Source organism: Parus major, chromosome 6, assembly GCF_001522545.3.
Source record: "Parus major isolate Abel chromosome 6, Parus_major1.1, whole genome shotgun sequence".
Classification (NCBI taxonomy): Eukaryota; Metazoa; Chordata; class Aves; order Passeriformes; family Paridae; genus Parus; species Parus major.
In genome coordinates, this window is record NC_031775.1 from 16,696,952 (window position 1) to 16,841,130 (window position 144,179).

The window sequence follows — 144,179 nt, forward strand, 5'->3', positions numbered from 1 at the left end:
CTTTAAGACTCTGACAGGTTATTTTGCCAATACCTGCATTGCTCTGCATCCCTTGTGAATTGTGGGCTGGCCAGGGGACAGGGATCCTGCAATGGGAAAAAGTTAAGTGACACCAAATTGATTGGCCCAGTGCTTACACATCCTTCTTACTCTCATCGGTCTTATCAGCGTTGCATTGGCATTGCGAAATTGTGGTCACCCAAAGGTTGCTTGAATTGAATCATGAGATTACAAAAACTAACCCAAGATCAGAAAGGACAAACATGTTCAACGTTTTGAGCTGAGCCATCTGGTCTCAGAGCTGTAACTGATTTAATAGAAAAGGCTTTTTTGCTTAGGTGGGACCAGAGGCTCGTTGCAGGGCATGTAAACATCATATTGTTTAATTTATGACATCACAACTTATCAGTTTTTGGCAGATTTAGTAAGATCTCTAAGTAAATAAATAAATACTTCTGATTAGTCAAGGAATTCAAAAAGGAAAGAAAAACATCACAGGCTGCACTGAGTTTTCCTTTATTCATTTCCAGGCACCATTTAGTTCAACACAGGAGAGAAATTAATTTTCTGAGAAGAATTAAAATAGTCTAGATGACAAAATCTGGATGTAAGCCTCAAACAATAAAGAGAGGTCACCTGGGAAAATGATCAAGGTAGCCATTTTTTCCCAGCTCAATGAGAGATTCCTTGATGCACATCTTTTTGGAGTTTACAGTTGAAAAAAAATGAGTGTAATGTTTATTTACAGTGATGTTTAGTTGTAGAAATACTTATGAGTGGAGCAACCTTATTGTTACCTTAATATGCTTTACAAGAACAATATGTCCTAAATAAATGTATATCCTCTTCTTAGAAAAAATCCAAATGATACAAGTTAAAGATATGAACACAACATTTTACAGAAAAGATAACTCATGCTGTATAATTTATTTTTATGAATTACAAATGACCATATAACTCACAAGTGATTGAGCAAAACAGAACTGGAAGTGACTTAGGAAAAATTATCAGTAGAAATAAATATCATATACAGAATCAGTCTGCTCTACAAGTTCTCTTTATGGAACACCAATTTTCATTGATGGACTGTAATATTTTATATTAAGTGCTGAAGCATCATTAGCATCACATCATTGACAGCTGGCATTGACAGTGGTTTCGAAGTAATAAGCAGGCATGTGAAGGTAAGGAAAGGGTTGTGTTGTGCTTTTTTACCCTTTCTCTTGAAACTATTACTACTAACACAAGCAAGGACAGACAAGAAGGAGGAGAAAACAAATTGTTCATAATTTTTGTAAATGCGTTATCAAACAGCACAGAGATTCTGTTTCCCATCATTTTCAGACAACCTTCTATCAAATACAGAGGAAATGGTGGAGCCAGAGGAGAAGTTGGCAATGAATTTAGAAGAGTTTTTTATCCTATTTGCTGTAGAATTTGCAAGCAAAGATAATAAAATTATAGGTTCATTGTAGAGAGCTGAATTGACTTTGTGTAATCTCCTACTCCTACAGTGTTTTATTAATACCAAAGTGTGAGTGAATGTGGGTAGAGAGGCCAGCTTTACTTTGACCAGTGCAATAACTGGGGGTGTGGATTGCTAAAAACAGAAGGGTTAAAAAAAGGGGAAAATTTATTAATGCTGGAGAAAGTTGACTTTTGGAGATGCATGACTAAAATGAACTTATTCTGTATAGCTTCCCAAAGATGAAGTGACTTAATTATGATGTAGAAATAAAAAAAAAAAAATTAAAAAGAAATTGCTAGGTGTTAAAAGACTATTTAAGCTAGCAATAAAAAAACAAAAACTCCTGGCTGGAAGCTGAAACTGAATGAACTAATGAGAAATAAGGCACAATTTTGCTGCAGCAATAGTTATTTAAGCTTCAGAGCAAAAAGCCAAGGGCAATGTGACTCTCCATCTCTCTGCCTTCAGATCAAGGGTGGATGTTTTTCTGTAAGGTGTTTAACATAAACTACTAAGCTGAGTAGAACTGAAAATGAAATCTAATGACCTATGACATACAGGGTCAGAATAGATGATCTAATGGATCCTTGCTGTCTTGAGCTATATGAAAAAGTTAATGGAGCTGAACCATTTTACAGAGATGAAGAATCTGTCTTTCGTGTCCATTACTCAGCACATTTTTTTCCTATTTTTTCAACTGGTCTGTGTAAGTAGATTGTAGAAATGGTGTTCCTTTGAAGATTTTTATTCCATGTATTACTGTACTGAAACACAGACAGCTATCAGCTTCTCACATTGAATTTATTTTTCAAGAATATTTCAGTTTTCTGAAAGTATTAATGCCATGCTCATCACTATCTAATGCCAAACAAATATGCTCGGCGATAGGGTCTTTGCTCTCAACATGTTTTTGTGTCTCTAATTAATTCAGACCTAATCATTTACTACATCTTCATTCTCATATTTCTCCTCCTCTGTGTCTCTGAGGTTTTTGGTAATTAGAGGGTTGAAATTACAAATTCACAGTCTTAGGGGGTTTTTACCTTCTTTTTCTTGCCTCATCTTTAAGCAGAATTTTATTCTTACCTCTCTTCTTGCCCTGGAGGTCTCTATGACATCCCTTGTGCTTCTGTCCTTATTCTTTTTCCTGTCTAGTAGCTTAGTCCCAGATTGATTCATTATACTTCTCCGAGGCTCACTATAGCAATTTTTCAGATCTGATTTTTCTCCTGATACACACAGCTCTACTTTCCCCCAGTCTCTTTCATGTTTTTGTCTTCCAGAAAGTCTGGAAGCCCTGTGTTTAGAATTAATATTCTTTCTTGGGAATAAATCATGTTTCTCATGTAAGTACTACACTGCCATGCATTTGATTACCAGATGTTCACATTTTGAATATCATATTTCTGTAATGGCATCTCCAGAAACAGTATCCTGGTTACACATGGGATGTAGAGGCACCCCATGAATATTTTATAACTCTACTCATGGAAGATTATACCAAAGTGTCTTTTGTAGATAAGTTACATGGTGAATCAGTTGTCCCATTGTTAAGGAAGTCCTTTTTAAGTATTACTGTTGGTTCTATTAGAGCTAAGCCTCCAGACTCAGTGCTACAGCAGAAGTAATTATGCACCCTTTTCCTTTTTATGATAGTTGCATAAAAAAGGAGACTTCTTGCCACTGTTCTGGTCAGGATCTGAACTTTATGAAGTACAGTGGGACTTCTAGTTATGATTAGTTGAATTTTGCAAGAGTGACTGGACTAGTGAGTCCTTTTAATTTAGTACTATAACTTTAATAGCGGGCAGTGTCAGAAGTTTCATTAGAGAGTGAAACAGCTGTTCAAAAAGGATTTTTTTTTTAAATGTTCAGCATGACTTACTTCTTGGCATGAAGCATATCTACTATCTATAAATTAATATTTCTTTTTGGTTTTTGTGTAATTCTCTTACTTTTCCTGATGGCTTTTAAAAAAGGCTCTTCTGTTAATTGGATTCATCTTTGAAGTTTGTGTAGAAGGTATGAACAGACATGCATATCCCAAACCCAAGTATGTTTAAATTATTTCCTGTCTCCAACAGTTAAACAGGTACATCTCTCTCTCAGTATCTAATTATTGTATATGACATGAGAAATTTTTGATGATTTTTTTACTAATTTTTTTCTTACTGAAAAACTCAATTATTTAAAATTGTAGCAGATTTAATTCTACCTATTGTCTTCAGCTGAATAATTTCAAAGCCTTGGTTCTCTTAGGTTTTAGGTTATATGTACTTCTAACACTTCTATCAATTGACAAACATTTCTAAATGTGTATTTGGAATGAGAAATTTAGTAGCTAAGGCTTTCAAACAGTAAAACTTTAACATCATGGTACCTTGGCTCTGGGGTAGTCTGCACCAGCAGACTGAGAGAAACAACATTTCTAAGAAACCATTTATTCTGGTCCTTCTTTTAGAATATTTGGATTTGAGGGAAAATTTAGCTTGTAACCTGACTGTCAAGTAGAAAGTAAACTTTAGATAAACTTTAGATGTGAGCTGGAGCCATTGTGGTTTCCTCTTAATGGCTAACAGTTCATTAGTCACTTGTTATCAGTTACAATGGCTAACACTTGAACTCCAGTGGGGAGGAAAACATAATTTTCCTGCCTCTAATGCTGAAACTACTTTCACTTGGCAGGATTTTGGATAGTGGGGTGCTTTTCATTTTTGCTAACATGTCTACCAGTTTTGACATTTTAACCAAAATAAGTTCATACACTAAAATGTTGAGGGAAGAGGTCTTGGTGGAAATGTTTCTATGGAAACCAAAATAAATGCTGAATTAAAAATTACAATATTAACAAAAACTGTATATCTAACAGAAAATACTGGAAACATGGGCAGTTTTAATTAACTAGGGAGATGATGGGGGGTGGCGAATGGGTAATATTAGAATGTAGACCCTGAAAACCCTTACATATATAGTGGCCATAGAGACAGAAAAAAAATTTACAAGTTTGAAATATTCAAAGTTCACCTATATTAACAGACTTGTAGGGTTATGCAAGCTAAGCTTATCTTCTTTCTCAGTCATTTTGATACAACTGTAATTCTGAGAGGCTGAGGCACACATGATAATCCAGTTCTTAGTGAAACACCATTTGCTTGGAAAACAATGAGAGGAATTCCATTGCTAAGATATAACACCAAAACCTGAAATCCTGTCTAAAATGCTTATTCTTCAGTCATTTGCATATGTAATTGTAAATGTACAGCAAGGGTGAAATTATGCAGTGAAATAGATGCTCAAAAGGAAATCCCATTAAACACTTACTAAAAGTTCTTAGCATTTGCTTTATTTCCTTAGTTATTGGCTGTCAAGTTGATATTTTTATAGAATTGTGTGTCATGACCATGGGTTCTTACTCCTTTTTGGTAATATTATTCTTCTAGCTATCTCTTGGGGTTTTTTTCCAGGTGCATTACTTTACATTTATCTATAGAAAATTTCTTCCACTATGAGAATTTGTAGTCAAATCATTCTTCCATAAATCAGGGCAATTCATGACAGTGAAGGCTATTTGAAGCATGTGCTATTTTGTTTCCTTAGGAGTACAACTTCTGGGAGAGTAGTAGAGTTCAGAGGCAGCTACTTTCTGCAGCAGGTTTTCCATCTCTGACAATGAGCAGTCATACAGATTTTATATTTACTTTGGAGCAGTAAAGTAACTCTTGAAATGGAGCAAGTACCACGGAGATGCCGATGCAGACCCTGAGATTCTGCCCATTTTTTTTGCCTTTTTTTTTAATTTTAAAAAATGTACATGAAAAGTACTATTTTCAGCATTTCCTTTAAATTTATAGCAATTCTTCACCAGGATAATAAATACCAAATTATTTACTTCAGAGGATTAAGAGGATTATTTAGTTAATGTTTAAAAAGCACTTTGAAGATAAAAAGCACTATTGAGCTGCTTAGGACTTACTGAATAGTTAATTATCTAAAGGTCCCATTCTCCCCCCTACAGGTTACTTCTACATAAGGGAGAGTAAACTCTGAGCTTCATATCATGACTTTCAAAGCCAGGCTTTTTAAATCTTATTGGTTTCAAAATTTATTTCTTTTTTCCAGAAGCCTGAATCTGATTCCTTTGAAGTCAATGGCAAAAGTCCAGCACTGAAAAACAGCCCACTAGGGCATAATGTAGCTGTTCAGAATAAACAAGTTGAAACAATGGTTAGAGCCCCTGCCAATAGTATTTATATTTTGTCTCAGTGTGTGTATGCATAGGTTCATATATACATTCACATGTGCATACATAGGTATATGAACACAGAGTGGTTTGAAGACAAGTGAGACAGATTTTTTAATTTGGGACTTTTAAGCAAGTGGGACTCATTTCTTCATGAAGAGAAGCTTTTAGAGAGACATGCTGACCTTGCTGTGACTTTCTACGTGCAAAATGGATCTCATTGCAAGACCTCAAAGCACAAAAGATGTATTCTTTTGTAATAAGGGTAGGAAAATATTAAGAAGTCTTCACCAGGTGCCTGCTCTTGGGACTCCTCACAGCTGACCCAGACACCTCATACAAAGAAATGGAGAAGGAAAGAGTTTTTGAACTCAACATTCAGAGTCAGCCCTTATCCATGATAGAGTGATTGAAATTACTAATCCTATTCAGTCTTAGCTGTTAAAACTGCTTAATTCCTTCAGTGTTAGCTGTTAAAACTACCAAAAGTAACCAATGTAAGGTAAATGGTACTCTCTGCTAAGGACAGGAACCTCCCTTTGAAGTAGGTAGCCTGGAACAAACTGTTGCACACCTATCAGATCTTTACTGTAGAAGACATCTGTCCCCAAACACCAACACATATATTTAATTTTGCAAATATTAAATACCTCTTGATTCTGATGTCACTGATTAGGACTTGGATGTTAAGTATTTCTTAATACTTGCATAATTATGGCCTAAATTTATAAATATATGCCATTTAAGAAAAAGTCGTGAGAGTTATATATTTAACTGAAGTTCATAATTGATTCCTCCCTAAGACAAAGAACACTATGTCAACCTGAACTCATTTAAATTTGACCTTTTAATGTGCTACAGCAGCATACTATCTTATGATTTTAGCTGTGTTGAGTCTTAAATCAGGGTCTAGATGTAAAAGGTCATACTGAATTCTTGAGTTGAATTTTTAACAAGGACAACTCCTAAGTTTTTTGTGATTAATACCAAGAACATGTAGGGATTACTAGAGGAAAGAATAAAAGAGTGAGAAGGCATTTGATTAACAAATTGCTTTCTGTATACCCTATTCTGTTTGCAAACACAGACTAATCGGATGACATGAAGCCCGGCTAAAGAAATTATGGTTAAACACAATGCTGTGAAATAAAAAAATGAGCTGATCTTTATAGTTAGAATGTAAATCTTCAGTTAAAAAAAGGATGTTTGGCCCACATGTGTCAGACATTTCCAAAGTGCAGAGGTAATTATAAGTTTATGGCTTTATGCTTCTAAGATAATCCTCTCCCACAGGATCTCATGAAAAATGTGTATGTTTACAGGAAATTGTGAAAGTAGTGAGTCATCTTTTCAATAATTAACACAGGATAATTTCTTGAAAAACAAGATCAGCAGGGTTTTTTATTCTCATTATAAAGAATTTTGATTAGCTACTTTTGGATATGCTCAGAACAAGGAGAATTTTCAAAGTAGTTTCTAAGTGACATTTGCTTTTTGGTAATACAATTTTACCACTAGTTTCTCCAGTTCTCTAAACCCTAACCTTGTATCTGTCACCAGGATCTGTTAAAACTTAATTTCTGACTGATACTGGGAGCACAGGATGCTCCAATATGTGGAAATGGTTCAGATTTCTCCAGTTCAGTAGGTTATAGAGTTTTTCATAAACACAATTGGAGAGATTGAAGGCAAGGGTTTGTCAATGGTTTCTGAAAAGCGATAAAAACCTGAATTGTCTGCTCTATCCTCAAACATTGCAGAAAGGAATGGAATGATGTCACACTAAACATTATGACTTTGCTAAGTTGAATGTAAGTAGAGCAACAAATGAGCTGTGTCAGAAAAATTTCACACACATATACATTACTAACCAACCCTAATTACCAGCCCAGTGAGTTGGAACAGTGAAATCCAGGGGACTGTGGCACTGCCTCTGACCAAGTCTCTGTGCCAAGCCCATGGCAGATGCTCAGCACCAATTCATAAGCAGTTCCACCTCAGGCACTCTGCTTCTACAGTTGTAGGATATCCAAACAGCATTCTGCCCGGCCTCTCGTACCAAGTGTCTTTATCGCCAAATATTGATGCAATCAGATCAGAGCACTCCCTTCCAGTGGTTTCAGGTACCATTCCCTGTCAGTTTTGCTCCATTGTCCACACCAAGGCTCAGATCCAATTCGTGTCTCAGGTGTGGCTCACTGTGCTTAGGCCTTGTTTGTAGGGTCACAGCTCATTATAATGAACCAGTCAGTCCTTGGTTAAGACAAGGCCATGATGTTGCCATGTGAAATGAAGGACATTGTCTATGACCCTCCACTCAAACTAAGCATTTATTCCTGTCAGATGACAGTTTGTGAAACTCTGGGATGGTTTTCTGCTTCATATTTCTGCATACTAAATGCTGGAGCTGCCTGCGGATGGTCTAGTTCGTGATGTAAATTGCAAGACCTGGGTTCCTCCAGTTCACATCTGAAACCACAGCTCCAGGGGGAACAGGAATAATGTATAAGCAATATAGAGAGGATGTAATTTTTCTTTGGCTGCATCTCCTGTTGCAGGAACTGCAAGAAGAAAGGGCATAGAGTCATCACAGCACATAAAATGTAACTCCAGGATATTGTTATAATGATGTAGAAATATAATGAACTCTTTCAAGTATTTCTTATAGACAGCCCTGTAGAACCTAACATTATTTTCATAATGAAGAAAATTCAGGAGCTTTATTGCTAAAAAATAGAGCAAGTTCTTGCAAATGCTCAAACAGAACATGATGTCCAGCATAATGAGTATGCTAAATGAATAGCCACGGGATACAGAAATTGTTCTACAAGTCTTCTCCATTAATCTTTTAAGAGAATGAGAATCTGCTGCAACATTGGAATTTTGTTTTGGGGCTTGCTAATTTAAAGCTTTATTGTAGTCTTCATTTCATTCAGAGCTTGCAAATAGTAGCTGATGAAATTTGACCTCATAGACAGAGAGTAAAATAAATTATATCCGTACTCATCAATTAAAAAATCAAAATCTATCAGCACACATTTTAAATGTATATAAAGAATACATTTCTGACCTGTAGAAGTATTTTGAATTCATGCATTGACCTGTATGACCTTTTTATCAATATACCCCACATGAATAATGCAGCCACCCCAAACTCATGCCATTAAAAATTGTAGCAGTTGCCTGACATGCACAAGCAATGTTACACCAGAGATCTATTTGGCCCAGAGCATTCCATTAAAACACAAAGTGAGTTTCAAATGTACATGTTAAAATGAAACATCAGCTATAATGAGAAAGGAAGCAGAACAGAGTGGGCTTTAGTTATTAGTGTGCATTTTCCTTTGGAGAAAATTTTGCCACACTTGTACAATACCTAATGCCATTCCATATTTGAAGTATAATCAATCCACATTTTATTTTGCTTTTAAAATTCCTCTGTGAAAGGTATAAGGCAATCAATGTGCTGTGCTCTAGAGAGATGTTGGTATTATTTGAGTTTCTATTGCTATTTAATATTTAGTTTTCGATAAAGCCTTGATTATAGTCCATTGTATTAGGTACTATATAAGTTCTGAGGAAAATGTGTCCCCCAATCAAAATGTTCAGCATTTCTGTTTGAGTTTTGAAGCTTTGGTAAGCTTAGAAAAAGACAGATAAAACCCAACAGAATGGACTGGTTATTACTTGTTACTCATATGTTGTCTCAAACATTCAGACTGACATCAGTCCTCCATCTTTACATTCTTGTATCAGTTCATATAGCAGGATACTAAACCTTAGGATACCTAAGAAATCATGTGGTACACTGGTATTTCTGAATCTCAGCAATTATTGATAAATTTATTCCAGAAAACCAATACCTACATTTATGCACTGCTCCCCATGGTAAGCTGTTTAATAGAAGGAGGCAGCCAATGTTTCACACCTTGCCAGCTTTAAGGACATTTGTGTTAGAGATGATGTCATTGTACACATCCTGTGGTTACTTTTATGCAGCATCACAATCTTATGTTAAGACTAAATTTTTAGTCTACTCAATTGGCATTGACTGAAACAAAATTATTTTTTCATTTCCTTGCTTCATTCTTCAAACTGGAGCATAATAACAAATTTTTTCATATTCTGAGAGAAACAGGGCAGATTTTACATAACAAAACAATACGAATGTTTAATAGTTCAGATTAATATAGAATTTTGTAACAAAGTGGTAAACAGGGATTTGGAAGAGGAATGGTGAGGGGTCTCTTACTAACATTTTAATACTCTTGAATTTATGAAAGTTTCCATCATGTATAATTACTCTATTTACAAGAGCATTTCCTGACATAGAAAAGGGCTATACTTAGTAACAGCCAGCCTGCCTCGTTTTTCAGCATTCCTGCTTTTCTTGGAGGTCATTTTTAATGACTGTGTACAAGCACCTGAAAAATCAGGTGCATAAATTAACTACCAATTAAGGTAACACAAAAAAATAGAAAGAGGAAAATGTAATTGCTAGTTTCTATATAGAAGTCCACTCATTATCATGTGGAATGTGTGCGTGTTTATCTTGCGGATGTTTATCACCTAGCAATTACTTAGGCACACAAGAAAAGTCATTGTGTTGCAGTCCTGAAACTGCATATAACATGAAGCAAAAGAACCTGCTCTCAAATTTATATGTCAGTGCTTAATGTTGAAAGGGTGTTATCATGATTTAATATAGCAAGTGCTTAATTATTTCTGTGTAACATTTCCCCACATTTGATATCGCTGTCTGTCTGGAGTGGCTGTTGACCTAGTTTTTAATTAATTGCAATGAGAACAAAAAAAATGCCTTTAAAGCAGTGACTTTTTCTTTACTGGATTACACATGACAACTGAAATTGTAAATTCATAATTGATAAACTTTGTTCCCACTATCAATAGTGAACTGGCATTATTACAAAAAATCTTACAAAGTACTAATGGCATCAAAAAACATACAGAATATAGAGATTCTATGATTCTGTAAACAACAAGTATGCCTCTCCAGTAGACAACATTTTAATTTTTCTTTTAATATTTCAGGTAAGTTTACTCCTTGCTTAAAATTTAACTACTAGAATAGGAAAAAAGAAGGCAATCTGGTAATGACAATGTCCCTTTTACATAATAAGCTTTGGTTCAGTTCTTCGGTTATCTTTTATCTTAACTCATCTACCTTAACCTTACATATCTTAACTCCCACTGAAAACGAGGAGATTTTATATGCCTAAATCCCTCTGTAAATAGGATGCCTAGAAGTTAGAACCCTACTCAAAAATGTTGAAGACCTAAAACTGAGGTTTTCCACTGCCTGAGGGGATTCAAGCCAAGTATTCTCAGAGGCTGAGTTGGTCCTGCCTACATGCAGAGGCAAAATATCACTCACCCATATGTAGAATTTAGCTACTATCAAATGACATAATGGTTTTAGAGCTTTATATGTTTAATCAATTTTATTACAGTGGTTCAAGGATTTTAATGCTAACAAGACTCACAGATGGAAACTAAAATCCACAGATGGTAAATACTCCCAAGTACCTGTGACTTCTCCATTGTGCATCCAAGTATGATTCCTTCTACTTTTAAAACATTTTTATTCTTTTTTTCTTTTCCAGAAACACCTCTCAAAGTAAACATTAAAAGAACAAATGACTAGCAATTGTTGCTAGGTTGTTGCTGACACTTCAGAATACAGGATGACTGCATACAATTTAAGTAACATGCAGACTGTAACTTATAGCATTAGAGACATTTACTGTATGCTTTTTTATTTTCAGCACTGTAATAGCTGTGGACTGCATTCAGCACCTGCTGATAAAATTAGCCTTAGCTAACTGTATGTTAGCTGTCTCTCTCTATTTCATTATTCACCACCATTTGTTGTTGATTTCTACACTATTAGCACCACGTGAATCACCTTAAGGAAATTTAATCAGCCAAGTTCTTCTGTCACTTAATCCTGGTCAACTTAGGCTGCCCTGGTATTAAGTGAATGTGTAATGTAGCTCAATGGATGAAAATTGAAGGAGATCATGTTGTAATATAAATTGCATTCTTATTATTTGTATTTCAAGCAGATTGCCCTTTAGTAGGTTTTCTGTCCTGAATAGCTCCCTTTGGTGACAAGGGGTAACAATGGCTTTTAGCAGCTGTTAATGTGACACAGCTCATAGGGACCACCCTCTGCTAACTCTCGGACCAGTTATTATTTTCCATAAAGCTACTTTTAAGTATGCCAGTCAAGACTGACAGTGTTGTCATGGTCAGCCTTGGACAGTCCTCTATCTGCAAATACATAAGAAATATTCAGGATTTTTTTAAAAAAATATATTTTTCCTTTTATTTACAGTGTTTTCCCTATTTCTGGATAAAAGAAAGGCTGAAGACAGAAATATGTGAGAAGATCAAGGAAGATGCAAAGTGGGCTGGAATTCTGCACAGGCCAGTAAAATTATAAGATCTCGTATGATTAATCTTGTGTGTAAGACTTGATTTGTTAATGTGAGAGATTTTCTATGAATTTGTTTTTCTGTTCCAAAGCTCTCAGTCAGCTTTTGGCATTGGGCAGATGACCAGCCCCTTCATTGCATTTTTTTGATCCCATATCAGGACCCAGGATATTAAAGTAGTTTTGTGGGTTTTCCCAGTATCTTTAAGAACACACTTCTGATAGTTTTTTGTAAACAGAAGAGAAAAATATCTATTTTATTTTCACATCAGTTTTTGCACAGGTAATCCTGTCTGCTTAAGGTTTTTGTGATTTTTTTTTTTTAATAGTTAATCCTAGGCCTTCTGGCCTCTTTGCTTCATATAAATACAAGGGCAAGACCTGTTTATTTTCATGACAGGAGGTACAGAATTCTCTTTACTCAAGAGTGATGATTTTTACCTCTATGCCTTCACATGCATTAGTAAAGAAAACAATGTTTAGAAGGAGAAAAAAGAATGAGGATGACCTGTGTTATGCTACTCATTCTTCATCTCCAGATGGTAGAATACAACAAATTGTGCGAACTCAGATGATAAATCTCAAAAAGAAGTGTTTCCTTACTATTTATGTATTTTTATAATGCCACAAAAGCAGATGTGATGCATACCAAGAACAAGGCACAAGGGTACAGGCCACAGAAGCCGCAGTTGCAAGTAGATATTGTCTGTAGTTTCCTCAGGTATCCTCACAGTTTATTAGGAAGTCATTAGCTAACTGGAAGCAGAAAGGCACTTGCTTCTCCCTGTGCCTTTTCTATCTGAGAGTTCCTAGAAGGGGAAATCTGGCATCTCTGGATACCACATCTAGGATAAGGTTTATTAAAGTTATCCATGAGAACTATCAAAACACAAAACGTCTGTAGGTTTTGAAAGATGTATTGCATGCAGAAGCTGATTTGTATGTTATGCACATAAATTTAAAGATAAATGATGCTTCTCCCCCCAAGTGGAAAATCCTCTGGAAACTTTGGAGCAGCAGTTAGATGAGCTTGCATCCTTCACTCTGAAGGAAACAAAATGAAGTCACACATCCAGCTATACAGATATACTGCTGAGCAGCAGCCAGCGTGAGAACAGAGTTTGCTGACAAGAAATGAATAACAACAGAAGGTAAAAATCCCAGGCAGCACTAATGGTGCTCAAATAATCTTTTGTGAAACAGAAACACTGTAAGTTAGGATCCTGAACTTCGAGGTTTGGAGTTTTTCAGCTGTACAATATAAGAAAACTTTACAGCATTTTGTGGAAATTAAAATAGGTATTCAGTAAGTTGTCTTCTTAAAAAATTATAACATTGGATTCTTCTTATGCAAAATGCTTCACGTTTTATACCCACTTTTGCATTTTATACTTTGAATTTTCAATTCAACAAAACCAAGTAATACCAAAACAGCCAAGTATTTTAAACATTACGTATATCAAAATCAAGTGGCATCTTTGTCTCTGACAAGAGCATACTTGGGGAAGGATAAAAATACAAATATTTTCATCAGTTTTTCTCAGAATTGATAGGAAATGGATTTTTTATGGCTGCATAGTCACAATCTTATTCCAGTCTTATGTGTTTATGTGACTGGATCAGCTTTGGAGGTTATAATTTTTCCTTCTTTATTTGAACACATTATTGACATGCATTTTAAAAGAAACTCATCTGACTTTCTGATCTGATAGTCTGTAACCGATTTCTATTTTGGCATTGTTAACATTTTGCTCTAGATGCATTTCAAGCCTATACTCCTAATTTACTAGGAGCTCTAAGAGAGAGGGAGAGAGAGATGTAGAATGCTGAATACGTACAACATCTTTCACATGGTCTATCTTTTTCATATACAGTAACCAGCTATACTAGCATTCAAGTCATGAATCATCATATCAAGACTGAGGAATGCCAGTTATGTTCAATTTATTTCCCACAATAATAATTTCTTATTCCTTTTATTGTGGAGTTTTTATGGAGTCTCATAGGATTTGTACAATAGCAACTGAAAAATGTCATCTTTCGCTTTGTGCGTTTTGTTTTTTTTTCGTATCAGTTCAGTTTATTCATGAGGGTAAAGATTTAAATCTAGTACAGTGATAACCAAGCTAGCTGTAAAGGAGCTATCTTGGGTGTCAACATCTGTCAAGCTGCTACAGCATAAAATTCAGCTTAGGCTAATATACTCAGATATTATCTGAGCTCACCTGAAAATGGGATTGCATTCTGTTTGCTTCCTTACTTCATAACATTCCTCATTTAGCTCCCTCTTAACTGATTGAATCATCTCACAAGAACGTGACCACAGACTTAAGCTTTCTGCTTCACACTGGTTTTGCAAGTAACTGCAAAATTTCCATACTTTCACTGCTAGAAAATCTTTCCCAAAGTTGAACACATATCCTCTCTCCTTCATGATGTAATTTTCAGAGGCATTTCAATTACTTATAGTTCAGATCAGTTCAGAAACCTCTGAAGATGGAGATACCCAGCACTGATAGGTCACTAAAACAGTGAAAGAGACCAGGGCTTATGAAACAATGCACTGATGCATGGATGTGCAGTGATATTTGGAAATCATTCACTAACCTTTTAAAAAATGTACACAGGGTTTAAAACAAAACAAGCAAAAAACTCTAAAATTTCTCACTCTTAGACCTTTTATTGAAAGGTATCACACTTTTTCCTGTCACTACGTTCACTTCTAAAGCTCTCTAACTGCTTCACTCTCATTTTAAACAAGAGTGCCAGATGGTATTTGCCCTGAGGCCAAACATACCTTCTATGTCTTGTCACTTCCTTAGTTTTAACGTGCCTTTTAAGAGGATGATATCTATTCCAAAGCAGCAGTGAAGATGTTAATGCATTTTCTGAAGCTCCCCAGTTCCTCTGATTTTCCCTTTGCTTTTCACTATCTTTATGTGTAGAGTGTAGATGTGTATAGAGATGATCAATGTGCCCATCTCATGGCAATCCTTTTCACTGTTCATTCACATCTCATTGGTAGGGTAGGAAAGGCAGTGCATTTGTTTTCTCAGTGTTCTTGTAATAATTATCAACCTACTCTGCAGCCAAAAATAAGTGAAGCAATTCAGAATCAATTATGTTGCAGAAGATCTCTGAGACCATCAAGTCACACCTATGGCTGAATGCTCCCTTGTAAATTAGACCATGGCACTATGTGACATGCCCAGCCTTAAACACCTCCAGGGTTGTCCATTTCAGTGTTCAATCACCTTTTCTGTGGTGAAATTCCTCCTACTGTCCCACCTGAACCTCCCCTGGTGCAGCTTGAGGCCATTTTCCCTGGTCCTGTCATTAGTTGCCTGACAGAAGTGGCCAACCCTGCAAAAGGAACTCTCATACTCTGTCAGTAACCATAAAAAACATCATGTTTGATGTGCTCTGTTTATTGTGCAACTAAGACCATGTAGGATAGCAGATGGAAACTGATTTCCTCACCTGTAACTATTTCATTGGTACTTCATTGTTCTGAAAATTTCCGTATCTTCCTACTGATCCTCCAGCCCAACACAACAAATCTTACAGCGTATCCCAGGTACAGAGTCCCTGCTGAAGCTGCTCTGGCTTTGTCTGCAGTGCCCAGTTTTAAGGTTATCCATGTTTGCTATGAGATTTTCAGCCAGTGCCATCATGTTTTTCTCTCCCTAGGTGTCTGGTCCTAAGCCCATTAAAGTCAGTGGAAGGGCTGTAATCATCTTTGGTGGGCTTTCATTGTCCACAGCCAGTCTCTCCAGTCACTTATGTGCCTTTCACCAAGTTATTCTAATACAAAGAAATATATTGGAAACAAAACAGAGAAATGTCTGTGGTCAAATCCTACAAAAGCTTATTTGACCTGTACTGTGTATTCTCAATCAAAAAAATATTTTCACTCTGAAGATCTACCAGTTCACCAGACAAGCAAATGAAGGCAGCAAATTAACTTAATATTTGTACAACACCTTGTGCTAATTTAAACCCACTCTTTCTGGTGCCTTTTGCTCAAGTTCAGGGAAGAAATAAAGAATTTTGCAGGACATGATTAATTTCTTATATTATCTCTTTCTTTTTAGGATTCTAGTTAGCCAAAGTAAAAAACATTATTGAAAGCTCAGTCAGAAGGAAGTACAGTCCAGTTTAAAGGGTAGATAAAGGGCCCTGGAGACCTTGCAAGACCAGATTCACCGCAGACCCACCAAGGTGAGTTTAGGTCTGTGGGGTTTTAGTTCTGGGGGATTTTTCTCTGGTCTAAACTTGATTGGCTATAGGGGCAGTGTATTTATGTGTTTTGAAGCATTTAGAACTTTTTTTAAATACTTGGGAATGCGTGATTTTTAACTCTACTATTGTTTTTTATGACCCGAAAAGGTCACATCTGTTCTGCAGTCAGAGGAACTCTGCAGGGAACCTTATCTCTGACATATGCCAAATTTTACAGAATCTCAGCCATCTAATTGCACATCATGTACGGTGACTTTTAAAGAGTGTTTTCAGAGCCTCGAGACTGCTACTAACCTTTAAAAAGTGCTTAATCCATTTGTTGTGTCACTGCCAATCACCTGTTTAATTTTGGTCTTGTATGATTTTTAAGTTAGAAAACACATATATAAAGAAGAAACAACAAACAGCAAAATCACAAACAACAAACAAACAAACTACCAACAAACCTCCCCTCCCCCTTTCCCCCATCTTGACTAATTCCTCTGTGTACACAGAAAAAATTGCACCACCCATATTCAGGTGAAAAAATCTCCTCTCTAAACAATAATATTTTTATGACTCATACAAGCCAAATCTCTGGCTTGTAATGACATCTTTTACATGAATTTCAAAGATATTAGCCCCTTCATGTAGTATTTCCTTAGAAACTTCTTGGATGGCCTCTTCTAGCGCTGAACATTAACTTGTAGGACCAAATTTTGCATGAAGATTCAAGCTATCATATTGGTTTTGTCTCTGTGTATAAAATACTGAAATATACATTTAGTTCTGAAGGAATCTTCGCTGGGAATAAAAGGAGTACATAGTAGATACTGAAATTCAATGGTAGCTGAGTTCTTCATTCACAGAATCTTTCTTGTGCTTTTGATAAATTTAGGAATTAAATATCAATGTGTTGAGGTCTTTATTATTGAAATTTATACTTTTAAGGAAAATTAAATGTGCATGTGTATTTTATTGTATAAAATACTAACAAGGAGTTGATGAGCTACTACATTTTCCAACTAGTTTAAACTGGCTTCCTTTTTGCCTAGTTTCTGTAAAACTGAAATTATCATAGATTTCAAACATTTAATCATTCCTTTTTATACCAGAGATTACTGCTTGAGACAGATTCTTTAACCTAAAACTTGCTTATCAAAAATTACAGACTCCTCCAAATTCATGAAATCAAGTAAAATTTAAATGGAATATGATTGCAAAAACTTTTATCTCAGACACAATATAAAGACTTTGTATTTAAAACAAAGGAAAAATGGATGGAACATTTGGGTTACTTGCATCCCAAACAGCCCAACATAAATATCTGTGAGAATTAGTGTTTAAGAAACTCACATGGCTAAAGTAAGAATGTTTTATCTATATTAATGCTTCCTTAGCTTTGTGCATGACAATCAATCAAACCAGATTTGTGGGGGTTTTATTCCATCATGGATAGACAGATTTTTATTGCAATTTTAATAGGAATAGAGTTGTTTCAATTTATTGAGTATTTACAATTTGCTTTTGTTATTATTAATCCCTAAATACTTGTCCTCCATAAAATGAAACAGAGTAACCTTAAGGTTTCCTGTGCTAATATTTTTTGTTTTATAAAAGTGAAATTTGGAGAAGAAACCTGCATATAAATAATTGAGGATCTCAATATGTTCCTTTAAATACACAGACTATAAATTAACAGACTACAATGCTCTTGACAGCTTCAGTGGCTAAGACACCATGGAGAAAACATACCCCATCTTTTTCTTAAAAAATATTATGTAATTCACTAGGATCAATTAGCACAAACTTTAAATGCATGAAAACTCTCTAGTACGTAGAACAGTTCATACAGACAGCTCTTCCTAATAACATTTAGGATTTCCCTGTGGTATTTGATGTGTAAAAAGTCCATCTATGCACAGCATTTTTAGTTTTGCAGAAGCAAAACATTTTCCATGTTGCTTCCTGCAGACATGAACTGTACAGAGTTCATAGGCAGGAAAGTATACGGTGCAGAAATGTGAGGATGATGAATGTTTTTTGTGTGCTGTTCATGCTTGGTTTCAGATTAATTTATTCTGAAATGCATTTCACTTCATGATTTCATTTTAGTGTGACGAAAAAGAAAGACCTTTCCTTTTAAAAGGCCCCCCACTAATTGAATAATTGCAAGGTCAAAGGGTGGCATGATATGTTTAATAAATATCCCTGTATGTGTGACTGCTGAACATCTCCAAAGGCATACAGAAAAATCCACATAAAAGATCAGGACTACCTAGAATACCCAGTAGCTCTATTTGGTGGTGAGAACTCTGAAGTTCTAATCCATACTGAGAACAATTGAAGTATTTTCCTTCCATTTCCATTGAATGGAAAATTCTATCTTTAAGCTCACCCTGCTGCCTAGCAGCTGGCACATTTTCCACCATCTGTCGGTAGCGCTGCAGTGATGTGTCTGTATCACAAATACCGCCTTGCTCTTTCTCTAAGAGCGGTAAGGAGCGCTTCTGCCGCCTTAGCAGGTCCATAAATCTGTGTGATCACTGCCATGCAGCAAGGGAAGATGTGCAGGAGCAGTACCTGACCACAGGAACAGAAGCTGTACAAAGATTCTGTCACTACAGGAATATCTTTGCACTGTAAAAGTAACTATGAGAACCGTATTTTGTGCTGTACAGTCTGATTCTGTGATGCTCTTGCAGCTACTCCTGAGTTAAATGTAAAACCTACCCCAAATGTGTTTTGTTGAAGTAACATTTGGGATTTAAATAGCCAAGATAAGTGTCAAGAGGTGTTTCTGTTCCAGATATTTTTTAGTTTAGGACTGATTGTTTTTTTCCTGTTTTTTTCCTGAGGCAATTTAATTGTTAAAAATATCTTTAATTCCCGTATTAAAATTGTATCATTCTTCGGGAAAGTGGAAATGACTCTACAGCTTCTATGCTTCAGGGGCACCTTTCTTTATGTTTTATTGTTTTCATTTTTTATTCACACAAATATAAGTCTATAATATTTCAGATGTATATACTTCTGGAAAAAAACAGATTGAAAAGATTAATAGCTTTTTATTGGCTTGCTGTTTCTTAAGGAACATAATACCACATGTTTACATTGCAGGAGTTAATAAATTGTGGCAAATTCCTCAAGGCATTATCAAACTGTGTGGATTTGTGTATCTGATCAAATATTTATTAGTTGCAGTCTCTTCCTATGCTGCTTTTCTTTTCATTTATTGCTCTAGGCCTTATTGCAGAACTCTTAGGTGATACTCAAGGGCATATGCCCCCAAAAGGAAGGCAATCGTTGAAATACTCAACTTCAAAACACCAGACTGTGTGAATTTTAATTTTTGTGGGGATTTTTTTTTTTAAGTAAACAGACGCACTATTTAATTATCTTTTATATCTCATTTGCTTGATCTATATAAAAATTAAACAGAAACAAACTTTCATCATCTAAGCTGCTAATAGATTTTAATTTTGATTGAGATGTGTTTTAAGCTTTTATACTTTTTTTTACACTTTTATTTAAGCTCTTCTTATTGTGCAGTAATCCTACAGAGAATGATCTGAATCTTCATTCATTGTTTGCATTCTCTGTAGAAGTCTGCTTTCTATTGTTCTCCATAAACATATTAGGTGTGCAATGAGCCCATTGCACTCAATTAGTCTGAAATGTTGCAACCAGTAAATGTAATAACTCATAGCTGAATAAAAATGAAATGTCAATGAAAAAAAATAAATGTATGCAAACTTCCCCACCACTCTGTTTCAACACTCAACTGCTCCTTCCAAAATGTTCATTACAAGAAGGTTTTTTGCTTTGTCGTATTGGATAGCTTCATAGGGTAGAGAACTCTCTGCTGGGCTGTGATCAATTATGCTTTGCAACAGGACTTTGCTTCTCTGAGCAGCACACAGAAAGTTATCAGGATCTCTTTCATAACTTGAATATCTACACAACTATTTTAAAATTGATTGAAAGAAAAAAAAAATGCTGTTTTTGGTCAGGAAAATAACATGTCCTTAGTTTTCCTTCATTTCTGTAGAGACATAAGAAGCTCTGGAGTAACCTGATTTCAATAGTTCCACCATAGGAAATGACATGTATGTAGGTAAAATCAGAGGCACTATCTTATTCCATTCTCTTTAATGTTCCTCACAGATTCTCATCTTACCTCAGAGAATATAGCCCCAAATAAGCCATGGAGACATTGTGTAAATAATACTCTTTATAAAATCTCATGTTCTCTTAAGTAGAGACATCTTCAGAACTAAGTTAAATTGACAGACTGCTGCAGAGTGCAAACAAAGGCACACAGGCAAAATGATCCTGAGTTATGCTTACAAGAATTCACATTTTATAAAGGACAACAGGCAGAAATTCTTGGGATAGTGCAGAGACACAGACTTGTGAGAGCTATGCATTATTTAGATTCATACAAATAGATGAAGAGGTGCTTATGCCCAGCCTATGATGAGCCCTAGGCAGCCTTGACAATTATGAATAAGCATAAGCATCACAAGGAACGAAGCACCCTGCAGCATTCACTGCTATCCACTGCACTGTGTGTTAGACCTTACAGCAAGAGGAAACAAAGAAACCAAAACTCCTTTGTCTCCTTCTAAAGAGGAATTTTGCTGCTGGACCACACAATGCATATAATATTGGTTATTTCATTACTGAAATTCTCTTTGGGTTGGATGGAAGGATGGATGGATGGATGGATGGATGGAATGATGGATCTCCTGTGTGTGTATATATAGTCTTGTATGAAATGTGAGAAAAAATGGTCAGCATTTCCGTTGTTCAGTAGTAGTAAACAAGAAATGTCTTATAAATAATCACTGACTGACACTTTTTATAGCTATATAAACAACATCTGACCCAATATGCCAACTCTGATTTTTTTTTTATTTGTATTGTCAGTCAAACACATATAGACAATTGATATAGTTTGAAGAAATTTAACATTAGTCCCAAGATTCCTTAATGATACATCAAGGATAAAGAGCTCTAGTCTATAATAGTGTCAGCTTGGAGAAATAAAAACTATAAAATTTAAATTCTTAATAATACAATAGTCACACTTATGTTATTCCATTTGTCTGGGCCTGGACACTGGTATAAAGTGGGAAGTATTTAGGTAATTAAGTGGTACAATGTTTAAGATTCTGAATTATTTATGCCTGATAAACCATTGATATCAGTGAAGATTTTTCCCCAGCACTAGGCAAATACCTGAAGTGTTGAGGGTTTTTGTGTCTGGAAGCTGGAAGGAAGTAACTTCATTAGGAGAATGTTTTTCTTCTATTGCTTAGCATCACTTCAAAGTCATACAGAGCAAAATATTCTGTCACTCTGTCCTGAGGAGTGCTTCTGTGCTGATCCTTTTCCCTACTTTGCTCTCTCCTAAGTTTTGAGAAAAGACGTGAGGGAGCCATGTGACGTTTGACATGACTGCATGAGGTAAGAGAGATGTGACCTTCTGTCTACTTGATTCAGGCAGGTTTGGATTTTGATTTGCATTTGGAGAAGGGTAACTGCTGCACACAACCTCAAAAAGTTAAGATGATTACTTTCATCTAAGTACATACCTGTATTTGAAAACTACATGGAATGAGATTCAGATTTTTGTAAATTATTATTGCCTGTTAAAGCAGCCAAGTATAAATATTTGTAATAAAATATTAGGATTTATATATTTGGTAGATCTGTTTATATTTCATGAAGTGTGCTGTAATTTTGTAAACTAAGCTGAATTTAATTCCAACATCTTTAGTTTCCTTCTTTCTTTCTCCAGGGATGTTAGTGTGCTTTGTTTTTCATACAGAGATGGAGAGATGATAACTAAATTACTTTCTCCACCTGTTTACATATGATACCTGGTCTCTAGGCAGATTACTTAAGGATTTACAGGTAGAGTTTCAAAGGTAGGAATTGCTATTAGGTATCTAACACAACTGAGAAAACCCAAGAACTCTGTTGTAGAAATTGATAGACTACTTTCTTTTCCATAAGGAAAATGCAAATGAATTTGTTTGTATTTTTAATATGAACCCAGGTTTCTAACAAATTCCATCCTATAACTGCTGTAAAAGTGCTTTCACAGTGAAAGGTTCCCTTTATCTATACAGCTATAATTACAGAAGTCTAAATAAGATGAGGGGAAAAGTAGAATTTGTGAATGTAAATGCTTTGGTAAAAGTGGAGAAATGCAGAAATGAGCACTCATCTCAACATTGGCTATTGTATTCATTTGCAATCATGATGATTCATCATTATTTTGAGAATTAAATCTCATCTTGCAAATGCTGTTAAACTTTTTGAATTTAAACAATGATGATTGTTATATGAGTGGTAAAAGAATGTGACAGTATTTCAAATAGAGCTGGGTTTAGGGTTTCTATGAATGTTATCTTTAAGCTGAACTACTTTTTATTAATCACACTTGCACTTTCATTTGGAACCATTTTTGAGAACAAAACAATAATAAAATCCACTTTATTTGCTGGAACTGTGTGTTTATCCTGTGAAAGGAGAAAAACTATGTTGGAGGGAGACAGTAGAGTTCACTGGGGCTTTCTTCCCTCTCCACTTTCAACTGAATCAAAGAAGATGAAATAGGAAGCTGAGATGATGAAGACACTCCCTGTTCCAGAAGAGAGGGCTACAGGCAGTATGGACATTACAGGACTAAGCATGTGCATTTCCATCTCCCACTGGGGGAATCTCCTGAATTATCAGTTTTCTGATCATTCCTGGAAGCACTTCTAGAAGAAATATGAAGAGAACAGGATTGATTCTGTACATTTTTCACTGTTCTGGCAACAGAAAAGAAACTGAGAGCTGAACTAAGTGCCCACATCCTTAGCTGACCAAAGTTTTGCCAAGAGTTATTGTAGATACAACTCTTCTGGCATTCCCCAGCTTCTGGTGAGACTAGGAATAAATGATGAAGTAACTTTATATTAGAAGCTGGTATAGGAGAAGGCTGGCAGAACGACTGATGTCTTTTCCTATTTGGAGTCTAGGGCAGACGTAGCATCCTTGCCCTGAATCCTTCCTGGGTTTTTGCAGCAGGTCTGTGGACTTTGGGTAATTAGACTGGGACAAAAATTTACGGTCAAAGTAGCTGGGATAAATCAGTAGCTTTTGTTTTCTGTAAGATTTCTGTCAGTTCTGTAAGAAAAAAAAAATTCAATAGTTCTTACAGCAAGAAGGCATAGAGAATTTTAAATAAAGATTGAGTTGCCAGGATGTTACAGATCCTATACTATATATAACAATATAGCAGAAGTCACAGTTAGGAGGATGTGCTGAAAGCCCAGGTGAAAGGTAATATGCCAACCAGCTTTTATTTTCCATCCCATCACTCTCTCCTCTAAAATAAGATGCCCTGTCATGTTTTGGGTTTTGTTGTGGTGGTGGTGGTTTCTCTCTGAGTTCTCAACATTTCCATTCAATTCTATTTTCATTCTGTAAGGAAGCATCCCACACTGGTATTTCTGCTGGTCAATTGAAAGCTTCCTTCTTGGCAATGTATAGGTGAGTAATTTTACATGAGTCACACAGCACAATGCAAGGCTCATTATATATCTCTGCTTCTTCTGAACCAGTCATCATGGGTGACAGAAGTCTCTTAAATATCATTTCTATTCCAGGAAGAAAGCAGCAGTATAATATACTGTCCTCAGCCTCAGCACTCAGTTGTGATTATGCTGTTCTTAAAACACAAACTACTGTCTGTATACTTAAGTATATTCTAAATGCAGTAACACAGTTCACTGGGCCTAAATCTCTATTGTCAGGCATTCAGAGATGCCCTGTGAAATATTTAATCTTGTCTTTGATGATGTATTACACTGCATGCAGAGGTAAATTTTTCTTAAATCTTGCAGGAGAATATAGATTTGGTCCCACTTTACTCTTTCATAGTGAATTCTGCTTTGATAAAATCACTCTGGTATATCTTTATTTGTAATATCAGGGATGCTGCGGCTTCAGCTAGCATCAGAGTTCAGGCAATATAACCAAATTTGTGTCTTTGCTTGAAATGACAGCTAGAAGGCTAAAAGCCCAGTGTGAATGGAAATGTGAATTTATGTAATTAGGGACACGAACATAGTAACCTTAAATGAAGGTCATATCCTTACAAGGAGATTTATAATGAGGGTGACAAGTACACATGCTGCTGAAACATAACCCTCTGAACTGTACTGCATAGTTGTTGTAATGATTCATTGGGTTTGTGGGGTTTTTTAATTAATTCAGTGATGGGTGAAATCTCTTGTGCCTTGCTTTTATTGTCTCTTTGTGACATTTGCCATATAATTATCATCTTTTAATGTTGCACAGCATCTCCCAACTATTTTTGGTTCTTGGTAAAATCATTTTCACTGCTGGTCTATAGCATTATGATCAATTCTTTAAAAAAATTTGATCACATTAGTATTGTACCACAGACTCCTGATGTCCAAAACTCAGAGCTGTAATAGGTAAACATTTCCCAGATTTCCTAGAAAAAGTCTTGTAAACTAAGTGATAAGGATTTATCACTGGAGTTGTATTGCAATCTCAAATTGCTCCCTTTTTCAGATGGTTTGAAAGGGTAGTGGTCTGAATATCTATGATTTCTTATTATTCTCAGTCAAGAACCTTGATTTATATTGACCAAATACATTGACCAATATTGACCAAATTACATTTCTGGTTAATTCTTAGTTGCAAAAATTATTAAAAGGGGAAAATGCATGGAATACTCTCAGTGCTCTCTAAAATGTTCAATGTGCTAGTCATTAATATGTTGTGCTTACAGTGTTATTTCTCACTGTATCTTTTGAAATTAAACAATTCTCTCTACAAAAAGTAAATTCTTTTCCTTATTGAACTTAAATTAACATACTAGATATACTTTCCTTTAAAACTGTTTCCACAAGTTAGGTCAGATGGAGTCTGAAAAATATTAAAAACTTTTCTCAATTATTGTTCTAGTTGTATAGGTTTCTGTGCTACTACATGAAGTAGTACATATTAAAATAGTTGCTTTTGTTTTAATTGTATTTTGCAATTAAGTATTTTTCACTTGAGGATGTACTACCACAAATGGAAAAAACAATGTCCATGGTGAAATGTGTGAGCTGAGCTAATTAACGTAGAGTTTTTAAAGTGCCTCACACATGGGCAAATACTGAAATCAGTGTTACCAGATAAAAAAGGTTTAGTACAAGAGGTTAAAATACCTTTGTTTTGAAGCTATGGAAGAGCTTTAAGACAACAACTCTGAAAATAATTTTTTAAAATTCATCCAACACAGAAACATAAAAGTATGATCCTCTTGGTGCAACTAAAAGCATGACAAGAAAAGACAATTATACCAGGGCAGAATTTGCAAGTGCACAGACTTTGAAAAGACAGCGCTTTCAAAGACAGCTTTGAAAGGAACTTCTCAAAAATTAACTTATTTCAACTGGTTCAGTTTACTGTGAAATAGAAAACACTGTATAAAATCATCATTTCCCTTAAAGAGAAGCTCTGTATTGGAGAGTACCAGTCATTTTATGAATTCAATTTATTACTTGTTTACATTTATATGTATCAGATTTGAGCTCTCAAACCTACTTAAGCGACATATTTTCAAATGAGCTAATTTGTAATATTGCTGTAGTTATTTTTAGAGGGACAGAGACAGCCATGACATTGTACATTTTCTCACAGCAGAATCTGAAAATTGGACATCTTTGATATCAGTTTGGAATCAGATAGTTCTAAGACTGAAGGAATGCCACCTGTCTTGTGCAAACCCCATGGAACACTTAGAAAAGGTGTAACTGCTATCAGCATATTTTTGGGTTTTGGGTTGTATCTTAAAGGGGAGGATTTCTCTATTGAAGTCCAGGAATGCAGAAGAAGCAGCAAATGGAGAGTGATATCCAGAAGTATTCTAGGAGAACGTTCTCTGACCTTTTTAGCCTCAGTCAATTCTGGCCAGTCCTTAGCTCAAATTGGTTAACTCCAGACTCCCCTGCAAAAGGAAGATCACAGCTACTGCAGACCCAGGTTAGCTGTGAGATTTTGGAGCCTAGTGCTGGGGAAGATCAGTGCAAACAGTCTGTAGCCATCAGGCCACTGCAGGAACACACTTCTTCCAGAAAAACGGGCTGCTAAGGGCTATTTCAGACATTTTTACATAATTTTTTACTGTGTGATACAGACATCTTCAGGTTTCTATTTTAAACATGAGTTTAGGGTATTGCTTGATGAATGGGAACAGTAAAAGCCTTGCAATTTTACTACCTCTCAGTCCCTTGGCTGGGAATTATTGGTGGCTCAGCTGAGATTCACCAATGAAGTCTGTGTTTTCCATGTTCTGTCTTTGCTTAAGTTCCAGTGAACCTATATCCCTGATGAGGATCAGCCACACTCTTCCTCTCACAAGCCCTGCATTACCTGTGAAAGGGTAACAGCTTGCTCAGTTTCCTTCACCAAATGACTTCTGATTTTCTCATCAAACCATTAATTGGCCATGTCATATCAATTTTTGAAAATGTGGATGTAGGCTAATCACAGATATCCCTTTACTAAACACATTTTTCTCCTGTCCCAACAAGGCCAAGCTCCTCTTATGAATTTCACTTGACTCTTATCTAAATCACTGCTTTATAACAATTTAATCTTTTTTTTTTTTAATGCTTTCTTTCATAATTCACTGAATGATCTGGTAGCTGTGGTAGAGGTAATGACCTAAATTTGCATCAGGTGAGTCCTTTCAGATCCTTCTCTGTGTTTACAGATTCACTGATAATAAATATTTGGGGAAGAAGATTCCAATTTAGATTGTTGAAAATGGTCCAAAGAAATTAGAAATAATGAAGAGCATGGTGTAAGAAGTAGATATCTAACATAAAGGCATATTAAGTAGCAAAAAAGATTAATAACATTGGCAAAGTTTGTTCAGCAGAAATGTGTTCTATACGTTGTTGGGAAGGATTATGGATGTCTTTTACACTTGGCAGAACTAATGGCTATGAGTCAGGTCTGGCTGTAAGGTTTTATGCATGTGCAAGTTTCTTTAAGGAAACCAATTGAGAATGGAAACTTCATTAAAATGACAGCTTTTTTTAATCAGTCCCCTTCACAGCTGTCTTATTCTAAAGGGTATGAGAATGATAGCTGACCTTCTGAATATAGAAATGACATTTAAAAATATTTAAAAGTAAAGATTAATCCAGTTATAAAAGGAAAACACATTATATCATTTCTTTGTCTTTGGCATTACTGCTTTGCAATGATAACCTGTCTCAGTTGAAATCTGTGGGAATTTACAATTGATTTTAACTCAGCAAAATGTGCCATCTCCTGACATGGGAGAAAGACTGACTGAAGAGCTTAAGGTGTCTGTACAGTTTTATTTTTGGAAAGTATGCAAATAGACTTCCTGATGTATTCTAACAAAACTAACATATACTGAGCTGATTTTTGTTCCTGCTGTAAGCAGCTTTCCCACACTCCACTTCCAAGGATGTGTGCTTGGGGAGTGGGAGGCTTAGATTTGAATTTGCAGTGGCTAAGGAGAAAAAACCCCACAGTTTTTATGCTTTTGAACAGATTAGCCTAATTTATGAGTTGTTTCGAAAAAGGCAGGTATCATCAGCCAGCTAATCTTCAGAAGAAGGGAGTCCCAACTAATTAAGTGCCTGTCTTCAGATAATTATTCCAGTGTGCAGAGGATGAATGTGTGAAGGTCCTTAATGTGCTACACTGTCACTGGTACATTTGGTGGCATTTTTGGCTCATTGCTGCTCTCACAGTGGTTCATTGGCTAGAAATGGGTCTCTTCACCCCCCACCTCCCCCCACAGAGAGGTTTTTTGTCTGCTAGTCTCTGAGGATTTTTCTGTCTTTAATTGCTTCTGAGGGGAACCAGAGTACCTAACTTCTCTGGACCATCTTACAGCTCCTTGGATCAACATAGTAGAATCAGCCAACTAAGTTTTTGCTGCTGCTTAAATTGGATATACTTTGGTCTATTATTTTTATCCTTAGTTAATACACTTGATTTTCAGGAAATTATTTTCTGACTATCTCTTGCTACATTTGTTAATATGTCAGTCCCCAGCAGTTTTAAATGGGAGTACTTTTTGCAACCTAAAATCTTTTAAAATGGGTATATTTCAGATTCTGGTATAGGAAATCTCTTTACCTACAGGAGAACTGTGGGTTTTTTTATTCAAGTGGATTTTTTTGTTTGTTTGTTTATTTTTTTCCCCCCAAAATTCTTGAGGGTGGAGGAAAGGTTGTTGGGTTTTTTACCCCAGTAATACAGTTTTAATTTTTGACAGAGCACTGAGCTAGCCAAGTTATCTTATCAGAATTTTGTAACTACCTCCTTCATGCTGTCCTTTATAATTACAATCATCACCATCAGTTTTGTAAGCTTAAAAATGTGCAGGGGTTTTTTGCTGTATCTCCTCCCACTGATTGTGTCTAACAGTATCTTTAGGAAGGCATTGAACAAAGAGCATTGTAGCAGCCTCACTATACAGAAGTCTGCATTTTGTTAAAATATGCTTTAACAAAAATTGAAAAGAGCATTATCTTTTCCTCTCTTGCTTCTGTAATGTAGTTTTTACTAAGCTGGTGCTCAGGAAAAAAGTCTGACAGGGACAAGAAATGCTCTTGCTTTATAGCTGTGATATTAGCAAGAAGAAAAAGAAACTCCTGTGTTTTTTAGGCAGCTTCTGTTAATGACAAATGCATCGATGAGTGTATTGAAGGTTTCATTTCAGCAGTTGAATCAGCTGATAAACTATGAAAACTTTTTTTAAAGTACAAATATAATTACAAGCAATTCTGACCAGTAGGAAACAGAAGTGGGATTTGTCAGAATCTCATCCCACTCTTAAGTCATAGTTCCACCAACTTCAATTTAAAAGAAATTTTAAGGCAGTGGAAGTCAGTGTATACAATGTAAATTACCCCAGTGTAAAAACTGAGCTGGATTTTTTAATTTCCTCACTTTTCCATCAAAACCATTGTACTGGTGCAGAACATAACACATTATTGATTTGAGTTTCTCTGCTACCCATTCATCACCAAGCCAGCAGTGTGCTGCAATGATGGCAGGTCACAGCATCATGTGGCCATTGTTTCTTTTACTGTCTCTCCTAAAAGAAAACCTATTTATGCCCTTAGTAACAGATTCACTCATTTTTGCTCAGCAGATACAGAGAGTTTAAACTATTCTAAGACTGGCATAATAGTTTTGGATTTCTAACACTTTCCCACATCAAAATCTACCCATTTACTACAATGAGCAATTACACAGAGGTTTCAGTACCTTGGCTTGACACATTTTTCAACCTAGCAAAGCCTTGCTGCATACACATATTTTTCTATACATGTGTGTGTATGGGTAATTTATTTATTTTTTGCATTTTGCATAATTAATTAATGCACAGTAATTTATGCCTTATAAACAAACTATGGCAGTTGTAGTCACTGCAACAGAAATGACAGGATTCGGTTGCTGCATTTGGCTTTTTGGCCTAAAGCCATTTAAAAATAGTTAATGGAATTTCATTTTTCACCCTGGTATTTAAACGTGATAAATTTTTCTATTAAAGATCCCTGACATTCTCATGTGACAGTAGATGAAGCTGAGTGACAGAAGCCTCTGCCCTCTTGTGGCAGATCAGGTTGATGAAGTAAGCAAGGATTGGAGATTTTTCTTCAATGGTCTCTTCTCTTTTCCATGGTGTCTCTATAAAACAATAAATAGTTTTAAAGGTTCAGGCCTGGAGATGCAGAAATGTTTGCCAAGTTCCTAATGGAATCAGGCCCATAGGGAGAAAATGACTGGTGTTTCTGATTCATCTCTTCTAGTCAAACTGTGCTTTGAAGACTGGTATTTTCAAATTTAAGAAAAAAGAGTCCCTATGCCATGGTGATGGGTAAAATTCTGCCTGCAAAGGTGACTCATATTTTCTGCAGTTTACAGCAGACAAATCGTCAGATATAGGATTAAGTTGTAACAGTTCAATCCCATCTTCTAAAGACACCAGGAGGAGTTAAATGAAGGCGTGTTTAATCAAGATGTACTTTAATATAAGTATTAAACAGAGAAAACTAGTGTGTGAATGTCCTCATATTAAAAGGAAGCAAAGGAGTATAATTTGGGCATTCAGGCAAAGAAGAAACTCTTGTCCTTTGTTGCCCTAGCAGCAAAGTATTTTTCAATAATATTTTTCGAGGCATTTGCTGATTCAGCAAATTCCCTTTCCTGTTTCGAGCTTCTGACACAGTTTGTAGATGGTTCACTATGAGAAGAGGAATAATAATAGAAAAATTATAGTGGTACACTGGTGAATAGAAGTAGAGAGTCAGGAAGAATTTGTGAAGACAAGCTAAAAGTTCTATGCATCAAAAGCTATAGGAGGTTATAGCAAATGAGTGATTCCGGTTAAAATGTAAAAATACAGAAAAACATAGCTGAGGGAGACTGGAGGTCAAGTTTTGCTTGTCAGGGCAGAGCTGCCCTCCCAGTTCACTCTTGGAACAAGATCAGAATATTACCTTAGCTCCAATTCAATATAGTAAAAGGCTGAGAAACATTCTGAGGAGAGAGAAAGAAGAAATAAGAAATTATCTGTAAAAAAAAATGAAATCAAAGCAACCCCCCTCCAGACAGACAACAACAACAAAATCCACAAACACAAACAAATCCAAACAAGCCTCAACCAACCAACCAAACTACTCCAGGTTCAGCAAGTAGAAAAGTAAGTTCAGGATAAGTTTAATGCTGTAGTAATGTATTTATTTAGTAATGTATTTTATTTGAATTTTGTAGCATGACGTAGTCGTAGATCTGAATACAACAATTGGTTCTGTTTCAGTCTGGAGTTCAGTTCTTTAAGAAGACCCCTCTGATGAGTAAAATGTCACACTCACTGTAGCAGTTGATTGTTTTGAGCTCAGTAGTGCAGAGATCTCCCACTGAGACACTTTAGTGACCACCAAGTACTATGGTGTGCCACATGACTCAGTATCAGCAAATGTACCCACCACAAAAAAACCCATAACATATCATAAAACCATATGTATTCAGATATCAGATTGTTGAATGAAACTGTCTGTATGCAAATTGAAAACCGTAAGAATAAAAAGTAAAAACAGGAAAGTAAGAAAAACCAGTTCTTAAAGTTTGTAAGGCCAGTTTAACAATGTAATAACATCCTTTTTTTTGTTTGTTTTTTGGAATGTAGTGTGTGCTGAATGTTCCAGCCAGGCAATACCAGGGAATATTTTAAGAATCAGTCACCATGTGCTATTGATTTGGGGCATATGACTTAAAACAAGAAGAAAAAGCATTAACGAGAGGACAACAGAGCTTTTGCCATGTGTTTTGCAGAATGTGCCATGTGTGTTTTGGCAGGTTTAGTATTTCTGTAGTTTGTAATGAATGGCACACTAAATGCCTTCCTATCCAACCTTGCCACTCTGTGTTGTAGAATTTAAGACATCTTGACACCAAAATTATTATCAAAGAAAGAAAGGAGGACAGAAATATAGAGATAAAGAGAGGGAGGGAGACATAGAAAAAGGAAGGAAAAAGGAAGGAAGGAAGAGAAAGGAAGAAGGAAAGACAAAGGGTGTGTGAACAGACTGAAAATAGGCAGAGCCCCAGCTGACAGAAGAAAATCAGAGCTGTGAGTGGGTGCTGGGACTGGGAGGGCCATGCACAGACAGGGTAGAGAGGAAAGCAGTGGAGAGAAGTGAATGGGAGCACAGAGAAAAGCCAAGAATTACTGGTGTTTGCAGTAAACTTGCTTACAAAAAGTATTTGGGTTACTGCTGGCTTATACATTTAATTGAAAATTTTAAAAAACCCCACTGTGGATTAGCATCCATGTAGCTGTGAGCATATTTATTATTAACTCCCACTTCTTCATGTCCTTTGTGTACTGCTACCATGAGCAGACAGCCTACTATTTTTCAAACATCTGTTTTGAAAGACTTGTGAATATTTGCTTACAGTAGCATGTATTTAACATTTAAGCACTTTCAGCAACTCTTTGAAACAATTAGTTCATAATGAGCAGCTTCCATGCTAGCAACCTATGCTAAAATGCTTATTAAAAACTTTAAAATGTTGAGACTGACTTCAACAAAAAAAGGCCACACAATCATCAGCTCACTCTTGGGAGTCTTTCTGAGGTGGTGTTTCTACAAAGCAGAAAATAATTGCTGCAAAAGTTCTATTTTGCTCTAAGTTTTTGTGCCAGGACAGTACCTGAAGGTACCTCAAAACTTTCAGTGTTTGAGTGCTCTGTGGCAGATTCCTGAAACACCATGTGAACAGAGCTTTGATATGGTATATCATAAAAGGTATTGGGAATTTTTTTGGCCTTCCTCATGAACTTTTATCTCACTTCCTTCATCATCAGCAGGCCCAAGATGCTACCCTGACAACCTAGTTGAAATAACTAGTTTTGACAAGGTACTCAAGCCAGGTGAAGAAAGGAAAGGCAGAGAATGTGCTTCCTGACACCATCTGCTACAGAGAAGGTGCTGACAAGGAGGTCTTGCCACAGGGTTAGACCATCAAAAAGAGGAACTTGTCCCCCAAACAAGGCTTTTTTCTGTGTTTCTTGAACACAGAATAAAGCTGCCAGTATTTGAGAACTTTGACTTCTTAAAGCTGTCCTTGAGAAATGAGCAAGGTTTTATTGTGCAGATCCCTTCCAGAGATCCCAGGAGTCTTAAAAAACCCAAACAAAAAAACAACCAGAAAACCCAAACAGAAAAAGACTTCAGCCTTGGGACCTGAATTCTTTAGTTCACTGAACCACAGAAATAGAAATAAATACTTAAAATAATCTTTCCTCCTTCCCCCTAAATTTTAGGAATGTTTATTATTGCTTTAAGATGTCCACCCTTCTCTTCTAAATGCACCTAATTTATACTTTGCAACTTCTAGACACTGCAAAATCAAAAAATACCTAAAGGGACTTACTAATTTATGTCAACTATTCTATTAGAGGTTTTCTTTCACATCAAATATGCGTAAGAAGGAGTTATTTCAAGGTTACAAAAACTCTAAAAAGCAAAAGCGCTATGAAAAATATATGGAATACATATGCATGTGGAAACTCAAGAGCTTTAATTTGTTATTGATAGGCCCCTTGGCTCAGAAGCAGCCTTGGTGCTTCCTTGTAAAAGAAGCAATTTTTGTCATGACTTCAGTGGCCTTGTGTATTTAGTTTAGATGCTTTACTCCAGCATCCTCTGTCTTGGTTCCTTTTGTCTTATTATGTGAATTGCAGCCCCATAAATCATATTCTATCCTACTGAAACATATTGCACTTATGAAGAAACTATGAAAATTTAAAGACATTTGTTTATATAATGTGGAGTGCAAATATTTGGAAGCTCTTCCCTTTTTCCTTCATGTTCAAACACATTTGAAACATTGTTCTAAAATATGCATTGAGAATCTTTTCCCTTTTTTCTAAATAGACAAGAGTTCTTCTAAATTGTTGAGATTCTAAGTACATAAATGAAATGACCAATGCATCTTCAGTACACCTTGTTTTCTGTGATTAGCCACATAATTACCATAATTGCCCATTGTATTCAACCCATCTTGGTAATAGTCTAACTGCTGCTATACTCCTGAAAATGTCATATTGCTAGTCATTGTCAACCCAGGGGCGTATGTGCTTGGCATCATAAATTATATATCATCTCAAAGAGAAATAATCAGTTTATCCTTTGCTAACTTGGCTAATTTTGGGGTAGAGGAGGAATCTACTTTTAAAATTTTTCTATATTAAGTATCTATTTCTATATAAGTATTAGATATTGCTTTAGATCATGATTTTGCATGTGTCATGAAATAAACTTCTGTGAATAACTTGAGTTAAATTACCCACATCACAACTTGAACAAAACATCAGCTTCCCTAGCAGACAGAAAAATAAGGTACACAATTATTTAAAAAAAAAACATAATAAGAAAAATTAGCTTTGGTCATTCATATTCAGCAAAAATTCTGAGGTCAGCTCGTCCACTGTTAGGTAAATTAATGTGAGCTTTTAAAGGGAAACATGATTTTTGCCTGCCCTTTCTCTGAAGCAACATGAGCCAAACATGAGCCATCAGGCAGCTGCAGAGCTTCAGCAGTGCAGCACTCAGTGTGGATCCAGCACCCTGAATCACAGCACTTCACGGCTCCTCTTTGGAAGAAACTTCTCTCTATTCAGCTCAAAACATATGAGACTGAGTCTGTTGGTAAAACACAGTGTTGATATATCCTCTGTCAACATAATCTGATTTAGTGTGTCATTCATTAGGCCTGGACTCAGTCTTTTAGTTAGTTCAAATGAGATTTCTATTTCTTTTGTTGGAGATTTTTCATACAGGGCCCTCTTGATACACAAGACAACCTTGCGTGTCCAAAACTCTCAAGCACCCAGAGAAAAAAATAAACACAAACAAAAAAAGGAAAATAAAATTAAAACTTTACTCCTCATATTTATGCTTTTTAAGTGTGCTTAATACAATTAAAATATCTTAGTATAATAATATTATTCTTATAATTAGTTAATGTATTTGTTATATCCTTATATTTAATATAACAATATTATTTTCAGGGAATGAGTACCTACAGTTATCCCTTTAACATCAGCTTTGAAGCACAAACCATTCTGAAAAATCAGGCCTCAGTTTTGCATAGGTTGGACATGTCAAAATTGAAGGCATATGCTTAAATCTTTGTAATTATCTCTACTTGTAGAGTTAATAAGCAATTAAGTCTGTCTGCAAAAAAAATCTGAGGCAAAGAGATCCATTATTTTCTGTGTTAACCTGCATGGTAGCCTTTGCCCATGAAATATTATTAGTGGAGGGTTTATTTGCTCCTATGCCTTTAGTTTTTGTTCAGAACACTATGTGGTACCTAAAAACCTGTGAATGCAATTATTCTTTGTGGTTTTTGTAGGGGGGTCTAATTAAGCAGGTCTCCACTGTTACAGGCACAGCTGTGAAAGAATTGACTGTGACATGAGTTATGTACCCCAAACTGAAGGCCAGGTTGCTCTATAGAGGATTATCTTTATTATTTGAGAGTAGAATCAACAACAAAGCATATAATTAACATCAGAAGAATACAGATACCATTATTTTCTTGTTTCAAGTGATTTCTTTTTCTTTGAAAAGTATGGTGAGTTGTTTTTTTAAGGCTTACTGGTTCTTTTAAAGACTAAAATCATAATGAGTAAACTTCTTTGGTGTTTAGAGTTCAAGAGAGGTGGATTCTCTTTAGTTAAATTATTCCATAGTGCTCTGAAGTGTTAAAATGACCCAATTACTGTATGTACTTACCAAGAAAAAAATCTAACTGAAATATCAAAAACTACATAAAAACTATTGCAAAAAGATAAAATATCAAAACCTAAATGAAGTCAAGGGCCATGTTTTAAAAATTAATGTCATTTCCTTAATATAAAATGTGTGTACTTCCTCGTTCACCTCCAGTGACCAATGAAAATGTCTCAGCTGATTTCTACAAAAGTAGACAGAGATGTGATATGCTTGTAAACAAATGAAAATGTTTTCAATGGGAAAGAATGACTTCTAGAGTTGAGAACTCTTAACTTTGAAATCTGCAGTGTGTTTAAAGAGATGGGGTAGATTCAGTCTCTAGGCTACCATTAAATGGACTAAGCCTATAAAGGAGTTTGAGAGCTGAACAAAGGGCAAGTACCTCATTTAAAAGTATTGCAAGTATTCTTTTCATAATTTTATGCTTAGAACTTTCTACATTCATTCAGATTTATTTAATCCAGAATGATTACAGCTACATATATGAAAAAGAAGGCCAAATTATTTTATACATAAAATTGACTATTTAGAGAAATTTCTTTATTTTAATCATGAGCATTTTATTTAATTTTTTTCCATTAAACTTACCTGCTACGAAGCTTTTTTTTTCAGCCAAGGAATTCAATATTTGAGGCCATGAAGCAAAACCACTGATTTTTTTAAAATTAAATTAAAGAACTGTTAACCCAGCCATAGAGATAAAGGCACTTTAAATGGTCTGAACTTTAACAAACATAGAGAAGTAAGTAAGAGAAAACAAGAAGGATTGAGTGAATAAGGTAAAGGTATGATTCTATGATTACTTTTAATGTAATTGTATCTCAGTTTGTTTCATATGGCTGATTGGTAAGACTACACGCTTGAAAACTGTAGATTTCCTCAGTTCTTTGTATTAGTCCCTTCTGTATCTTTTACTGTCTAAAGCCATAGTCAGTTTTTATCCTGTTAAGAAGATACTAACCACTCCATATTGTTTGGATAATAAAATCCCCATGTAATATTTTTGTGCACCTACAGGAAGAAAGCTGAGTTTAAAGCAACTTTCAGAAAAACAAACACGCTAAGTTGGTTAGGAAGTTCTTATTTCTTAATATACTATTATGTTCTCATTTTTCTGTTTATCAAAGAGACACAAAATAACCTGCAAAAATCCCCTAACCTGGAATTGTGCCCTCATCTTTTGACAGTCCTTGTAAAGTGCACAGTCCTTCAGCTATGATCCCGTAAGTTTATGCTCCAACCTTTGCTATTCCCTGTATCCAGAGCTTCTCCACAAGATCATACATTTGGAGTTATGAGCTTGTTTCTGATGCTATATGCCCATATGCCAAGAGAATTTTACATGGATTCATGGAGTCTGATTCCCTATTGTAAAATGTTTGCGTCTGCCTCAGTTGTTTCAGGAGCCCTGAGAAAGGATCCATCTCCTTTCCTTCGAAGCTTCCCGTGAAGTGGTGTCACACAGTGCTTACACAATGGACTGCTGATATCAAGGCAAAGGTGGTCCTGTAAATTATTTTGATCTGGGTATATTTCTTTATATTTGCTGTCATGCCCTTTATCAGAAAAATCTCCTGGAATAACACTGGCAGGGGTAGTAACTTTTTAACTGTGCTGCTTGAACTCTGTTCAGAACAGACCTAAGAGCAAATTAAAGAATTGTAATAGACTAATGATTTATCTATATGATTATTACTACTGTTGTTAAAGAACTGAACAGAAAAAATTCTATCATAGATGGATTTAATGAGCCAGCTCATGTTATTCAGTGTTACCACAGCAATCAGACTGACTGTATATAAAACATTTTTCAATGAATATTTTTTGAACCTCAAGAATAATCAGTTATGCATCAATGTAGACTGGCTAACCATCCCATATATCCTGCATTACAGACTAAACAAATCCCTCCCTTTGAAATCATTGTGGTCTCTGGAGTTCAGCAGTGTAGAAGATGATAACAAAACCCAGGAATGATAGGGATGAAATTTTGTAGCTATACAAGAGTCTAATACATGATGAATGACTATTTATGGTTTGTATAATACCACCTGTGTGAATAGCAATTTGTGCCATAGAAACTAACAGGTTTCTAACTATCTTGATTTTCCAATGTAATATTGAAAACTCAGTTGTCAGGGTTAGTTTCCTTCTTGCCTTTACAACGTTTGTAGAATCATTGTAGAATAAATTATTGGCAAGAATGAACTAATAGGAAATAAATACATTGAGGAATTGTGTTGACACATTGCAGTACATGAGAGTAAAACTACTGATACAGGGTGAAAAACATATTTCCCTGAAGTCAATTGGAATTTTGCTACAGGATTCCACATTGCCAAAATTTCACTGCCAGTATAGAGTTTGGCTATTTTTACCTTTAATTAATGCACCATTCATCTGTACCCTTCCCCACTTCTTTTCTACTCTTCCTACCCTCCCTTCCTCCTTACCTCTCTTTGGTCCCTGTCCTATATCTGCTGCATCTGCCAGGCAGTTAAATTTTAAAATAGCTTTTCCCTTTGAAGTGCTAATACCAGCACTGCTATTTATATAGTAAGTAACTTCACTGACTGTTGTGGTTTGCTTTGACTTTTTGTTTTGTGTTTGTATGTACATATGTGGATGTTATGTGATTTTAAGGTGAAGAAGTGGAAAAAATGGAAAGAAAAAAATCTCCCAATTAAATTTTATAAATGAAAGTTAAATCCCAGATGCTCCACATCAGGCTGTGACTTTGTCAGATCTCATGAGCTAAGCAGGTTGAACTCGGTGGGTAATTAGATAGGAGACCTCTCAGGAAAGCCCAGGGTGCTGTACGTGGTGCACAGAAGATGCAGGAGCTGTGACAGTTCCCCTTCAGAAAGGGTAAATCATCGCTTGTGTTGTTTTTCCTTCATTGAATCCATGAGTGGCTATGAAACATGACAGGTCTGTGCAGAAAATCTGTTTCAGAAAATAATACTTTTAATACTTTAATACTGCCAGAAGGTAGCAGGATGTTCTGAAAGGACCACTTTGTCCACGCATTCATTTACAGCCTTTAACCATCTGGCCAAGGACAGGAAAGTAGATGAACTGTACACCAGAGACAGAGTACTGGACCTTTGATCAGTTCCAGCATGTGAAATATTCAGTTTTTGTGTATTGAGCACTTGAGCAATCACTGTTGTCTTCTGCAAGATGTCTCCTTTTGCTTTTGCATATGATATGCAGAGTGTGTTTATTTTAAACTGTCCTTATGTGACCATTTTACACTGTGCTGTGCATTTATTTAGCAAAGTGAAAAAATTGCTTTCCATTCTTGGATGTTAACCTTAAGGATTTTGTGAGTCCTGACTAATAGTGTGAGATTTAGAAAGCTCAGAGGTAGACATTTTAAATATTTTTGCTTCATTCATGCGTGTGTTGCATCTTCCACATAAGTTCTACAGGTATGGAAAAAAGCCACTGTTTAATAATGAAGTCAGCAGTTATGTGTGCACAGAGAAAATGAATCGCTTGCACTATCTGGATTACTCTCAGAATTTCCTTTGGGAAAGATAATTTGAGATAACTGTTTCCTGGTCCGTATAAGTCAGGAATGTACTTATACTTTGATGAGTTTAACAGTAGGTTAAAGCTTGATGGCTTTTGTAGAGCTCAGTCCTCATGCATGGCTGTTTCTTTGAGATGTTCCCGTATGTTTACAAGAAACTACAAAATCCTATTTCCTTGAACAAGGCACTGGAGTATTTCTTCACTCCTTGCTCCAAGCCACTTTCAGCCCACTACCCCAAAAGACTCTCTCCTTTAATAAGCTTCTTTCAAGGCACCTGGGGGCAGTCAAAAGATACACGCCTACATTCTCTTTATTTTTTTCCTGGACTTGCTGGAGAGGGGATGTAGATGTATTGGGAGGTTACAGACATCTAAACCTTTATATAAAAGTTGAGAATTAAAATATTTTTCTCCTGTATAGGAATGTCTTTCTGATTTAGCAGGTCCTTGGGGAATTTGAAAGGTAGCTAGATACAGCAGTTCAAGGTCCCAAAGCATAAATGATTCTTAGGGAACCTGAGGGAAGGAACACCTCTGAAAATATGGGGTGGGAATTCTGTCAATCAATTAATAATGGTAAGTATATTTCTAGCTGATGTTTATATCTTTAATAATAACATGTATATTTACATCTGAGGTCTATCCCTCTGTCACACAGCTTTGTTACTGTGCCCAACGGCTGCTCAAAATTTGGAGGTTTGTCGATTATTCCCATTAGATGGAGGAGCTGTTAATAGAGATCAATCTTTTTTCAGTGCATTCCTATTTCTAAGAAGCAACATTAAAAATCTTCTTTCTTTGAGCATAAAATTATACAGAAAGAGCAGAAATTATACACATTGAAAAAGCTTTTTATTTTTCCGAGATTCAGCCCATGTCAGTTTGTGCCAGCAGCCCAAAATCTGTCTAGGTTTATTCCTTGGTACCTGTTCTTTGGCATTAATTTGACATGAGGTTCTACATATTTCCTCTTTCTCCTTATTTATGCATAACCTACATGCATTGTGTCATTTTTATTTGTATCCTTCTTAAAAAAACAGCAAAACCATCCACCCACTTCATTCACATTCTGACCTGGCTTTTTCAAGCTTTTGTTTTGCACAGAGATGTGTAATTGTGTTTGGGGTTTAGAGACTAAAGTCATTTCAGTTACTTGTTTCAGCAAAGGAGCATAATGACTTCTTACATCTATCTTAAATGAAGAGGGACAGCTATACCCAAGAGCTGCAATGAGGTTTACCTGACCCATAATTTTACAGCATTATAAACCACATGTCAGCTGAAACATCAGGGCTAGCAAAGCAATAATGGTCTTGGTTCAGTATTGTGGTGTAGTGAGATTTTCTTCCAGTGATCTCATATGTGTGTTTCTCCAGAAGCAGGAAATGCACTGAGGTTCTGAAGGGCAAGCCTGCAATGTGCTTTACTCTTTAGCAAATTGCACGGCTTCAGGAGGATGCTCAGAGATTTCAGATGCACCAGCCTTGTCTGCAACTGGCCCTAGCTTTGTATAGATCATTTTGGACTGTTTTCAGGGTGAGAGAACTACAAAAGCAATTGCACTTTAGTTACAGTCTGCTCTGAGTCTGCAGAAGGTACAACTCAGCTGGACTAGCAATTTGGAGTAATATGGTTTTTTGGATCATCTTATTTCTTACTGTGATTTTTCAGTCACCCTTCTTATTTTCTCTCTTTCTTCAGTTCACTGCCTCTGGTGACACAATTTAAGGTAACACAATTGACTTGTGAGTGGAGGTATTTAAAACTGAGGGTAATTTCAAAAAGCAGAAATAATGTATATAGCGAAGCGTTTCAGTTTCAAGAATTATCTACACTTGTTTGGAAAGGCTCAGTAACCCTTCAGGAATGACAGAATTTCCCCCCTTTCAGAAAACAAGTCTATCATCTTTCAACATCATTGGTGTCCTATGAGTAATTTGTTTCTATTGCTTTACTGTTAATAAGGATTTCTGGCTTCGGTAAGAAAAAGTAATTTCATGAAAATTACAGAAATTACAATGCCCAATGACCAGATAAACATGAGAGAAGACGCATTTTGGAATATTTCAGAGGTTGTTACTGTACTGAATAATGGAAGCTGTCCATATCAAGCCCTGAGATTTTATATGATACAGTTCCCATAGATATTTGTCTAGATAATCTGACTTTTATAAAGCTGAGAAGAAAAGTTCTTTGGAGAATGCGGAAAGTTGAGTCAAACTCACTCTTAATTAACACTAATGCTTTGAGTACCAAGAGGCAGACCTGCCCTCTTACTTGCCAGATATCTAATTCATTGAAAATTAGTTAAAAATCGAGGCAAAATACACTCTTTATGCCTTGAGTTTAAGTCTGTGCCTCAGACTGAAAAAAAATAATCATAATTCATCTGAAACCACAGTTTCCATGTAGTAGCCAGAATTAGTCATAAATCAGACCAACTTCATGAACCTTAACCGATGAATAACTGTGACCAAGCTTTGAATATTAAGCCTTGAATCAAGAAAATGTCATATGGCCTTCAGGCCAGGGATATTTCATATAGATGTACTATTATCATTTGCTTTTAGTTTTACTAAACCAGGATTGATTCTATCATGCAGTATTCTTCCTTCAATATAATTTATTTTCTAGAAATAAACCTAGACACATATATGTTTATATTTAATATAAACTACTGTAATTAGAGATTTCATGTCAAGTGAAGCCTCAGTGAAAATTCAGTGAACGCAATCCTAGCTCTAGGATTAATTAACTAGCAGAATTTCTTTGATTTTTGTGTGATTGAGATTTCATCTCAAGTCTTAGGCAGAGATACACCAAGACCAAACATGTAGATGTGGCAGCACTGAAACTTGATTCACAATATTAAAAAAAAAAAAAAAAAATTACTTGAAATATTTTTAATGAATCTGTGTCCATATAACTTCAGATGTTGCAGTAGTGGAACTATGAAAAAAAAAAAAAAAAAAATTACTTGAAATATTTTTAATGAATCTGTGTCCATATAACTTCAGATGTTGCAGTAGTGGAACTATGCATCCATCTTTTCATACCAATAAGGTATCAGCAAAGATATTAACCATTTTGTAGAAACATAAAGTTGTACTTCAATAAATAACAATCATATAAGAAAACCAGGCTTTGAAGTTTTGCATACTTTGATAGTTATGTAGTTCTACCACTCTTGCTGAGAAAATACATGAATAAAATTGCCCAGGCAATAGAGTTCTGTAATAAGGAACCTGGAGAATTTCCAAAAAAGAGAAAAAATGAGTGAAAAGCACAGAAAAGAGGTCCACTCTTTCCCTCTCTAGCCATGGTGATTTTTCTTTGGATTGTAAGTAGCTGGCCATTTTTAATTTGGAAATGTAGCATAGCAGATAGACTGGACTTTTACCAGGCTACTCATGACTGTTTTTCTCCTTCATTTTTAATTATACTACATCTTTATCCCAAACTCTGTAACAACAGACACCTCATACACCATCTCATTAACACCTTTGCTTCCTTCAGAGTTTAATGTTAGTAACCTGGAAGCAATCATCTGTGTGTGGGCAACTACTGAAATGGAAGACAAGAAAACCTGTATAAAAATTGTGAAGGACCTGCAAAGGAAGAGAGTCTATGCTGAAAAGAGACCAATAAATGGAATTTGCTATGTTTGTTAAGATTCAGTTCTTATTTCTGTATCCATTAATAAAGTCATTAATAATCTTAGAAAATAAGAAAATGAGTAATTTGCTGTTGACTCGCAGCTTGTCAATAATAATAACACACAGAACACTGGAGCCAAGAAACAGCACTGTATTATAGGATAACAACATTCGAGACTATGCACCAGGGCCTGATAAAAACTTTTGGTATAATCCAGTAATTTGTGAGTCAAAAGTTGTATGGCATGAGAAGGCTTTGTTGGTATTGAGCACAGGAAAAACTGAAACCTATCTATATAGGAAAGTCAAGAAAGAAAGTGAGGCGAAGTCCACACTTATCAGTGTCTAAATGGGTGTGAGGAGACCATTGTGGGCATTACTTGTAAGAGTTTACTGGAATGCCATGTATAAAACTTTGTCTATCTGCCAGTTTAAAAATTGATAGTTCAAACTGTGATAGGTCATAGACATCATCAGGGAAGTCCAGAACTTGATTTATGGAAAGAGGTTGAAAGAGGATCTGCTTCAGTTGAAGGAAATGTGAGTGTTGTACATCAATATATCACTAGGTGAACAGAAGAGAATAATACTTAGGATTCTGGGGAGAGAAACAAATGGGACAATTTCTAATCAGAGGAACCAGTGCATGTTCAGGCACTGCCTTCACTAGGAAGAGTGAAATGAACTGATTTTAAAGTGAAGCACTGGATTACAGAAGATGTTAGGTAATGTCAACTAAAAAGCAGAGTTTTGGATTGGTGATTCAAAGCTTTCAATAAAGTTCCAGTATTTTACTTTTTAGAGGTTACATCTACATCAGGTTTTGCAGGAAGCGTTTGATTTTGATAAAATACTTAAAAAAAAAAAATAGGTAGAACAATTCAATCTACTGTTCTGTAATTATCTTGGAACACCAGTACCAAGTGCAATGAAGTAATATGGTGGATACAGTCTGTGTTCCCTATTTCTGCTTAATTTTAAATATTCAAAACCAGCTTTATTTGTGTTCTTTTCCTACAGTAAGAATGGTTTCTAATATACACAGAAACCTTCAGAATTCACAGATGAAAATGGGAAAATCTGGAAAAAGAGGACAATTAAGATTTTTCTCTACAGGCAAGAAGGCAAGTAAGTGTTATTTTTTGAAAGAAAATTCAGCTGCAATTCTTATGTGCTATTGTGCTGTGTAGTCTAAATGCAGCATTCAAGTATTTGAACCTAGACATTTTTAGTCCCTCTGTAAGTGCAAACCACAACACAGCCTTAACTGTGGAGTTAATTACTCTTGTGTATGAGTAACACAAATCTACAGCATATCACAAAAGGAAAGTTAATGTGTCATGTGAATGAATTTTTTGGGCAAAACTGCTCTACTTTTTTTCATTTATTTTCTTCTTTGTCCTTACACAGCTTTAAATCCCTTTGCCTGTGATCACCTGTCTTAGGGCTTGTGACAATATGGGGATGTCTCTATGTAGAGCTTATGAACTCAGTCTGGTACTTGGAAATCTCTATATATAGCTATGTCAGCTTGAAGATTCTTTGATAATCTAAAGTCTACAAGAGGTGATTTTTTGCTCCTGGAATATGATCAATAAGGAATACGACAATAATATCCTATTCAAATACATTCCCTCAGAGTATGACAATAGGTAGGCAAACCTGATTTTATAGATGAATAAGTAGGTGGTAAATTGTTTGTTCTACACAAATTTCATCACCCAACTAGGGATGATGAACCCACTTACCTAAGAAGGTAAGGTGGTGTCTTGTCTGGTGTTGTAAAGTACACCTTGTATTAAATATTGGAGGGGGATGGTGAACTCAGAGGACTTCTGCCTATATTTGGAGTGGAAAATGATGGCAGAGAAATGGAAAGGGTTTCCTGCACATAACAGCTTTTCTGAAACACTTAAAGTCTTTTGCCCCTTCTGTGAAGAAACTCAAAGTCCAGCGTACTGCTAGCTTCAAAAATGGTATTTGAAGAAATCAGCGCTGCCCTCAGAAGAGAGGGCAGCAAAGCTCTGTGCAGGAGGGCTGGGGAAGGAGCCGGTGTCGCTGTCTCAGCGGACCAAGGCAAGCTCCCATGGACACCAATGATGTTCCATGGAAAAACCTGGCTCCAGCAACTGGCGCGCGGCCGAGCAGGCGTTTTCACCGAGGCTGAGGAGGGGTTTTGGACACATTTGTGCAAGTGAGCTTAGTCCTGCTACCGCGATCACGACCCCACGGATGCCCGGGGTGCCTGTACTGCCCGGCTGGCTCCTCCGTGCCGGCAGCTCGGGGCTCCGGGCCGCTGGCAGCCAGGAGCCACGGCGGGGCTGCAGCTGCCGCCCGCAGCCCGTTTCCCGTGGAGCCGAGGATGCTCCAGCGTCCAGCTGAGCGGTGCCTGCTGCCCGCTTCGTGAAGCGGAGCCTTCCCAACTTCGCTCGGTTACCTCGCTCTTCCCCGGCCGGCTCCCAAAGGCGCTCCCGCCGGCCGGGACCTGTCCAGGGAGACACCGCCCTCCCTCACACCGGGCAGCGCACGGGCACCCGCGGGAAGCCGAGCGCTGCCGCGGCATCCACCCCTCACTCCCTCCCTCCCTCCATCCCTCCCTGCATCCCTCCCTCCGCGCTGGCGGAGCCCTGTGCCAGAGGCGAACTCCGGGAGAAGGGACCGTCCCGTGCGCCCTTCCTCTCCACAGCCCCCGCGCCTGCCTCCTCCCCTGGTCACTGGGACTGATGAATTAATCATGATGTGGCTGCTGTTAATGCATTTATGTGGAGCGGGCTGTGCCAGTGGCTGGCGGCGCGGCGGGTGAGGGAGCGCGGGGAGCGCCGGCCCCTCCGCTCCGCTCCGCTCCGCTGGGCGCCGGGCGAGCCGCGGCCGCGGCGCTCTCCATGGCTCCGGAGGAGGTAATGGGAGTCGGGACGCGCTCCCCGTTCCCCCGGCAGCCAGGGAAGGGGCAGGGCAGGCGGGGCGCGGAGGGGGCGCGGACAGGGCAGCTCCAACTTGTCGGCAGGGGGGACGGAAGACTCGGCTTGCCGCGGGAGGTGCGCGGGATGTGTTCGCTCCGCGTCCCCGTGGTTCCCCCGAATCCTGACAGCGGTTTAAAAATCGCTCTCTTGGCATAAGTGCGAGGGAGCCAGGCTCACTTTATCGCCGCTGACGCTGTCAAAATCGCTGTGGCTCCAGCAGTAACAACAGCGAGCCCCCTCCCTGCCTCCCTCCTTCCCCTCCCTCCCTCCGCCGGGTCGCCCGCTCCTCGTGAGAAACCAAACGCTGATGTTCCATTAGCTTCATCTTCCCCGCTTACGCCAAAGTGAGGAAGACTTGCTAATTAATTTACATACGAGGGAATGATGTCTGAAGAAAGGAAAATATACCCCGTTGCACCTGCTCCGCCGAGACTTGTCATCTGAATCTGGAGGAGAGCTATAAATCATGTAAAGTGTTCGCGGTGGAGTCGGCTGCTTCTGAGAGCTGTAGGATTATGTATCCAAATGCTGAATTTATATTTCCCTCTAGGAAAAGACTGAAACTCAGGTCAGATATAAACTACATCATTTAATTTAAAACAAAAACTGTAGTTATTTGTTGTGGTTCTAGAGGGGATTTTTCTTCTCTCCTGATTAAATAGAAAGTACTGTTAGAGCATGTAGTAATGATTTACACATTACAGCCTGAAATCTCTTGCAGAGTTGGAGGTGGTGGAGTGTAAGGACAGTGCTTTATAATCATATATGTCCTCTTATTTTTGCCACACAAGAAAGGCTGAGAATAACCAGGCTGTTTAACCTTCTGTTTTTAGTGTGTACAAACTCATATTTTCTGTGATACAGGACGGGGAAAACTTGGACCAGGGATAGCATAACTTCCATTAAAAATGTTGACTTTCTCAACTGCAGCAACTAAAATCCGTGTGATGTCTGCTTTGATTATTTCCAACCTTTGAAAAAAAAGCTTTAAAAAATATCATAAGCTACTTCCAAGAATTTCACTTACTTATTTCCTCTAAGGCAATATTGTAATAGTTCTTGTCACTTGCCTGCTAAATGAACTGAACTGGAGAGACCTACAGTTCAGTAAGATGTTTGTGTTGAGTGCCAGGTATTTCACCATAAAATACAAAATGACAGCTTTTGTCTGATGAGATAATGGTTTCATATTTTAGACATTATTCATACTTTAGTTTTGTGAATTTTCAGGTATTTCACTAGGTTTGTTGCTGATAAAAGTAGACTGAGGTTTTGTAATTTCAAATGAAACTAATTTTGATAAGGTTAATTGCTTTGGCAGCCTAGCGTATTTTTGACACAACTGTAAATGGCAAATATTATTCCTTTGTTCCACTTTCGTAAAAATATTGCTTTTGGATTAAAAAAGATGTTATGTTTTATAGATGGATCCTGTATATTGCATCAGAATGAGGGAATTAAGGAGTTTGTGTGTTTTGATAGCACGTGTGATTTGTAAGTTTCCTAAGTTTTGAGCTTATTGTAAAAGTGTGTGTATGTGTGTGGCAAAAGACTGCTATGCTAGTAGAAGAAACTAATAATAACACAGAAATCTGTGAGGTAAGCAAGAACATATGAGCCAGGCTAACCACTCAATATGCTTACTTTGAAAGCAAGCCTGGATGCAGTAGTTTTCATATCACTGTTCTATAGCAACAAAATAAGGGAGACAAAAATAAGCATGAGCCAGAAATAAAAAGACAAAAACTTAAAAGGAGACTAGTCAGGTGGGGAAAAACATTTGGAAATCAAGTCTTTCTGTCAAATCCAAGACTGCAGGTATTGTTAAACGAAATCAAAGTCACATGTACAGCATTTTTACGGCATTTAAGGTGGAAGCCTTGGTCTAGACTATAACCAACCAATTAAAAGAGGTTCAGTTGTTAGGAATTTGGTTTGACACCAGATGGTAGAGGTCAAATTACAGTCAATAAAAGTGGAGTTCATCTTTGAACTTGGAACAGGAGAATAATTTGTGTTCTTTTCCAAATCTTCTGTCTCTAACTGGAAACTCTGTCATGGACACCAGTCTACAAAGTGACCAAAATTTATTAATTAGTGAACATTTATTGTTCTGAGATACCATTACAATAGAAATACTTTTTTTTTTTCTGTATAACTGGCACTCTTCTGTCCAGTGCTTTGGCCTTGTAAGTCATAAATGAAATATGGGAGTTCTGATTTGGGGTTTGAACAATATAAGTCACTGTGTAAATTTCAGTCTAGAATACATTTTTGTTTGGCTGTCAAGTGTTGAATTGACTTATATTGGAAAAACATATACTTCTTTTCTGAAACAAAATGAAAAAAGTCATTTGTCATCCAGAGGGAGGTGGGGAAATGTGTTCACACTCACCAGACTTTATTGGCCTCACAATAGTGGCCACCATAGTGTTTGATACAAGGGATTGTGGGGTTGGTGAATGACAGACCTGCCTACATTTTCCACATTTGCAGCAAGCTGAGCATGGTTTTTGGGTCAAGAAACCACAGAGTTGCTTGTTTATTGATGGACACAGCTTTGAAAGGAGCTGAATGGAGAAGAGCTGTTGTCTGCAATGTTGCTCAATGTTCACTTACTGCTATACAAATAACTACGTGACAACTGGCCAGTAGCTGTAGTCATGTGAATATGCCCTCTCTATTTTCTGTAGCTGTTTTTGCTACACCCACTGCCATGGAAAACTTCTGAATGGGTTGTTCAATGATTAACACAAAAGTAGCGGGTTATGAAGGGTGGAGGATAGTTGTATGTGTTAAAGGTTTAATTACATGATTCTGAACAGTGACAGTGTTTGAGGTGTCCTTGCTTTGAGTGCAATCAAATTCCCTCCTGACTGTTTATATAGTAAGCAGGAATCCATTAAACTGCCAAGGAGGACAAATATTTAATGAAGACCCAAAGAGGCAATATAATTTCTGTATGTTTGTAGTGCACTGCTCTGTTTAGCTGCTGATTAAATCTGCTGATCTCAAGATCTTCTAGTCATCTGCTCTGATGCAATATTCTATAAAACCATTTAAATTAGAGAGGTAGGAGTTGAAGTCTTAAGATTGTTTTCTCTTTTGGACAAAAAATTGTGTGAAGTCCTCTCATAGCCCTTGTTGAACTTTAGTGGGAAGAGTGTGAGCAAGAAGTCTGGGAAGAAGGGGAGCAGAAAAGGGAGTAATTGATCACTGTAGTAATTCAGGGCTGAAGAAAAGATCTTTCTGAGTTAGATAACAATCTTATCTAAATTCAGTCATAAACTCATCACAGTCTAAGTACATTGCCCTGTTGCTCTTTGTGCAAAGATGTTTCAAAACCTTTCTCCTAATGCTTAGAGCTTTCTTTGAACTTTCAGCCTAAATATATTCTTCGATTCCTAATTTTTAATTTTTAATCTCTCAATATTGTTATTTAAAACCAATTCCTTCCTCAGTGTGTAGCCCTCAATAAATTATAAACATCGATCATGTGTCTTCCTTAGCTTTTATGTGCTAGGATCAAACAAGCAGAGCAAGCACCTTTTAGTCTGTCTGGCAAAACAGAATAAATAGAAAGATACAGAGACAAGTAACTTGATTCTCCTGAATTCTGAACCTTGTACCTGAAGTGTTTGCTCAAAGTCTTGAATAAGAGTGCTAATACTCCACCCAGCCTTTTGAAAACACTTTGTCAGACAGTGGTGAGTATCAAGTTTGTTTTACAGACAGGCCAGATTGTTTTAATCTGTTAATAGTAAACATAGGTGTGTGATTTATCTTTTTGTGTTGCTCTCAAATGATAAGAGCCCATCACAGAAATAATCACAGAGATTCTGATATTCATAATCAGGTGGCTTTGAAGTATTGCTAAAGGTTTTGCCATTTTTAATATGCCTGTGAAAATGCTCCAATTTCTTCTGTAAGTTAGCAAGAACCTCCCCTATATCAAGAGGGCTCCCTATAATCACTTTTTATCAAAAAACCTCTGCTTTTCACCACGTTTACAGACATGTAATAAGATGAGTGTGAAGAATGATTTTAAAGAAGTCCATTCAATATGTTACCACTAGTCACCTTTATAGTAATTTTGGTTTTGTGTTATGCTTTTATTTCCTACTCAGTAAATAATTGCTGGGTGATATCATATCAAATTCTTTACTTAAATCTGGAGAGAGTGGATTCTGAATTTCCTTTCCCATAATATTCGCTTTTAAAAGGATTGGCTTCTCCCTCCCACCAAGCATTTATAAATACTGATTAAGATCCCTCCTGAGCATTCTCCAAGGTAAAGTAATTCAGCTCTTCCTGCCTTTCTTCATATGACAGGTGCTCCAAGACCCACATCTTCTCTGTGTCCTGGATGTACATTGTGGATGTACTCCAGTATGTCCCTGTCCCTTCTGTACTGGGGAGCCCAGAACAGGAGGCAATATTCCAGATGTGACCTCACTGGTGCTGAGGGGAAGGACCATCTCTCTCAGCCTGCTGGCACTGTTTTTCCTAACACAGAAACTGTTGATTTTCATTGCTGCATGGGCACTTCGTTGACTCATGTTCATCTTCTTGCCCACCAGGACCTTCCCCATCCTTTAATGCACAGTTCTTCCCCCGTGGTTGGTCCCAAGACTTTTACCAGTGTACAGAGTTATTTCTCCCCAGGTGAAGAACGTGTATTTCCTTTTGCTGAACTTTATTTCTCCGGCCTGTTGAGGACCCACTTAATAGGAGCAACTCTGCTCCTTATTTCATATGCTCTGCCAACTCACTGAGAGTGCCCTCAGTCCCGTTATTCTGTTCTTTAAGGAAAATGCCCCAAATATTAACAGGGTGCACAATTAGTAACATTCCCAGCTGAATTTTGTGGCACTGATCACAATCCTCTGAGCCCAGCAATTCCACTACTTTCCATTTCGCCTCACTTTCATGCTTCATTAATAATATTGTAATTGTTAGTAATAACAGTAACATCAGTAATAATTTTACTACTGCTGTTTGACCAGAAAAATTAACAGGTAAAAATATCTCTTCACCATCTTTCCTTGCTCTGGTTTTACAGCCCTGGCACGTGTGTGTACACACATGCACCAGCTGACAGTTGCCTTTTTGTGTTTGAGTGTATGACTGTGAATTACTCATGCCATATGTTTGACTCACGGAAGATAGTCTTTTACATGTCGTACAGGCACTGCATTTTTATTATTTTTTTTTTTTGCATTAAATTTATTGCTCTGCCTCATTTTTGCAGAGCAAATGAACCTCTGGGCTTGTTATAGTTATGGGCAATCTGAAATACGTAATCTTGAAATAGATTGCAAAATACAGGTGAATTAATTGCTCTGTAGCTGAAGTTTCTGAAGCCAAATGGTCTTTCATTCACATGAAGCAATTGTGTACCTCATGTTAAAAAACGCAAGGGCTTTTTTTATGCTTCCTTCAAATAGCAAAAAAAAATTTTTTGAGAAAAATTGCTTCTGTATTCCATATTTTCTCTTGCTAGTCATACTCACCTGCTTTGCCAGCAGCAGTGAGAAAAGGTACTGAACTACCCTCATTGCAAGAAGTGCTTAAGATTTCTAGGGTGAGACTCAGTGCTCTGTGCTTAAGCTCAAATTATTTAAGTTTGGTCTAAGATCAAGCTGTTTAGCTGCAGGAAAATTTATTAAATATTGCTTGAAGAGAAGGAGTTTTCTGTTTCTTTAGCAAGTGACTGATACTTTTGCTTTTAGCTAAAAAAAGATGGGTTTTGTTTGTGTGTCTGTACAGAGAAGAGTGATGAAAAGGAACTTTTTAAGCAAACTGTTTTCCATTTACAGAATACTGCAAAGACAGCACTTAAAATACTGATAATGATGATTCTCTTTTTTCTCTGCCTTGAAATGAGGATATAGTGTCCTAAGGACAGTGATGAGCTAATTGTACATTCAACCTAATACCTTGACACTGATTTTGAGAAGCAATCTAGTCTTTGCAGTTTCATTCTGAATTCACATTCTGTATGTGGATGAATTCACATTCTGTATGTGTATGAATTCACATTCTGTATGTGGATGAATTCATATTCTGTATGTGTATGAATTCATGTTCTGTAGTAACTCCAACAGAAAAAGGGAGTATTTTGCTTCTCTGTGTGATGCTAAGGCCTCTCAGGATGTCTCCAGAATTTGGAGAGAAATGACTCTTGGCATCTAAGCTGCTGTGAACAGGTGGGAATTGGAAAATTGTGAATGGGCACCTGCGCAAGTATGCAGCTCTAGCTTTACTTTTATTTCCAAAATCAATATAAATGCACATATGCTCATCATCTGAATTTCAGAAAAATAATTGCTCCTGTTTTTTCTTCTTTTTATTGTTGTCTAAAATTTCCTGTTAACACTGTACATCTGTTTAACTTGGAAAGTCAGAGCAAATCCTTTTCAACCAAGGTTATAAAAGGTGTTATTAAGTAGTTATTAAGGAAAATGTTACACATTACCTGCAGAACAATGGAGAAAATTATTTAATATTATTTTTCTACTACAATTCTCCAGATTGCTAACCAACCATTTAAGTTTCAGAGAGGTAAAAAAGATGTTGAATTTAACCTTTTGTAAACTGCAAACAACAGACTTTTTTTTCCTAGAAATTGACAATAGAAAAACATGTTCTGAGATTATTGTAATTATTTACAATGGGATCTTAATGGATATTTAAAAAAAAATAAAGTGAGCTATTAGGGATATAGATAATTTTGATAAATGGCAAAGTATCAGCTGCAGAGATACTGGGTTTTAGACATTAATTAATAAGGTCATTCAAATACAAGCATAACATTTTAACATTTGGATGGAGATAAACTAGGCTACTTCTATCCTTGTCATAATTTAGCATTTATGTAGTGTTTACAAGGTAAAAAACCTTATAGATACTAACGATCTTCATTATACCCTCTGAAGGCAGGTAGGTGTTCTGCAAATTAATGGTATAGGACCAATATTTTTAGACCTATAAGTCTGCTAAGAGCTTGAATTTTGGTATAAATGTGTTTGAAGTTTGTAAAGGGCAGACTGTATCCCTCAGAATCCAGAACCAGCTCTTACAAGATATGCTTTCATTTTTAAGGAACAAAGATACAGGGTTTCATTCAGAACACTTGAATAACATCAGGTCTCTTTGATAACAAAGTCAAGTCAGACAGAGTTTTTCCTGAAAAAAAGTGTTGGATACTGTGAAGAATGTTTTTTAAAGGTTCACATAGAATATATCTTTAATTTACGAAGATTCTATAATATTTAGCTTCAATTTTTTGTGAAAAAGGTATTTACACATGGAAAGAGGGAGTTTGTCTCTCCTGTCTCCACCCTCCTTGGTTGACAGGCTTTCCCTCCAGCAAGCAGTTGACAGCAATCAGTTTGTGGATTATTTCTGGAAGGAAAAAGTTTACAGCTTTTATCCAACAGTAAGATTAAAAATAAAGTAGCTGTCATCTATTTCCATGGCTTAACTAGTTAAGATCCTAGCCACAAAAATGCCATATTACTCAGCTAAGCTGTTCACTGCATTTTATACAGTAAGCGGACCTTATTAAATAAAGGCCGTCGAGCCTTGAAAATGATAGTGTGTAACACAAAATTTTAAAAAATTTAATTTTTACTGGAACTTCAGAATTTGTTATTTATATTTTCTAGATATTCTAGCTCTTTAAAATAAGATATATGGTGAAATATTTAATTTTGTGACCTTGTCATATATGAAGGACATACAGGTAATTCTCAGGATGAAAGAAGTTTGTGTCTTATAACATCCAGATTCTTGAGTATCTCCCAGACTTGGCTCACATTAATTCTCACAGCACCATGTTTTCCATTGTACCATTTTTAAAGGTAAATACTATCAAACTTAAGATGTAAAATAATTTGCAATTGTCAGCTTTGACACTTTCTAGTGCTAGATTCTTGAGATGTAATGTGAAAATAAACATTTAAGGGGTTTCTTTTTCTAGATTGCCACGGTCAGAAATCTTTTAGACCTAATCCCCAAACATTAGGCTATTTCAGTCTCACAAATTAGGACTCTGCTTCCTTTGTACCACATGCTACCTTTAGTTTATTCTGTAAATAAATAGCTCAGTTTACTTAGATGGTGTTTTGTTGGGCTTTTTAAATCTACTTAATTTACAGAATTTCATTTTATGGCTTTGATTTTATTCTGTACTATATTCTGTGATGTCTTCCTGTAGTTTTGGCAACCTTTGTATCACTGATTTCCTGGCTATGGTATTTTCCCTCCTGCCCCATAGTAGAGTAATGAAATATCCTTACTATGCGTAGACTCTTTTGTGCTTTTAGTGTTTCTAAATTCAAAATCTGATATGTGCACTGGAGAATGAAGAACAAAAGGCTCGTTATTTTCATACTCTGCTGCATTCTTATCTTAGCTCCAAATTTCTGGATCCTAAACCAGGATTCATGGCTATACACTGCAAACACTCCTGAGAGCTTAGGACCCTTTAGAAAGTCAGAGAGCTGAACACTTGTGTTGCCTTCACTTTGTTCTTAATCCCCCCTCTGCAAAATCATGGAAGTTTAAGACATTAAACTCATTAAATGGTTAAACTTATTTAAGTGGTTCATGGCTGGCTTTTTATGCTTGCACTTTATCTCCTGTATCCTGAGAGTATAAGTATTGCCAGTGCTGGAAAACTGAAGTTTCACAACTAAATTTATCTCAAAAAGAGAACTGTTATGATAATTATGCATAGAGCTTTAGAAAATGGAAATAATACAAATCTTCACTAAATAGTCATTACTCGAAGTTAAATCATCTGCTATTCTGAAAAGAACACTGTATCATTCTTCTTTTGAATCCTTGTGTGGTCACACTCACAGAACATGGTGCTGTAATACTCCCAGGAATTGTTCTACTTTGCTTCTGTAGTGAAGCACTTTCCTTTAATCAGATGGAAGCCAATAGAAACACACGAGCATCGAGCAGGGCTCTCTCTTGCCTGCTGGGAGATATTTAAATTTGTGCTAGCTTGCACTAGAAGGAAATGCTGCTAAAGCATTTTGTTTTGTTTCTGTAAAACTCTAATATTCAGTGTGTAAAACTGCCATAAAGTATATACCATATATACTGATTAAGGCAATTAACTGTTCAGACAATTGTGGAATACCATATATATTTTAACATGTTTATTCCTGTACAAGCTGATCATATTACTTTCTAATATAAATAAAAAATATGGGCTTCTCTGTTGCTTCTACTTTACTTTTTGTGATCCTGGGATATTTTCGTTTATTAATTGAAAATAATAATTTTTATATATATATGGAGAGGGAAAAAATTAGATAGTTCTTAAACCGAAATTATTGTTTCAATCAAGATGATTTTACATTTATCTATAAATGGCTCCTTGCTAAAAAGGTTCAAAAAAAGAAGAAAGTTAAAATTACAGAGTAATTTTTTAAAAGTATGAATCAAAAAGTATCAGTTGTCACTGCATATGGTGTATTCTATGTGCATTAGTATTTTGACACATTCTCTGTCTGTTCAGCCATGTGCTGTTGATCCTGGTCCCACAAAATGTGTTAATTATGTATAGCTATTTATAGCATTAGTTACTTTATAATTTTTCTTTTGTTGATTTTTTTGTTGTGAATAGTAAGATTAAATTTATTTTTTCAGTCTTAATATAATCTTATTTTTTAAACAGGTGGAACAACAAAGCATGTACTGTGAGTTGTTATACAGGAAGCTTTGGGTAAGATTCAGAATTAGGTTTTGGGTTTGTAGCTATTGAATGAAACATTTTTACTATGAGAATTTGCCTCATGTACAGTGGTTTAAATGTATTGTGGTGTGTAATTGAGGTGAATTTCTTCTTAGCACTTTAAAATATATTTCTGTAAGGCATGAAGAAATTTTAGGTATCAGCATAGGGTTAATGAGAAACTTTTGGAGGGAATATATCTGTCCATACAGTATTTCAGCATAATATTACCAGAGAAAATGTTGATTATGTTTAACAGAATTACTGTTTTCCTACTCCTAACTTTAAGAGAACTACAAGTTCCAGGAATCTGAGTTGTAAAAGTAGCAGAGCATGTTTCACCTAGCTTAATGAAAAATATCTCTTTTTTTATTTTTTTTATTTTTTTTTTTGTAATAAAGACCTAGGGAAAAGCTTCTTTCCCCTTCTACAAATTATCTGAGGAATTTTGCTTCCTAAGTGAACTAATTTACTGTACTACTGGAGCTTTAGGATTCCTCAGAATATAAATTCTACCTTCCAGTTAGTTAGATAAGTATCCAAGTACAAAATAATTTAATCTTGACCTTTTAATATCTAACTTATTTGAATTTTGCTTCTGAGTAAATACCTACTTAGCTTTAATGCATTCCTGCTTAATGTGGAATGGCTCTGAAAAGTGAATATTACCATCTAATTGTTAAGGTCATAAGGAAAACATTTTCCACATTTGAAGTTTTATACATTAGCTTCTTCTTATTTAATGTCAAGAGAATGAGTTTAGGAGGGCTGAGTGAAATGGGAGGAGCTATAAATGGTTTTCCTCCAAGGTATCTAGACAATCCTTTTGAAATTAAACTGAACTAATAACTTTTATTTAAATCTTATTAATTCAATACATCTCTAACCCTTTTCTCTCCATTCACTGCATTTCACTGAATGGCCATTAGATTTCCTAAGAAGTACCTGTACACATAGATCAATATTTTATATTTAATTTGGACTAATATTCCAGAGTTTTCTTACATTGCTGTGACCTCAGATCCTAGCTGACAAAGTAAGGTGTGCTTTGTGTGATTGTCTGAGAGTAGCTACTTCATGTGCTCAAGTCATAGATCCACGTTATCTCCTAGTGAAAATGCAGACAAGTTAAAAATATCCATGTACCTTCTTGCCAAATAGATTTAATCTGCTGCATGTGAAACTGTTATTTTGGAGAGGCTGGTAGAGAGTAAATCGAATATAATAAAAAAATTCATGTACTGTTCTTTCTGGGGGGAGCAAAGAATATGAAACACGTTAAACAATAGGCTGGAAAGATAGATGCTCCTGTTTTAATGCAGTCTAGGTAAGAGGAATGCCAGGGATTAATCTAGTGGTAAATTACTTTCTAGTCTACACTCATAATCTGTGTTTATTGGACTTGTTATTGTGTGGTAATCCAATTTCTCCATATGACACCAGTGTAAAAGGGAACTGTCTTTGCCTGCAGAGACCAGTGCCATCTATTTCCCTGCTCATCTCTTTCACAGACCAGAAAGTGATTGTACACTGCACTGCATTTCTAAGTGCAACCTTCTTTGCCCTTCATCGGATTCTTCATTCGGCACAGAAAACTCAAGAACTGAGTCTGTTTTGATCTACTGGGCTTGGCTTTATAGATGGGGCTCAGATTGGTTGTCAGTGCAAAAGCTGAGCTTTCTGCTGTGAATAATCAACAGTTGGCCAGCAGCTGTGTGTGGAAAGGGCTCAACTGTAGAGCCTTGTTGTGAAAAGCCAGTGTTTCATCATCCATATAATTGGTGTCTGAAACCCATCTGCAGCCATGTGTTAACAGATCGCTCAGGTTAGAAATTAACAATCTCTAGCAGTGATAGCCAATTCCTGGAGAAAACCATGGATGCTACAAGAATGTGATGATGCTGTGGTGTTGCTGTTGAACCAGCACTAGAAGTCAGGGGGAAGGACAGAGCCTTAAGCCAAGATTTTAGTCCCAGGAGCTTGGCCAAATGGTAGTTTAAATAGATGTTGTCTACCTACCCTGACAGTCTTATTTTGAGAACGGTGTAAGCTGAAGAAAAGGAATTGAAAAATGTCCATGGTGCAAAGGAGAAATTTTGTCTCTGGCATCATAAAATATAAGATACCTGAAATTAACCTTGAAGTTAATCTTGCATGCTTATCATACTCAGTTCTTTAACTGTAGAAACTAGAGGGTCTTTGCTGTGGCTCATCTTTTTCCCTGCACTTAGTTTGTGATCATCTGATATGAATTCTGTGTTCAGTCATTTCTGAAGCTACTGTTAAGAAATAACATTTGTTCAGTTTCAATTTCTTGCTATTTGCTTTTATAAAGTAACTAGTTCACTTCTATCCCTCTCTTTATCTTTTTGCTTTGATATGTTTTTCCCCAAAGCATTGTGAATGTTTTTAAAGGAAGACAGTCTGCAAGCCTTAAATATCACCCAGCCATCCTAATTCTTAAATTGAAACCTTTGGTTTTATGTTTTTTCCATATAATCTTGGTGTATATGCTGTCTTTCCCCTCCATCTGTCAGAAAGATTAATGTGAGCATATTAGCACGGCACAGGATTGTGTGAGCTAGTTCTTGTCACTCTAGAAAGGACCTCTATTCCTTCATTGTACAGTGTGTTTGAATTTGACATGAGAGTAGGATCCCACTGGAGGATAAATTTATCTCTTTGGAAAGCTAACAAAGGAACAGTTTCATTTAACAGGAGCGTCACAGAAGAGTGGTCATAATTTTCACTGCTTGCACCTTCAGAGTAAAAAGTAGAAATGGATCCAGTCAGTGCAATTCTTGGATACTACAGTCACAGAAGTTGGGAGTAGTTGGATAAGTGGACAGACAGGAAAATAGGGTAAGCAGAAAAAGCAGAAATTACTCTAAATATAGTAAAAAAATTACTCTAAATAAGCAAGACTGCACCAGACACCAAGTTCCATCATCTGTTTTTCTTTTCTTAATAAAAAAAAACTTGGAGAACTCTGTAATTTTATGTAGCTGTCTAGGTCAGCTGTAGTTGAGCCGATTCTGCCTTTAGCTAGAATCAACTCTTTACATGCTAAATAATCAAGATAAGAATAGAAAAGGCAGGTCCATCATGCTTTGAATCATTCAATCTCTGATCTGTGTAACTGGCCCAAGGGACTGCCAGGGGACACCATTTTTCTCATTTATTTTTCTTAGAGCACTTATTCTTCTAGCTGGGGAAGCAGTTATTAAATCTACACAGTGCACTCTAACTCACTTTTAAAAGACTTGAACCTGCTTCCACTGAAATGGCTTAGAAGCCAGACAGGGTCTGAGGAGTGGTCTGAGCTCCCTTCTTGCCCCTGACTTGTTAACTGTTGAGCAACAAGAACTATAATTGTTGAACCCAAACCTAGTCATGTTGAAACTGGGAAGAGATTAATTCTACCAAAGTAGAGTCTACCAAAAATGTTATTTCCTGCACCATTTTGTCTCTTGCTGTATGTGTAAAGCTTGTTACACAATTAGCATTTAACATCTCTTTCTCTTGCCTACCTCTACTTAAGGACAGTTTTTCTTATTCCCATACAGTGTGTTATTTGTGGTCATATTGTCTGTACTTCTGCATAGATGGTGTTTTGGTTGGATTTTATTTTTTGTCTAACAGTGGTAGAGCTAGCTCTTATTATTATTATAGCCTTATTCTGTTCCTTAAAAATGAATTGTGAATATTTCTGTCATAGATTTTAGGCTCATACAATAAATTCAGGGTGGTAGATACATCTGGAGGTATCTTGGTCCAGTCCTCTGCTCAAAAAGTGTTCAAGTCAGGCTGGGTTACTCAGGGTTTTCTCAGTTTGATCTAGAAAACATCTAAGGACAGAGACACTATCACCTCCTGGGGCAGCCTGGTCCCATGCCTGACTGTCCTTGGACCAAAACCGCTTTTCTTTATCAGCATTTGTAATCCTGTGTCCCAGTTTACATCCTGTGTCCTCCCACAGAGCAACATCCTGGCTTTGCTCTTGTGGTGACCTCCTTGTAGGCTGTTAATAGTAGTTTTATAGATGTTAGAGTGCTCTGCCTCACTTAGAAGATTCACTTCCTTTTTTGTGGTTCTGATATCAAAAAGGTATTGGAGGCAATTTGTCCTGTGTGTCTTATCTTCTCTGTAAAAGACGTGGCTGCTTAAAGAAAGGCTCAGAAAGACCTTATCAGTGTTTATAAATATCTATTTGGAGAGTACGAAGATGAGCCCCTGCTCTTCTCCGTGGTGCCCAGTGGCAGAACAAGAGATAATGGACATAAACTGAAGCACATGAATTCCATGTGAACATAAGAAAAAGTTTTTTAATGTAGTTCGGGTTTGGTTTATTTATTATTATCTGGAGATAATAAAAATAATCTCATGTAGAAGTTCTATATGATAATGGAAAGATGAGATGGAAGTTAAAGGGAGCCAACTAAACAACAGCTAAAATATTTTTCTGAGAAACAATTGTTTTTAATGCTATGTTCTTAATTGCCTTTTATTCAGAGGCATAGATCTGCTGAAATGAGAATAAAATATCTTGATTTTTTTTTTCCATCTGTGAAGGCACTGTCTCTATTTGCTGCAGGAATGTTAAGTATTTTAGTAAAAGTTGTGGGTTATGTCTCCAATCAATTTCTATTGTTCCAATAGGAAAAAAAAGACAAAGTATTCTGACTCACTGTATAACAAAAAAAAAAGTTTTTTATTTTTATTGTCTCACATTTTATAGAGCAAGTAACATTAATAGAAATTTATTCTGCTAGGTGCACAAACCAGAACGAACTTGTTGTTTAAGATAGCTGTTTAATATAATTCTGAATTAAATTTTCCAGAGGGCAAACTTGAAAATTTGTAGAGGCTTTTTAAGATTTATGGCTTGTAACTGGAGATATTCAGAATTACACATTATTAGCAAAATTGGAAAAGAGTGTATATTGAGAGATTGCCAGACATCTCTGAGATGGTATTTAAGATCTTAATTTGCAGATAAGTATGTATACTGAAATATCTGCATTCTTTGCTTATTAGGGCAAGTAAACTTGGGGAGTTGTATCTCATGCAATAATCACTTGCATCTCTCTAGAATTATTTGGAGCTGATGATGCCAAGGGCCATATTTAGGTAATGCTGCTCCATAATTCAGAATGTCAGGCAAAGCTGTTTGCATCATGTGATTACGCACGCATCCCTCTTCATGCCCTAGAATTCTGACACCTAATAAGGCTAAAATTAGGATTCTAGAGTCTCCAAAGTCAGTGGTAGATTCAGAGACTAATTCAACTGTCTAAGTTAGGAGCACAATCAGCATTGATTTCACAAAGGATCCTCATTTCATGCAAACCTAAAGAACAACTATTTAATTAAATTATGTCTTTAGGGGAAAGGGAACATTTATTCCATCCCCATCTTCACCTGACTTCTCCTTCACGTAACTTGGAAAGGAAAATAGTTTTCAGTAGACTGTGGACCTTGTCTTGCTGTTTGATTGGGGTTTTTTAAACATGATTTTTTTTTTACCCCGCAGATCAGCTGTTACTGTCTCTTGTACTAGTATATAGAACATCTGAGTGTAAAGCTGAAAATGGTTTCATTGAAGATTGATCCCTGTGCCACCCACAGTGGTTATATTAGCTGTTGTCATCTAAGAAGCCTGAAAAGATAAATCTATGTCAATATTTTAATTTTTCTTTACAGCAGCTGTTCCATATTATTGTCTAATTAAAATATATTTAAAATATGTAGAAATTTTGTCCTAAGGCAAAGCTCTGTTTACAAAATATTCCTTGAGACCAGCTTTCCTCTGCTTGGACATCACTTCCCCACCAGTGAAGTAGTCCTAGGGAAAGTCAGTAATTCAATATAAATGCATCAGCCACAGAGAGAAAAACACACACTGAGTTTTTTCCCATCGTTTCATGTCTGTCATGGAAGTTTTCAAGCAAAGATTGTCAGGCTTCTATTTTTTCCATTAGAAAATATGTCTCCAGTAGATTGGATGGCAGGGTTTTACGAGGATTTTATTTTGAGAATACTGAAAACTGGAAACAAACTTTCTTTCAAAAGCTAAACCTCTAATCCTTCCGAAGTGGCAGTTAATCCACTAGTACCATTAAGAATTATATCTCTGTTCTGGTTTTCTCCTTGGCTAATAAAACCCTGAGAATTCAGTGTGCTTATCCTATATGCTTCTCCTGCCAAAGCAGTAATTATAGAATGGGTTGGGTTGAAAGGGACTTTACTCCCTGCCAGGGACAGGAACACCTTCCACTAACCAGGCTGCTCAAAGCACCTTCCAGCCTTGACCACGGCCAGGGATGGGGCATCCACAGCTTTTCTGGGCAACCTGTCCCAGTGCCTCACCCCCGTCAAAGTGAGGCATTTCCTCCACGTGTCCCATATAAATCTACCCTCTGTCAGTTTAAAGCCATTCCCCCTTGTCCTCTCACTGCAAGCCCTTGGAAGAAGTCCCTCTCCAGCCCTCTTGCAGGCCCCTTTAGGTACAGGAAGGTGCATAATGTCTCCCCAAAGTCTTCTGCAGCTGGACAGCCCCATCTCCCAGCCTGTTTTCTCAGCCTCTGTGTGTCTGCCTAGCACTTGGTGATATCTGAATGAACTTCACACTGTCTTCACAATTGCTTACATAAATTTTCTATATAACAATACTCTTCAGTTTTACTCAAAGTTCTGAAAATGAGGCATTACATGTTTTAGTAGCCTACATCATATTTTAGCTGTGAAACTCTTGGTTAGAAGGGTCTGCCTTTGGGGACTTAGACACCTAAAGAGGCACCAGAATCTGTATCTAGAGTGATCTGATAAAGGTGTTTTGTTTGGATTTTTTTAAACACTCTTTGAATAAGAACAAGTCATGCTCAGAAAGCATTTCTGGTACTATCAAGTTTTCTCTTTCAAAGATGAAAGTGATAATCATTCTTTTAAATGGAAGATTGACTTCAGATTTTAAAAGCATTCTTTTAGTTGAAAGTGAATTTTCACTTTCGTTCTCTTATTATCGATCAATGGTGACTGTGTTAGGTAAGGTTTTTCCTGTATTGATAATTTTTGCTGAGAAATCCCTTGCTGATCACTTCACTTACTAAGTTTTAAAGCTTTGCTGTTTGGGGCATTAAAAGTAAATTGAAATGAAGTTTTGTTGAGGCTTCTTGGTTTTGATGCATTTGCCAGAAACTTGACTGCAAAGGCAAATGAGGTTTTAGAGATAGATATACATAGAGGTATGTTTCTAGAGGAAATGTCTTTAACTCAAATTTGAATTGCTGCATTTCTAAAATGATTTTGTTGATAGGTGATTCTTGTAACAGTTTTTTCAAAGAGAGAAGAAAAAGATAGTCACCACCCTAAAATCACTGCTGTGGAAATACTCTCTGCATCTTTCTTTCAATTTTGTTTTGTAAGTATATTTTTTAGAAACAACAACAACAAAAACAAACAAATAAGAAACAAAAAAAGAAACCAAACAAAAATCCATTAGTGGAAAAAAATAATTAATTCAGTTTTCCCTGTATCTTATCATCTGGCTTAATTATTACTGTACTTGCAGCTAGGTCTAAAGAATGCTTTAATTCTATTTCATCTTTCACTTTAAAAATACCAAATTTAAAGTCTCTCCTGGAGTCATAATTTATTATTTTAAATTTTAGGATTTGTTTTCAGTAAAACTGAAGAAAAAAACACATATAAACTCATATAACAGATATATCTTCCTTTGTATTAACACTGTGTAAAATTTTGTCATATTGCCTTCTGTTTCAAATATATTATAAAAAACTGTTTTCTAATATCTTATATTTGTTTTATTCAGCCCTATTTTTCTCAGATTATCTTTTTGGGACACTGGATCCAGCTTCAAGCAACACCTTTTGCTATTTGATTATTGATACCAGAGCAATGAAACTTAAAATGGATTTCTAAAAATGAAAATCAGGAAGGACAGTGTAGGGCACAGATACAAAGCACTGCAGAGCACCTGGTAGCTGCTGATGTTTATGTGCTTGAGCAGTTGGTGGTGCTTAAAAGTGACACAGCACACTGAGATTTATCAGATTGATAACCATGAGTCCCACAGACACACTGTGGGCTAACAGAGACACGGTAAAGTCTTGTCAGGATTGAAGTGTGGTGGCTGTAATTGTGACAGACAGTGATCCCTGCCAGTTCTACAAGTAAATAAATATATAAGCTTCCTGCTCCTGAATGTAATGTACTTAGGCTCTTTTTCCCTGTCTGATAAATAGAAATTTATAAATATTCTGAAATTTGGGGTTTTTTTTCTTTATTCTTCAGAAAAATTAGCTACATTAAAGGTGTCACAAGCACATCAGTTTCTGAGATGCTTCACTAAGTGATCTGTTTTGTAGTATTTTACTTAGAAAAAGGCAACAATTTATAACTTCAGGCACAAAGTTAATTTTGAATTAAAACATTGATGCTAAAAAGATTTAATATCAGTGGTGTTAAAGAGATGCCCTTATTGTTTCAGTAAAAAAGGCTACCCTTTAGACACTACACAGTAATCTTATATTTATATATACACCTTCAATTTTCAAATTAAAATCTAGTTGACAGAACTTGATGAATACTTTGGTTTCACCACAGACTGAAGTCTTTTGCAGTGGCTCAGAGCAGGCCTAGCAAAAAGGTTACATGTGCTCTAATTGCACATTCTTCAATCCCAATCTACAAATTTTCCTCTTCTTGGTTTCCTCCCATCTGTGGTGACTGTACAGATACTACTGTGGTACAAGTGGACTTTAAAGGTAGTTATTATAGATTATAATAAATTTATAAAGCAACAATAATTTAAAATACTGACTCTTCTTATTATAAAGCAACAAGAGTTATTGTTTTAACAATTAGCATTTTCTCTCACACCTGTACCTCTTCTTTGTTGTTTTGATCCCCTGAATGTGTGCCACAGAATAGTTTATATGCTATAGCTATTCTTTTCCTGGAGTTATCTATATTGTACATTGTTGGAGTTGTAGAGTATTGTACTTTTAATGAGTCAGATGTGGAGGTTTTCAGCTGTTCTGAGAAACTTCTGATCCTTTTACCTGCTCTCATAACTTTGATCTCTGATTAAATTTAAATAACACTAACACTTGTTTTCTGAAATTCTTGCTGCTTTATAATTGTTTCTAAGAGCATCAAAGACTAGAATGAAATTTATATTCTTATAACTTAATTTAAATGTTGTTTTACTGCAGAATACTAAGCATAACCTTCATGATCAGAGTGTGCATATGGAACAATTCATTATTAAACTGCAGGAAAAAACCTTCACACACAGAGATTTATGTGTAGGAAGCATTGAAGACGATGCTGGTGCACTTTGCAGCTCCTTGTGAGAAGATGTGGGAACTTCATGTGTATCTGCCTACATTGCTGTGATTGCAGCTCTAACTCCTAGAGAGATGTTATGTTTATAAACCATATCTTACACTAGCAGAAGATGTCAGCTTTCAACAAGCCAAGATGTAGAAGGGAAGTGTAATCCCAAGCTCTCCCCGGAGGCACTGCTGTCTGACAGCTGTACAAAAACAACTCTTGAAAAACTGGAGGTATTTTGTTTTTTTTAAAAAATACATTTGTTTTTATGCTCATTGTTAATACTTTTTGTCTTTTGGCTAGCAGTTATTTTTGGATTTGGTTTTGTCTGGAGTTTTTTGGGGGACTGGTTTGGGTTTTCTTAATGCTGCAGAAAAGTTCACTCTTTAATCAAATACAAGGAATGTCATGTCTTCAAGGCAGATACAGAACAAGGTGAGACCTAAAGCCAACCTGTGCTTGATTAATTCTATGCTAATGAATAAGAATATGATAATTTATAACTACCTGTAAAGTCTTTTTCTGTTTAATTATATTCAGTTCTTGAGAATGTCTGTAGTGACCATTTAGCAGTGTCCAAGTTCATGTTGAGAATCTGGCTCTTCTTTATGATTCAAGTGTTTGATATATTAATTTTTGGATTGACTCTTACGTGGATTAGATGATCCAACCTTTTTAAAACTTTCTTTCTCCTTCTTTCAGGGAAAATTCAGGGAAAGAGACAGTGATGTTTTTATCTCTGATTCTTCTTCCTTTTCTTTTTCTTAATTATGTTTCTGCAACCATCTGTTCTTTTTAATCTAGTTTGATGCCAGAAAGTTCTTACTCAGGGCAAAACTAGCTTCACAGAAAATACTGTGTCATCCTTGCATCATCATAAACAGAACTGGGTTTTTTTGCAGAGGAGTAACATTTGTGCAAAAGTCTCCAGCTGGAGAAAAGAAACGGTACCAGTGGCTTTCTTGTGACCTTTTTTCCATTGAAGTATTTCCTAAAGGCATGCATAGTAAAATCCTGATATTTAATAAGTAGCAGCTGATGTTGAAAGAAGCTCAAAGACTTTTTATTCTTTGTTCTCCAATGCAGAATTTCATGTGTGAGGCTACTCATGCACCGACAGCACTGCCTGCTGTGGCATTTTCTGATTATTAGTGATTATTGGCAGTATTTTGCAAGTATTCCACAGCAGAAAATTTCATTATAAGTGCAGCCAAAATCTCAGTCAAGAACTACACTTCAAAGAACAGATACCAATGAAGTGATAAAAAACAAACCACAACACAAAAAAAAATCAAAACAAGAAAACCAGAAAAATTAGCAGGACCAGGGGATAACTTTTCAGTACAATGTTATGAAATTGAAATTTAAAGGCTTTCTAATTCTTTGGCCTACTTTATTTAAAAATGTTGGTAGTTTGTTTTTCTAATGTATTTTCCACTGTGCTTCAATTTTGATTATTTATCTCTTTTATGAATTATCTCCAGTGAGTTTAATAGCTCAACCTCATTTGCTATTAAGAAACTAAAAGCAAAATGGCCAAAGGTCAAGGATAGGATATCAGTCATTAAAATGAAATCTTATACACACGTATATTCCTGAAGCTTTTTTTTTTTTCCCTACTGTCTATCTGAGGATCTTCAGTTTGTCTCTAATAAAATAAGAAGGGCTTCAAAATTTCAGTATAGTTTTCAAAGTATTTTCTTTAAAACCAGGCTTGCAGTAACATGCTCAGATGTTTTCCCTCGCAGAAGTTTATTACAGAACTGGGCAGAGTCAACATGAACAGCACTGCAGAGTGTCCAGGCAGGAGAGCTGCTGCTCCCTGCAATATCCACAGGGACAGGGCCACCACAGCCACTGCCCAAAAACTGCCTGCTCCAGGCTAGAGCCACCTCTGCCTGCTCTGGCTCCTCACCAGGAACACTCCTTTTGGAACACCACAAAATTGCAAAACGCACTTATTTTTTTTTTCAATTACATCAGATGTCCATTTTTAGAGAAGATGAATATAAAATATAGGTGGAAAAGAACTGAAAAGTTGCAATTACAAACTAGATATCAATAAACATTTATTGTATTTTAACTTATTTATAATTATTATATATTTATTAATTTGAGCATGGCTTGTAAATGCTCAAAAATATGCTTGGATGTGATAGTGTGCCCTGTGGAGTGGGTTTTGCTCTCTCCTCAGGCTTCCACTCACCTCAGGCTTTTGCCATCTTAAGGTTTCTCTCAGAAAAGCTTCACTTTTACTGGTGTGTTCTATTTTATTACAAGGTTTGGTTACCAGCCCCTCCAGATTTGTCCTCCCTGCAGACAAGGGACATAACAAAACAGTGAGATCTCAAGGAAACTAATATTTTAGGGGTTATTTTATTTACTGTATTGCAATGTGTCTTGGAATTCAAGCCTGGGACCACTGGGTGGGGCTGTACAAATGTCAAAGTCTGCTGCCTATGAGTTTGTAATGAAAGCATGAACTAAGGGACAGCACATGGATACAAACCAAGGAGGAGGAGTAATATAAGGCAGCAGTAAGATGTTAGATGATAATCATTCAGCAAAGAAGCAACTGGCTTTTGAAGGCCAAGGAAGCAAATAATTTGAAACAGCAAAGATGTGGCTTTGCTGATACTTTCTAGGATGTTTTGTGTGCAGAACAGCACCAACTTTGCAATCCTCCTGCAAGTAAAGCAATGAGCACCAGAAATAAAGTACAGCTAGATGATGAAAGATGTCAACAGAAAAGGATAGCTTATGAACCACTGAAGCAAGTAAGGAGAAGCAGAAGAATATATAGAATTTTGGCCTTTATTGGGATAGCTTCAAATCCTTTTAACATTCCTTCTATTAAAGAATTATGTTGTAGAACATCAGGGTTAAGGCATTCATCCTACATACAGTATGTTATAGTTTATCAGAAGAGTTACATGTTAATCTGACAAAGTAATTTCTGCTATCTTTCCCTTCCAGTAACTACAGAATCCAGATGATTTAAAGATTGAAATCTTCCAAGCATACATCTGATTCTTTCCTTTTGTGTGTCAGGTTGTTGAAAATTTCACTCTGAATGGCTTCTGCCATGTTTAATTAGCAAGTAGATCATAAGTGAAACTGGTTCTTCACCAGCTGTGACCAGCAGGTATTGACAAGAAAGCCATGTAAACTCTACAAGTGACTGCTGGTGTGCTTAAACCAGCAGAAAAATATGTCCACTTCAAGGTCCCTGGGGCATTTAGCTTTGTATTAGACAGCAGCTTTTACTGGAAATGTGAGCACAGGGCTTGTGAACTTGCAAAAATCTATAATGTTCCAGCTGTTTGAAAAGGTCCCCACACACTTATTGGTAGAATGTTGTCAATATTTAACTCAGTAAGTTAAAAACTTTTCTTCTAGCGGATATAAAATCAAAAAAGAGATTGTCCATTTTTCCACTTTTCAAAATTGCTTTTGATCTATTTTTGTTACTCTTTTTCTTCCAGATATTGGGACTAAAGCCTTAAAGCTGTCCTTTTCCCATAACCGCAAGATCTGTTGCTCTCTACCACCATGAAAATTTTAATTTGTCTTGAAAATTATTCTCACAAAGGAGAAAAAAATACAAAGTTGGAGAAAAAAATAAGAAGCCTTAGTTAATGTGTATTAAATTCTGGAAAGAGTTGTTGCCTTTGCAAGCAAAATCCTGCTGGGTTTTATGTTGTTAGCACAGAATTTATTCTTCATCCTTCTTGCAACCAACAGGGATTCCCAGCTCCTGCTTGGGAATAAAAGGTAATATTGACCCTTCAGTGCAAGTTAGGATGTGGACAGGTGTCAAGAGCCATCTGGCTTGGCCTGACCATAGAGTCCTCATTTGTGAAGGTGCTAATTTCTTTATCATTAGTACCTTTGGCTTCAACAGACCTAGACACCAGGGAATACTTTGCATTAGAAATTTGTATTAAACCACTGTCTATCCACAGGGGAGGTGTGTGTATATTTATATATATGTACATGAAAATGTGTGTCCTTCTGTACCAAAATAATATGAAAGTAAGATAAATTTATTTAAAATACACAATTGGAAAATTGGAGAATTCAATGCATTTGTACCTTGATAAGTTGTGAAATTCTCTGTAATTTACTAATTTAAGAGCGTTTGTGATCAGTTATGCAGAATTTCTCTTTTTATATAATTGGAAACCAATGTACATTTTGTATGCCCAGTCACGGAGATACATGTGCACAGTCATTATCTGCATGAGTTCAAGAGCACCGTATTGTGGATTAAAACTGGAAAGAATTAATCTTGCAGACCGGTGTCAGAAAGGACTTTTGCTATCTCGAATAATAGCTGCAGTTTTTAACAGTATTTTTGTAGATTGCCTAAGGAAACGATGGGTTTTCCATCACTGGAAATTTTATAAGATCAGGTTAGACAAACATCTGTCAAGCATTGTTTCAGTATTGTTGATTGAGCCTTGGGGCAGAGTGACAAACTCAGTGACCTCTTGAGGTCCCTTCCACCTCAGTGTTCTGTGACTCTGTGGCATTGTGATGCCACATATTGTAGATATGTATATAGAAGTTACTCACTTAGAAAAGTTTATTTCTATTATTCTATTCCACTCCTGTTTCTTAAGGTTTGGGCACTTATGTGTATAAATAGAAAACAAAGGAGACTGATTCCTAATTAATTATGGAAATTTTTGCAATTTAATTGGATTGTTTATTTTGAGATCTACCTTGAGACTTAATGAAAAGAAAACAAAAGCAAGGCAGCACAGATTAAGACTTGGAATTTGCTAAAGCAACCTTTCTTATATAAATGATGGTATGTTTTGCAGAGCTGTTAGCCTTTACTAACAAGTGATACAAACCACATGCTAATTCAGATTGTTCTGTGCAGTTCAAAATGTGCATTTGTAGACTCTCACTGTCTGTTGTCAACAGGACTGAAATCGTCCTGTTAATGGAATGAGGGTCCAGTTACCTCCAGGACTCTTCAAGACTAAAGATTCCAACAGATGGCAACAACAATGTTCATGTCTCTGCAGCTATGCCTGCAATTTATTATCAACTTCCCAATCTCAAAAACTGAAATTCCAAAGGGAGGTGTTAATTAAACTGAAGTTGAAAAAGTATATTGGATAGAAGAGCTGGGTAAGGAGGAATGGACACAAGTGTTGATCTTGAAGTGGTCTGGTCTAATAATGGCAAATTAGATCTCAGTCAGACTAATCAAGTACTTGAATGTCCTCCCAGAGCCCAGACTAGTGTCCTAACAGCAGCCCTTCAAACACATCTTAATGACACACCACTTTTGTTAAATATTTAAGTGTTTCAGATTTGGTGTTCTGCAGAAGGAACACCAATTAAGAAACTTTGGAATGCAAATGGCCTTTCAGTAGTGGTCTCCAGCACATGTTGTAGGTACAATCAATCTAGCTTAGATGTTACGATGTGGCTTTTTTATTACAGTGCAAACTAAGCTTGCTAGAATTAACTGAAATTAAACCTCTTATGGAAGTGAAGCAGTAATTTTAGGAGTAGAACAGAATTGAGGTTTCTTGAGTCTTGAACAGTGACTAATGGTTAAGTCATCCTTCAAGCTTAATAACAATTTGTATCTGTGCATATTCATGTTGGTGTTTGCTCTTTGTTGTTCAATTGAAGACATTTGTTTGAATTTATTTAGTTGGTTTTATTTGGGGCTTAATATTTCTGAGGGTTTTTTTAAAGTCAACATTATTTGATATTGTTATTTTATATTTCTGTCATTAAAAATATGACTACTATTAAACATCAGCTCTTGAGAATGTTCTTTAAATACTACTATATAATAATAGACTCCAAGGTATTAGTTTTTACTACTATATAATAATAGGCTGACCCATTTTTAGAAATTTTTGCAACATTTGCAGATTCAGAATACAAACAGCTACTCCACTTATAGAACACTCATTAAAAATGAAGTAGCAATTTAGAACAGGAATAGTTAAGAGGTCAGTGAAAGTCCCTGCAGCCTGGGACTAAAGCATTGCCTTTATTTGCCAAAGTACTTAAAGTTTTTCATCAGTAAGATTAAAAACTGGTAACATGAAGGTAACGTAAGCTGTTATTTACCTCAGATGGACATGCACAGTGAATTTTCTTACTCTGAGTAGATATATTAAAAAAATAAGTTCTGATAATGTGAGCAAATGTGCAAATATCCACTTTAAAAGAAAACAGTGGGAGAAAATATTTTGTCTTGCCTTGAAAAATATTTCACATACTTATTTTAAAGTACTTATTAATTAGATATGATTTTATTCTTAGCTGTTTGGTGTAGTTATCAGGTGATATATACCTGACTGTCCTTGTTTATATGGACTGTATTTGTTGCAGTCTTGTATTTGGAAATCTTGTATATTAAAGGTTCCTTATTTAGGAGGGATGCATTTTAATCTTAATTCAAAAGGGATGCATTAAAATTTACTGAAAACTTCTAAAGAAAGTTGCCCTATGTTTCCATGTCTATGGAGTCTTGAAATGTTGTGAGTCAGAATCTAATTTTTACAGGAAATGAGTAGTTTGAGCATTTTTTTTCAGTTTGCTGTTTTTGATCTCCTTGCCCATTTGTCACATTTAATAAAGTATTTAAGAAAGTGTGAGCAATTCCAATGAATTTAGAAAGGGAGCTATTTACATGAACTTTAAGATTTACTCTTGTTGAAGTGAAGTTCAAGTACCAGATACAACAATCTAGGTAAAATATTCCAGGATCTGATGTGGAAGATGTTCCAGGTGAAGGAGAGGTTGCAGGAGAAATTGCAGCATGATATTGGGGGGAGGAGGGAAAATATATATAGCCTGGTTTTCTTTGATTATAAAATAATGTAATTATTTAGACTGAAATATGGCTTTTTTTACCCCAAGGAATTCTAATGTGTGTCTAAATTCAAGAACGTGACTAAGAGCTTTATTGGATATCTCTGTTCAGTCATGTCTTGAAGAGAGAGAAAAATGAAAATACAGTTCTTAAATTTAGTTGAGACACTGACAACTGATCTTCAAGAAATAATTGGTCAGTGTCAGAGAGGTTGGATAGCCTTAACCAAATAATAAAATGTCAGGTGTAAAAACAGTATTGGTTTATTAACATTTAACATTAACATTTAACCAATTCTTATAAACTGTTCCAAAGCTATTAAACTGAGTACAAATAATTCTACTGGCAGATGGGGTTTGTATTTTATAGTTACTGTAGAGGAGGTTTATTGCAAAGACATCAGCAGATCTCAGCAGAGTGAAGTGATGATTACATCCAGGCCTCTTCCAGAGCAGTGTATTGGCATATTGAACTGTGTGCTTGTTTTCAGTCTTGGACTTCAGTAACAAATTAAGAACCTCTAGAATGCAAAAATTTCAATTGACTTATTCTTAGTTCACTGGGTAATATATAATAAATGGCTTTCTTCAGCTACTTTTGCTATATCTCTTTGAGATTCACTTAGTCTATTCTAAATATCTCTCTGAAAGGAGATTTTGGCTAAGTCTCCTTATGAGGCACCAAGAAATCAGTATGTAAGAAATTAAGGCAGGCCTGTTACTCCATTAACCAAGAATAACAGAAAGCCCAAAAATACAACAATAATTAAACCACAATAGTGTAGACTACACAAGAACTTACAAAGCAACTTGTTAAAGACATAAGACCAGCATTATTTCAAATGCATTAAAGCAGGAAAATTTATACAGGAAAATTTGCAGCTGATAGTAAATTATTTAGAATAGGAGAAATGAAAGCAAACTGCAAAGAAGTACCTCAGTGATACTGAATGATAAAGTGGCAAGTGAAATTCAATAAATACGAAGTGGTTCTTAAAGGGTAAAAAATTATAAATTTGTGCACAAGAATGGGCTTCAAACTGATAATTATTGTTGAATAACTTCACTGTGAGATTTTCACTCTGAACCATAAAATAGTAGCAGAAAAAAAAAGGCAAATTCAATATTATTTTTAGAATGAAATAGAATAAATTAGAGAACATTATGGTTACAAGCAGTGTCACAGCACTGCACCTGCATCTTGAACAGGTAAAGAGAAGAATGGGTAGGATGAGTAAAGGATGATTAAATAAACCCTTTAAACAACTAACAGGTAGAACTACAAGCTTCCAGTCTGGGAAGAAGAAAATTGAAGGAGGCTATGACAAGTTAATTAACTCATGAGTGGGGAGCAAACAGGTAATTAGTGATTGTTCACTGGCTCCATACTGCAGGGACATTGGGCATCAGGTGGAACTAGCAGGTGCTGTGTTTAAGTTGAACCAAAGGAAGTGTTTTTTCAGTTTCACACAGTTACACCATGGAACTCCTTGACACAAACTGTGTTAACAATGATTGAAAAAGTAGTAATATTTACAGAGTTACTGATATTGTCCATTAAGGACTATCAAGCTCTTAATTCTGTTCCAGAGAGCCACTGAAGCTCAGACTCACTCCATCCTAGGAAAGCATGCTTGCAAAATGCCTTGGTTTGTACACTCCCTCAAGTGTCCCTGGTGGGCCACTGCTGGAGAGGGGATACAAGACAAGGAAATGCTTGGTTCAATCAAAGATAGCCTTTCTCAGATGAAGCTTAACATATGTTCCAGTTAAGAACACTGCTAAGATGTAAGCATGCTTTGATTTGCTTGTAGCTTCGGAGAGGGAGAGCTGACTTTGTCTCTTCTTTATTTGTTTTAATTTTACTTAATCTAAAATTAACATCTCCATTGAGATGAATGGGATAGAATTTCTAGATGTTTGTTGTTTGTCACATGAAATTATGTTCCTTTCATGGCTAATTATATTTTAACTTGCTCACTGCATATATTCATATCTCTTTTTCTTCATTTAATCACATATCAACTCTTGCCTTGTATTTAATCCCTGTACTTTCTTTTTAATACATTTTGAATGAAAGTTGTGCTGAGGAGTTCAGTGTTTATTGACAAAAAGCCACATCGGACTGCACAATTTTAAAGCATAGAAAAGCCCAGTAGGTGGTATCTTTTATTAATTACTTGGATTATGGGGGAGACAAGGGTGGCTTTAAGACAGGAAGGGCTCAAGCATACTGGAGAACAGGATTGGGTGTCAAAATGCTCTCGCTATCTCCAAGAAATGGTGTGCATAAAATAGGCTGCAGTTTAATAGAAACAAATATAAGTAGAAAAAAAGAAGATTAATGTCTAACTGTACAAATCCCAGGTGTGGAGGTTTTGGCTAGATAAGAGTTCTGCCCTGAAGAATTTCATGCGATTTGATGAATTAGAAACTCTCTGAGAATTGATGCCATCTCCAAGCAAAAAAGCAGGAAGAATGTAGGGATTATTTACATGGATCATAATCTTGTTATTCTCTGTGTTAGTGAGGTGTGATCTGAGTAAAAAAGGCCTAGAATTTGGTGTCTTGACTGGATATGAAACACCAGAAAATTTAGAGATCAGTGAGAATGGTCAGAATCTAGAACACGACTCACAATCTGAAATAAAATGAACTGTTGTTATCACACATCCTCTTAAGTTTAATAATTTAATCATGTTACTTTGTGCCCTGGCATCTGTGAAACATAGAAGCATTTGTGTTCCTAACTTTCTCTGTTAGTGTGCTTCATTTTTTATATTTGCAACCTTTTCCCCTCTGGGATGTGACTCCAATTTGGCATGCTGCTCTGGTTTTCCATGTTTTCTGCAGATCCAAATTTGCTTGTACTTTCAATATCAATGTCAGACTATGTATGCTCTAATTGTGTATTTCCTAGTCTTTACTAAATTAGTGAAAGGCAAAAGTTGGGCTTTGAGAGATAAGTGGAAACTATGGTCATTTAGTCAGAAATGGAGATTTTTTTTCTCTCTCCCTCTTTCCACAGAACTCAATAAACAAACACATCCAAATGCATTTAAAATTATTTAGACTTTATTTATATGAAATTTCTTTGGAAGTATCTTTAGTAAGTTACTACATATTTCTGTATGACATACCTCCTAGTTATCATGAAGCTAAAATGCAGTTTTTCTCAAATTGGTCTCTGTTTCACCTGGAGCTCTTGTAAAATCTACTTTTATAGTATATTTTTATATAAGAAATTTAATACTTTGTTTTGAAATACAACTTAAAATGTCATTTTTCTTTCTCAGCAGTTGCCTTCTTTTTGTTTATGTTATATAGGTCTGCAGTAACATGAAGTGGCCATGACACTCTTAGATGAATTGTGCATTGTTTAGAACATATAACTTCATCAGTTTTAATTTTGTTGCCTTTTTATGTGTCTGAAATATGTTTTGTGAACTTGTGAGGGAATGGGCAAGGGTTATCTTAGTTCATTTATCTAATGCAGCCAGCAAAGTACAAACTCTGCATATTTTTACTATCTCCTTATATTAACAAATTATTTATGCTTGCAATCTTTTGTTGACAGCCACCTCTGAACTCCCTCTTCCTTTTGAGAGTGGTTGACCAGAATGAAACACTCTGTTCTAGTCACTCTGAACCATTAGTTTACCAAAATGCATTTAAACTGTACTGTCATTTTCTCTTACTGCTCTTGCATACTAAAAATGTGCTGGCTTTGTCCTCTGCTGTGCATCCAACTGAAGTTTTCACTGAGATTTTTGAGTGCTTCATAAAGAATCCTAAGGGTAAGGATTTCCAGGAAGTCTAAGGGATCTAGGTGTCCATCTCTAATTTGAAATTCAAATTTCAAATGCATCAGCAACTGAAGCTCCTTGGACTCTGAAACTCACAGCCAGTATCTTTTCCTAAAGGGCTCTCTGGTGCAAGGATGTGAATTAACTGCATGCTGAGGATTTCCTGTGCATTCCTACACTTTGCTTTCTGAGCCATTTTTTTAATCCACATTGAAGCTTTTTTACCCTGAAACCAATAGTGAAGTACTTTGTCAGAAGGCCAAATAAACTTTGTTTTTCACCCTATGCTATTTCGCTTGCATGACCAATGGAATCCAAAAACAGCAAAAAAATTTTGCTCAGCAAAGTAGGATATGTGTTTGTTTGTATGGGAGGGAGACATAATCTAAACAAATTGATTTAATTTTAGCATATCATCATTCCTTTCCATTTTCTCACTAATTTCAGTGCAATTTCTCTCAATTTACATCAGTGACCATGATATTTTTAGTATTGTTCATAGGTTTAAAATATCTTTCAATATGTGGGCTGATATTGCTTGGCAGATTTTCAGCTCTGTGATTTAAAATCTCTCCAGAACACCTGGAAATATTTCTAAACATGCATAGTGATTAAATGTTTCCTTTATTGTTCAGCTGTAGCAATGCAACTCAGCATTTCAACCTTAAGGAATTCATTTCATGGTTTCCCCCATTCTTCTATCACCTGGACATTCAAGGTGTTTGCATTTGCCATTGGAATATCACTAAAAGGTGAGCAATACAATTCTGAAAATAACTAGGTGAGGAAGAGAGGGCAATCTTTGAAAATTTTCATAACTGCTACTAATTAAATAATACTATGACTGACTTCTGTGGAGACCAGCATAAACGGCTCTGAAAAACTTCACTCTCAGGCTTGTCTTCAAGAGCAAATTGCTGTGAGAAATCTGAGGTGTAAATTATAAAACACATTAGCTGCTAAACATTAACTTCCCATGCGAATAAACAGAGTTTGTGTAAGTTGCTCTCTTTGGAAGGAATGTAATCAGCTGTAAATTCAAACTCCATCTCACTTTCTTGTGGCATAACTGCACAAGGTGTCTTTGATTGGGTTCCCACAAGAAAATGTGAAACCTGAACTTCAATTGATCCAATTTCCACCCAAATCTACCACAATACCATCCTTAACCACTTTTTCCTCCCTTTGTACCTGCACCACAGTAGAATCTAAATTTTCTTAAGGTTTGATATGTTGTAACAAATCTAAATTCTTCTGCACTTGAACATTTGATCCTGAACATGTTTCTAGTGTACACACATTTAGCTATTTGCAATTCACTTTTATAATCTACATTTATCAGCATCAGCTGCATTGCTCATAAACCCACATAATTTAAATTATTTAATCTGCCTCTATTATTTTCTATTACTGTCTGTTCTATATTTCTCTGTGTGCTATATCTGTGTGTGTGTGTGTATTTGCACAAGTACAGAACCTAACTGTGCTTGCTTAAATTATTAACAACCTGGTTTTTCTTACAAATGCTCAATTTTTTGCTTTTAATCACTTCCCTTGCTTTCTCCAATCCTTTCCTCTTTCACTACTGGCTTTATGGTGCATTTAGTGGAAGATGGTTATGTGTTATAATTTAAGGTACTTCACATTCAATTTCTCTTACATACTCATACACACACAGTAGATCATGATGTTTTATGAAATAGGTTGGACTTTGTGATTTATTTCTCCTGGTACTTTTATATTTGACTAAAATATTTCCAGTCTCTGAATGACAGTTATATCAGCTACATTTTCTGAATGTCAGAGGAAACAGCTTTATTTTATTACTTTTTTGACATGCTGTGCCCTAATTCTTATATAATTTTGGTGAGTTCCATAGTATAGGAATCATGATTCTTTCACATTCAGTAATTGAATCCCTTATTTTTCACACACTGACAAATATTGCTTGATCCCAGCATCTTGATTCTGATCTCAAAAATTTGCTCTGAACTGTTTATTATCTATAAACTCAAAGTCACTTTTTCTGTTGACTTTAATTCCTCTTAGGGAATCAGTAGTTGTAATAATTTTCCAAGTGTATCAATATCACCTCCCTGGACAAAAAACCTTCTGGGAGAAATTTAACCTTCTCTTAATATAAATGTTCCTTTTGCTTGAAATTGATAGATGCCATTAAGAATAAGTGGGACATGAATGTGAAAATATTTTAGCTAAGAAATGTCAAACTACAAATCTAAGATGAAAATTCAGCATTAAAAATGTGAAATAATATACACAATTTATAGTTTGTAGAAGAAATACTGTCCTCCCTCGAGAGGAAAATCTATTATTGCTTTAAAACAGAACTGGCATCAATAACCAGTAGCTTAAACTGTGTACTTGCACTAACTTTTTTAGTATGCTATAAACAGAAATAACTATTCCATATTTTATAGTTACAAATTAAATTTCAAATCCAGATTTATTTTCCCTTGTGAGCGCATATTTTAAGGTAAGAGGAATGAACACTCATAATCAGAATGCAGAAAAAAAAATCATTTATTGTCACAAAATTAAACATTATATTGCTTTAAATGGAATTACACATTTCTCACCAACTGGGCTTAGGGGAAATAGTATTATGATTGTATTGTCAAACCACTACATGTGGCAATGGCCAAACACTGAGATACTAAACCCTGAGAGCAGGAGGATGGATAGGTTGTGTAAGTAAATTGGAAATTTCACCAGATATCCTTTTTTCCTAACTAAATTTCATATTGATCTTTCTGAACTACTGTGTGAAAGTGAGGCTTTTTCAAAATATTAAAGTTCTTTTGAAGTGGTACAAGGTTTGGGCACATCATCAGCTGCAAAGAGGGAGGCTGCAGATGTCTGCTAGAGAATCTTTACACATGCTGGCATATGTTTCTTCCATGTTGCTCAGCTGGAAAATTGTTGTATCAGTGCCTGAACACAGCAACCTTCAGTGGAGTTCTCAGCCACCCTAAAATGCAAGAGAACCTCAGGTGTTCAAAACCTTTAAAAATTGCACCACAATTTATGCAGTGAATCAAGATTCTCTAGTCTCAGTTTTAGCACTATCCAACTCCATCTTCATTTTATTAAAGGAGTAAACTCCTGTTCTCCACGGTAAATGGCAGCAGAACATCGTTCTGATTTTATGTGGTTCTCAGTAGTCTGATTTCAAAGTGTTGGTTTGGTGCTTTACTTTCTGTTTTTATCTATGAATCCCACTAGACTTGTAAATTAACTGATATTCACATGTTGACATTTGTTCTTCAAAATGTTTAAAGTAACTGCTAAGACACCAACGAAGGATGTTGCAAAAAAAATGCTAATAATATCCTGTTAGCACTGGAAAAGCCCCGAATGCATTCACAGCAGAAAAAATGGATTCAGAAGTAAAAGGCACAGCGAGATAATGATTTTCTTTAAAATTGCACCGTCCACAGGGACTGCTGAGGGTATTCATGGGGCAAAGAAACAAGGGTCAGAAGTGTATTTCATGTTTAAAACCACCACATACTAACACCTACGTCTTTGCTTTATATAACAGTGTTTTACTGGTAATAGAGAACAGCAAAAAGAGAAATGAGTACTGATCATCAACCTTTTTTTTTAATTTCCTGAGGAAAAAAGTAAGTAGACTACAACAGTATGGAATATGTGGATCATAAGCTAAGAAGTAAGAAGAAAATATTAATTGCATATTAATTGCATTAATTGCAATTCATAGTAAGAAGAAAAAATTAATTGTAGGTAGAACATGGATCTAGGATCACAAAATTGATCACCACCTCTGACAAAAAAAAATAAAGTTTTTTGCCAGTTTGGAACTAAAATAGCAAAATTTTATGCTTTAAGGGTTTTTCTCTTTTATTTGGGAAGAAAAGAGACTGAGAGAGAAAATGTAAGATAATGGAGGTACCTCTCTCCTCTATGCTGTGTTGAAGTATTGGTCCTTCGGGAAACATCCAGTTGTTGTGGCACTATGAGACCAATCTGCTGTCATACTGTCTGCTTGAGTAGCTGAAATCAGGGGATTTAGAGACAATTAAAGTACATTTGTTGTACAGCCTACCCAGTCTTAAGAGAATGGCTTTGAACATTCTAACTCTTTACTGCTCTAATTAATATGCAGTTAATTATGAGAATATGTCAGAGCCCTTCCCTACCTCTGCCTCTTTCTCTGCTATAGGTGTTCCTAGCACCTTATCAATTTTCTGAATACTGATTAGACCATTCAGATTTAAGCAGAAAATATGAAAAGGTCATTGTAAAATACCTAGGTGCAACTGATGTTTTCCAAATTGATACTACAGTTTCAAATAAAAAATTGCTACTAATAAATTTTATTATAATAAACATTGAACGCAGTATTGAATCTGAGAGCTACTCTTACCATGTTCTTATTTTGTCTCCAACCACATCTGTTGTAGCTCTTTATAGTTAGAGTTTCTAATGTGCCAAATCCTCACAATTTGTCACAAGTCTCACAAATCTGAAGTCTTTAAGTCCACATCCTGAATGTATGTGATGGCTCCTAAATATGATTTTACCTTAAAGACTTAGGTGAAAATTGACAGAGCTTAAAGGTGCCAAAAAACTGCTGTAGGCACTCTCAGCCATCAAAGGGCCTTTCTGAGAAGCTGTAAGTGATTTGAAGCGAAGCAGCACTAAAGGAATAGTGTGGAAGACTTGTTTGGGTGCAGCATGGCACTGAGCTGTGGGGCAGAAGCGATGCTGCGTGGTGAGGAGCATGTTCTGCTTGAATTAACCGTGCTGTGTAATGCAGGGCTGTAACAACAGAAAGCCTTTTTGTGAGGACACCTGAAACCTGTAGTAGATGCAAAGGACATTTTTGCACAGGGAAGTTGTCATAACAGTCTGGACTGGGCAGAAAAAGGAAAGAGAATTGCTTTGTTTTCCACTGAAGTGTAGGAGTTTTTGACATGTGTACCTACATCTTTGGTTGCACTACTGACATACCTGTGGGTTCAGGCTGTACATCAAAGTTTGAAAAATTTGGACTACATAGAAGCTTTCCTAAGTTCTGTCTTTCCTAACTAAAAATGGAAAAGATGGTCAGATAGGACCCTACTAAATCTCAGAAGCCCTGGAGAAAATCATTAGAATTGTGTGGTATTAGTTATCTGCTCTCAGACTCATAAGAGTAGTGAGTATCCTCTCACTGTATTTTAATGTGCTACTTTGGCAGTTGAAATGGGTTTGGTAAGGAGCAAGGATCTGATTTCTGATTTTCCATAACAGCCAGAAAATAATCTGCCTTTTACTTACTTCATGTTTGCAGCCTGTCATCTCAGCCTCCCAGCATCAGCCTGAGGAGCAGTGTGAGAGACACAGGAGTGTCGTACTGAGGGCTGTTTCACGTCTGGTATTCCAGTTTCCAGACATTTTCAAATGTTCCCTAAATTGCCTCCATTCCTGTAGCTCTACAGCTATCTGCTGGGCTGGATGTGCACGCAGATTGATGATGGATATGTGTTGTAGGCATTGAGCTTCTATTCAAGGGACATTTTATCAATTTGTTTCTTTTCTAATAGGTTTGCCTCTTCTGTATTGCAGTGTATTTGCCTTCTTTATTAGCAAGGATTTGTTTACCAGTGGCAGACAGAGTTTTGACTAACATTTATTTTATTAATATGTTTTTATATATTTTACTAATTTATTTATTAATCAGTGTTAAGAATTACTATGCAGTTACTTTCTGTGGTCTCTTCAAGTCGTACTTGTTTGTTTACTTTAAGAAAAGATGTACTATGAACTCCTTTCTATACAATTTTTGATTCTTTGATGCCCAAAGTCTCTCAGCATACCTAAATTCAGCGTAAATTTAATATGTTTCTTGGTTTTGTAACTCCCATTATTCTATCAAACATTCATACTCACACTGTTTTTCTCTGACCTTTATCTTGATCTTGTCTCTTATCAGGGCCTGAGCCAGTATTCAAAATTTCAAAATTAAATTTTCAATCTTAAGTCCGTCATTGATTTATTATTTCAGCTTCTTCATATCCTCTCACATCCCCTGTTCTATAATCACTCTTTGAAAAGAAATTCCTCCTGAGCTATTATTTTTTTTTAAATTTTGTTCAGTCATCCTTTACAAGGCCAAAAGATTTGAACTCTCATGGGGCTTTCAGCTGCTTTTTTTTTACTCTGGGTGAATTCCTTACTCGATTTCCATCTGTGCTTTACAGTGTAACCCTGAGCCAAGAAGTTGGATCCTTCTCTTACTGCTGGCACTTGACATTAGAAGGTCTCAGCCTGGTGGTTGTTGGATAGCAGGACTCATTACCAAGGGAAGGGTCAGTTTCTTTCATGCCTTGTATGATGGGGATAGACAACAGCTGGATGGGACCCAGTAGAGCAGCTCTTCTCAGACAGCATCAGAGCACTAATGCCACAGCCCTGGAGAAGTTATTCAGAAGGATGTAAACTAAGGCTAGGATTCTGACCTTGGCTCATCCACCTCATCTGAGATGTCTCACTGCTGGACAGATTTCAAGGTGGGGATAAAGAAACCTCCCTGCCTGCAAGACTTTTGTTTCCTGGCTGCTCCCCCTGGCTGTTCCCCACGTGTCACTCCTGGCTGGCTCAGGGTGATCCCCAAGCCACTGCCATGGTCTGATGAGCTTTTCCACACTGCTCCTCCCCTGCACTGGGCAGTGCTGAAAACAAAAGGTGTCCTGTTGGCAAGTGCTGCCCAGAAAAGCTCTCAGATCCCTTTTTGGAGTCCTTGCAGTAACTCCTTAAAACCAGCATGGGTTTATGGTGTTTTGGCTTTTGGTAGGGTTTTCAGTTTTGGTTAGGGTTTTTTGGCAGGGGTAGGATTTGATGGAAGGGTTTATGTATGTGATTTTTTGGTTTGTTTTTTTTTTTAACACCAGGAATCTGTGCTCTTTACAAAAGAATAAAAGGTTTTAGTGTCTGTTACTTGACATGGATATCCTGTAGGAATTCACTGGTTTGTACCACAGAGTTAACTCATCTCCCTTGAATGCTTTTCTTGCCATCTCTGACCCTCAGAGGAATTTTTTCCTTTAAAAGACAGGACTATCATAAATCCTCTGCATCAAATTCTAATTTTATTTCCTAAATATCTGTGAGTATTTAGGTGTTCTTTGTGACAATGAGTGTGGGAAAATTAATAATATTCAATTAATTATACCAGAGGTAGAGAGGTTGAAGTTTAACCTTTTTTCTGTACTGTAGAAATATACACAAAAGCTACTTATCAGCCATGCATCAATACATCTTGCCTCTTTATAATTACATGACTACTGCTTGTTTGTCTGAAGAAGTGGCACAGAATCTTTGTTACTTCAATTTATATTAATTCAGATGCTTAATTAACAATTAGAGGTGTAAGTTTAACTCAACAAAATGGTAATGTAATTCCATTTCAAATAAGCCAACGTGATAAGTAAAATTTGCCTTCTCATCTGTGCTAATCTGACCATTATCCACTCTTTGCATCTTAATAGGAACAGAATTTTTTATTTATGTCTATTTAGAAGCATCCTTAGAATGTACCTGGCTTTATGGACTAAACTTCTTAAAGATCTTTATGAAATTGCAATTCAGTGACTTTTATGTGGATGGTTTGAGTATGGTATGTTTCAAAGATTCCATAAAATATAAGTGTGTAGGTTTATTTAGCTCAGAAATTATTATTAGTGTGTTTATACTGTATATATTACTGTACTGCTACATATTTGCAGTCATATTAACATCAGGCAATTTTCTATCAGAAAAGGGAATTAGGAAATGTAATGCTAGCCTTAGGGAAGCAAACTTTTTTCAAAACTCCTATCTGCTAATATCACCTGCCAATGATTTAATGGTGTTTATAGTTTATGCTAACATTTCTTAGCTTTCCTCTTAATCCATTATAGTCTGTGTGCTTGGTAGAAGCCTGGAGCTGGTTTCTGTTACTTTGTAGCACCTACCTTTACTCACCAAATAGCTATTTCCTTCTTTTATTCCCTTTTTTTAAATTCCTGTAAGGTAGTAACTGTTGGCTGCTATAAAACTGCAATCTCATTGGAAAAGGCTCACACAAATAAATTCACTGCTGAGATTGCGACTTTAAAATGTTAATGTCTTTGTGTTTCTTTGTGCTAACATATATTATTGTATTGATGCTTAAAGAGAAACCTTTAAGCTTTTTCATTACCCAAAGAGGTGTTACAACAGCAAAGCAGCATTTCTGGACAGTCTGTGGGATCATGGGTTTTTAGGTACTACCTCATTTAAGAATTCTTAGTGCATCTCCTTAACAAAAATATGACCATAATTTGAGTAGAATGAAAGTGAAAAAAATTCTTGGGTATCTACAGCATTCTTTATCAGCAATAGGAACAGCTGCAATATTTATTTGACTTTGGGTCTGTGGTCTTTTTTGTACTTAGTCCCCTGCTCCTTGTAAGAAAAGAGATCACTGAGCTCAACTTGCAGCTCTGTTATAAAACTCCAGTGTCGTATTTTACTCTCTTACCCTTCTTTGCTTTCTCCAGCTGGCAGCAGACATTTTCCATGGTTACAGGTGGGAGATGTTCTTCATGTCCCACTCTGTATTTCTGGGAACTGACTGAGCTCTCCTACCTGAGTCTGATAAAGCCCAGTAATGTTATTTGGTTACTACTGGGAGCCCAGCATAGCATAAAAGTGAGGCAGGAAAGTTTTGTGCCCTATAAAGGGTTATGTCTCTGGGATAACTGTCCTTTCCCACATAGTCTTTAGTCTCACAGAATAGGTAATTTGGGATTCTTCTGAATCAAATCTCACTTCTAGGGCACAGCTCTAAAATTATTCAATTGCACCTGATTGATCTCATTCCAATATAAACCTAAATTGCTCTACTTGAAATAAAATTAAGACTCACAATTGTCTTCACACTTTTCCAAAATTTTTAACATTTTTCACTCTCTGAAATGTGCTCTCATTGTCTCCTGAACTCTGCCCAGGCATCTCACATGTGTGGATAGGAGTAGCTGAACAGTGTTTCCTTCCAATTCATATTAAAGAGGATACCTTTCTGTTCAACCACTGGACATGTGCCAAGTATTTTCAAATGTCCATTATTTCACAAGTTATATTATAATCAGAATTAAGGTATTATGCAGAGGACTTTTGATGATAGTATTACTTCTAATATTTAATGCTTACAATTAATAGTATTAGTCATTACATGATTGGATTTGAATACATTGATACTGCATTCTATTGAGCACTGTGTCCTATATGCACTGGATAATTCATTTGCCTGTTTTGAAAAAATGCATAAGCCATATTGAGAGCAGATTTGCATTCATTATGCTATGTAACTAATTCCAGTTTTACTGAAAGAAAATCACTGGCCTAATTTCAGATATTCCAAAACTTTTAGTATTATATTGTTGTTTAGAATTATTTATTACATAAGCCAGTTTGTATAGGGTTATTTTACATTGGTCTAACTGACATCACAGTGTGATCGTCTTTCAAAAAAAATTCTGAAACTGTTCACCTTATATGAGCTTTGGCTGTGAATGCAGTTGGTCTGAAATTCTTTTTTCATATTGTCAGTGTTAGAGATGTTCTTAATTATAGATATATAACTGAGCTGTTACAAGTTTGTGTGTCAGTAAACCTTAACATGTTTGCATTGCACTCTTCTCAGGGATTGATCTTTTTCCTGGGATGAGTTTGTATCTAATAGGAGTTAACTAGGAATGTAACAGGAATAAATCTTTAAAAATCAAGACAAAAACTGGTGTTTTGTTATACTTGCTCTGACCACCTCCTCTTGCTGCAGTTTTCAGTCACCAACACAAGTATTTCTGCACAAATGCCTTGGAACACGAAAATCCCAAGTTTGTACTTGATTATTATTATTTTTTATTTTTTTTTGTGAGGAACAAGTGGAAAGAAGCAGCTTTATCCCAAAAAAAACCCCCAAAACTTGAGTTTTATGCTGAAACATCGAAGAACCTCTTCGCTTTTCAGTTCAGCATGTAATCCAGCTATAAGTTATCATCAGGATTGTGAGAGGCTGCTATGGAATGACACAAAGTTGGAATTGGAAGGGGAATTGGATGGAGAATTAGAAGCCCTGGGGTTTTTATTCTTGGTTGGACTATAAACCTGCTCTGTGACCTTGAGCAGATCGGATTAACCTGACTTCCCAAAGCATTTGCACTCCTGAACTGGATCTATACATTGGTCAGTAGCAATTTCCTGCAAGGTGAGAATGGTGCCTTAATAAGGTGCAGGCAGTTCATTAACTCAGAGTGCTGCAGAATTCTCCAATGAAAAGCATTACAGGCAGTGTAATACAGGAAGTATTATTAGGAACTAATAACATTACAAATTAGTAATAATAATATCTTCAGATTTACCCTATGATTTTGTACTTTACCCCAATGCAAGATAAATCATAAGACACTTAGAAGTTTTTTCAGAGTAGAGTGCAGCAGTTAAGGGTCTTTAGTACATTTTTGTAATATTAAAATGATTTTTCAGCCAGCATAGCAGCTTCTCAAGTCTAGTCTAAGGTTTTAAAAAAATAAAACAAACAGCAGCCCAAGGTATTATTTACTTAATTAGTTCTTTCTGCAGCATGAATTTATTTCTGAACTACTTTTCTGCTTAATAAGTATCATGTCTGTTGATGTTCCTTATGTACTAAACAGCACCAACACTACCAAATAATGGGGAAAAATGGTAATAAGGCATTGTAATTCTGGTCATGTGTCATGGGGTTAGTTTCATAAGAATACTTTCAAATTCTTCATTGGTGCAGTGCACCAGTGTAAAATATATTGTTTTCATTATAAAAAGCAGTTAATATCTTCTAAAAATACAATTGCATAAAGGCATAAAAGCAACAACAAAAATTTATTCAAATAACATTCCAATTATATGATAAATCTTCTTTAAAACCTTTACATTTATGTAGCAATTATAACCTAACCACAGAATCTAACTTCTTAGAGCTTCACTGAAATCCATCAAATGTCTTAGGCCAAAGCTGAAATGTTGTTTTGATAGAATTGCTCCCAAAGGCAATTTTGATCTATTTAGGAGCCAGTTTTACAGTACATTTTGAATTTGATTTTTTCTGTAGTATTTCCTGAGTAAGGTTTTTTCTAGCAATGATTCTAAGAAATTTGTAAAACAACTAATTATTTTGAAAACTGGTTAAAATGGTTAATAATTATGTTGAATTATTTTTCAAACAATACTTCAGCCCACAGAATATGCAGAATCCTTTCTGCTTCTTGCTGTCTGACTATGTTTTACAGAGAACTGCTGATTTCAGATGGTAAATTAAGCAGACTCTCATTCACATCAGAAGTGAACCTGAGAATATTTTGGAAGACCAATCTTTCCTCGGTGATAAGTATGACTTTCTCATTCAGCTTACAGTCTTCTTTGGGTTTCAGTATTTGCACTTGATTCTTAGGTGATGAAACCAGAGAACTCAGTTAGTTAGGGATGAAATAATGCTAGTGTTTTGAGTTTTTTAAACAAAATAAAAAAGAGAATTTGAGAATTTTTTCACCTGTCACCAGGTCTAGGAAGAACACATCTCTGTCTATACTACTGCACAGTCCCAGTATCAAATACTTGCTTCTTTTTTACTCTGGTTTTAGTTTATTTCAGAGAAATTCCTGCTTTTTCCCCTCTTCTTTTCTATTTTTTCAATTTAAGCTATTAACCCAGTTAGTCTCAAGAAATATAAAAATAGTTTTCTTTCAAGTTAAATAAAATTACTTAACGTACCTGTCAAGAATCAGTTCATGAAACTGTTTCAAAATGGGATAGTTCCAGAATTTAAATCAGATAATGAACTGTATGTCTCCACCTTGGTATTTATAGGTAATCCCTTGCTTGGCAGACATTCAGGCTGGCCTTCCCTTAGTTCAAAGCACTTGTAATCTAATGTATATATGTGCAAGTGTATTTATAATGCATAATGTGTTGTATTATCATGAAAGAGGTAAACTGAGAAAAATGGGAAGATTTTTATGAAAAAAATTCCTCAGTCTTCCTGAAAGAAATTTAATTTAGCAATGAAGATGAATGGAATGCAAACTAACACTGGGATTTCAGAACAGGTTAAAAGAATGATTAACTCCTCCCTTGGCCCCTGCTCCCAAATCATGCTGCTGGCACCACAGGTCTGGAAAGATGCCATGCTGTCATGTGCTGCTACTTCTGAAACCATCTTATGCATAGCTGTGCCTTTCCTCAGATTGAACTGTTCAGGAACCTTGAGAATTGTGAAAAATTTGGCTTGAAATCATTAAAACAGAGTCCCTCCTTTGAAAGCTGGCTTTCCAGGAATCACCTGGGTTGTGACGCTTCAAATGCATCCTGAGGAGCTTTCCAAAACCAACATTAGCTGCCATTATTGTAAAATGCATTTTAATCCCTCAGCACCACTAAACAGCATGGTTACCATTTTCCAAACTTGCCATCCAAAGGAATAGTAACTATAAATGATTTTGGTATAAACATATCTGTTCTTCCCTCCTGTGATTGCCATAGAAATTCTTGCATTCTTTGCTCTAGGGAACTTCAAACAGAACTTCAGTGTGAAGTCCCTAGTAAAGAAATTGTGATCTTTAAAATGAAACATCCTTTCAAGTTTTTAAAGAACAGCATTCCTGTCTGTCATCACAAAGCCAATTTGTACTTAGGCTTTTCCAACATTTAGTAATTGCATACTCACTGTTCCTAGTTGAAACTGTGCTCTTTTTGAAGAAGCAGTTTCCCTTTAAGTCTTGCTTGGACATAACAGGGAATGTTCTCTGCAGATTTCCTCCCTAAAGGTCATCGTTTATTTTTTAAATGACAATTTTAGGGTTAATATTTGCTATATAACTGTGAGTTTAGTGCTCATTGAGTCTGACTGGGGTCATTCCCTAGACATCCAAGAAGCTGGAGAAGGTTTCAATAAAATTTAGAAAATAGATTTAATGAATCTGCTGCATTGCCTAGACTGTTATTATCAAAAATTTAAAATTTTCAAGCCTGTAAAGTAAAACTCAAAGTAAACAATTTTTAAATAGAAATATTGAATGTTCCTCAGTGCCATGACAAATGGGAATTGGCTGTATTTTCTAAGGTTGTTTCTAAGAGATGAAGTACTGTGACCAACACGTTCAGAAGAAGAAAGAAACAGTGAACACTGGAGAAGGAGCTAAGGTTGTAATTTTTGAGACTACTTTAAAACAAGAGCCATAATTCAAAACTATTCCAAAAATGGTTATTGTTTTTTAAACAGATGACCAGAAAGCACCTGGGTATCTCTTATACAGAGCTTTGGGGGAACTGCAGAATATTATCTTAAGATCTGATTTTACAAAGACTTTTCCAATACTTACATGACTGTGCATCACAATGCTTGGATAGTTGCAGAGAATCCATCCACCCTGCATTATTTATTTTTTCCCACACTGATCCAGCTTGGTCACTTTACTCTTGCTTTGGCACAGTCAGTTCTCTGCTCTAAAGGGCTCAGATACCAAAACTTTGCCTATATCTGTGTTTTGTTTTCTGTGTCTAAGTAAAGAGAATAGTTTTTGTATGATTCATAGCTCAGTAGAACCCAGATGGTGGCACCATTGTCCTGGTCTGTTATTTATAGAAGAATATACTAATCTAGCAGGGAATTTGAGGAAAGGTGTTGACATTCAAGTATTCTTTGGAATTATTGTTATTGTGTGGGGTACAGTATTTATAACAAGAGAAGTATGTGGTATATATGGAATTATATTAGGAAAATAAAAGCAAGCAACAAATGGTCAGGATTTAAAATCAAGTAAACAATTCTAATCTGCTTTGAGGAAATAAAAGTTGTTGAAAGGTTGGTACCCATCATTGGTCACTCATGGTAAGGAGAAAAAACCCCCACACATGGGACTTTTCTGTCCTTCTATAATGAAGTCAGCTTCATTTCAAACAAATAGCTTCCCTATTATTTTCCTATTGGGATCACAGATTAGCTTTGTGGATTAGCTAATTGTGAGTTGAATTTTTTAACTGATGATGAGCTTAGAAGCACTGACTTGTCTTACTTTATTTTGCAGATGCTTCAGAAGCTTGCTGTGTGCTTACCACAGGTTCTGCCAACCATCTCAAGAGGGGGCCCACCTATTCTTTCATTAATTGAGCAAAACATTATCTTGAAATAATTATTCCTCTCCACATGGCCTTCCTACTTGTGTCAGCTTATCTTCTGCTGACTCATGCTCGAGGTGCTCCTGTTGAGAATGGGGCACTGTTGGAAACACTGAAGTCACAAGTGGGATTATTCAGCAATAAAAGTGAACACTATTCAGCACAGGTGAGACCTCCTGGCACGAGCCGACAAATACCTCAGACAATCATCATAGGAGTTCGTAAAGGAGGGACCAGGGCTTTGCTGGAAATGTTGGATATTCACCCTAACATTGTGGTGGCAGCTACAGAAGTCCACTTCTTTGACTGGGATGAAAATTATGTGAAAGGAATAGACTGGTATAGAAATCTGATGCCATTTTCTTATGGAAATCAAATTACAATTGAGAAAACACCAGGCTATTTTACATCACCACAGGCTCCAGGAAGAATTCATGACATGAATAGCTCCATTAAACTGCTGCTCATTCTAAGAGATCCCACTGAGAGAGTTATATCTGACTATACCCAAGTATATTACAACAGAGTAGAAAGTCACAAGCCTGTTCAGCTCTTTGAAGATATTGTTATTAAGAATGGAGTGCTTAACACCAAATACAAAGCTATTCAGAGAAGTCTATATGATGTCCATATGGAAAAGTGGCTTAAGCATTTCAGTTTGGATCAGATTCACATAGTGGATGGCAATACTTTGATCAAGGACCCTCTTCCTGAGTTACAAAAAGTTGAAAGATTTCTAAATCTTCCTTCCAGAATTATGTCTTCTAATTTTTATTTTAACCAAACCAAGGGATTCTACTGCATCAGAAGTGATGGGAGGGAGAGATGTCTACATGAGTCCAAAGGGCGTCCTCATCCTCTTGTTAACAGCACTGTCTTAGAGCAATTGTATTCTTACTTCAGAGAGCACAATGCAAAATTTTACAGGATGGTTAATCATTCCTTTGACTGGCATTAACACATTTGGAGTCACTGCTTCCTAAAAAGGGCCTGAGACAAACTTTCAGACATATCTTTCTAAATTGTAAAGACTCATATTATGAGAATTAACATCCTGGTTACATGCTTCATTGGAATAACATCTGTTAACTCTTTGAAATGGTACTCTTTATGTTGGGAAAAATAAGATTTATGTATTTGTATGATTACTGGGAGTCATATTCTGATCTTCTTTCTCTCACATGCAAATACATTAACTTCAGCAGACTTAGCAAAGATGTATCTCTACAAGAGTTCTGCTTTTTTGGAAAAATACATCTAACTGTAAAAAATGTAAATATTGGAAATAGTATTATTCTAACTGTTCTGTATTTTTTGTTGTTATTATTTTTTATATTCCACATGATAGTGGTGTTGATTTATAGAACTTTTCATAAAGTAAGTTTAAACTGTATGTTAAAATAGGGGCACACATAGTAGCTCCAAGAAATAAATCATCATCTTTAATATGCTGAAGTACTTAATTAATAATAGAAGGAATCTATTTCACCTGTAATTTTGAATAGGTGATCTAGAAGCTACCTGTCTGTATAACATGAGTATTAAACCACTCTCTTACTGTCTTGGGTTTGCAAAAAAATTTTTGAAGTAAGAATATGAACTATTTGAAGAAGGTTAAAGTGAGAGTTCTGAATGTAAAGAAATTAAAATATCCCAGGAACACTGATACTCTATACACTAAAAAAAAAATCAATACCAAAAAATTATTAATAATTAATGAGCAACTGTACAAATACTTGATTGCATAAATTATGTCACTTTGCTCTTGAATGGAAAAGCTCTTAGTACTACCATATGAATTATGTTTGTACTCTGTAACTAGTTATTCTATTGTTCTCCTGATTTTGGTTTATATAACTCCATTGGCAAATTGCTCTTGTTAAAAAAAAAATATTCTTTTCTTGCCCCCTGAAGCATGGTGTAGTTTTATTTTGCCATTTCTGGTGCAGATCACGGGATAGTCCCAGCATTAAAGTAACCTCTTGTTGTGTGACACACACAGACACAGTGTTCAGCATGACATACTCACATTATAGGTAAGAACCACACCCATTTTTAGCCCTGCATCAGGATTTTATTTTCAGGGTTTTTTTTTTAACAGTATTCTGCTGATTTTTCTGCCTTTTCACATAAGCATTTTATTGCATATCAATACCAAAGAGGAAAATCAACTCTGAGCATCAAACGCAACTGGACCCTGGTGAGGGTCCTGCATCTGTGTCCTTCTACCTGTCACTGCTCAGCCTAAAGGAGTGTGTGTTCCTACCATGGGATTCTTCCACTTTCCATAACAGGTATGTATTGCAGGGCTAATCTTTAAGCTTTTAATACTTTATGAGTGGGCTACATAGACACATAGCAGTATTCTTCTGAAGCTGGATAGAATCAGACTCAGATTATGTGGAAATAACTTTCATAAAATATTCTCTCAAAAAATGCTAAATGTTAAAAATATTATAATAAATATTATTTTTTATCTGTTCTACTACTTGTATATGTATGTATGAGAGAAAATACAGTGTATATGTGAAAGCAAATTATTTTCACTAGCATATAATTAGTCTCTGAAATTACCTTTATGAAATATATTTACTACATCCCTGATTTCTATAGATGGTGCAAATTCTCTTTTACTTCTGCCACTTTTCTGAGATAGTGGCTTCTTAATCATTAATATTGATCAGATGTAGGCACTAAGAAATACAATGTCAAATAAGAATCTGTGGAAATACAAAAATATTTGTATTAGTCAAAGTGCAGAATGTTTATGCTGCTCTTCTACCATCTCTACAAGGACACTGGATAGGCAAACTGTAATAACTACAGTTGTGCAGTCTAACAAGTCTTTTCTTTCTAACAGTTCTACAGTTCTTTATCTTTTGTCAAGTAAAAAGTTAAACCAGAATATTTCTGAACTCTGAATTAACAGTACAGTTCTATATCAGAATGGCTCTTTCCATTTTGTGGGCACAGCACTGATAACAGAACACCCAAATCCGAATTCCCAATACTCTCTAGTGTGGCTGGTTCTTCCTGACCAGTGCAATCTCAGTGATAAACAAAAGCCCTTCCAGGCCACTCATTTCAGAAACACATTATCAAAGGGAGCAACCTAAATGCAGCTTATATTGGACAAAAATATATAACTTTCTGTTTCTTACACATTCTGAAAATCTGTTTTTCTTCTTTTTAATTTTTTTCTTACAAGAAGTAAATTTGAAAACAATGTACACTTTAACAAAAGTTTAAGGAAGATGCTAGTAATTGAAAAACTCAGATGCCCATATGCCACATTAGATTTCAAGTCTTCCAAGAAAAAGGAAGTGTTAGGGTTAGGGGGGTAGGGATTTATGGTTAGGGTTAGGGTTATGGTTATGGTTAGGTTAGGGCTTGAGTTAGGGTTTGGGTCAGGGTGTTAGGATTAGGGATTAGGATTAGGGTTAGGGGTTAGGATTAGGGTTAGGGGTTAGGATTAGGGTTAGAGTTATGGTTAGGTTTGGGTTTGGGTTTGGTTTTGGGTTAGGGTTTGGGCTAGGGTTTTGGGTTAGAGTTAGTTTTTTGTTTAAGGTTGGGGTTATTTTCTCTAGGAGGGTTAGGGTTAGGCTGTTAGGTTTAGGGTTTTGTTTAAGTTTAGGGTTATTTTCTCTAGAAGGACACTGGATAGCCAAACTGTAATCACTGCAGGTGTCTAACAGTGACTTCTTTGTCTAACATTCATCCAAATCAGAAAAATGGAACATGGCTATATTATATCATGAGGTGGGATAAAATACTGATATTTTTAAGCTATTATCTGTCCCTATATAGAAATGTTCTAATGTCTTTCTACATTTATGCTTGCAGGCATCACGTCTTTCTTGTCTGAAGTTTACAGCTAATCTTTAAATGAGCTGAATGCAGGAGCACCAGCTAGCAGAAACTGTATGCATCTTTGAAAATCCAAGTTCCTTTCTGGAATTTACATTTCAAGGAGAGCTGAGCTGTATGGATTAGTGATGCACATATCTATTTGATTTGCTATCACTCCTCATTCCTGTTCAGCATTTTGGGGAAGAACAGAGTTGATGGAATGTATTTCATGATTATTTTAGAGTTTACTTGTATCATGAGAAGTATATTAAGTATGAATAAGTATATGAATAAAATCTGGGTGAGGGGTTAGTTTGTTTGGTTTGCTTTTATGTAAACCATGATTCTCATAACAAATTTTTTTTTGGTGAATGGTCAAAAACTATGCACCTTAACCTCTGCAAAACAGAGATTAGACTGTAATTTTACATTTCAAACTTTCAATCAGTTTCTCATTTTTGGACTGAAAAATACTCTTCTGTGCCGTCCTGACCTTTTCCATTCTTGCAGTCTTTAAGAAAACCTTCCTTCCCTCATGCTCAGGGAGGGAATCAGATCAGCCAAACAGACATTCCATTGAGCCACAGTTGAGTAACAGTAAAATAAAAAGTTCTCAGTTTTTGACCCTTGGAATTCAAAACTAGCCAATTTTTTGGGAAGACCTGTAGGCTTACAATCAGTATGCAGGTGTTATTAACGAGACAGTTCACAGTTTAAGAAGTTACATATATCTCATGATTTTACACAACTGATAGTAAAGCAGAAATTACTTTTCTCTAAATTGATTATCAAAGAAATTTCATCTCATTATCTGATACTCAAGTGTTGTTTGCAAAAGTAAATTTCTTGTGGGAAGGTCACTTGAAGAAGTCATGCTGTTGTTTCAAAGATTTTTGGGTGCATCTGGGACAGGTGATATAATTACATGTGCAAGACTACTGCAGAATTTATGCTGGTTTGACCAGTTTTTGATGTTTAACATTCCAGAAAGACTAAGCTTTCACTTTAAATATTCTTCCTTTTGTTTTTTAGTAAAAATGCCATTATAGTTGTTTTGATCTAGCATTACAGAGAATTAACCATATCAAGCAGCTGGATCTGTTTAACCACAATAAGCAGCACACATTTAATGTCTAGATGAGTCTAATACAACCTCCTTTTTTTTTTGTGATTTTTTTTTTATTTTATTTTATCTGTAGTACATAAAGGAAATTACTGGGAAACTTAAAAGCTAGGATTTTGCCCCATACTTAACTAATGGGAAAGAAATAACAAAGTTCTTCCATTGCACTTTAACCCATTATTTTACCAGGAAAAGGGTTGGATTTCTTCATTGTATCCCCTGTGTCCAGCTGCTCAAAAACTTTGGACCTTGACTTCTGGTCTTTCACAATTTAGCATTGAAAGTTTAGCCTTTAGAGTCCCTCCTAAAGGATACCTGTTAGAGCAGAGACAATTTTTAATTGTGGAGGACTTTACAGAGGGCACACACATCATTGCATGCTGCTGCACATCAGCTCCTTTGCTATCCTCTTGATACAAAACTGATAAATCTATAAAGATTATCCATTGAAGACCAATGATTGACTACTGTAGGGAAGCTTATCCACGTAAGGAGTTTTCTATCTTAATGCATTTGAAAAATTTTAAAAATAAATTAATAAATTGTTTCCATCAAATTTTAGTGCATATTTCCTTTGTCTGTTCAGATGTTTTCATGAGTTGGAGAAAAATTTTAATATTCTTTATAATCCCTATAATTTCTTGTTTAATCTTTGTGGTCAAAACCAAAAATATGATTTACCAGTTTACTTACACAATTTAACCGAAAAATAAAAACAAAAAGAGAGACTTACCCCCAAAAATTTTGATTCAGAATGAGGATTGCACAATAACGTTTCCCTGAGGAGAAAGGAATATTTAAATTATTAAAGTAAGTGGTATACTACTGTAGATTATTATTTTCTGTATTTGGTCTTCATTTCCGTCAAAAGCTTGAATTTTGTCATAAGTATGCAGACACATTGGAAATAAAATCAGTAATAATTGGCCTAGCACATTAGTCATTACCAGCAGTTAATGAACAATATTTAGTTACTAGCCAAATAGTTTCCACTTTGATTACTTCAAGTTTCAATGTGACTTTATAAATTGTTTTGCTATCTTCTAAAACTAATTTACAAGTTAGAACCAACAGTGGCTAAAAAGACTCTGCAGTATCATTCTGTGATTACAGAGGAATTGTATTGTCTTGCCTTTAAGGTTAATTAACAGTGACATGAGCTTACCACAATTCCTGAAAACATTTTGGAAACCAAGACAGTAACAGAACTGCATTGTATAAATTAGTCCTTGAAGGTGAATCTACTGCCCAGGGAAAATACAACAGATCAAATGAGACTGAGAAAAATAAGAGTTTTCTGTGAAAATAGGTGTGATAAAAAGTTCAGATTCTCCTGTATTAGCCCATGTAACAAATACTGTGGGGTCTGAGTCAATAGTTTTACACTTTTACATTGTGTATTCTTTCAGTGACATTACAAAAACCTCTCAGTAAGTGTTTAAAAAAATACCTTCATATAAACTCTCAACTGGGGTACAGTTTTTCTCTCAAAGCCATTTCTCTATTATATATTGTTTTCTCTGAGATAAAAAGGTGGTTTGAGTCACCCTGCAATAAAAGTAGAGCATTATCGTGCCATAATTAATATTACTTCAATTTGTTACAGTTCTCAGTAAAAAACACTTCTATATAGGGACAGATAACAGCTTAACAGTATCAGTATTTTCTCTCTGCTCATGACATAATACAGCCACATTCCAATTTTTCTTATTCGGATGAATGTTAGAGTAAACACATTGTCACTCCAAAGCACTGCCTTACAGATTTAAATCAAGTGGCAGTAATTAAAAGGAAGCACAGGTATTTAAGGAGCCATTCCCTTTGCTACTCAGGTTGGATAAGGTTTTCTTTTTGATACATCATAAACTTTCTGCTAGGGATGTACCAGCAAAACTTGCAATAGGAAAAAAAAAAGACAAGGGCAATGAGAACATGATAAAACCTGAGCTGAGGGCCCTCTTCTGTGAAATAATTGTTAACCCAAGGTGGCACAGTTACAAATTTAGATTCTGATTGGCCTGGTAAGACAATTCACAGGACTAAGATGCTGTTTCAGGGATTTTCCTAGGTCTTCTACATGCCCAAATTAATTTTGTGATCATTAGGCTATGAGGAATATACATGAATATGCATTTTCAAAATGCTGTATTTCATCTAAATAGAGAGTTCTACAGTGCAGTAGGACAGGTTGAGTGTATTATGTCAATCCTTGGGTGAAATTCTGCAGTGATACCCGGGTAAATTGGAGGGGAAGTAACAACTGTCCTCACTAAATGCTGGGCATCTTAAAAAGCCTTATGGAAAATCAGCAGCACCAGATGCAGCAGGTTTGTTGTTGGTTTGACAAGGACTGCCAGCCTAGAAAAATGCTGTGCAGCTGTCATGGGAAGATTGAAGGTACCTTTTCTGTACTCTGCCATGATGCAAATCTACAATTCAAGACAAGTGATGCAGATGGAACTCTGCAAACTGCGGGGGGGCAGTGCTGCCTCAAGTGAGGAAAGATTAAGGGCTCATAAACAACATATGCTGTAGTTACAGGCATGCATCATACACAGCTTACAAAATACTCTGAGCCTAAAACAAAAACAGGCAGAATCTACAGCTGGGCACTAAAGTGATGCTGTTGAAGGCATACCAAGCCAGAGGTAACAGTTAGATATGAGCTATCTGTAAGTTATTATTTGTCACATTAATTATGTGTTTGCCTGACAATCAGTGATTGAAGTTCTTTGTCAGGTTACACCTGACAAAAAGAATAAAACAGATGCACAGTTTGTCTGGGGAAAAACCAGCCAGCTGATCATATATGTAGGGCCTACTTATGCACAGGAAGCACACCAGAACAGGGTTTGAGCAAACTGCCTTTCATACTTTTAAAAAACAAACTTTCTGTTTTAGTTTCTTTTAATTGAGTATGTGTATGTGTGTGGAAGTGTAAAATCCTCCTCTACATTTTTAATAACAAATGTGGAATTTTAAAATTCAAATGCATCCAAGAATTTAAAAACACTTTTGTTTTGATGTCCTAAATAAGGTATTAGCATTCAAAAGTTACTACATCTTTAGCAGCATTACAACACCATTCACTTCCCATTGAGTTCTTTTATGCCTTGCACTGCTCCCTCTCATCTCCACCTTGAAAACATCTTTTCACAGGAAGTACCTTTTTTTGCCAGGTGATTTCAGTATCACATGGGTACTGTTCACAATATACATCACCTGCATTAAAAATACAAAGATTAGGCATGGGGACAGCCAAGTCTTACACTTCCAGATAAGTGGGAAAAACGGGCAATGAAATACAACTATGGTCACTTAAAATGGGCACCTGCTGAGCTGTGTGCCCCAGATTAGAGAGAGCAGGGCTGCTTCAGCAATTAAATGTCTGCTTGCAACAGCTTTGAGAGCTTGGGAGGACTGGTTTCCCCCTTCCATCAAACAGAGATTCAGGCTTCAATCTGAGAAAAATCTTTTTTCCAGTTTGTAGAGTGTCTGTGTGGAAATGAGTGATCAGGTGCTTTTTTACCCCTCAAATCACCCACAAGACAGATTTTTGCCAAATTGCAGTATGTATTCCATTGGTAACAGCAAACTAAATTTGGAAGCCCCATTTATTTTTTTTTACTAGATTCTCCATTATTTTTGTGCAAAGCACTGTTTTTCACAGATGGTAACTATGTTAGATAAATAAAGCTACTCAAATCAATATGAATAAAATATACTAATCTGGCTTTCTGTACCTACTGGATACAATGAGCCAGAAAATACAGAAGCTTGTTATCTGTCTTCTTAGAGTCCCTTGCCCATGACTACTTTTTTTCAAATAAGAATTGAGTACAGTTGTATATGCTGGTATGACTCCCTATCCTGATCATCTGTGTATTTTGATCAAAGGGAGCAAGATTTTGTTATTTCACTTTATACTAAAACACAGAATATTTATTTAATATAAATGCAACTTTCCTTCCCACTATCTTTGATTTTCTCTATCTATTAATTCTGTGTTTGATTTTGTTGTTGTTGGGGTATTTTTTTCATTTGTTAATGAATTCTGGCTTTTATCTTTTATGGAATAAATAGTTTTTATCTTAAATTGAGCATTCCTGATCTGAGAACAGTAAAAGCTGAAACATACACTATGATTTGTAAGAATAAATATATTTTGTCTCTCTGCTGTGTTAGTATGTCAGGGAATCAGATTAAAACCTTGCAAGTGATTAAGACAAAATAACAAATCCTAACACACATAGCAAGCATAATTAAAGATATTTAGGGGGGGTTAAATTAAAAAAACCATCTTCCATTTTAAAAAATATGTATTTATTTGGTATCTAACAGAAGTATTTGGATTCATGTGTTTCACTAATGTAAAGTGACACTGATGACAGTCCGCTACAGCAACTGCAGTAAAAATACTCTAATTCGTGTTAAGAATCCAGCCTGAAATTTATATACCTAGAGAATCCTACTTCAGCCTTAGGCAGCCAATAAACCAAATTAAATAGCTGTAATTCTGGAAACACAAATACTCTTATCGCCTCATACACAAATTAAACATTTGATAGTAATGCTAATAAGAAAGCTGCTTCACTACTAGTTTGATTTTTCTGTAGGAATTCTAGTCAGTGAATTAGTCAATGACAAGCAATAAACTGCAAGGAGAGGAGGAGAGAGAATTCCTTTATTTGCATCGCTGGCCTCATTCTGTCAACATATCACCCAGATTGCTGGATACACACAGAGATGCGTTCTGGCAATGCTAGGAAGGGACCTGCATTTCCTGCTGTCTATTTTGACTTATTAGTAATAGGATGATGCTTCTGGCACATTTAAAATAAATTAATATTAAATTAATTCACTTCAAAAAGGTGTCAAGAAAACACGTTGCAGATTCATTCATCACAAACTTGAGACTAATATGTTTAAAAAAAGAATACCATAGTAATTATATTTACATGTATAATTGCCTAAAGCTGAGCCAAATGACAGAATATATTGTAACACTTTGCAACATGCCTTCAATGCTGATTAAGCCACCAGTTCTTTAAATAAATATAGTATTTTCAATGTTAATAATAACAGAAAGAAATTATTTTAAACAGTTTTGTTTTACTTTAGAAAATGTTTTATCTGAATTACTAAAAGATTTGTTTTATTCCTGTTCATTCAAAGTTGTGTTCAATCATTATTTCTTTGCTCTTCACTGATGATCATTTAGATATCTTTGAATATCAAGAAACACAGTGTAGCAGTGCTCTTTTAGTGGTAATAAGCTGAGCAAGGTCAATTGTCAAACTTCACATAACTGCCTTAAAGGAAGTAAGTGCTTGAAACATTTTATAAGACTATAGCTTATAACCTATAACCAATAGTAACATAACTAACCAATAGTAGTATAACCAATAGTAGTATAATACCAATAACCAATATAATATAATACAATGCCAAAAGTAAGAGCAATAGAAAAGTCTGAATAAATGTTTAAGCTTTTCTGCTACTTTATTGATAGGAAGATCAAAATTGAAAAAACAAATGGGATCCTGATTCTGTGTCAGAAAAAAATCCTATCTGTTACAGACACAACACCTGAGCTGATGTTGGACCCTTTATTTGGATGTGCCTGCACTCTGATATTTTATTCACGCTACCTGTGTCTTCAATAGGAGCTCAGATACAGTTATATTCTGCTCAAGTTAAGTAAAGTAACTTTAAGTTAAGTAAACCTTGTCAGAATTTCACAGGATGTGGGTGTGGCATATGAACGATGCACAGTCCCCAGTCCAGGTTTAACTAGAAAACATTTATTAAGAGTGTATATAGCTTTTATAATATTTTCACTGTCACAACACACATCTGGATAGCCAATAGTATAACTGCTCATGTGTCTGGTAACCAATAATGTAAGGGATCATGCTCCTAATATTCACATCAGCATTTCTTCCTTAAAACAAACACTTGTATATTTTTTCTGCAAACTGATGCAGTTCTGCTATCTGTTACATTTTAGAAACTTTGTTACATCTCTCCTTCCTTGACTGAAAAGTCATAGTTATTCTAACCAAGCAGTCTTTGTTCTCTTATTCCTAAGCATATCCCCTTCTTTTATTTACTAAGCATTGCAAAGCGAGTACAGTGTGTGTCTGCATAAGCATTACCTTCTTTATGTTCTGATTGATAAGCCCTTGACTACAAGAAAAGACACACGGCAAACATAACATCATAATCAAAAGTGCTGTACATCCCATTATAGCTAAACCAACTACACATTTAACCCAAGGTCCAAAATTTAAACTTCCCAGCCAGGAGAATAGGCTGGAAGGATTTCATCCCTGGTTTTGCTACAAATAGACATTCTACAGTTCTCCAGACAGTTCCTTCAGTTCCTGGATGCTTTTGTGAATGGATTCAACGTGGTCACTTAAGGTCATACAGCACATTCTATGGAAGTCTTCACATCCATATTCCTGGGCTAGCAATCAAGAGTCTATTGCTGTTCTATTTTGCAGTGTTGCATGATGTTCAGAGCCAAAATCTGCCAGCAATCCTGTTAAAGCATTAGTGGTAACACTACTTTCCTTCATAAGCCAACAGCCTAGTTTACTAACTATGTTCAAGGCATGTGCAGTATCAACAGAGGCAGCTAAAGAACTAAGAACTCTCTTTGCAGTATTCCAGAATTCAACCTCAGAGTTACAGTTTATTTCCCCCATGTCATAGTGTCCAATTAGTGCTTCAAGACTGGGATAAAACATGGTTAAACAACCAAAAGTACATGGATCCCTCATTGTTTTACCTGGAATGCCTATCCATGCCCTGTTGCCACATATTAAAAATATATTATTGGGCAGGCTTATTGCTTTGGTCCCACTTGTGACTTTAGAGGAAGTAGTAAGATTGCACCAGGCAGAGGCATTCTGGAAAATTCCAGTGCCACTTATATTGACTCCTGTGTTGCCTGTGCTTGGATCGTTAGCATAATTAAGATAAAAAAGATACAGGAACTTTTACAGAGCCTAGTACATCCAGTTCTTGAGGCTGCAGTGAGAGAGCAGGGACGTTACTTACTTTTCTCATGCCTGTATTAACATTGCCCAAATTCCACCCCACAGATTGGCCAGCATTAGGTTGCTGTGATCCCAAACACCACCATGATGATTTAGGCTTACCTGGAGTGGTACAAGCACGGGTAACTGCTTGATTGTATAACTTGTTCCACTCATCCTTCATTAAGAGAGTGCCAACCACACATGTGTGTATATATATGACCAGTCCAAGTGATTAATTTCAAAGCATAGATTGGATAATTGCTTTGGCTAATGTGAGACAAACATTGGTCTTTGGTTGTGAGACCCATGCTTCACTCACAATCCTCAAGAATTTGCTGAGGATGACAAAAAAGGTTACATAAGTTGTGCCTAAGTCCATTGTAACTAATAACCAAACTAAAATTGTGATGCCTTCAAGCCTTCATTCTTGTGCAGTGGGTCTGATGTTCTTTGCAGGTAACCAGTAAGGCCCTGTGGATAGAGAAACACAGCCATATCCACACCCCCATGTTAGCAAAGGCAGAGGGCCTAGCCATTGTCCACTCTGCAAATCTTTATAATAGACAGGTGGTTCAAACCAGGAAAACCTGTTAAAGGTATCATGGGAAAACCTTATTTTACTTGCTGTAAAATATAAAACTTGCTGTTTTGTTATAAAATCTGAAAATATTTTTAAAATTTAAAACAAATGTTGCTCTGTCCAATTGTTCCTGGGGTGTTATACCAAGGGTTTATACACATTTTTTGTTTAAGAAGCATATTCCTTTAAAGGGTGTCTGTGAATTCCACAACAGCTTGGCCTCAAGGAATGAGGTATTCCAGTTAAGTGACGTGTACCCCAAGAGTGAAAAAAGGTTTTCATTGGCTGTGAGACATATGGTTGAACCATTATCAGTTTTCACTACCTCAGGAACTCCTAAGGTAGCAATAGCTCACTTAATGACATCTCTTGCTTTTTCCCCTTTATGAGAGGAGAAAACAAAAAATTTTGAATATGTGAAATATACCAACTGATACATACACATATTCTAAAGTGCCAAAAGAAGAAATCTGTGTAGCATTCATCTGCCAGGCATCATTAACACCTAATCCTCCTGGATTTGTACCTACTGTGGTAGGTAAGGGCATTAAGCATGCACACTCTGGGCAAGAATGAACCATTTGTCTAGCTTGAGAAAAAGTAAGATTAAATTGTTTACTCAAAGCTTTCACATTCTTATGAAAGAATTCACATGACAACTTTGCCTGTGTAATTTGATTTGGAGTTGTTTCCATTGTTGTTAGAGCATCCATGACTATGCTGCCTTCCACCAAAGGTCCAGGCAAAGATGAGTGACACCTTAAAGATGCACGACCTAAAAATAATGAGATCTGTATCGAGCATAATCATACAGAGTAGATAACACTATAAACAAATTCTTGTGCACTTGCTTTGGAAAGGAATGTTCAATATGGTTTAATATGCCAACAACTTACAAGGAATATGATATTAAATTGAAAGGCTCATTTGAAACAACTGGAAAAAACAACTGAAAATTGAAACTGAAAAAGCTCTACAGCAGCTGCTAATTCTACTAGCTGTGTCAACCCTGGCTGAAAAATAACAGAGTTTTCCCAATCCCCTGTGGAATTTTTCCAAGCAACAACTGCTTTCTGAGTTTTCCCAGAGCCATCGATGAAGACTGTCTTTGCTCCAGGCAGGGGTTGTGACAGTGTTAGAAAATACAACTATCCAGAAAGATCTTTTAAACATTGCAAAACTTTACTTTGCGGCAAAGAATTAACAATGTTTTCCAAAAAGTCTGTCAGGTCAGCCTGTAAAGATAATGGCTCCTGGGACATATCCTTAAAAGTGTCTGCAGGAAAAGGAATGTGGATATGAGAATGATCTTCCCCACTTAGGCTTTGGTATAATTTTTGTCCTGTGGAAACCAGTCTAACAATCATGTTAAGTAAGGTGGTTACTGTTTTTGAAAATGTGTGAGGTAAAAATACCCACTCTAAGACACACAGTTGTTTATCATCACACCACTCTGCTATTAATGCATATGGTTGGAATTCAGCTATGATAACAAAAAGTCCAGTGGTAACTCTGCTTGTTGTTTGGATACAAAGGATGACTGAATTTTATCTATCACAATTTGCAATGCTTCACAGGCTTCTGGATTAAGTTCACAAGGAGGTGTTAAATCTGTGTCTCCCTTAAGCAAATTAAATAAGGGTGATAATTCCTCAGTTGGTCCAAGCCAATTAATAGTTCCTAATAATTCTTGCAAATCATTTAATGTTTTAATAGAGGTCCACAGCACAATGGGCTGAGGAACAATTTTCTGTTCAAATAATAGAAACCCTAGATATTTCCAAGGTGGGACAGTTTGAACTTTGTCTGCTGCAATACAAAGACCATATTTGTCAAGAGAAATACCCAAAAAGACAAAACAGTTTTGCACTACAGCAGTTATCTGCTGCTAGCAATATATCATCCATATAATGATACAATGGAACTGTTGAAAATTGCTGCTGCAGTGGTTGTAAAGCACTTGTGACCACAAGCTGGAACATGGTAGAACTGTTTTTCATCCCTTGTGGTCACACAACCCAGCGATACCATTGTATGGGTCCACTGTTGTTCAAGGATTGTCCTAAAAGAAAAATGAGGTGCATCATCAGGTGTAATGCAACTGTGAAAAAACAACCTTTTAGGTAATAATTAACAATTCCCAAGTTTCAGAGATCATTGCTGGATTAGGAATTCTGGGTTGCTGTGCACTCACTGGGGCTATTACTGCACTGATAGCTCTCAGATCTTGTTAGTCTCCATTTGCCAGTCTTTTTTGGAGTCACAAATATTGGGGTGTTCCATGGGCTAGCGAAAGGAACTGTATTTTCCCAGATCCAATTGTTCTTTGGCCAGTTTTTGTGCTTATTACAGGTGTTCCCTCTGAGGGCCCACTGATCAATCTGCACAGATGTGTTCCATGTGAGTTTAAGTCTCACCTGCACATCAGTGGCCACTTTTAAAAATTTGTTGTCAATGTCAGTTCCCACTGTGATAACAGATCTCTTCCCCACAGCCTACATGGAGTAGAAAGTACATATGGTTTGAGCTGCACTTGTTTCCCTTCTGGCTCATATACTGAGTCCTATATCTGAGTTCTTTGGCATCTGCTGACCTCTGACGCCCACAATGATCACTGCTGCAGTTGTTAAGGACCCAGTGGGTGGCCATTCATCTTTGCTGATGATGGTTATTTCTGCTCCAGTATCTGTTAATCCTGTAAAAGACTTGCCATCTATAATACAGGTTAGAAAAGGTTGTTGAACTGAAGTAAGTTCAGACCAAAAAATGTTAGGAGTACCTGTACTCCCAAAACCTCCAGTGCCCCTGTCAGCACTGACAGATGGTATCAGGTGCATGTCTGGCAATACAGGGAGTGGTATCAGCTGAGCAATGCATGATCCTGCTGGGATAGTACAAGGTGGGTAAGAAGTCCAAGCTAGGGTCTTTATTTCACCCTCTAGAATCAGAGATGATGATCCCTAGTTAAATAAAAAGTCCACTTTTAGATGATGATGATTTCCCAAGTAGCAACGCATGGCATTTAAAAAGCAGGGGTCCATTTAAGCCTGTAGGTGTAAGGTGCTAAAACAGCAGTCATGTCCATTTATTGTGGTTGTGGTGGAAACTGCCAAGTCCAAGCTGGCACTGCCTGGCACTGATGTAACTTGAGCTGTGTGGGTTTGCTGTAGCTGGATCCTGTTTCATTGTAGAGCACCAGATTTCACGCTGCCCTTCAATTTTTGCCGTTGTGGCAGAGGTTTTCCATCTCTGTCATACTTGGAATGGCATTCATTACCCCAATGGCAACCTTTCTTGCATCTGGGACACAGTTTACTAGTTTTTTTATTCCCTTGCTTATTCTTTAAGCACTGCTTTCTCACATGATCTTTCTCTCCACAGTCAAAGCATTTAATTACTGCCTGAGCCACCTGTAGCTGCTGAGCTAAGGCAGTTGCTAGTAAATCTGCTTTGTATTGTTCTGTACCAATATGTGCACAAGTTTTGATAAAGTCACTTAAGGAAATACCAGGTTTGGTTTTTATTTGATCAAGTGCTTTACAACAGTCGGCGTTAGCATTTTCATAGGCTAAGGATTTCAATAAAACTTCTGCTGCAGCTGGTAAATCAATTTGCCTGTTCACAGCTGTTTGCAAGCAATCAATAAAAGTGATGTAGGGTTCTTGGGGTCCTTGTCTTATGGTGGAGAAGCTAGGTTCTGTTCTGTTAGTGTCTGGCACTCTTTTCAGAGCTCTTACAGCCAGCCCCCTCACCTGGTTGTACATCTCTGGGGGCATTCTTAACTGATCTCTTATGGTTGTCTGAGCTCCAGTCCCTGCCAAGTGGTCCTTTGTTATTCCAGAATTACCAGTGTTCATGTTAGCCCGTGCTTGATTTTCACATAACTCTTCATATTCTGCCCACTATATTGAATATTGTCTTGTTGTCATAATCAATTTAAATAAAACTTTCCAGTCAGCAGGTAACATGACATAGTTTTTTGCTATGCCTTCTACAAGTCTCATCGTATAGGAAGATTGCAGGCCATTCTCTTTCACAGATTTTCTTAGTTCCTTAACCATTTCATAAGAAATTTGATCATGACAAGGCTGATTGCCTTGATGGACTGTGGGCATAGCATGGAGCAATTCAACATCCCCTTTATCTAATGCTCATCTTTGGCAGGTGTCTAAAAAGTGTTTTGGCTCGGGGAACAGTGGAAGTTCATTATCAGTCGTGTTGATGCCTTAAGGGCTCATAGGATGGGGGACATGTCTGCTGTTTTAGCACCTTTGTGTCAGTAGATGGTGATGCAGCCGTAGCTTTCAGCGTCTGTGGCTTTATAGCAGGGCATAAATCACATTCCTGTCTTAGATCAATAGCCCTTAGATTCACAAGATGGTCCTCTGGTTCCTCCCCACTAATTCTCTCCACTTGCAAGACAACCAAATCAGGACATGAAAACGGTGCTGTGAGTGCTTGGGAAGTGTCTGCAGATGAATTTATGGCTGGGTGTAATATTTCTTCCCAATTGCAAAAACCTTGTAGTGCAGAGTAAACAATCTGCCATGTAATGAATTCATCAGGATTAACCTCATGACTGCCTAACTGATGAGACTTTAGAGACTCCCCCACTTGCTTCTAGTGATCGAGGTCATAGGAGCCATCAGGGGGATACCAAGAACAATAAGTTTTCACCCATATAAGGAGTTGTATAAGCTTTCTTTCTTGTATTTTATAGCCTTGTTCCTTTGTAATATGCAATAAACAGTCTTTTTGGAGAGTTTCCAGTTTACTTATATTATTGCCCATTTTTATAGAGAAATTTTCCTGACCGCTTGCAAGGCTGACCTGTTCCTTAGCCAGTGATGAAAGGACATCCTCAGCAACCCCTGAATCCCACCTTTGGTACAGTCAGGATATGCCACAGGTCTGGGATCACCTAGGAGCTTGTGTGTCCCTGTTCAGGGAGCCATTTGTGGTGTATGAATGATGCACGGTCCCCAGCCCAGGTTTAACTAGAAAACATTTATTGAAAGTGTATATAGCTTTTATAATATTTCCACTGTCAGATTAGAACACACACCTGGATAGCCAATAGTGTAACTGCTTGTGTGTCTGGTAACCAATAGTATAAGAGATCACATTCCCAAAATTCACATCAGCTTTTTTTCCTTAAAAGAAGTGCTTGTGTAAGAAATTCTTCTGCAAACTACTGTGGTTCTGCTACCTGTTACATTTTAGAAACTTTGTTATATCTCTCCTTCCCTGACTGAGTCCTTGTTTCTCTTAACCAAGCAGCCTGTTCTCTTACTACTAAGTGCTCCTTGTTTTCTTGCCCCCATCTGGGGGTGAATTTGGATTTACTGCTCCTGTAGTTATGACAGGCAGATGAAATACAGACAGAATAATAAAGATACCTCTAGCAAGAGTCTCAGCATGTTTAGTAGCTGACCTTTGTGCATTTTACAAGTGAAGAGCATAAAAATCTTATTTGTCTGAAGCACTTAATGTCTTATGATTTAAAATAAGCAATCATAAAGCCTCTTAGAGATTCTCCAAAGTACTGGAAAGTCAGCTGAAAATGTCAAATTAATAATATTTCATAACCATTGTCCAAGGCAATGGGTGATGACTCTAATAAGACTAGCATATTCCCATAGTCTTTCTTCCTTAGTCTGATAGTTTAAATTATAACTACTAACAGTTAGATAATTACAGCTGGTAGTATTGTCACGCAAAGCTTACATGGAAAATATATTTTTAAATATACTAAATTTATCACACATTTGCGCTCTGGAGGGAAAAATTCCACAAAGCCAGTACTCCAGAGGAAAAGATACTGAATACTCTCAGCTGGCTCATTTCAGAAAGCCCTCGGGCCCCAAATCTCTCCCTCCCAACTATCAAGATTGAAATGGAATACAGGGCATCAGAAACTCAAAAATGCACTTGGGATGCAATCCTCTTGGGACTTTAAATATTAACACAAAAAATATCTTAAACCTTGTGCTACCAGGCAGCCGAGACAGACAGCAAAACATTGTGAGGAGTCACACTCCCTTCTGCTGGTCTGTCCTTGCAACAATAACACAGAATTACACAGGGAACCAGCTGCAGGCAGCAGATCATCTCTGCAAGTTGCCCAACGTGCCGCATGAATTTCCTTAATCTGCCTGCCATTTCACAGAGCTGGGCACGGTGATTCTCATCATGGGATTCAAACACAGCCTGCTCTCATTTCCACCTCAATGGCTTTAGCAGCTGAGTTCAGGTCCTTGTGCTGGAGCCTCTGGTCAGCAGCTGCACGGAGCCTGCACAGCCCTCTGCCCTCGGGGACAGCACCTTCTCCAGAGCTCCTGCCCAAACCCACCATGCTAAATTCATTCTGCAGGCGTTTGGCTTAGCTAACCTCACCTTCTGATCACATACTTCATTCTTATAAAAGGAAGGCAATTGCAAGCCTTGTTTAGTTGCAACTGGGTATAAATTATGCTAATGGCAACTCAGGCCATCTTCCTTTCAAACTCTCAATAAATCAGATTGTGCTTTCAAATAAGTACAGGAACCAAACCAGACCCCTCTGAGACACAATACAAAAAACAGGCAAGAAAATAACTAGGTTCAGAAATATTCTGGCTCCACTTGCCATCTCAGGTAGCTTAGGAAAATAAAACCAGTCCCAAAGAAATGCAAGACTGAAAGAAAAATCATAGGTTTCTTTATGTTCATCAGCTTGATACAACCCTCTATTGTTTAAGCCTACAGGGTATTCTGGTGTCATATTTCCATGCTTTTCTCTCTCTATAACCAGAAAACAAAAACACATGCTTTGATTTAAAAAGAGTAAGACAAGGTTACACTAATACAGTCCCAAATTTCCAATAGCTGGAAAAAAGAGCAATTACCTTGACACTTGAACTTCAAACATGGGAGCTGACAAAGTGGGAGAGAGAGATTGATCACACACTTCCTATTTCTGGTTTATCACCTGGAGAATTACCAGGATCTGCAGTATCAGAGAGAGATAATGCAAAAGGTGGTCAGGTAAAAAGCAATAAACCTCAGGAGCCATAATTTACTCATCAAATCCTCATTTTCTTTTATGCTATATGGCATAATTCAAAGCCAGATTCTTCTGCTACTTTAATCTGAATTTAGGTCATAGTAGGAATTTACAACATTTTGATCAAACTCAGTGAATAGAAAATTTTTTATTATCTAAGAAATATATTCTTTAGTTGATAACAATCAACATAGTCCTTACATTCTTTTTTTTTCTTCTAATGTACCGTGCTGTTATTTAAAGAGATATGTTCAACACTTTTAAACAGAAACTCCAGATTTTCAAACTCTGCCCTAGAGAGCTCTTTAGATTATGCACATTTCATGTGGACTTTGCTATTGCTCAGTCATGAAGCTTTGTTACACGTTCATGCAATAAAGCAGTTAAACCACATTAGAGCTGTATTAATGCTGCAATACTTTCAGGTGTTCTGCGTACAGGAATGAAATATAAATTGCATAATTTAATAAATGTTTGATTTGATAGCTGTCATAGGTGTGTTTTCTTGATGAATAATACCTAGAACTTAGCAATTCTATTATGGACAGGAATGACATTGAATTTACATTTATAAACCCAATAACAAATGAGAGATCAATTATTTTAAAGAGCTGAGAAGCAACAATTTCATGATAATTGTTTCATTTCATCCTCAACCAAATACCTGTATTCTGACACTTTGTAAGACACAACAGTGTGAGATTTCCTTGTATTCTTTGGAAGTCAGCAGTGTTTACCTGTAGATCCTAATCTCTCCTCCATTCAATTCTCATCTATTTCAGTTTACCCTGACCTCAACTACTGCAACCAAATAACTGAAGATAAAACTGGGGGTTTTTTCCCCCCAAGCTTTTTGTAAAGAGGAAGGAGCAGTTTTCTCTCTAAAGCTTCAGGCTTACCAGCCAGCTGTTAATTTACTGTGACTTCCTTCCCTAATACTTAAATTGGATGCATGTTTAACCTGGGAAAATATTGCAAAAAGCAAAGGCAAGTACTGCGGGAACAATTTCTTTACATGATGCTTAAGAATTTTAAGGAAAAAATAAAAAAGCCTCACTAGTTTTGCAGGCAATGCCTCTACTGATGTGAATGGTCATTAACATCCTTTATATATAGAATTCTGCAGAAAGCTGCTACAGACACCAGGACTCTTACTCCTTAAGCAGCTTCCTGGACTGTGCAGGCAGAACAGCCACTCCTGTGCCAACACCTCTGCTGTGGGCAAAACCTCCCCAGGGACAGGGAGACTTCTCTGTGCTGGTGTGCCAGTGCTGCTTTATCAGCCTGACCTTCTGCTATCACACAACAACGAAAAGCAGAACAGAAAATAAAGCCTCTTCCAAATTTCTCAAATGTAATGGATCCATATCTTTCAATATTGGGTAAGGAGTAAAATATCACAGTACTGGGAACGTCTGAGAAAGGAGACAGAAAAAGTCTTGCATTTATTTATTCCAAAAGCAGACATTCAACAAAATTTCTGTATTGAGAGAAATTTCATACCCCTGCAGTAAAAGTCAACATTTAAAGCATTCCTGTCATACATGCGGAATATAAAATGGTGCCTAAATTTCATGTTGAAGAGGTTAAAATTATGCAGATTTACTTTGATGCTGGGGGAATCAACAAACGTTCAATAGATCTTAATTTTAAAAGAGAAAAGAAATAATGATCTAAGCAGTAAAGAAAAAAATTACATATATAATGAGAACTTTTGCTAGATTAAATTTAGTGGGGGACTGTTTCTCCTGTATTTTATGCAAATATATTATTGCATATTTTCAATCTTATCCATTATATTGTTTGTAGACACAGCAGATGATTTTTACCTCTCAAGATTAATCAGTGTTTAAATACTCACTTAAATGTAGTTAGAATACTGATGCTTTTGGAAATATTCTGTATTATAGGAATTATCTCGCAAATAAATTTGTTTTATAAAATATACTGTAATGATAGAAAATGATAATACAAACATGTTGAATCAGATGCTGAGACACTAAGAACATTTTTCAGAAAAAATAAAGCCATGGAGGCTGTTCTTGGATTTTAAAGATACATCTTGGCTGTATAAGTTTCACCCAGTTAATTAGAAAACTAGCAGGCAGAACCGACAGCTACAATTACTTTTTACTGCCGCAGCAATAGTTCCTTTTTTTTTTTTCCCTACATAGTTGCTTCTGTTTCTTGTGTGAAGCAAAACAGATAAAAGAGCACTACAGAACTGGTTTTCCTTAAGGAAATCCTACCTGCTTTGTTTTTACTAAAACAAAGTCTTAGTCATAAATATGTTATTTGTTTATATTTTTTTTCATCTTTCTATCTTTACTTATCATTGTAAAACAGATATGCAGGATTTTCTGTGAGACCAAAAGGAATCTGGCAATAAATATGAATTTTTTTAGTGAATGCAAGTATGCAGAGCATATTTCTAAGTAGGTATTATAGAATTTGTTATTTCCATGTAAGCATAAGGAGAAGTGTAGCATCAGTAGATTTTTCAGATTTATTTATGTAAAATGCAAGTATGTGTATATGTGAGTATAAAGGTCAAAGTCTATAAAAAGCCTTTCTAAAAACTCAAATTCCTAATTATTTTTTCAAAGATTCCTGGAGCTTCTTTCATTCAGATCACCTTTCAATTTTTAATTTACTTTATTAAAATCTCAATAAGTCATCTTATTGTGAACTTCTCTATCTGGAATTCATTAACATATCAGAAGATAATTTATCAACCACATCTCATATATTGCTTCTCATGCATCAATTTGTCATTCTCTGCTTTCATTCTCTTTTATGACTAAGACATCTTATCTAATTTCAAATTTCTATTCATTCAGGACATGTAAATTTTGACTATTTGAAGTTAAATGCTTAAGCTAACTAAGTTTACACATGCCAACTATTTAAACTTTTGTGCTTAACTGATGAACTTCTTAAGATACAAATATTGTTTGAGGGAGCAGAGGTATATTTTATAGAATTCGGTTAGAGTATGCAGAATATCATTAGATAAGAACTCCATGTGGATTAGCAGAAACTGGAAGGTCACAGAGACTTTACATCATTTAAATGTACTATTGCCTAACTCTGAAAAACACAAAAAAGCCAAGTCTTGTGTACAACAATCTTAGCAGGCCAGAAACAGTCCCATTTTAAAACTTGGTAATATAAACAGAGGAATGATTCCATACATATCTGATAAAACCCATCAGCAAGGATAATAAAAAGTATACAATTTTGTAATAGCACCTTCTCAGGAGGGAATATAAAAGAATTCATGGACTGGAGACATCAAGTAGAAGCAGAAGAGGCTGTAGACAATGTCTCTTAACATTTTGCAAGACTACAAAGATGAAATACAGTTGTGAGAAACTGATCAATATAATATTCATTCCACCTAAATCTATACTGTAGCTACCTGCATATAAGTATTGTCTGTTTTTTTTTTTCAATTAGAAGTAATATGCAGCAGGGGAAAAAATACTCACAGAACACAGTTCATCTGACCTATTTTGGACATCTGTGCAAAAGAATATAAATTATGCCTAAAAGGTGTTTGTTGCCATTCACTGAAATATACATAAGAGTTAATATTTGCAAATATATGCACTGAAAGTGTTTAAGTTCAAGGAGATGAACTTAAATAATTTCAAATTCTTATCAATGAGAAGAGCAAATGAAGAGGGTTTATATGTAAACTTGGATGAAAACGACCATATTGTCTCATTCTAGCAACCAAAAATGTTGCTGTGGCCATAAATAATTGTGGGAGTTCAAGTAGAATGTATTTTCTTTAATACAAATACTGCCCATTTTTTATTTGCCATTGTGCTCAGGGTCCTTGCTTTTAAGCTTGTATCTGTTTTATCCATTCTGCAAATTACTCAAAGGAAAAAAATAAATTACTAATTGCTGTTAATGAACCCTTAAAAGCTGCTACGATCAGCCCCTGACTTGCCTCAATGACCTCCTGAAACATCAAATGTCAATGAATGATCATACCCCAGGAAAAAAAATTCCTTTGGCTTTTAATTTCCCTTTATCTCCCTGCTTCCCACACCGAGATAGAACTTGAAGGAAGACAGTAGTCATTTCTTACTAATCTTCTCACTTCAATCAAATCCTTGTTATTCACCTTATTCAGACTGAATTATCCTTGCTCTTTTCAATAACTCTTTGTTCCTATAAAAGTTCCACTGCACCCCTAATCAGCTTCTTTACACCTACCTGGATGCTTTCAGTCTCAGCTTTATCTTCCTGAGGCAGCTGCCAGAGAAGGCTCTGGGATCACAAACACATCCAGAAACTGGATAACAGCTTCTTACCCAGGCTTTCCCAGATTGCCAGCGAGCTTACACTTGTTCATTCCTCCAACCTGAAAAACAAGTTGTTCTTGTGTCAGTTTATAGACTGTAAATAATATCACACAACAGCCTGCAGAATCTGTGGAAGTTTCAAATGACAGCAGAAACTTGTAAACTCTTGTAAATATAATACAGTCACAAGAAAATAGGAGCAGTCTGTCAAAGCTCATATTTTACAGCTCCAGAGGAATAGTGTGGAAAAATATTGTGAATTGTATGATAGAAATTGCTGGCCAAGCAGTCACAGAGCTGAGTGAAGGCATAAAGATCACAAAGAGTCAAGAGGAAAGAACAAGTCATAGGAAATTTAAAAAATAGTAAAATATTAGTTGATCTAGGGTACATGCCTAGGTGGTAGGAGAAAGACACTGAGATATCAGGGATCTGGTAAAAGTATCAGAGGAAATGAATTCTACGTCCATATAAAATTTTGTTCTGGATCCTGGAAGTTTATCTGAAGTTTATCTCTTCTGCCCTCTCTCCTCCTCACCAAAAAAGTGCACAATGATCAGATGGGACCTTTTGCTCCTTTAAATCAATCTGGATGCCAAGAACAAAGCATTAAAGAACAATTTTTTGTGGATAAAAGTATAACTGCCTTTGTAAAGTTTATTGATGTTTAGAAAAAAGGACAGAGGTGGCAAAACAAAGCTGAATGATCTTGGAGGTAAAACCATCACTCAGAGTCTTGAAAGATTTCATATATATTTTTCATATAACATCAAGAGAGTATTTGGGCCAAATCAACTTAACTATTGATATCAACCTAATTACATGAGGGACAAGTGAGTCACATTTTCTTGGGAAATTTACTGATATATAAATTCAAAGGAAAAAGAAGGTACTAAGCATTTTGTGATAAAGCTTCTTAAACAGGTTCTGCATGACTGCAGGAAAAATAAGAATAAATTAATTTTTAAGAAAAGTTAAGGTTAGCAGAGAACTGCTCACCAAAACAATAATTCTCTTTGAATCAAAGTTTTTTGGACAAATTTTGTTGCACCAGGATGACATCAAGTGGCTACTCAAGCCAATTACTCTACACTTGTTGGAAACAATCATTATGACATCTCTTCAATGAGCTATTCCTACAGTGTAAACACAATTGTATTACCAAAAAACTGCCTCTATTTTAAATTAAATTTTCTTATGTCTTAATTTCAAATCCTCTGTGCTTTCTTCAAGCCTTTCTAAAGAAATTTTAAACCTCCTAATTCATGGAATAAATTACTTTTCATATAATACTTTTGAGTTCAGTGAATCATAAATGCAGACTGCTGTGGATTTAACAGATTTATTAAACTTTATAATAACTGGGATAATTAGACTTAGCTAATCACTCTTTAACTAGAGGGAAGAAATTAATCCTTGAAAGATCTTCTTGGTATGTAAAACACATAATTAATAATTGAAGGTAATCTCACATTTTAAGCCAGTGAGAACAATCAGTCACTAACCCACCTCAGCAGAGACATGGGAAAGGCTCCATCACTGCAGGTTTTCAAGATGTGGTGGGACAGGTTGGAAATAATCTCATCTCTGCTCCCTTTCCTATGAAAGGCTGGACCAGATGACCTTTCAAAGTCCTTTTTTCATAGGCTATTCTGTAATTCTGTATTTTAGACAATAAATATCTATGGCTTCTATAAATTTGTATTAAGGCTATAAAAATATTATAATCAATTTAGAACTAGTTAATGGATTAAAGCTTCAATCACCTTTTGACTTTAATAATAATACGGTTCACTACAGTTTGTATTTCTCAAAATTTTATTTCAAGAAATTTACATCTTCAAACATGGCAGTAAAGATTATAATCTAAAATTTAATTTGCAGAAAATCAAATATTTCCAAGTATTTAAAAGACAATCTCTTTACAACATAAAGGATGTGATCTTACAAGTTTACATATTTCCTTCCCAGATGCTGTACAGTATTTAAGAAAGTCTTCAAAGAAAAATAAATTGATTTATTATTGATTTGTAAATAGCCAAAGTAATGAAACCTTCCTAAGAATTTTTATCCTTCATTCCCCTGCAAAGCTTTACTCACCTCAAGAACCTCACCCTTATTCCAATGAACCAGGTATATTCTGCCTGCTTTTCATTCAGTGCAGCATTGTTTTAAATAAATCTCCAGCATGTGAGTGCCACAGATCTCATAGGAATTGAAGTATATTCCAAATTTATTTGGAAATAGATATCATTTCAAAAGTTACTATGGGTGCAATGGCCTGATGAAGAGAAGTAGGGACAGCATTGCCACATAAGCCCTGTCTCCTCAAGAAGGCAGCAAAAAGAAAACACACACAGAAAAAAAAAAACCACCACAAAAAACAAACCTCCAACCCTATATCCTGAACAGGTATCAATTTTTAAGGTGTCTGTTTCCATTGTTTCTCTTGCTTTCACAATCTCCTATATGAATTTATTGCTAGAAGTCTTATACATTGCTTTTTTTTTTTTTTCTTTCCTCTTCACCAGGTCTAAATCCGCTTGAAAACATTACAGGTGTTGGTGTAAGGAAAAATTAAACAGGGAGCACCAGCAGCATCTCTCAGGACAGCGAGGGCCTGAGACAGAGCTGGAGTTTCTACTCCTGTGTCACACAGAACTGCACACTCCTCACTCTCCTTTCCCATGGCTTTGGAGAGAGCAGTGGAAAAGAGGACAGATTTCTTGTAGGACTGTGGTTACATCTGTGGGCTGTAAGCAAAACAAAGCTCTTAGGAGTGTATACACACTGAACACTCTGAATAGATCTCACTCTCTGCTGCTGCTGGATCTCATCTCTTCATGAATCACAACTACCCACTCTGGAGGTGCCTTGCAGAATATACCTACAGGAGATTTCCTTGGTTATACAGGTTTCCAAACCTTGTCTTGGCAGCAGTTTCTGCTCTGCTTGCACATCAGCTGACATCTTCATTCAAATATTCAAATGACACCAAGCTGCCAAATTCTGCCAGGAGTTCCTCTAAGTTATGTTGTCATGTTTTTATTTAAAATCTCTGATTGACTCTTGGAAGGATGTTTTTATCTGCTGTGAAGCAGATCCATACTAAACCCTAGAAAAGCAGGCCTGAAAGAAACTACTCCTCTAGAAGAACTAAGCTGCCCTTCAGAGTCTGATATTCACCCAAAAGCCCTCAGGGACTTTTCTAACAAGACAGCCACCTTGTCTTTTCTGAGCTTTGGGGTTTTAGAGATAGACTCGATGAGGAATGACAGCTCTTAGTCACGGCAGACTCTGGAACTAACAAACTTCTTTTAGGTGACAGACAGAAAACTTGCTGCACCAAGTCCATGACTTTGTGGTACTGGGTATAACACACTTTTTCAAAAGCATTTTCCCTCTAAATACCTGTATATTTTTTTTCTACAATCATTTATTCATATTGAAAGTAGTTTTAGAACAATATAAGCAGGAGAGTTGCAGTGTCAGGATTAACTTAACCAGTGTTACAGTACTAACAACTTAGCAATCACCAGAAGAAACAAAAATTCTTGATTCTGTTTTCACTGAAAGTCACAGCAAAATGCATGAATTTTAACATGAATACACCTGTGGTCCTAGAATTTTTATTACTCTAGCTTTGAATTTTAAAATTATTTCCTTTAGTAGTACCCTGCAAGTTCAAGCAGCTTTTAAGTTCAGGCCATTATCCATTTGAAGACTTTAAAATATTAATAGCAGCTTAGTCTTACAAGTAATGGGCCACATATTTGGACAAAGTAATTCAGATGGCTTTTTCTAGTGGTATTTCCTTGTAATGTCCACCTTTGGTAGCTCTACCAATTAATTTTCTTTCCTCCCTGCAAATCAAAAGGACATTTGTTCATTATATCTTTGATTTTCTTTGTTTCAAATAATTTTGGCCTTCCATTTTTAGGAAAAATTAGAAGTGAACTGTGATTTCCATGACATACAGATAAGAAATTATGCTTGCATTTCAGTCACAAACTGACTGAGCATCATTCCAAACAGCATTTGATGAACAGCATATACATTAAATAGTCAGATCACCAAATCTAAAAGATAAGTAGGACATCTTATCTATTAATAAAGGCCAGATACAATCACAGACTGGTTTGTGTTGGAAGTGACCCAAAGGTTGTCTAGTTCCACCCCTTCCACTGAACCAGGTTGCTCAGAGCCCCATCCAGTCTGGCTTTGAACACTCCAAGGGATGGAACAGCCACAAACTCTCTGGGAAACCTGTAACAGCATCTCACCAGCCTCACACTATAGAATTTTTTCCTAATTTCTAATCTAAACCTACTCTCTTTGAAGCTACTTCCCCTTATCACTACATGCCCTTGTCAAAAGTCCCTCTGCAGCTTTCTTGTAGACCCCCTCCAGGCACTGAAGGGTGCGAAACTTGGTGCTGATGTTCTCCAAGGGTGAATGGCCCAACTCTCTCAGCCGTCATGGGAAATCCAATCATCAATTAAGAAGCCTGTTATTTTTGTTGTCCAATGCATTTTCCAGTTTCCATAATTTATTTTTCAAAGCTTCCAGGCTTTTTTCTCTAATTAAGGCTAACACCGTGTGTGTCAGAGAGAGAGAGCACAAGCAAGCACAAGGACAGAGAAAGAGAGCAAATGTGCACAAAAAAACTGTTGAAAATCATTTCCCATGGGCTTGAGCTCTAACAATGGAATCAATATCACAATAAAAAATTGTAGCTATTTAAAAAAAAATATCTACTGCAGTTCTGTTTTAACAATAATTCAACATATTTGCCAATATATTTCCATCACTGGAAAATTCAAGTATTTCCAAGCACGGGAGCAAAGGAGCAAAGGAATGATAGTGCAACATGCATAAAGCCAAAGAGAAAGGCTTTCTTTCCCAACTCCAAGAGAATTTGCCTCTTCACCTTCTTTTGGCATAAAAAACACTGAGAAAGAGAATGTGGTCTGAGTATTAAAGAGGATGTTTGCATAGCTTCTTTTTTAAGGAAGAGGAAGGACCTATAATAGTAGATAAGAGATTGAATGCTGAGCACTTTGTAGAACTACTTTGTTTTGATTTAATTGTTTTAATGATAAAATATCTGAAAGTCAAAATAAAAATCTGTTGTTTTCTTGATCCTCACCTGATGGAAATGCACATAGTCCTAACCGAGCTGGCTGTAACCAGATGAAGCTTCATGAGCTATTGCCTAGAACCAACAGAAAACATGCAGCATTTATAACTGACAACAATTTTTTTCCTTCTGTTACTATAACCTGAGGTATAATTAGTTGCAGAGGAGGATTAGGAAAAAGCAAAATTTTATAAATCCATTTCCAGTCCTACTGTCATAGACAGGACATGATATTACAAATTAAAAGCAGATTGTAAAACAATTAGATAAACCAACTGTTGTTCTCTTTGATTCATTAATACAACCCTGTGTTGTGAATCTAGCCATAAAGAATGCTTATGCTATTGCTTATTCAACTGCAGGCAAATGAGAAATAACATAATACAGGACTGGACCCTTTCAGCTGCAGACCTTCAGTTTCCTTTCATTATTGCTGCAGTGGTAGAATCAGTGATGGTTTCTCATTATGTCCTTACCTGGTGCTAGCTTCAGCTGTAGAGATCTCATCCCTAAGCAATGTTTCTGTGGCAGCTTTGGCACCTGTTCTTGCTTCCTATATGGCCTCTTCTTGCATTAAGAAGCCATTGCTGACTATTTAGAGTTGGCAATAGTCTGGTGATAGGAAGCTTGTTGGGGTAGCAGGTGTTGGTGTAAGGAGAAATTAAACAGGGAGCACCAGCAACATCGCTCAGGACAGCGAGGGCCTGAGACAGAGCTGGAGTTTCTACTCCTGTGTCACACAGAACTGCACACTCCTCACTCTCCTTTCCCATGGCTTTGGAGAGAGCAGTGGAAAAGAGGACAGATTTCTTGTAGGACTGTGGTTACATCTGTGGGCTGTAAGCAAAACAAAGCTCTTAGGAGTGAAGATATACATACTGAACACTTCTGAATAGATCTCAGATTCACTCTGCTGCTGCTGCTGGGTCTCATCTCTTCATGTATCACAGAGACTGGACTAGCTGACCCTCGAAAGATCTTTTCCAACCAATATTTCCATGACTCTGTGAATGTTTTGTTCAATAACTATTGATTTCCAAAGCAATATTAAAAGTTTTATGAATAACAGTACATAAAAAAATTAGCATTTAGTGCAACTTACTCATCAGAACACAGTCAAATTTAATTTTGGAAGCCACAGAATATTGTTCCCATTTACTAATCAATGATCATTATCTCGGAGAGAAAAAAAAAGCTATTTTCACTAAAACTTTGGTACTCATACTGAACTCCCATTGTTTAAATACAAATATTTTCTTTGTAGAACTAATAAGGTGATGGTTGTTAATATCTTAGGAAAGACAACAACTTCAGGTCCTAAAGTATTGGCTGCTCTCATATGATGATACACATAGATTCTTTATTAAAGACAGGTAAAAAATAATGCTTCATAATTTCCACATCCTGTGAAAGCATTCAGACCAAATCACTTTAAATTGCCACAAAGGATTCAGTTCCCTACTCCTTTAGATTTCATCACAATAATTTACAACTATTCAGAAGGTATGCAATCTGTTACCAAACTGGTCTGCTTTCATTTAACACCTAATTTTACTTTGCATATGTGCAAATTAATAGCTGAGGTGCAAACCAGTGGAGAATTAGGATTCAAGGCAGAGAACTTTGTCTGGTGATTAGAATTTCATAATGCACTTACAGAAAAGAAGGTCATCTTCCTAAAGTACACATAAAGTTATTTGAAACACTTAGTTCTGTAACGTGGCAAGAGAACAGAGGTTTGGGTTAGCCTGAGGATGTAAACTAGACAGGAGTTATTCACAGATGAGCGTCCAGGAATAGCTGCTCCCAGCTGTCTCCAGCTCTGTACTACTGGGATATCCCAGGCAAAGCAGGCAGCAAAAGCAAAACACAGCAGAACTTAAGAGCCCACATTTCCTTGTGGAATTTGACTCAAGATCTAAAGAAATTACATAGTGTCACAGGCAAACCAGCCTTAACAATCAGGGAATTTATTTTAACTTAATTTAACTTACTGCCAGTTAAGGTAAACTTACAAAGACTGATTCAAATATTAGGAAAAAGGAAGGATAAGTGATTAAATGAACACTTATGGAAATATCTTTCTTCCCCCCTGCTCAGGCTCAGTTTAAGCCAAACTCATACCTTTTCCCACTTGCAAGTTTCAACTTCCTTGAAAATTTCAGAATTCCCAATGACTTATGTTCTGCCCATCCTTATTTTCTCAGTGGGGTGATGGACAATGCAAAAGTTTGGCATCAAGAGTGTAATGGTTTCTTTCTGCAGTCTGGGCCAGGAAAATGAGCCACACCAAAACAAATGAAGATAACAGCAAAAAGAGATTTGAGTTGCAGGAACAGCTGGTCACCAGTATTTGTAGGGAGTAAGGAAGCTTTCTCCTGGGAAAACTAACTTGGCACAAAGCTCCTCAATATTTTTGGCCTTACTTAAAAGTACCGAAAGAAATTATAAAGTCCCTGGGAAAAGGAGTTGTCATGCAAATTTGCTGCAAGAACAGTCCGAGCCCCAGCAGGCAGATTCCAAGGTAACAGGGTGATAAAGGACTTGACAGCAAACTTAAAAGCTGGAAGGAAGAGCCTGTAGGATTCTGAACCAGAGCTAAGAGACTGACCTTCAGCTAGATTGATTTAAAGGCATTTCAGCCTCAGAAAAAAGTGAAGGTCTTTCCATAAAGGAAAACAACATTTTACATAGTCTAGAAGGCAGTGTAAAGAAACAGAATAGATAACAAATAGCTGATGTGTGTAATCATCAGGCCAGGAAAAAACTACATAGATGTAAAACTAATTTTCAGTGCTCACACTAACAGGGGTTATTACCTGAAGCATCAAATTTGGGCGCCTAAACTCAGAAGTTTCAATGAAGAAACATACTTTTCCAGGACTGTAACACCCAAGCATTCATTTCCTTTGTGTTCCCCTGCCTGTGACCCTATCTCTAGTTCAAAAAGCATCCACTCAACATCACTTTGTTCTTTATCACTAACAAAATGAAACTGGCATCTAGTAGCAACTCGCTGACAGGCAAGACCACCGAGATTTTTGGTATTGATTTCTTTGTTGCCAAGATTTCACTCATTCATGGCACAACAACCTGCAAAATGTCAGTTGTTGTTTCCACATCAGGAGAGTCTTCTTACATGGAAGAATGCAAGATTACCCTGATATATCCATGCTAAATCAGGTGCCAAATGTGGTAGTGATGAATTACTATATTGTTCTGCTTGGAGCAACTTACCTTGCTTTGTCAGCAAAGCAACCAAACTGAGAACACTCAGCTTCTAAAGCTCCTCTGCTTCTGAGACCTGAGCCACTCATACAGAGTTGATGGTGAAAATATTAATGAAAATATGCCATTACATTATCTTTTGAACAGCTTCTTTGGAAATAATTCACATCTAGATTAATAATTTCCACATAAGAGGTAATGCAAACTGGCTTCATCTTACCAACTATTGTTTGCAGTGTGAGTTCTGTGCCAGTGGAGAATTGAATAAATAATAGGCAATTCTTCATATCTGTGTTACCGGAAAGCAACAGATAGTGTGTAATTCTAATTAGAGCAGACATGAAAAAGTCCGACTTTTAAAAAAAAAACTCTCAAAATTTATTACAAAGATCATGGTAAAAAGTAAAATAATTTAAGACCCTATGGTGACAGATGCATTTTATATAGGTTTATATTATTTCAAGTTGTTAATATTTAAACGTGAACAAAATTATCCTTTCCTCAAAGTAGACTGCAATGTCAAAACAAATCATAATTGTAGTATGGGTTCTGGGGCTTAGACATCCAGCTTCTTGTGTAAAAAGGGTTTTATTTATATGTTTTAAATCTAAAAGCAAACAATCCTCTTATCTATTTTTTATTCTCATTTATCTCTTGCTATTTTAATTTATTGGGACCTCAAGATAACCTAAATCTGTCCTATCTTTTCATTGTTTTAATTAAATTCAGAATAATAATGGCAAAAGGAGTAACAAAAACTCTATTTCAAGCAAACAAACCAGGAGTTTGCTGAGCTGGCAAATCTTCCTGGGCTCTCACAGCTTTAATTTTGACACTGAAAGTCTAATCAAGTTGCAGTTTGAAACGGAAATGTTACTTTCTGCTGCTGGATTCGGTGCTGGTAATTACACACAGGGTTTTGTTGGGGGAAGGGAGAAATATTTGTGCAGATCCTCCTTACCTAAACTTGGCAGAATGCCTTCCTGCTTTTAAAAGTCCACTCAACAATAGCTTATTGTGCTGCACTTTCAGTTTTGTTAACTTTATGAAAGCAGCTCCTTGGCTGAGTTCAGCTCTTCTCCAGAAGCTCAGCTTGGATCTGCGAATGCACATAAAGCAGAGATCTGACAATACAAGCATTTTTTAAAGATTAGCCTAATGTTCCAAGGATCCTACAACAAGCAGAAAAACTTTGCACACTATAACATTAATGTAAAACATGTTTTGGAGCAAAATACAATTAAATTATCTTTTGAGTAATAAATATTACAGTATTTGAATAGGACTGCTGCTCAGATGGACTGAATAAACTAATTCTTCTAAATACCAGGAAGAATATGTTCCTTGACTTTAATGCACATGCTCTTATATATGGACACTAAATACAAAAGACCTATCTGGTTTGATTATAAAATCCTCAGAATGAGGACAACAAAACTGACAAATGTAATCATAAACAATAATTGCATCCTCCCACTAAATTTCTTGAAAAGAAGTGAAACAGTAGAACAGTCTGAAATTTGGTTTAATGCCAGCATGACACCTTCCTGCAGAACTTGCTAGTGTAGATATATCTGACTTTTTTTAAGGGGGTGTGGGGAGAAGGAAAAAAATATCTCTCTCAGCTCTGTAGAAAACCCAGGGGAAAGCCCAGAATTTTTGCTGACTCCAGGTTTTCCAGGGACCGAATCTCATCCCTGTCCTGCTTGGCTGCTTTAACAGCTCTGACTTGTCTGCTCCTGGGGAAGTCACCTGGGGAAGAATGGCTGCTCCCTGAAATTCAAGGGCTGATTTTACTGCCTGTACTCAGCCTGGCTGGTTCCTTTCGAACTGCTGCTTGTGGAAGAATGCACTGCTCAGATACAGGCAGGAAAAGCCAGCACTAAGTCTTATCTCACCTTCAGTGCTATGAATTACATGTGGAAATGACAGTGGTAATATTATTTCATCTCTCACACACCGAGATACTGTGCATAGAGCCTGGGAAGAAAGGGGGCTATGTCAGTGTTGGAGCATTATGAATAATACAAAATTTGAGGTGTAGTGTGTGACTGAGCACACAGAGGATCTGTTCTGTGGAAGATCAGAAATGAAGCATTTGTTTTATCAATTCTCCAGCCTGTAGGCCACACAATTAAAAATTCTTTACAAATTGGGCTGTTGGTTTAGATTCAGTGTCTTCTTGGCTGGCTGAGACCACCTAAATAATTTCAAAATCCTACAAATGGACACTATTTTGGATGTTTTGATTTGCATATCTCCCAGTAAGATTCTGGAACTCCATCTGCCTCCTGCTTATAACAATTTACATTCACTTGTTAATTTCCTGCCTTTTAGGCTCTGAGTGTTAATACCTCAGAAACAACCACTTTGGGCATTGGGTCCTGAGGATTTTTGTTGTTGTGTCTTTTTCAGCACCAAATACCACTGAATAGTTTGAAGACTATTAGGACTTCCAAAGTTCTAGAAAGCATTGAAAATGGCCTTTTGATGTATCTTCTATCCTGTGCAACAGACCTACAGATTATCATAATTTATGTCTGGCCTGGGTTTGGACATAGAACTATGCCAAGGACTTATATCTAGAGTTGATATTAAGAAATTGAATTCAAAATAAAACCCTGAGATTCTTTATGTGTCTGTTTCATTTCCCTTGGCTATTACTGCCATCTAGTGATACAATTTACAATAGTCAAATCTTCCCATTTAGAAATAATAGTCCATCAAAAATATTTGGAAATGTGCAGAGTATATTCTAAAAATCTATGCTTTGTTTATTTGCTAATGCAATGCCCCGTGCTGGCATGCAATTTTATACATATCCAGTTTTGAAGGTTGGTGGTTTTCCTGTCTTCCCTACAAGAATGCACTTGAAGACCCAGATACTTACCCAAGAAGAAAACTTTTCAGAGCCATAGGAATTGATAATGTAGCCAACTTCTCTTCTGGCAAATGTCCCTTGAAATGGCCACATTATATACTACTGCACTGGTTGATAATAAATTATTCATAATTATTTATATTAATATAAATTGTGAAAATAATTTGGGTCAAGAGAGTTAACCTCTTCCTCTTTTCAAAGACCAGAAAGTGTCCCTTCTTATTTGAAGAGCAATCACTTCCCAAATCTCCTACCAGCCTAACTTGACTCCTCAGATACTATCAGAGGCTGAGGATCAGATGCAAATAGGGCACACAACCTTAATCATGAAGGAAAATTGCCTATTTTAAACACTTCTTTGTCTGTGATTTGAAGCCTTTAAACCAGGGTTGATCTTTCTAAAGAATTCATTGGAGCTCAAATTGGCAGATGGGGTTTAGGAGGTTTTACTTCCTAAGCAGCAGACTAGTGATTTTCTGTAGCTATGTGCACTTAATTCATTTTTAGTCAGATTACCTCACTTACCTGCATGGTCAGACAATTCACGATGCTTCTGAGATCAAATCAAGATACACACAGAACAAAAAGATAATAACAACAAAATCTGGCACTTGGCATTATCACATCAAACATGTTCAAATTTGCTTTTGATTGTTAGTTGAACTGCACATGAAAAGTCTTCCCACACAGTTTTACCCTGGAGCAGCTCAGACTTTCTCCAAACTTGCTGGAGGTGTCTGGATCACAGACCAAGCACAGGGTTTAGGCACAGTGAGCTCTATTAGCTTTTTCTTCCCAGGCTGATGTTTTTCCAAGTATGTTGGAGATGTTTCTCCTTCCACAGGCCTCTAGGGAATGTTTTTATACTCATTTTGTATAAGTCTTTCATTGGTATCTTCCCTAGCTTTGATATTCTAAGGAATGTTGACATTAAGTAATCTTTGAGTGCTTTAATCCAGCAGAAAGCTGTATTAAAAACACTTTGTCATTATCAGAGTGAGCTGATGAATATTATCTTTTAATATTTCCAAATACCAGATGTCTTCCTGTATTTTTTAGTTCTCAGTGTTGAATCAAATATATACGTTTAGTTCTGATTTTAGATTTAACTCCCTGCACAAAATAAAACTGATAATTTAACACAAAGGTAATCCTATTGTCACATGTAGCAGCAACCTGAGTTCTAGATTACTTTATTAAAATCATCTCCAAATCCCAGAAAGCTTAGTTCTTATATTAACAGCTTTATGCTACCTGGATAAATCTCATGGTAACAATACAAACAGGCAAATGCACCTCTGGTAATTAACTGTGCAAATTGGAAAGAAGAAAATGCAAGACAGTGTATTTTGTACAGTGGATTTTCATTCTTCCTGGAATATCTTCAGATTTAGACACTATTATTAAATACATACTTCACCATATTACAGTGAGATATTCAAAATACATATTTCTAACCCCACAAGTAAACAGACAGAATATGCTGCTTCTGAAATCAGAGGTGTCTTAGCATTGTTAATGAAATACACAGATTACACTCTTTAGAAAATTTATAACTTCTTGAATTCATGGGTCATTGTTAAATTAACTGAACTGATGGAGTACTCAAAATTCTAATTTACACTATTTTATGAGTCACAACATGTCTAGTGCAAGATATGACTTGAAGTGATGGAAAAACATGCAGTACAAATTATCTTTTAAAGAAGCAATCTGCCAGTGTCAGAAATGCAAGTTGGGATAGAAAGCAGAAGCCTTGCTCATACAGAGAATTCTTGTCAGAGCCAGTGAAATGGATCAGACTGGTGCTTTTAAATCAGTGTTACCCAGGACTACTCCAGGGAATACAGACACTCAGCATTTACCTTAGAAATTAAATAAAAACAATAAATAACAGGTTTTTTTTTCTGAAAACAACTGTTGGGCAGTAGCAAAAAATAACATCCTGAGATGGTTTGATGTTAGGTCTTGAATTAAATCCTGACCAGAACGGGGGATCGTTCTCCTTCAGACTGCAAACACTGCTCTTTCTCCCTTCCCATTCTGACTCTCCCACGCACCATGCCCTGAAATGAGTCAATTCAAGTTGTTGAAAGAGAAGAAAATGAACCTAACAAGGAAAGAAATTTGTCTGTGATTTAAATTCTTGAAACAATTTATCCAGTGAGTGCAAGAGCTGGTGTGAGGGGGGAGGTGGGATCACCCAGCTGAGGAATAATTCACCCATTCTCACAAGAATGAGCCACTACATTTCATCAGTCCTCAGTGCAACTTCATCCTCAATCTGTGCTTCCAAATCCTCCATCCCCATGTCACCTACACAGCATTGCACCCTGTTGTGTCTCAGTTCTGGTGCTTGTTCAATCACAGTGCCACCAAGAGTAAAATACATTATTTTTCTCATTGTCACTGACATATTTTACTGGGTTGCATTGCTTAAAAAAGAAAAAAAAAGTCAAAGAAGCCACGTTGAACCTGACCTAGTAAAGTGGCAGAGATGCTTGATCAAGGCACTTCAAGAAGCCAGGCTACTCAATCATACTGGTTTAACTTGCCACTAAATTGCAGTCTCCCTCAGAATTATAAAAACCTGTTTTCCTCTCAGTAGTCTCACTTCTCATTCCATTTCTTTCTTCATTTGTGTATAGAATAACAGACCAGAGCAGCTGGAAGATAGAACTGGGTCATCATTTGGTAGAAGGACAACTAGAAGGTAAGTGGGGAATATTAGTCCACCCTAATCCTAACCTTTCCTGCAACTGGGAAATTATCTGAGGCTCACAGCTTCAATTTTTCAATAGTAGATGTCACCAGCATGTAAAATTATTTCATTCTAATGATAATTGAAGAAACCTAGCTGGAAAAGATTACCATATTGTGATTAATTGAAAAACCAAGACTGAGTTAAATGTCAAGTTTAAAAATAGTATAATCTCATTAAACTGATTCATTATTTGCTGTAATAAAGGCAAATCTATTATAACTGTGCCCCTATAAAGCCAATAGGCCAGAAATTACAAAATAACAGCATAAGAAATTACAAAATTCAGCAATAGCATACCCACTATAATCACAGTCTTTATAATAGTTCATTGAAGTGAATTAAAACCAAAATAAATATTTTGCCTTATGACAGCTGGCTACATATCTTCATATATTGAGAAAGAAGTAACACAAGCTATAAGGAAATTTTTTTGTTGTTATAAATACGAATTTTAAAGCAAATATCTACATAGCAAGGGATTAAAGGAATGAAATATTTTGAGCTTGCAACAACAGAGCTGCAGTTTGACTGTTCAGCTAGGAAGCAGAGACATGCAGCAATCAGATACCGAGCACAGCAGATCTGCAGTGACCATCTCTGGGTCAATTCAGAGCTCACTCTCCTCCAAACCTTCACCAGTTCTCACTGTGCAGTTGAAAGTGATTTGGTCAACCCAGCTGGGGTCGTTGTGGTGGAACAATCTCGGGATGGGCCCCTGTCTTCCTCCAGGTGCAGTTCAGAGTCACTGATGTATCCATGAAATGCATCAAGCTCACCCCAACAAAGATCAGCTTCCAGGTGGAACAGACATAACCAGGTCTTTCTGCCCAAAGCAAGGTCAGCTTTGAGGTCAGATGAAATTACCTGGAGTTTTATCCCTTTAGTTATTGAAAACTCTGTCCCAGGACAGAGCCTGTCCAAGTTCTCTGTGCAGCCTGCTCCACTGTTAATGCAAACCTGCTCTGGAACAGGATGGCTAAACTATTTCCTTTGTACAGTCAGACACTACTGGGCAGCACAAACCACTAAAGGACTATGGAGAATTTTGGTGTAAAAAAGATTTTAAAGTCTGATTTCCAGCAAAAGTGAAATAAATTAAAAAGTTAATGTATGTTCAACAGAGAAGCCTCTTCTCTTACACTGGCCATAAGGGATAAAATAAGAGAAGCACTCCTCTAGAAATACTCTTTGAAATACTGATGACTTTTCTGCCTGTATTTCTAAGAGCAAAATCACCCAAAACGCAGGATTTTTTTCTTGTTAACTTTTTTTTTTCCCCTCTGATCTAGTATTCTTCATGAGAGGTGACCTAAGACATTGAGAAATTCTGGACAGTTGCTAATTTAGCTAACATCCATAAAGGCAGTTTTCTCTTAAAATTCAGGTGGTTGTAGATCTAAATGAAACAAGGCTGAAAACAGCAGGTCATAATTATTTCACTGAGCAAGGTCACCTGGCAAATTGCAGCTGAAAAAAAAATATAACGAACTAGCTGGATGAAAATCTTAGAAGATTACTCACATGAATGATGAAATCAATACCTTTGTAATTAACTACACACAAATACTCCTTCTGAACACTGGAAACCAGGCTAAGGCCCAAATTAAAAAGCCAAAGCACTCAGAGGATAGTCTATCTGTATTTAAATAAGTTCCTATCTAAATAACTGGTTAAAAAGAGCTCTACATTATTGCCTTCCTTAAGTGTCTATTTTTCCCTCCTTGGCAGAAGTTAAAAGAAATTAATATTAAGAATTACTACCTTAATCATTTCTGAATTCATAATTTCATTTCTATTAGAAAATATGTTACATAAGACAATGCCAGAAATAGACAATTGAACTTCTGATTATTGAAGTAGATAAAATACTGAAATCTTTATGTTTTCAAGGAAAAGCAATTTACTGTGAAAAGAAAAGAAACCCCAAGTTTTATACTGAAAAGGTTGAAAGTAAATACTGATAGTGGTTTGTGTTTCAACTTTGCAGCTACCAGAGACCAACAGGGTTTTTTCACGTGTTTTTGCTGTAACTCAGCTGCAGAGGAGCTGTTTAGGCTTGGGTCTCACAGAGTGATACAAAGGAGAGAAAATACTAGATAACAGAGAATTATCTCATTCCAAAGGAATAGACTAACAAGAACCAACAGTGAGAAGTGAAAAAAGAAATGCAAGGTGATTAATCATGGTGAGGGAGAGGGGAGAGGGATTACCAAGAAAAATAAGGGTCCCATCTTTTGACATTTCATTCAAAATGAGGTAATCTTTTGAAAAAGACAAACTGCAGTGAAAAAGTCAGCAGGATCAACAGCAGAGATGAGGAGTAAAACATAAGAGCCTAAGTGATCACCTCCTATTAAACCTTCTAAGGCATCTTTTTGCCTCCAAATCCATAAATTCCTTCTCATTTACAAAGTTTTGCTCCAAAACAAAAATCATACTTTTTAAGTTTCAGAACACTTTGTAATGTAGTCATAACAGGGGAGAGGAAACGGTATTAAGCCAGTTTTTAACTGAGGGAGAAAAGCAGATTAATCCCAAGGGGGGTTTTCCCTAAGGTATAACATCTGCACAGAAAATTCACTTTCACAAGAAGATGTAAATCTATTCCCTACATCTTCTGGCAAGATGAATTTTCTGGCTACAGATTTGAAGATGAAAATGTCACTAGTATAATTGAAATGACCCATTTTTAGACAGCAATTCTGATGATTTTTGTGTAGTCCTGGATTTCACCTGATTTCAGAGCCTGATTTGATAAGTGTTTTGCAATTTCCAGGAAGGAAGGGCATAACAAATAGCTTTTGATATTCTTTACATTAATACTTTCCATGTAATAAGTCCTTTCTGAAAAAAAAGGAAAACTTTTCACAACAAAGAAAATGTCAGGGTTATCAAAGTTCTAGTTTTTATTACAAGCTTCAAATCCTTGCTTTTATTAGTGTATTTTTTAAGAGACACACACTCATACTAAAAAATTAATGTAATTTTCTGTGAAAAAACCATTTTCAAAGTAAATTTGGTGGAAACATACACAAAGATAAAAAAAAAAAAGACGACATAATATTGAAAGGCCTTTAAACTCTACACAGACTGAAAAAATATCTTATATTCAGGAAACAATTTTAATAGATTCTCAGTCTTACTTTCTGTCCTTGTCAGGACTCTTTCACTAGCCAAAATAGTGTTCAATGTTTTTCTGATATGTTTATGACACACTTGCATCACCTGACGTACTTCAGAACTTGGCAAAAGGAGTTAAGATTTGAAACCACTTTTAAGAAGTGAATGCTTACTGCACAATAGGAAAATATTTTCCTTTTTGCTGTTTATCAGTCTCTCCCAAAACAAAGTTGTTGCAGATGGTACAGAGGCTGCTTGGACATAATGTCAGCTAGAGATACTGCTAGACATGGGTTACATTTGTTCACAGTCTGAAAGAGTTTTCTTGTTTTCTTTCTTTGTTTTAGGGGCATAGAAGTCTGTTACAATTCATCTGTTGATGGAAGAACAGCCCATTGTGCAATCCTGCCCTGGATGAATCTTTTGGGACCCTTGAGCCATTACCCAGGAGTCCTTAGAGGAGTCACTCAAAGCAAAATTAAAAATTATCTGTGTGCATAGCTACAGAAGTATCAGGAGAATCTTAGGCTCAGGCGCAGGAAAAACAGTAAAATCAGAGCTGAATGGATCTATTTGGATAACTTCAGCAATGTCTTGACCTCATTAGATCTACTAGAAATATTAATTTTCCTTCACAAGAGGCACAACCTTTTCTTGATGTCCATCCATTTCCATCTGCCCTTAGTACATAACTTCCTTTTACATACCTTGTATAAAGTGATGTAATTTACATGTGTATAAAGCCAGCTTCCTGTCTTGTCAAAAGGGGAAGTTGTCATATTACTCTCATATTACTTACATATTATTAAGCGAGGAGAATCTTTAAATCAAAATGTAATTTTCTGCTAATTTTCAGCAAACTAAGACCAAATCCTGAAGGCCTAAATAAAGTAAATTTTGGACCTCATGCCACTGTAGGGGTCATGCTGATAGGGGACAGAATATGTGCCAAAGCATCAGGAAAGTTCAAATCCTTATAAAATGCATTTACTCTCATGCAGTTATCAATAAATATTCCCCTTCTTCAACTTCACATCTCAGCCCCCTTCATGACAGTATAAAGTACCTTCTAGTTATTTAATGCTCCCCTGGTTAAATATAAAATCCAGACATTTTCACTTTGCTTTATGTTTCCTTTTTTTTTCTCTTTCTACTTGCACACTCTTTACTGTGATTCTTTCCTAATAAAGGCTATTAAAATCATAGAATCATAGAAGAGTTTGAGCTGGCAGGGGCCCTGTACAGGCCATCTAGTCCCCATCCCCTGCAGAGAGCAGTGACATCTTTAACCAGGCCAGGTTGCTCAGAGTCCCATCCTACCTGACTTTGAATGTTACCAGGGCTGGGCCTTCTGCCACCCCTCAGAGCAGCCTGGGCCAGTGTTTTAACACCTCCATTGTCAAATGCTTATTTCTTATGTCTGGTCTAAAAATGGCACCCCTTCAGTTTAAAACCATCACCCCTTGTCCTACCACAACAGGTCCTGCTAAGAAGTTTGTCCTTATATTTCTTGAGGTAGGTGCTACTTCAAGTACTGAAAGACTGCAAGATTTCCCTGGAACCTTCTCTTCTCTAGGCTGAACAATCCCAACTTTCTCAGCCATTCCTCATAGAAAAGATGTTCCAGAGAGGTGCTCCTCTCATCATCTTTGTGGCCTCCTCTGGATTTCTTCCAACAGGTCCATGTCCTTCCTGTGCTGGACCCAGGGCTGGATGCAGCCCTGCAGTGGGGTGTCAGCAGAGCAGAGGGACAGAATCCCCCCCCACACCCTGCTGCCCACACTGCTCTGGCTGCAGCCCAGGAAAAAATTGGTTTTCTGTGCTGCCAGTGCTCATTGCTAGGTCATGCCCAGCCCCTCATCCACCAGGCACCCTCAGGACAGGGCTGCTCTCATTCAGGACAGGGCTGCTCTCATTCTGGGCAGGGCTGCTCTCATTCTACTCCTCCCCAGCCTGGAGTGATACAGGGAGTTGTTCTAACACAGGTGCAGCACCTTGCAGCTGCTCTTACTAAACCCCACAAGATTCCCATAGGCCACTTCTCAAGCTTGTCCAGGTCCCTCTGGACCATCCATCAGGGGTGTAAATCACACCACTCAGCTTGGTGTCTGCTGCAAATTTGCTGAGGGTGCCCTTGATCCCTTCATCTATGTCACTAATGAAGATACTAAATATCACTGGTCCCAGTACAGACCCCAGAGGAACACCACTTGTCACTTATGTGCACTGGGGGCCCAGACATTAACCAATTCCCTCTGGGTGCAACCGTCCAGCCAATTCCTCATCCACCAAACAGTCCAGCTTTCAAACACATCTCTCTCCAATTTAGAGAGAAGGATGCTGTGTGGGACTATGTCAAAGGCTTTACAGAAGTCCAGACAAAACCCTTCCCTTGCCCACTGATGTATCTGTCTCTCCCTCATGGAAGGCCCCTGGGTTGGGCAGGCAGGGTTTACCCTCGGTGAAGCCGTTCTGGCTGTCCTAAATCTCCTCCCTGTTCTCCATGTGCCCTAACAGAGCTTCTAGATCCAGATCAAGATCCATGATCTTCCCAGGCACAGAGGGAAGGCTGACAGGGCAGCTGGTCCCAGGATCTTCCTTTCTACCCCCTTTAAAGATGAGAATAATGTTTCCCCTTTTTCAGTCACCTGGGACTTCACTGGACTGCTATGACTTTCTGAATATCACGGAGAGGGGATTGGCAGCTACATCAACCAATTCCCTCAGGACTTCGGGATGCATCTCATCCCTCGAGTGGTCAAGAACTCAGTCTTTACTTGCAGCAGGGAACACTTCTCTGCCACAGTCCCCATCCTGCTGTCCATCCACTCTAGAGATGTGGTAAGAGGGGCTGTCACTGATGACTGAGGAAATTCTGGGATGCACTTTAGCTAGTACTTGTTGAAATTCCATATTTCGAAAGCAGAAATGCAATGTTTCCAGTATTAGTTTTAGTATAACCATTATTCCATGCTAGTGCATATATAAATTATTGCATAACTGTATTTAAACTAAGATCTGAAAACATATCATGAGGGCACCAAAATGATGCCCTAGATCACACCCTTTCTGAAAGAACAGATATAAAAAAAATAATGTTCTTAAAAAGTAAGGGAGAGGACTGCTTATCACAAGCACCAAATATTAACAATGAGTCTACAGCAAGTATGTCCAAGTTAATATTCCCTAATGACCTAAACATAATACTAAAAAAAATCTGATGTCCTAAAATATAAATTGTAATCGCCATAAACATAATACCTTTGATAGGTTTGCAGCAGGTTTCAGCTACAAGTAGAAAAAAGGTCTTCAAATACATGGAACAAATATGAATTTTATTCTTACTCCATTTAATTATTTTATTTTGCTGATTATCCAAAACCGAGCCTGAAGCAAGAATTGCCTAAGATGGGGATACTGTATTTTTGCCATGCTCAAATTAAATGCCTGAATGGAACCTTGCTTTTAGAGCAGGGGTGAACAATATAATAGCTGAAAAAATCTGTCAGACTAGAGAAAATACAAGTAAACTGTATTTGTACTCAGAAATTTTAGAACAAACAGGTTCTGCTGTAGCATTGCTTCAAAACCACAGTAAATAAAATTTAACTGCCCACAATCAGTTAAGAGCTGTTGACCCCTTCATATCCATAACTTCAACATTGTGTCATACTGTTTTCACAAGAATGCTCTCCAAACAGTTTTCAAGGTTAATTTTGCTGTTACTCCCTCTGGCAGGATAAGCAGATAATTCTGTCTCCTCAATAATTTCTTTCCCAGCTTCTTTGATATGAGTAACTTAAACTCATGTTAAATGAAGTTTCCATATTTTGCCAAGGCTGCTGTTTGAATTTACCTGTTACATTTCTAAAGGTAATATTGATACTTCAAAGGATGTACAGAAAACATTGCCTGCTTCTTGTTAGTGAGATTGCTGAGAATGATGTATACCTTCAGTGACAACATTGTAGGGCAAGCTGCTCTGTTGTTCTCCATTTCTATTTCTGAGTAATTAAAATTGAAGAGGATTTGCTTGAACCTAATCAAAAGCATTCCTCCTGTGGCTGAATAACAGATTCGGGAAAAGTATAAATCTCATGGTCACAATGTCCAGCATTAAGATATAAGTTAACTGTATAAATATTAAAGTTTTATTTTTCAGATCATAGCCTTCAAAAAGTGTTCCATTCCTTGTACTACTCACATTGGTAATTCTACTGAAATAAGACTATTCTTCTAAGTGTTAACATGTAAAATTGTTTCATTTATGGCCTGTGAAGCTTTTGGCTACAGTCAGTTTTGTTGTTTACAAAACAAATAGATTCAGATTTAAACTAAAAAATAAGTTTCTAAATACTAAAATATGAACTTTTGTTCAATGAACAGCACAAAAACTTTAAGGCCTGCTTCTATGAATCAACAGTTTCACCCCACAAACCTTTAATCATTCACATCAGCTGGGGATTTGTCTGCAAGAGATGCAGGAGAGACTTCACACTTGAGGCTGACAGGTTGTTCAGAGGTGCTACTGCCATTTACTAATCAGTCAGGAAAATACTTGACATACTTGAAGTCTTATGAGCTAGTACATGTATTTACAGGTCAAAGTAATCCTCACATTTTATTAACATGCAGGTATTTTTCCACATCTGAAATGCATTCTTTTTACAAAATTTTATCAATTTTAAATTAGAGACAAAACCTGATGTGTTGTAAATGTCACACAAAGCAGCACCACTGTTCTGAGCCAAGGCACAGAAAAATTCCTGCAACTCTGGCTTTTTATACTTTGAAGATGTGGTGCTGCAGTCAGGCCAGCAAATCTTGTATTCTTGCTTTTATGAAAATGGGAAACCTATTTCCACTTTTTTTTTTTAATTAATCCCCTACTGAAAACTAACTAGTGACTCGAACTGGTGTATACAGAGGAACACAAAAAGCCAGAATCAGCACTGAGCAAGCAACAGAGGCACGTGGCTGGGACTCAGTGGAAAAGCAAAGAGTGCTCTATTTTCTCTGCTGATATCAAGAAACAGAATGTTTAGAAAGATTCAAAATTGTCTCCATTTTTACCTTCCTTACCCTATCTTCTATCTATATCTTCCTCTATATTTCCACGAAGATGAACAAGAGTTTTATGTTCTATCATGCTGGATTCCCAGTACTGTACTGAATGCATTAGTACTTCAATTAGTGTACTGATGAAGCACAGTGAACCAAGACAGCAAAGTCACCTGCAAGCACTGATAAATTGAGAAGAATTTTAAAAACTGCTCTCTATATACTCCTTTCTAGTGAAAAACAAGGTGACAATGGTTCAAATACTTCTATCAGTGCTCAACTTTAAACACAACTTTTTTTCCTTAAAGTCACTCTGTCTGGAGGGACTTAAAATGTAAATTATTTTAGAGTATACTACACTGCTGAAATAATTGGAGTGGTGGTACAGGAATACACAATTCAGATATCAGAAGCCAGACATGCAAAACCATTTTGTGGAGCATTCATTATACTCCACATATCTGGCAGAGATTAAAAGGCTCAGGGCAGTTTATCCCCTGGTCATAACACTACTGTAAACTCAACAATCCTTTCCAGGGAGCTGCAAAACAAGATGTTTGTCCTGCTGAGGACAGGAGGGAATTGCCAGTTGTTCTGCTTGTTTCCTCCCTGGTACCCTGGAGGAGACACCTTTGTGCAAGAGCACCTGGCAGCCTTCATCACACGCTCCAGATGGAGAAGTTCAGAGATGTGTGATGGAGCACCACGTTTTAGCTCAGAAACACCACCTGCAAGGGAGGGAGGGGACAGCATCGGCACAAACACAAACTGCCCAAATTCAGCCTGCCCTGATGTGCAAAACTGAAACCATTTTTGGTAGCCCAGAGTGATCTGCAGATTAAGGCAACTCTGTTCTACAAAAGTGAGAGGTGTAACTGTGTGTGTTTGAGTTCCACCAGTGGATCACCCCACAAACACATAGCTAAACAGTACTTGAAGGGAAGAAAAAAAGAGTAAAAGCCACACTCACAGGGAAGAAAAATATTGATCCCAAATCAAATATTGGAAAGAACAGGAGCCTTTTCTTGTTTAAAAGAACAGCAAGAGGCTGGGTAGGACAGGAAGGACAGGAAAATCTTTTAGGTTGGTTAAGATATGTTTGTGTTGGTTAACATATATCAAGTGGAATATAAATAATATAATATAATTAAATATAATCAGATCAAATATCTTCATTTAAAAAACAAATAATTCTGCTAGTCGTGCTGGAATTCTGGTGCCTCTGTACAGTTAAGCAGGGTTTCAGCTTTGATGTGTAAAATACTGGCCCTGCATATATCCCTCAGAACAAAAGGAGAAAAAACACCCCAAAGATTTTGAGGTTCCAGTGATTTTGCTGAGAATCTTTTGCTGACTTCAGTGAACAGTGAATCAGATCTCTGAATATCAGTTTTTCCCAGTTGATTTTCATAAGCTGCTTCCTGCAGTTCACAAAAAACAACTTTGTTCACATGGCTTAGCCCAGAAAAAACACTTTTGAAGGCCAACTCCTGTATCTTGTGTTCCTTTAGCAGTTAAGATATTTGCTAGCTTCATTCTTGCAGACAAAATATGCAAGCTTTCTTTCCAGCAGCTTTGAGCATTACCATTCCTGACAGTAGCATACTTTTTATAATTTATGCCTCAACTATCTGCTCTCATTTAATGCATCTTCACTTTGAGACAATTGAATTAAAAGAAAAAAAAAGAAATAAAATCAAATCTTAAAAAAATCTTTAAAAAAATCTTATTACAAAATTATATCTTGGCATTTGCAAAAAAGAATGTTCATTCTCTTCTGCTTATGTGATGTTCTATAAATGGATTTTGTGCAAATGGGCACTTTTTGCAAGGACACATGCTGATGTTTTTATGCATTCTCTACATTTTCCTGCAAAATTAATTTGCAGTGGTCATACTTTTAAGCTAAACATCGAAGACTTTAAGCACCAAACAGTGAAGCACGTTCCATCCACAAAATAAACTGAACTTGGGCAGAACATTATTATATGAAACTTCCAAAGCATTCTATATAAATGTTATATAGTCAGTGTCTTTTAGCAATGCTTTCCTTTATAACATTTACCACAAATGCTACAAATAATAGCAATTTAATTATATACTTGTCCTGGTAAGTGTGTTGTATTACAGAATAAATTAAAAACTTATAACCTGGCTAATTTAAATTCAGCAGTTTTGCCTGCAAAGCCCCTCAGTTTCCCTGGTCACCTATCAAGAGTCTGTGTGTTGATTTTTGTTTGGTGAATCACACAGGGTATGTAGGACTGCAGTTTCATTAAGAGCATCATGAAACTCAGAGAGAAGGGCCCTGAATCATCACAGAACAAAAAATACATAATTTTTACTCTATGCACTGAAGTGGTGCAAAAGATGGGGGGGTGGGGGGTTAAAGCAATGAGACAATGAGCCTCACTAATTAGTGCTGACATATTAATCAGCACGATGAGCAATATGATCAGCCCCACAGCAACCTGTCTATCAAGATAGTTTTTATAGGTACTGGGGCAAAAGGTGATTTTTAACGAAAGAATTCTAGAAAGCAAATAAAAAAGCTTTGCATATGTATGAGTAAAGCCTTTTTGTAGAGTGAAAAGAAAAATATTCTGATTTGAGAAAGTAACAATGAATGTTGTCATCCTTGGTTAAGCAGAGGTACAAATCACCTTCTCAACAGGGAATAAAAGGAGACTGATTGTGTATGGAAGGCCTGGAAAGCAAAAAAATATCCCTACACCACAAAGATCTTGTGCCTTACTCCTGAGAAAAATCCAAATTCAGGCCACTGCAATCCAAAGTCCTTTTGAAATATAGCAACATCCGTTCTTCAGAATGTTTTTAAAGCTATTTTCAGAATGTGCATTTAACACATATGATAAGCACTATGACAGAGTATAATTAACAGACAGAAAGCTAATGAACTCACACATATAACCATTAAAATGTACATGCACCAACCACACCCTCATCAAGAATATCAGATTCATTGTGGACACCAAGCACCCTTACATGTCAGCTGTCTGAAACTGCATGATTATCATCCTGTTGTTGTTGTTTAGAAAAGGTCTATTGGTCCAAGAAAATAAACTCTAAAGAAAATAAAAGACTCTAAAGAGACTTAAAGGTAAGAAGAAACCACTATATATATATATACACATATACATATATATAGTGGTTATATAAATATTATATAACCACCATATATATATATGGTTATATAAATGGTTATATATATATATATATATATATATATAACCATTTATACAAGAGTGTGCATGTGTATGTTCCATTTTGAGAGCCTGCAGTGTAGGCTGGTAGATCCCATTCCAGTTTACAGTTCTCTTCAGACTGTATTCACAATACACAAAAACAGTAATTCCATTTCTGATCTTCCTCCTTTTGGTCATTACATAGAATTTAGAATTATGAATGAGTCTTCTAGTTTTAATTCAGATGCTACAGTAGAAGATCTAACAAGCCCCATTTCTACATTTAAAATGTGTGAGAAATTCGATAGAAAAGACCTCACTTTGCCATGTCCAAAGTTTTTTGAGAAATACTATTCTACAAATTTGAGCTTAATTTGATAAGCAGCAGTATCTTGTAATAGTGACGTCTCAAACTGCAGCTTCCTGAAAACTGTGCCTCCAGCCTAATCATACTTTTCCAAGCTGCCACACAAGTCCAGCAAACTGCATTCCAACCTATTCTCTTTCAAACCCTCAATTCAAATATTATAAATCATGCAGCTAATGGAAGATAAATCTAGAGCTTTCACTCACATCTCTGTGTTTCAGCCCAGTTTTCCCATCTGGCTGCATCTGCTCTGCAACAATCCTTCATGGAAGGACAGGTTCCAAGTGATTTGGAGGAGCAGTCTAGAACAGCTTTTAACATTCAAAAGGGGCTGTTCAAACAGAGTGCTCAAAAGTTGGCAGCTACAGGCAATTAAAAATGTGCTTTACTTAAACCACTAGATTTTAAATATCAGTTTAAAAATGCCAAACTCTGTCTCTCCCCCAAAGCAGGAATCAGTAAATTAATGACAAGTGCACTGGGATGGTGAGGGATGAGGGGGTGGCCTGAGTTGTTGGTTTTGTTTTTCTTTTTAAGAAACTTTGTTTTATCCTCTCTGATCATGGATCTTTATAGGAAGTGGTTGTTAAATATCAAATTACACATACAACACATAAAATATTGGAAGCATCAATTCTTGAATCCATTAAAATTTCAGGCTATTTATTTTACACTGGCTACCAACTTTCTGTGGCTTTCAGAGGAGTGCCTGAATGGAGCAAATTTCAGAAAACACGCCTTGAAGTTAAGAAGGATTAGGTCAACACTGTATTCAACATCAAAGGCAAAAGATTGACTGGTGTGTTCTTTTAAATTGTTCTTCTAACATTTTAAAGTTGCTCTGTTTATATTTCTGAACAAAACACAGATTAATAAAGGCTTAATTCTGCAATCCAGATCAAAACCAGCTTTAACTGCATCCTAAAGAAAGATTGATACATTACAAATCAGCTGTAGCAGGTACTTTCCAATCCACGAATAAATAATAGCAAATATAAAGCACAAAAATCAAGAGACTGCTCCTTCACACACAAGGGAACAACTTTATTACTCCTGCTGAGGATCCTTATCAGAGCCCTCAGACCCCACACCAGGTTTTCATTACGGTTTTCTGTGGCTAGAGCCCTTAACCTGAGCTTCTCCCATGGCATTAGATGGCCTGCCTAGAACTCAGGACTAAAGCTTAAATAGCATCTATATTCCAGCTGCCAAGCCAGCAATTTTGTGTTCAACCCCCCAGGAAAACAAACAAAAACCAAACAAACAACCTTCTCTCTCTCTCTCAGAACACCACACAGCAAAACCAAAACTGACAACTGCCCTGGCACAGCTATTATATGAAAAGCTGTTGAAATGTGTTCACAGAAAGTGTTCACAGCTCTGAACACTTTCTGGTTTTGTCTAACAGCAGCATATTTATTCATGGGGTTTTTTACAGGTGATACAGCTGTCTGATTGAAAGCCCAGAAAGACTGGAGTAAGCATTACATATTAAAAATCACAAAACTAACTACTTGCTTCAGGTCACTACTGGGATGGCTTCACAAGCACAGAATGTGAAGAAAAGCTGAAAGAATCAATTTCATCTTTGTAAAAATCTAGGGAAACATTCATCCTAAACTGAAAATCAGATTTTTTTTAAAAATTCAAGATACTGTATACAAATCGGAATGCAATGACTGTTTCTTATGACAGAAAGGAACAAACTGAACCTGAGGTTAAAGAAAGAAAATTAGGAAATCAAAGAAACTTTGAAGTCTTCTGCCACTGAAAGAACATAGAGTGAATTTCAGGAGTGTCCAAACTTATGAATAAACAACAGCATGTAACAATTAGTATTTTGACTGCTTGTGATACTGCTGCTCTCTGAATTAATTTGAACCACTTCAAAGAATTTTAGCTGATCACTTCAGACTTCTAATACATAAACCAGATTACTTAGATGAGATGCAGTTTTATAGTGTAATAAATGTCCTAAAAGAAAGACAGCAACTTGAAAACAAATGGTTAATGAATTTGTTAGCAAATAGGACTAAATATGGTGAAAGATGTTTCCCAGCCTTGGCACCCAGCACGGAGCTGGTGCCTGGATAAGCAGAGGAAAGCCTTGTACACAGACCTTGCTATCTCCCCAGTAAAGTCGCATTTGCAAGTGAAGGACATTGATAGAGATTCTCAAAATAGTGGGGAAAAGGGGGGTGAGTTAGACTGAAAGCACAGCACAGGCCCTGAGAACAAAAGGTCCTCTCACAGATTTGCACTTTCCAAACACCATTGATGTATGTGAAAGAAAACACAGACGATAAATTCTCATCCTCAGCGCACATTTCAAGACATCACTTTAATTATTCCTATCACTTCTGTTGTCTGTTGCACTCCCCCAACGTATGAGCAATACTTCCCATGTTTTCAGCAGCACTTTTTGTGTACCCAATGTGCAGGTGCAGCAAATACCTTGGCAAGGGGGAAAGTGATTATCACTTAAGAAAACAGTAACACTGTATAGTTCCTACTTCTTCAAGGTCTTGAGCAAAGCATAAATTCTCATGAAAACGAAGTCACTGCACTTCAAACATCAGACAGCGAAGTAGGTAAGTCTTACTGTTGCTTGTAGTGCTGATTTTACCATATTTTGTAATTTATAGGCTTTTTCTTTTTTTCTCTCCTGCTTTGCTCAGTAATTCAAATAAGTATTTTCTCAGGTCTTAAATATAAAATTGTCAAATATTGTAAAATAGTGCAATATACTGAGAAGGGGATATTGTTACTAACTTGTGATTAATTTTCAGGTTAAGTCTACAGAGCTGCACTTCATTTTTTCTGAGAACTCTGCGCTTTCTTGTACGTATTTCAAAAATATGCACTGGTGAACTTTTAACATACTAAGTACTGTTGAATCCTATGCATTAATGTTGGTCATCTCATATTTCATCCTCTGTTTTAGTCTGCAGTAGTTTTTAACAGCCTTACAGTTCATAAGAAGTGGTACTGTGTAAGGAATATAAATATTTTTTATTCTCCCTAATATATACTTTTCTATTCCAGGTTTATTCTTTCTGCAAGTGGAGTGGATCGTGATCTGGCTCGTTGTTCCTTTTTCCTATGCATATACTTCTTTGAGAATTGCTTCTAAAGAGGTATAGGGCATGGGAAAATGGGGCAACAGAGGTACTTCACCACTCATCTCGAACAGCATCGTGAAGGCAGCGGCAGAAATGTTTGGAGAAAGCAGACGGGCAAAGAAATGAAAGGTAAATTTATGGAACTCGCAATTAATCCTCAAAACTTGCATAGAAAGATACTGGCAATATTCACTGTGATCTAACATCTAAATGTTGGTTTCCTCTTAAAATCTGATTTATTACAAGAGCAATGTTTTAAGCTTGTCTCCAATGACATTATTAAATACATCACTTGGTCTAATGTAAAACACATGCCTTGCTAAGAAGTTGCTCCTGTGGGTCCTTATTCCATAAGTGTGCAATTGAAAACAGCAGATGCAGCCACACAAATGTCCAGAACGCTGCCCTTTGTCTCACAGGTGCCGGGATCAGCCCCCCCAGAATCCAGGTAATGCTCACTCACCTGTGTAAAGCCCACTCACACCAGTGCTGCCCAAGTGGGTTGTCTGTAACGTGTCAATTATTCTCAGGATTTTGTCCCTTCCGATTCTAAGTACCTTTTACATGATGCATGTGTGTGTGGAATTGCAAAGTCTTCTCTTGTAAAACTCAGTTAATGCTAAATCAAATTAAAAACATATTAATTTTCTTTTCTTTCATCCACAGGTGTCTTGGAAGAAGAAGTAGAAAATCTCTTTGCTCATTTTATTTAATAGAAAAACAGTCATTAAACACAATTTTTATGTATTTATTTTATTAAAGTAATTTCCAATTACTTTACTCTAAATAGCAATGTGTCACATCAGTTTTGGGGGGAAAAGTATTGGTTTTATGAAACAATGTAACTGTACATAATGCTTGTCAAATAAATATTTGATGTTTCAGTCATATATCAAAAGTTTGTGTTATATTGCATCACAGTTTCTAACAAGTGTCATAAAGCTACGAGCTCAGAAAGAGCAAAACAAGGTGAATTAAAAGTCATTTTACCCAGTGGTTGTTGTTATGCTACACTATTCAATATTAATGAATATTTTAGAAGTTACTTTTCATCTATCTCTAATGTAATAGTGTCAAAGGACTATTCTATTTACATACCACTTTTTTCTAAAATTAAAAGGTAATTTAAAAACTTACATCCACAACCCTATCTTTATTCACCGGTTTCATATCAAAGCTTATAGTAAAGAGACCTTGGAAGGGTTTTTTGAATATATAAAAAATAAATCTATTAATAGTCATTAAAGTCAAAAGAAACCCCCAGAATTACTGCACAAAATGTGGGAAATTACATACAAAACAAACAAAAGTATAACTAAACAAGAAATGACCTCCACTTATAGCTTAGTTTCTCATATGTCACAGAAATGACACATTAATATAAAATTTAATGATAATTTACACACCAAATATGTGAGCAAAGAGAG

General features: G+C 36.4%; 1 protein-coding gene and 2 long non-coding RNA genes across 6 annotated transcripts; 2 read left to right on the plus strand and 1 right to left on the minus strand.

Annotated features, from left to right (window-relative positions):
- The first annotated feature begins 46,008 nt into the window (after positions 1-46,008).
- LOC107206970 (heparan sulfate glucosamine 3-O-sulfotransferase 1-like) lies at positions 46,009-91,460 on the plus strand. Its single transcript, XM_015633511.3, has 2 exons — positions 46,009-46,495; positions 89,808-91,460. Exon 2 carries the CDS (start codon positions 89,927-89,929, stop codon positions 90,854-90,856), a length of 930 nt encoding a protein of 309 aa, XP_015488997.1. The 5' UTR covers positions 46,009-46,495; positions 89,808-89,926; the 3' UTR covers positions 90,857-91,460.
- On the minus strand, positions 78,223-121,416 carry LOC107206971. 3 transcript variants are annotated; one of them, XR_001522570.1, is made up of 9 exons: positions 121,128-121,416; positions 119,013-119,078; positions 113,775-113,922; positions 109,387-109,487; positions 98,037-104,561; positions 95,604-95,649; positions 95,057-95,185; positions 79,634-79,734; positions 78,223-78,688 (listed from the first exon to the last, which is right to left on the minus strand). It is a non-coding gene; the product is annotated as an uncharacterized LOC107206971 (long non-coding RNA). The 3 variants fall into 3 exon arrangements; XR_001522568.1 differs by lacking the exon at positions 98,037-104,561; XR_001522573.1 differs by lacking the exons at positions 95,057-95,185; positions 98,037-104,561.
- A 20,419-nt stretch (positions 121,417-141,835) lies between these two features.
- Positions 141,836-143,650, plus strand: LOC107206546. Of its 2 annotated transcripts, XR_001522455.2 has the most exons (3): positions 141,854-142,221; positions 142,420-142,471; positions 142,676-143,650. It is a non-coding gene; the product is annotated as an uncharacterized LOC107206546 (long non-coding RNA). The 2 variants fall into 2 exon arrangements; XR_001522454.1 differs by having other exon boundaries at positions 141,836-142,221; positions 142,420-143,650.
- The last annotated feature ends 529 nt before the right edge of the window (positions 143,651-144,179 follow it).

Bases quoted from the DNA above. Each gene is read 5' to 3' on its own strand.
- LOC107206970 (XM_015633511.3), top strand. From the start codon at position 89,927: ATGGCCTTCCTACTTGTGTCAGCTTATCTTCTGCTGACTCATGCTCGA.